The 141,373-nt window shown below is 52.1% G+C and overlaps 6 protein-coding genes and 1 long non-coding RNA gene across 16 annotated transcripts; 5 read left to right on the forward strand and 2 right to left on the reverse strand.

The window, feature by feature from the left end:
* Positions 1-5,868: 5,868 nt before the first annotated feature.
* On the reverse strand, positions 5,869-19,517 carry LOC135291666 (uncharacterized). Of its 2 annotated transcripts, XR_010354423.1 has the most exons (5): positions 19,461-19,517; positions 17,751-17,880; positions 9,259-9,370; positions 7,453-7,687; positions 5,869-6,335 (listed from the first exon to the last, which is right to left on the reverse strand). It is a non-coding gene; the product is annotated as an uncharacterized LOC135291666 (long non-coding RNA). The 2 variants fall into 2 exon arrangements; XR_010354422.1 differs by lacking the exon at positions 9,259-9,370.
* Positions 19,518-24,288: 4,771 nt separating this feature from the next.
* On the forward strand, positions 24,289-26,680 carry LOC135291647 (uncharacterized). Its single transcript, XM_064405892.1, has 2 exons — positions 24,289-24,441; positions 24,675-26,680. Exons 1-2 carry the CDS (start codon positions 24,427-24,429, stop codon positions 25,860-25,862), a joined length of 1,203 nt encoding a protein of 400 aa, XP_064261962.1. The 5' UTR covers positions 24,289-24,426; the 3' UTR covers positions 25,863-26,680.
* On the reverse strand, positions 26,481-40,225 carry LOC135291648 (uncharacterized). Of its 8 annotated transcripts, XR_010354411.1 has the most exons (5): positions 40,100-40,225; positions 36,961-39,810; positions 29,538-29,664; positions 28,899-29,099; positions 28,241-28,380 (listed from the first exon to the last, which is right to left on the reverse strand). XR_010354411.1 is itself a non-coding variant. In XM_064405897.1 (4 exons), exons 1-4 carry the CDS (start codon positions 30,913-30,915, stop codon positions 28,126-28,128), a joined length of 507 nt encoding a protein of 168 aa, XP_064261967.1. In that variant the 5' UTR covers positions 30,916-31,713; the 3' UTR covers positions 26,481-28,125. The 8 variants fall into 8 exon arrangements, 4 of the variants coding, with proteins under 4 accessions (XP_064261967.1, XP_064261964.1, XP_064261966.1 ...); XM_064405897.1 differs by lacking the exons at positions 28,899-29,099; positions 36,961-39,810; positions 40,100-40,225 and adding exons at positions 30,420-30,529; positions 30,901-31,713 and having other exon boundaries at positions 26,481-28,380; XR_010354410.1 differs by having other exon boundaries at positions 28,241-29,099.
* A 509-nt stretch (positions 40,226-40,734) lies between these two features.
* Positions 40,735-43,568, forward strand: LOC135291664 (uncharacterized). Its single transcript, XM_064405926.1, has 3 exons — positions 40,735-40,861; positions 41,221-42,219; positions 42,633-43,568. The coding sequence occupies exons 1-3, from the start codon at positions 40,847-40,849 to the stop codon at positions 42,888-42,890; spliced, it is 1,272 nt and encodes a 423-aa protein (XP_064261996.1). The 5' UTR covers positions 40,735-40,846; the 3' UTR covers positions 42,891-43,568.
* A 161-nt stretch (positions 43,569-43,729) lies between these two features.
* On the forward strand, positions 43,730-53,326 carry LOC135291668 (uncharacterized). 2 transcript variants are annotated; one of them, XR_010354427.1, is made up of 4 exons: positions 43,730-44,872; positions 45,169-46,176; positions 46,412-49,220; positions 49,404-53,325. XR_010354427.1 is itself a non-coding variant. In XM_064405928.1 (3 exons), exons 1-3 carry the CDS (start codon positions 43,844-43,846, stop codon positions 47,276-47,278), a joined length of 2,904 nt encoding a protein of 967 aa, XP_064261998.1. In that variant the 5' UTR covers positions 43,730-43,843; the 3' UTR covers positions 47,279-53,326. The 2 variants fall into 2 exon arrangements, 1 of the variants encoding a protein (XP_064261998.1); XM_064405928.1 differs by having other exon boundaries at positions 46,412-53,326.
* Positions 53,327-60,710: 7,384 nt separating this feature from the next.
* On the forward strand, positions 60,711-62,149 carry LOC135291653 (uncharacterized). The gene is made up of 3 exons (XM_064405902.1): positions 60,711-61,268; positions 61,621-62,077; positions 62,127-62,149. The coding sequence occupies exons 1-3, from the start codon at positions 60,711-60,713 to the stop codon at positions 62,147-62,149; spliced, it is 1,038 nt and encodes a 345-aa protein (XP_064261972.1).
* Positions 62,149-63,579, forward strand: LOC135291646 (uncharacterized). Its single transcript, XM_064405891.1, has 2 exons — positions 62,149-62,625; positions 63,049-63,579. The coding sequence occupies exons 1-2, from the start codon at positions 62,182-62,184 to the stop codon at positions 63,325-63,327; spliced, it is 723 nt and encodes a 240-aa protein (XP_064261961.1). The 5' UTR covers positions 62,149-62,181; the 3' UTR covers positions 63,328-63,579.
* Positions 63,580-141,373: the final 77,794 nt, after the last annotated feature.

Consider the following 141,373-nt stretch of genomic DNA (forward strand, 5'->3'; position numbering starts at 1 on the left):
AAAAGAATGAAATAGAAAAGGGAATTGTGATGGAAACTTGACCTTTTTGTTCACCGATACGAAAAAGAACGTGATGTAAATAAGTAATCCGTAAGGCAGTCTGCTTACGAAAACGAAAACCACAAAAGACAAACATTGCTAGGTTCGCTGCACTAATCAAACTACAAGTTGTTCCAAGTACTAGGTTCAAAGGTTCAAGCAGAGGGCATCGAGGAAGACTACCGAAGGCCTTCATCAACGACCACCAGGAGGTAGAAGAAGACCCCCTAGCAACTGGGCGAACATGCACAGAGGGACACGGGAAGCGCTACGTGGCCAAGAAGGAGGAGGGTATAAAAGGAAGAACAGAGCAACCTCAGGGGCGGCAGTTGGTGGAGCGGGGACTCCCCTGCCGCCCAGCGCTGCACTTGCTTTCTCTTTTCTGTATTAATAAATTGGCTATGTAATTGACTCGAATGGCCCTTTGTGCTCATTTATAACAAGGAGAATGTGATATCAAATCCCCCTGAGGCTCAAGATGCCCTTGAGAAGATTGCTGAAGCTCTTCAACAGAGACAAGCACATTGTTTTATAATGATGCAACCATTTTTCCTTGCAGTCTTGGGAGAAAAAAATACAATTGTATGGTCTCATATTCCAATGGGATTCCTCAGAAAAGGACCGTTGATGATAAGAGAATGGATTTTTTTACCCTACAGATCTCCCAAAACAATTTTTACCACATTCAAAATGACAGCCCAAATTATAATCAGAGCCAGAGCCAGATTGTTAGTAATGGCAGGCAAAGATTTTGAAACAATCTACCTGTCTTTGAAATAAGAATATTGGACATTGCAAAGATTACTGGATTTGCAAACTGCATTATTAAATTATTCAAATGCTTGTTCAATTCATTTCCCATGACACAAGCTGCTGCAAACAAAACTAAGCTTCAGAGAAAAGTCCATGATAAGTGAAGTACTATTGGATGCAATAACATTATTCACTGACGGTTCAGGAAGAACACATAAATCAGTAATTACTTGGCAGAACGCAACCACAAAAGAGTGGGAATCAGACATTCAAACAATACAGGACTCACCTCAAATGGTAGAATTAGCAGTAGTAGTCAGCGCATTTAAATTGTTTCGAGAACCTCTCAATCTAATTACACATTAAAAATGCTAAGTTTTCCCAGTTGACTGAGATCTTCAACCTCTGGCTGCTTACCGGTACTATCCCAGATGTACTGTGGGACTGCCGGACAGTTTTGATACCCAAGTCTTCCAAGTTGGAGAGACTTGGTGATATCAATAACTAGAGACCCATCACCATTGGTTCCGTGGTGATTAGGTTGTTCTCCAGGATTGCTACTGCGAGACTGTCTAGGGCATGTCCCATTAACCCCTGACAATGGGGCTTTATTTGCGTGTTGGTTTGTGCCGAGAACCTCAAGTTATTGCAACTTGTGGTTAAGTGTGCAAAACGGAAGCATAAACTCCTGGGGGTGTTCGTGGACATTGCAAAGGCCTTTGACACTGTATGTCATCAGCATGTAATTGAGGGTCTGGTCCAGAGAGGGGTTGATCTGCATGTGGTGCAGCTGGTAAGGGAAATGTATAAAGACATCAAAATGTACATTTCCATTGGAAGGGAGAGGACAGGTCCCATTTGCATTTGCTCTGGTGTCAAGCAAGGCAATCCCATGTCACCTGTACTATTCAATTTGGTGACGGATGCTCTTCTATGGAAACTCAAAAGTGAAGGTGAAGGTTTCCAACATGGGAATTTGAAAATAATGGCCATGGCATTTGCAGACAATTTAGTGCTGCTGAGTGATTCCTGGGATGGTATGAATCATAATATCAGAGTTTTGGAGACCTTCTGTGAACTTACTGGTCTCCGGACTCAGGGGGAGAAGTGTCTTTTACATCAAGCCTAAAAGGGACTCATCAATGACTGTCCCACTTGGGAGATAAATGGTTCCCCCCTGAAAATGATCCACCCAGGGAGCTCTTGGCACATGGGTTAACCCCTGGACTGGCTTTGCAGATTCAGGTTTATCAGAGAAACTCATGGACTGGTTCAATCAGATTGGGAGTTCACCTCTTAAACCTCTTCAGAAGGTCGATACACTCAGGACTTATACCATCCAGAGACTGGTATATCTGGCTAACCATACCAAAGTGAGCGTGGGCCATCTCGAGTCCCTTGACCTGCTGATTTGAAAGGCAGTTAAGGAATGCCTTCATCTCCCTCCGAGCACATGTGATGCCATCTTGTATTTGAGTTTTAAAGACAGTGGTCTAGGTATTATCAAGTTGGCAGCACTTATTCCAAGTATACAGGTGAGAAGACTCCATAGATTGGCAGAGTCTTCTGATGAGTCTCTAGTGGGTTTTTAAAGAGAGGAACAGCTGGAATTGCTATTTGAAAAGTTGTGGTTGAGAGCAGGCAGAAGAAAAGAGTCCATCCCACCAATTTGGGAACCTATACCAAAGATTGAAGGCGCTGGTGATGAAAGCCAGTCAGAACAGGAGGCACTCGTTCCTAAAGTCTGCTACCCAAGACCTTGTAATTGGCAGAAAATGAAGTTTCAGAAATGGGTAGATTTGGTTGCCCAGGGCCATGGTGTTGAGAACTTTGAGAATGACGATATCAGTAATGCCTGGATTAGGCAGTATAAGGGCATACCTCACCAAAAACTTATAACGGTCCTACAACTGTGAGCCAATGTCTACCTGACAAGAGAATTCCTGTCTAGTGCTAGGCATGAGGATTTTGTTCGATCATGCCGACATTGTGGTGCTGGGTTTGAAACTGTAGCTCACATTGTTGGGAATTGTCCAATCACTCAAGATGCCAGGATCAAAAGACATCTGTGAGATCCTTAGCTGTGAAGCTAAGAAGGAGGATTGGACGGTTTTTCAAGAGCCACACCTGAGACATTATGTTAACAAAGTGTTTAAATCAGATTTAATTTTTGTGAAGGATTCTTAAGGTGTTAGTGGTTTATGTCACAGTGAGATAGGAGCACAGTAGCTCCTCATTGAGGGAAGCTGCTGCCGAGAAGGCCAAGAAATATCAGCGCTTTCATTTGCAAATACAACAACTGACTCATGCGGTAAATATTGAATATAGAGGCTTCCCCATGGGGGTCGTAGAAAGTGGTATTGCAAGAACTCTGAGCTGCTTTTGGCCCTCGGTCCCTCTAAAATTAGGCTAGAGAAGACCGCCTGGGCCTTGGCATCCAAAGTACTTGTCACCTTGGTAAATATAGTACATATATTGACTAGCAAAGCTCAATCGATTGTACCTGTTTAGTACTATTGTAGAAATAAACTAGGCCCCTTCCCTTGGCCAATTTAACTGGACAGTGGAATTGGTTTCACGTGGGAGGGGTTCATCCTTCATAACCGTGTCCTTCTAGCCTGTATTTTGGTCTTTCAATTCTAATCTGGACTTCCAGTGGCTGGCCACCTTACTTAACCCAGAAAAGAGACATTTATTATTTATATATGTTTATTGAATAGCCAAATGCCTCATCATCTAATTAGTGACGTGCATGAATGGATGAACGAGATGCCCACTGTCCCTACCTACTATCCAGTGAAACCACAACCAAGGGAACGGCTTTTCCAGCAGTTTTTAAAGCAGTTCCTGGAACAGGGCAGCATGATAGTCATCACGTCTTTGCCTGGAAGGTTGTGCAAGATCTCCAATCAAAAGTGCCACAGTTTGGTATTAATTCCTCAGAGGCAATGCAATAAATACATATAATTAATGCGGATATGCTTGCACCTTATGACATCATGCATCTTGCTACAATTTTAGTCCAATCAGTACAATACCGTGTATTTCAAGAAACTTGGAGGCAAGTGGCTTGAGCGCACAGCTTCAACAAATATGCAGCTGTGTCGTGGTTTGACCAGGAAGTGAGTTTCTGGGAAAGTTATGGTCAAACCAATCAGTGGCCAGATTTGAAAATTGGCACTTGGTATGGCCACTGGGGACTTGGATACGCCTCTGAGAACACACAGGGGTTAAAACTAGAGGATTCCCAGAGGCACTTTCTCTTTTGAGTCCAGTCGGTGAGTCAATCTCACCTCTCCTCTGCCCAGCTGCGTCTGGGTGGGGCAGGGGAGGCCATGCGACCTGTGGGAAGGGAGGCCGAAGCCCTGCAAGGTGCAGGGGTGGAGGAGACCTGGGATGTTTGGGCAGAACCCCCCCGCCAGAAGAGAATGATAGACTGTGCTGGCTTGAAATTTGATATCTTGTCCCGGCACCATGGCCTGGAGAAGAAGGGGGGGGCAAGGTGCCCAGCCGCCAGCAGACCGCGGCTGAGGTTTTAACCCCCTTGGTGCTGAGATAATGGAAGCTGTAAAAAACACTGATCCTCCCCAGCTGAGAATTGAGAGGGGACAGAGGATGGGCAAATGAGAAGAAAGCTTGAGTAGGTGAAGAAATGCTATCAGATGAGAAGTGCCCTAGATGGAGGAGATGATTTGGAGTGACCTTTTGGCTGGACTTTTACATGGCCCCGGGACAGAACCAATTTCTTCCTGTAATGTAGAGACTGCACCTTGGGAGAGGCAGTTGGCCAGAAGCCAAGAGTGACAAAGCTATTGTAAGAAGAAGTAGAGGGAACAGAGACTGATGAGGAGGGTGTAGTGGAGCTCCCTGCCTTCAGCAGAGAAGAATCTCTGTTCATGAAGCCCCTCGACCCCAGGGGGTGAAATATAGGGGGGACAGGTGTCCCAAATAGTGAGAGGCTGCCACTTCTTGGAAGTGGGCAAGGAATTCTTAAAAGAACCTAAGAAGCAGTTTAGACCCATGGACAGTGGTAAAAACACTGGACATAGAAAGAAGATGGTCACTACAGCAGATTCTCTCTGGGCGGCTGCCACATGTGACATGGAAGCACAAGAAGTTCCAACTATGTTTCCTGGGGAGGCCCATAGTGCAAGAGAGAGACTCCACTCTCCTGGTGAACTAGGGGGAGGTTGTGTGAAGCATAGTATTAAACTGAGAATTGAGTGTTAGAGAGGATTGCGTGTTAGAGGGGTGGGGGGAGGAGGAGTGTTTTGGAGGTGTTCCATTGTGGATTGCTGTGTGTGGGCTTTTTTTCTTTTTTTCCCTTTTGCCTCCATGTTGTAAATTAATAAAGTGTTGTCTTTTCCCTCCATTCCCAAGTTGGACCCTGCTTTGTTCTGTTTCTGAGTCATATCTCACAGTAACCATTTTAAAAATATACCTTTCATGGAGGCACTGGCACTGTGCCAAGGTCAAACCATGACGGTACAATAAGAACACCAGTTGTATCCGTACCTGACAAAAATCCATCTTGTCCTTGTTGCTTGACCCAGTTTACGAGGATGCTGGGCCTGATTGACCATCTGAAGAGGGCACACGGGCAGAAAAAGGTGGTATTTAAGTGCTCAAAGTGTGGTAAGCAAAATCTTAATTACCACAGTATAGCGTGTAAAGGTACAAGTGTGTGTGGTTCCTACTGGCAAGTGGGTCTGTGAGGTATGCCAACGAGGGTTTGCCACCAAGATTGGCCTGGGCCGACACAAAAGGATACGACATCCTCTTGTGAGATATCTTGAACAGATTGATGCCTCCCATCCCAAGGTGTCATCATTGAGGGGGGCCCACAAGAGGGTATGGACTGAAGAGGAGGAGGCTCTCCTGGTACAATTAGCGGACATATTAACCAACTTATTGCGGAGCAGATTCCATGTAAACTCCTAAGCAGATCAGTGATAAGAGGCACCTTCTGGGGAGAGGTCCCTCTGTGAAAGATCAGATTGGGCTGGAATGCGTGAGGGAGATGGTACATCACTCCGGGTCTGCTAAACTGCCAAAGGAGGGACGGTTGAGGCTCCATTACCGTGATGCCATCAAAACTGGTTTATTGCCTGGCATATTTGCCAGGTATCATGAAGTCTTCAAGAAGGCATTGAAGGGTCAAAATCTGCCAAAGCTGGTGAATGAGGGTTTTGATGAGTTTCGAAATAGCCTGGGTGTGCCAGGCCAAAATATGAGATCTAGCAGGGGTTGAAAAAGGCAGATGGTTCGTGGTCGGAGTGCATCCAAAACAGCAACTAATTGGATGCGTAAAAGGGCGGTAAAAAGAGGGAAATTTCTCAGTTTTCAGGTGTTGTACGAGTTGCATAGAAGGCATCTGGCACCTATTATTCTGGACAGTACGGAAACTGTGTGGTTCCAGTTACCATCTGGGGTTGTCCACGATCACTTTAAGATACAATGGGATACAACTGGAGAGTTTGGTAGCTTGGCGAATTTCCCTCCGCATGCGGAGACAGATAACATCGTATTTGAAGGCCTGATTACTGAAAAGGAGATTGAGAAATACGTGAGTGAGATGGCTAAGTCCTCTGGTCCTGGGCCAGATGGGATTACTTTGGGTCATCTTAATAAAAGACCCGAAGTTTTCCCAGTTGACTGAGATCTTCAGCCTCTGGCTGCTTACTGGCACTATCCCAGACGCGCTGCAGGACTGCCGAACAGTTTTGATACCCAAGTCTTCCGAGGTGGTGAGACTTGGTTATATCAATAACTGGAGACTATCACCATTGGTTCCATGGTGATTAGGTTGTTCTCCAGGATCGCTACTGTGAGACTGTCTAGGGCATGTCCCATCAACTCTCGTCAATGGGGTTTTATTTGTGCTCCGGGTTGTGCTGAAAACCTCAAGTTACTACAACTTGTGGTGAAGTATGCGAAAAGGGAGCATAAACATCTGAGGATGGTGTTCGTGGACATTGCAAAGGCCTTTGACACTGACAGTCATCAGCATGTAATTGAGGGTCTGATCCAGAGAGGGATTTACTTCCATGTTGTGAAGTTGGTAAGGGAAATGTACAAAGATATCAAAACGTACATTTCCGTTGGGAGGGAAAAGACAGATCCCATTTACATTTGCTCAGGTGTCAAGCAAGGTGATCCCATGTCACCTGTACGGTTCAACTTGGCGATGGACCCTCTTCTATGCAAACTCGAAAGTGAAGGTGAAGGTTTCCATCATGGGAATTTAAAAATAATGGCCATGACTTTTGCTGACGATCTAGAGCTGCTGAGTGACTCCTGTGATGGCATGAATCGTAACATCAAAATTCTGGAGACCTTTTGTGAACTTACTGGTCTTCGGACTCAGGGGGAGAAATGTCATGGCTTTTATATCAAGCCTACTCAGGACTCGTATACTATCAATGATTGTCCCCCTCGGGAAATAAATAGTTCCCCCCTGAAGATGATTGACCCAGGGAGCTCAGAGAAATTTCTCGGCACATGGGTTGACCCCTGAACTGGCTTTGCAGATTCACGTTTGTCAGAGAAGCTCATAGATTGGTTACATCGGATTGGGAACTCACTCCTCAAACCTCTTCAGAAAGTCAAGATACTTAGGACTTATACCATCCAGAGACTAGTATACTTGGCTGACCATACCGAGGTGAGCGTGGGCCTTCTGGAATCCCTTGACCTGTTGATTCGTAAGGCGGTCAAGGAATGGCTTCATCTTCCACTGAGTACATGTGATGCCATCTTGTATTCGAGTTTTAAGGATGGTGGTCTGGGTATCATCAAATTGGTGGTGCTTATTCCAAGCATACAGGCGAGAAGACTCCATAGGTTGGCGCAGTCTTCTGATGCGGCTCTGCTGGGCTTTTTAAGGGATGAACATCTGGAATTGGTATATGAGAAACTGTGGGTAAGAGCTGGTGGAAGAAAAGAGTCCATCCCATCGATTTGGGAACCTATACCAAGGATAGAAGGCGGTGGTGATGAAGGCCAGTCAGAATGGGAGGTACCTATTCCAAAGATCCGCTACCCAAAACTGTGCAGTTGGTGGAAAATAGAATTTCAAAAGTGGATACATCTGGTTGCCCAGGGACATAGTATCGAGAATTTTGAGAATGATGACATCAGTAACGCCTGAATTAGGCACTACAGCGGCATACGTCACCAAAAACTTATAACGGCCCTACAGTTAAGAGCAAATGTCTACCTCACAAGGGAATTCCTGGCTAGGGGTAGACAGGAGAATTTTGTTCAATTATGCCGGCATTGTGCTGCTAGATTTGAAACTCTAGCTCACATTGTCGGGAACTGTCTAATTAGACAGGATGCCAGGATTAAGAGACATAATGCCATCTATGAAACTCCTAGCTGCAAAACTAAGAAAGCGGATTGGACAGTCTTCCAGGAACCATGCTTGTGGGATGAGGTTAACAAACTGTTAAAGCCAGATCTAATCTTTGTGAAGGATTCCAAGGCATTGTGGTTGACATTATGGTCAGATATGAGCACAGTAACTCCTCACTGAGGGAGGCTGCTGCAGGGAAGGCCAAAAAATATCAGTGCCTTCACCCACAGATACAACAACTGACTAATGCAGTGGACATTGAATATGTAGGCTCCGCCATGGGGGCCTGTGGAAAGTGGTACTGCGAGAACTCTGAGCTGCTTTCAGCCCTCGGTCTCTCTAAAACAAGGCTAGAGAAGACTACCCGGGCCCTAGCATCCAGAGTCCTTGTGTCTGTAGATATTGTACATATATTCACGAGCAAAGCCAGATCGATTGTACCTGTGTAACTTTACTATAGGAATAAATTAGGCCCCTTTCCCTGGCTGGTTTTTGCTGGACAGTGGAATCGGTTTTGGGTAGGAGGGGTTCATCCTTCATAACCGTGTCTTTCAAAGCCCATATTTTGGGCTTTAAATTCTAATCTGGACCTTCAGGTGGACAGGCCACCTTACTTAACCCGGAAAAGAGATCTGTATTATTTATATATGTTTATTAAACAGCCAAATGCCTCGTCATCTAATTAGTGACGTGCGTATGAACAGATGAATGAGAGTCCCACTGTCCCTACCTACTATCCAGCGAAACCACAGCCAAAGGAACAGGCTTGGTTCAACACGAGCCTCGTCATGCTGTGGGTGTTGATGCCTTATTGGGCACTGGGCCTTTTGCCAACCCAGATTTACAGGCAAGGTGGGATCCTTCAATTCTGACACAAGCTCAGCAAATAGGTGTGAGTGCTTTAATTGAAACAATGGAAATGGCAGCTCCAAAACAGAGATATGTTACTATACAACAAGGATTGAGAGAACCATGTTTGCAATTTGTGGAAAAGCTTGCTGCAGCTATTGAGAAACAGGTAGATGATGAACCTTTGCCACACAGATTGTGTATACAATTGGCTAAAGAAAATGCAAACCCAGGCTGTAGAAAGATTATTGACACCTTACCTGGGGAGCCCACATTGTCTGAAATGGTAACTGCTTGCTCAAAAGTTGATTCAGTAGAGCATAACATGGCAGCTCTTGCTGCAGTTCTAAGACCTCCATCAAAATGCTATAGCTGTGGACAGCAAGGGCACGTAAGGGCACAGCGTAATACCCAGAAAATAACATCTAAGTCAAATGCAAGCAGCAATACTATGTGCAATTGTTGTGCCAAATTTGGGCACCATGCTAAACAATGCAGGAGTAAATATCATGCAAATGGTCAGCTAGTGCAGGGAAATGGGAGGAAGAGCGCAAAGAAGCACGTGGGAACCCAAATACCCAGACAACCACAGCAGCAACTACAGGCCTTCCTGGTACTGCAAAGCTACCCATTTGTGAACAATACTCAGGGGTCCACAGGGACTGATATACCCACTGCTGACACAGTAACCATTTTGACAAAAGAAATATGCAAAGTTCCCCTCAATGCCTACGGTCTAATAGGATGAGGATTGAATGCATTTTTGATAGGGAGATCAAGTACCACACTTAGAGGTATTCATGTGCATTTAGGATTTATTGATGCTGATTATATAGAATAGATTCATGCTATGGTATCAATCGATGACCCCCCTGTCACTATTCAGAAAGGAATTTGCATTGCTCAACTTGTACCTTTTGGGGGTTCTGTTCCAAATACAGTGGACCAAAGTCGTGGCACAGGAAGTTTTGGATCAACAGGGGTACCTCAAGTGTTCTGGACTGAGAAAGTAACAGAAAACCATCTGGAAAAGACATGCATCCTCACAGCCAGTGGATATCATCCAAGAACCATATCAGTAACAGGTTTGATTGACACTGGAGCAGATGTTACAATACTGTCGCGACTTTGTTGGCCTCAATCGTGGCCTCTCACTCATGCATATTTTGGACTTATGGGGTTGGGTGGTGCTACAACAGGTGGCTTGTCAGCCATTGTAATTAATGTGAAACATCCTGATGGCCAACTGTGAGTGTCTGTCCGAAACTTCCCTCATTTTTTGCCTCTCGACCATCATGAAAGCCAAGACCACCGGGGAAAGGAAAAGATCCTGTTCTGAAAATCCAGGTCTGACTGGTCCACCAAGCCAAATTATTGTCTATGGGTGTGTTTGCTCAACTCATGGAACACTGCACCCAAGAAGGGGCAGTGTGCTCTCCTTCGCCTGCATCACCTAGCAACGCTAGTCCTGGAATTTCTCCACCCTTCTGACTTGGCTGGACTTTCTCTCTGGAATGACCTTCTTGGTGGTCACCACTAAAAGACCCTCCATTCACTGTACATCAACCACCGTGACAGATGGACTGAGATGGGAGAAGGTTCTCCCCTCAAGGACTGAGACATGCGACCCCTACATGGAAAAGCCCCCTCTTCTTCCCAAAAGGATTGAGACTGAAATCCCTACTGTAGGGTGAGGGAAGGCGTGCATGGGGACCAAAGCAAGTTTTGCAAGCGACCACTGGACCGAGAATACAATGGTTCTTGCCTACTGCTGATGGACTTTTTGTACGACGCCTGCTGCTGACGGACTACTGATAGACTTTTTGTACCCTTTCTCAATAGACTATTTTGAAATGTGTCCCCTTGCCCCATTCAAAAGGACTATAAAAGAGGTTAGAGCTGACTGATACCCTGGAGATCTCCCCTGACGTGAAGACGACAGGCTCTTCGTCGACCGGACTTTGAGGGACTTTGTCATCTACACGTCTGGTAGCTATACACCTCCTTGCCTTTCCTCTCTTCTTTTCTTTTCCTTATTCTTTCCCTTTTCTTCATTCCCCTTCTCTCTAACGCGTCTTTGCTGTGTGGCTATTCAATAAAAGTATATCTGTTTTGATTTTACTGCAAAATCCCCTTGTCGTGTCAGGTTTTGAACATTGAGATTAGAGAAAAAGAACCTTCACGAATCACGTCCTTAGGACGGATCGTGTCACCAACAAGTTAACATCAGACCCCACGTTGCTGATGCTCCTCAAAGATTGTGGGGACGAGATTGCTTACCTCAATGAGGTGTCAAAATTACTACGGATTTTTAATAGGGGCCACTGTGATGCAGGGCGGTGAACATCCAGTTGTAGCCTTGACACGGTTGACAGATAAACCTGTCTGGGTTGACCAGTGGCCCCTTACTACCAAAAAGCTTACATCCCTGCAAGAATTAGTCACAGAACAATTGCAAGCAGGACATACTGAAGAATAATTCAGCCCCTGGAATACCCCTGGTTTTGTAATAAAAAAGAAATCAGGAAAATGGAGAGTTTTACATGATTTACAGCAGACAAAGGCTGTAATGGCAACAATGGGAGCTTTACAACCAGGCCTTCCTACACCTACAATGATTCCACAGGAATGGCAAATAGCTGTCATTGATTTGAAAGATTGTTTCTTTACTATTCCACTGGCTGTGCAAGACAAAGAAATTTTTTTTGCTTTTACTGTGCCTTCCACAAATCATGCTGAACCCAACAAAAGATATCAATGGAGGGTACTCCCCCAAGGCCTGAAAAACTCTACAACTATTTGTCAATGGTACGTGGGCACAGGCCTTGTCAAAAGTGCAGGAGCAATTATAATAACTGCTATTGTTATCATTAGATGCATGATATCTTGTTGGCATCTGAACAACAAACAGTTATCAGCTCTTAAACAATGTGCTGTTACAAATTTGAAAGCCTTTGGTCTGATCATTGCCTCAGAGAAAGTACAGGAATACATGCCTTGGAAATATCTAGGGATGTTGGTGACTCAAGTTATGCCTCAACCTGTGAAATTAGACATTGGTGTTAAAACTGTTACTGATGTACAGAAATTGGTTGGTTCAATAGGTTGGACTCAATCATATTTAGGCATAACCAATCATCAGATGCAACTATTGTTTGATTTGCTATCAGGGATCACTTCCTCTACTGATGAGATGTTATGAGTAGAAAAGTTGTCCCTTTTTTTAAGTTGTAGAGTTAACAAGTTAAACCAATTGCTGTTGTTAATAACTTCATGTTGTAATCACCTGTTGTTAATAATTTTTCTTCAGTTACCTGTTAATGGTTAGAAATCAGCCCAATTGTCCCCCTGCGGCTTCCCAGAGGATTGGCACCTGAAGGCTGCAGGTAGTGGTGGGGAGGCGACGTCAGAGCTAGTATGCAAATGAGGAAGCCCCTCACCAAATCTTGAAAAAAACCCTAAAAACAATGAGCCATCACGGAATTAAGAGATCTAAGTGATGTCCAAAGGTGAGGAACTTAATCTTGTGTCTATTAAGATCCTTTTTGCCTCTCACCATAACTTAAAAGGAGGTTGACTAGAAAGAGGATATTGAATGTCAGACTGAAAAGGTGGAATGTTCTAATCTCTCATGAGGACGGAAGACCCAGATCTTCCAGCATACCAGCAGACACAGCTGCATCATCATCCTCCTCCTCTGTGCCATTCCTGGCAGCAGGGGTGGCATGGGCACGACCCGTCATTTCTTCCCACTCAAGCCGATCTTTTTAATAAAGGCATTAAAAAGGAGAAAGATCTCCTGCCATATTCATTTCAGTTGGGGTCTCTTCAGGAGAGCCATGCCTGAAGAGGACACCAGGACTGGGATGGCCACCCACTCTGGACCTGCAGGACAGGTGGCTATCAGGACCAGAGATCGGCTTGGGACCAGTGATGCAGAGGAGCACTGGACTGGTGAGAGTATCCAGTGGTGAGAGGAGGGGGCGAGCGAGTGGTGTGTGAGTGAGACAAGGGCGAGCAGCTTGGCTCCTCGAAGTGAGTGAGGACCCCTCAGTACCGTGGTTCCGCACCCCCGCGAGGGGGCCGGCCGGGAACAGGGGGAAGCGAGTGGAATTGGTGATTGAGGCGCCTCCAAAGGGGTAAAGAGGGCCCCCCTCCAGGCGTACAGAGGAAATAGTGTGTGAGTGGCACGCAAAAGCCCTGATACAAATCCTAACGAGGGAAGTTAGGCAATTTAGAAAATCAGGCAGTTTTGTTTTTAAGTCCTGATGACGGAGGTCAGGCATGAGACTCGGCAGAGGAAGCCGATCTCGAGTTTTAAAAATCCTGATAATGTAAGTCCTGACGGGGGACGTCAGGCAAACTAAAAATTGGGCCATGGTTTTGTTTTAAGTCCTGATGAAGAAAGTCAGGCAAAATCACAAGTCCCAAGAAGGATTCGGGCAAGTCCAAAAGTCCTGCAGGCAAACAAAGTCCTGACGAAGGAGGGAGGTCCGGCAAACTCAGCCTCAGAGGCTGGGGTCTCAAGGTTGTTTTTTTTGTTGCGTCTCAGTGAAGGGAGGCCAAGGTCTGAACAAAGCCCTGACAAAAAGGGGTCAGTCAAATTGGAGTTTCGGCAGAGGAGGCCAGGACTTCTCAAACAGGTTTTCTTTGGTTTTTTTTGAGTTGACTGTCAGTATATTTCCTTTAGGTAGAGGCACCATTGTGATTATTTTTTGAGGCCCGAAAAAATGGGACGATGTAATAGTAAGAAGAGAGGCCAGAGACTGAGGAATATAACCCCCCAGAGTCCCTTAGGTGAACTATTAGAGAGATGGGGCTCTAGAGAGGCCACAGGGGGATTAGATAAGGTGAAGATGATTCACTACTGTTTAGAAGTCTGGCCAGAGTTAGATGTGCAAGGAGGATGGCCGTGGTGTGAGACAAAAGACAAGAGAAAGTGCCAACAACTGAGTCACTATCTGACAGCTCGAGAGAATACTGATCCCGGGCAATTATTATATGTATCTTGTTGGTTGAAGAGTGCTATTGAGGATGAAGGAGTGTGAATTTGTAAGGTGCAGAGGAAGAAAGAGGAGAATGAAGGAGGGGATGCTGGAGTTAAAGAGATTAGTAAAAGGTGGGACCCCCTGGACTACTTGCCTCCTGATGTCCCTCCAACTTATCATTCTCTCCTTCAGGCACATCAAATGGCAGATCCGGCTCTTCCCCCGGCTGCCATTCCATTACCGCCTCCTCTAATTCCTTCTTCTACCTCTTTGGCTTCCTCTCTGGTAGACCTGGTAACATCCCTGGTGGCCATTCCCTTACCACCCCCTTCGACTCCTTCAGTTGTTTCTGCACCACCACTAGTGCCTACTCCACCTGTTGCACTCTCCACCCCTTCTCCAGCTCCACTTAACATACACTCAGGCTCTTCTCCCCCTCCTACTGCTGTCCCTTCACCTCCTCCTAACTGGGACACAAATGCCTCCTTATCTGGTAACCTCTTATCACCGGATACAGCTGTTGACCTACAGCAAGTCCAGATTAATGCTAATACCCCTCAAATTAATAATTTTGTGTCTGAGGATGGGCCATACTGCAGTATCCGATCCAGGACCTCCAAGGTAGAGAGACTTTTTCCCCTCAGAGAAGTTCCTATGGGAGGAGTTGGCTTTGTGAAGAACGCTCCTCTAACCACTTCTGACGTCAGGATTCAAGAAGGAGTTAGGGAATTTAGTTGAGGACCCTGTGGGCATTGCCAACCAAGTGGATCAATTCTTAGATCCAAATATCTACACTTGGGGGGAGATTAATTCCATTTAAATATATTATTTTCCCCAGAAGACGTCCGGATGATTAGAGTTGCTAGCATAAGAATTTGGGAAAAAGATAACTGTCCGGGACCCCGAGTGCCATCAGGTGAACAGAAATTGCCACTAGCTGATCCCAACTGGAACCCTAATCAGGAGGAAGGGAGGAAGGCCATGATAGAATACAGGTCTTTCATAATTCAGGGGATCAGAGGATCAGTTCCCAAAGGAACTAATACAAAATTGGCATTTGAGGGTGCACAAGAGAAGGATGAAACTCCTGCTACTTGGCTTAATCACCTAAAGAGGAACTTCCAGTTGTACTCCAAAATAGACCCAGACACCACAGAAGGTCAAGTGCTACTAAAGGTCCAATTTGTTACTAAATCTTGGCCTGATATACGGAGAAAACTGGAAAAGATTGAAGATTAGCAAGAGCAGGACATTAATGAGTTATTGAGAGAAGCATTGAAGGTGTATTTAAGGAGGGAAGAAGAAAGAGCAAAGGCCAAGGCTAGGATCCTGGTCGCTATAGCTAGAGAAAGTGTGGAGGAAAGAAACTCTATCCCACAATCCAAGGTAACAAAAGAGTGGGCAGGTCCACTACCAGGAGCAGGCAAGGATAGGCCAGTACCACCAAGTACAGGAGGAATGGAGAGACCTCAAGTCCCTTTGAGACAAACGCGCTGCTATAATTGCAGAGAGACTGGGCACGTTAGGTGGAAGCCTTCTCAACTAAAAGGGAAACAGCCCAGGTCGTAGCAAGAGTAATCTTGGAGAACATTGTCCCCAGATATGGAATAGTGAACACCATAGACTCAGACCAAGGTCCACATTTTGTGGCCCAAAATATAATTGAAGCTTTAGGAATAAAATGGACATTACATACTCCGTGGCATCCCCAGAGTTCTGGGAGGGTGGAGCAGATGAGCAAAACTCTCAAAAATGTATTGACTAAATGGATTGAAGAAACAAAAATGAATTGGCTAAAGTGTTTGCCCCTAGCGCTTTTGCACCTCAGAACAAGGCCCTGGTATGATATAGGGATTTCACCCTATGAAATGATGTTTGGACTGCCATTCTTGTTAACGCCCTGTAGCACAGGAGACTATTTGGAAGGAGAAGAAGCTACCAGAAAATATTTAGAAGTCATTGGAAGAACCCTGGAAGAACTTAGAAAAAGAGGATATGCCCCCCAAACCTCCCCTCTTGACACAAAACTACATAACATTAAACCAGGAGACTGGGTTTTGATAAAATCCTGGAATAGTGGACCATTAATGCCTAAATTTGAAGACCCCTTTCAGGTACTCCTCATTGCTAATTGGGCTGTGTGGACCAGAGAAAAGGGTTGGACCCACATCACGAGAACTAAAGGACCAGTCATATTTCTATGCCCCGGCACGTCTGGGCTTGTCCCCACGCGCCCAGCTGCAACATCCAGCTAGCCAAAAGTGTCTCTGGGGTGAAACAACTGTGACAGTTGCTGCTATTTGGGTCAGCAGCAGGGGTGAGACAAGCCAAGGCATGTCCCATCCACAATACTGGCCCTGGAAATAGAGGCAATGGCTGCTCTCAAGGCCTGGGTGGTGGCGGCCAGCAACAAGGTGCTGGTGGCTGTGGATGGGTGGAATGTAGGAAAATAGTGATGAAGGTAATCTCACCCCTAAGGAGTTACAGCTGTGCTAATTATCAAGCATTAGGAACAGGCCTGCCCTTAATAGGCCACAGCTAGATCCAATTAGGATAGGAATTGTAAAAGAGTAGGTTGGCTGCTCAAGAAGTTAGATGGAGTTTGTTGGCTGTACTGAGAAGAAGGAGTCAGTGCTGTGAGGAGCTGCCCAGGAGGGATCACCAAGAAGGTACGAAACCTTTGCAATAAGATGGCAACAGATGGCCACTATGGCCAGGAGAGAGGCCGTGGTGTTCACCATCTGGGGGATGGCAGCCACCAAGAGGAAACAGCAGGTGGAGGAGGCCCTGGGGCTCCTGGGGGACTTGGTGGCTGCGTGTCACAAAGCCACTGTGTTCTCCTGGGAGCTGCACTGCCAGCTCAGGGCCATTGAGGCCACCCTGGAGCAGACAAGGGACATGTCCTTCGATGTCCCCAAGACCTTGGTGGCTGCGGTAGATGAGGCTAAGCAGCTGTGGGAGGAGAGCACACACAAGTTCATTTGTAACCTGCTGGGAAGACTTAAGGAGATCCATTATCTCCTCTTCAGTCCCTCTGGTGGCCCTGGTGGCACCAGTGGCCCTGGTGACCAGAGACACTGAGTGGGACCAGACACTGCTGGGACCAGGAGCAGCACCAGGTATGGGGCCAGGGACATCCCCAGGAATGCTCCCATGGTCTGAGGGGGACACAAAGAGGATTTGGGGTTAGGCTGTTTTAAACGGGAGTTTAGGGGAAAAGAATCAGAATTTTGGGGGAAAATACAGGGAGTTTGGGGGTGGAGAAATGAGAATTTGAGGGAAAAATGATAATCTGGTTTGTTGTATGGGTGAATAAGGTGAGAAATTCATGCATCTTTTATTTCCTCTGGAAAGCAGGTACATGGATTCAGAGCTATCACACCCTAACTGGATGTTTTTGGGGTTACTTTAATATGACACCTCCTGTAAGGAAATGACACCGGGGCAAATTTTCTCCCAACCCTTTAACCATCTCTTTGGATCTGCCCCCCCAGTTTTTGAAGGGATCAGATCCACCCTAAAGACTAATGATATCATACAGTGGCTGTTGTTGCTGATAGGCTTGTTCTATTTAGCATGTAGAGATAAGGGAAGATTAACCTGGATAACCACCCTGACACCTACCCCAGAGACAAGGGATGCTGCCCCAGAACCTGAGCCTGCCCCACAGCCCACCTCAGATATAAACTACCCAGATTGGATGGGGGTTCTGCTGAAGGAGATATACTCCTTTAGCATCTGTCCCATCTTGTGTATTTCCCCACCTGGTGAGAAGCTCTCCCCTTGACTTGAAGAGGGAGAATCTAACAGTGCAGCAATGGAACCAGCAATGGAACCAACATGTCCTGGTTCCAGCTGAACTGCAAGGGCACTCACAGCCAGCACCAGTCACCCCTGTAGAAACAAGGAGATCTAAGATGAAATCAAAGCACCCAGGTAAAGAAGGGCCCTCACAACCCTCAGGAGACCCAGAGGTCACAATCATCATTGAGTCCCCGACGAACGAAAGTTTCCAAAATCTGCACAAAGACATTGTACGATGGGGATGTGAGGCTTATACAACCTGGCTACTTTGGCTCCGGGACCTTATGGGTACAGGCGTGCAACTGGATGGTAATGAGGCAAGGAATTGGGGACCCTTGACCCAGGACTCAGGTGTGAGTCAGATTTTTGTAAGGGAGCCAGGGTCCCTTTCCCTCTGGGAGTGGCTTCTAATGAGTGTCAGAGAGAGGTTTGTCCAGAGACAGAGAATGCAGGAGCACCACCATAGAATGCGCTGGAAGACCCCTGAGGAAGGGATCCAACAGCTGTGAGAAGTGGCAGTATTGGAGGTACTCTTTGGGAGGGATGGACAGCATGATAATGACCCTGACAAGGTCAGGTGCACAGGGCAAATGTTGTGGAGTCTGGCAAATCCAGGGCCATCTCAATACACCACCTTCACTGCAACGATCAATGCTGACACCAACTGAGAGACCGTGGGCTCTGTCACCAGCAAGCTCAGAAATTATGAGAGTGTGATCAATAGCCCAATGCAGGCTTATGTCTCTGCTGTGATTAAGGACTTCAAAGAGCAGATGAGGGAGCAGATGAGGAGGAACAATTCCTATATTGCACCAGTGCAAGCCACAGGCCCCAAAATCAGAGCCCAACATCCCCCAGCTAGACAGAGAGGGTGCACCCCAAGAGCTGACCTGTGGTTCTCCCTGCATGACCACGGGGAAGACATGGGAAGGTGGGATGGGAAACACACTTCTGTCCTGGCAGCACGGCTGCATCAACTCAAGGAGGGAAACACTAACAAAGGGAGTTCCACTAAAGTGAAGGCAGCCTCAGCCTCCCATGACTGAGCTGCCAGGTATGATCTGTCAGATCCCCCTGAAGGTACCTCTACCATGTATGCCCAGGAAAGAAATAATAACCAGGGCTGGAGGGGTCCTGCCTCAAACCAGGAAGAGGCACGGGAAAACTGGAATTCTAGACAGTGTGGATCCGATGGCCTGGCACATCAGAGCCACAAAAATAGCAAGTGTTAGTTGATAGTGGTGCACAGTGTATGTAGCATTAGCATTAATCATGTTATAATAAGCAGCCCAGCTCAGCTCCATGAAGCAGCCTCTGGGCTGACTGACAGAAGCTCACAGCCAATGCAAGCTCTCCTAAGATGCAGACATTGTATTGGTTCAGAGTCTGGGGGCACAGAGATAGACCAAGGAGCTGTCTCGACCTGGGAGTTTGGAATGGGCTATAAAAGGCTGCTGGAGGCAATAAACGAGGCTGTTTGCTGATGACCAAAGGGAGTTTGTCATGTGTTGTGTCTCAGAGGGACAAACACCACAGGATATTAATGTAACAGTAGTGGGGCTTGCTCGAGGCTGCAATGAGTTCATCAATTTCATCTTCCTCGGGGCTACTTGAGCCAGAACTCTCTGATTCGGCGGACCCTGTTGTACCATATAATCTATTTTGCCTACCCCCGGTCCTAGGAAGCACCACGCAGGATTTGCTGCGTCTTTTAACCCCGTCCGCCTCCGTCTGTGACGTCATCCCCCGAAGCCGCTCCCCGGCGTTCGGGGTTGCCATGGAAACTGACAGGGCTGAGAGCCGAGAGACTCCTCCCGCCATGGGAGGATCCCTCTCCGCCCTCCCGGTACAAGGCTCTGCCACGGCTGCTCCTCTCGGGGCGGTGCCGGGGGCTGCACCCGCCATCCATCCCCTCCCCTCTCCCGGTACAAGGCTCTGCCCCGGCTCCTCCTCTCGGGGCGGTGCCGGGGGCTGCACCCGCCATCCATCCCCTCCCCTCTCCCGGTACAAGGCTCTGCCCCGGCTCCTCCTCTCGGGGCGCTGCCGGGGGCTGCACCCGCCATCCATCCCCGCCCCTCTCCCGGTACAAGGCTCTGCCCCGGCTGCTCCTCCTGGGGCGGGGGCGGTGGCCGCAGTGGGGGCGGTGGCGGCGGCATCCCCGCCTGCCAAGGCTCGCCTTTCTCCTCCTTCACTGCCCGGGACCCCGTCTGAGCTGCGCCTCCCCCGCCCCGATCGTGGCGGCGGGGGGGGCGCGCCTTGGCCTGGCCCGACCCCACCCTCAGAGCGGGAGCAACTCGATCTAAGTCTTCTTCCCTTCCTTTCTTTTACTTTTCTTGTCCAATATTGGCTCTTTTTTCCTTTTCTCCCCGTTTCCCTTTCAGACTAAGGCATGCTCTCCCTTTTGCTTTGCTGCCGGGCTCCACTGCCCTGCTGACACCGTGAAGAGCCTCGCATACTCCAGCTCACCTGAGCACCCTGAGGGTTTATCCCGGGGTATACGGGAAATCAAACTTGATATTAATCTCTTATCCGAACTCGGGCTTTGTCTGATTGTCCTCTAGTTCATACCGATCTAGTTCAGATCTTTTCTGAGAGTCTAGTAAGTTTGCATTTGAAAAACGAGGCTCCCCCCAACCCCGTAAGGGCTCCCCCGTTTCTCAGTACTAATCCCACGGGAATGCCTCTCGGGATATTATCACTACAACACTCGCAGCAGAATATACACACCGAATTTTAACAGTGACGAGGAGCAATTCAAAGCAGCAGGGAGGGAGAGAGAGCGGCATTCAAGCCCCAGAGCGATGCCCGGCCCCAGAGCGCGGGCCTCACGCCGAGCCCAGCGCTGCGATCCGAGCCCGCTGCCCACAGCGCCCGCCCGGCCTCAGCCCGGGCACAGCGAGCACCGCCCGCCCTGCAGAGCACAAACACCCCTTCCACCGCACCCACCTCGCGGACACAGCAGCCCTGCAGCCGCTCACGCCTCGCTCGCGGCTCCCGAGCTCCTCGGCCTCGCTCACCCTCTGCGCCGCACCTGGGCCCCGCCGCCGCCGCGGCCTGGGGGCAGCGGCTGCGCCTTCCTCTGCCTCCGCTCCAGCCGGGCCCCGCTGCCCCGGCTCCCTCCGTGCCCGCCGCTCCCTGCTGCCTTCACAAGGCTGACCTGCAACAGAGGCCAGGCACACACACACAGTAAAGCGGGCATTTCTTAAAAGGCCTCCATGGGTGCACCTTGGGCAGAACAAGAGCCCAGCCAGGGCTGCGCCCAAGATGAACCCGAAATGGCCACAAAATGGACGATGGGTCACGAGGTCTGTCACTTTTATAAGTTCTGGGCCATTTGCATGTTGGAGTTCATTGTCCAATTATAGCTTTAGCTGATCAAGTCCCATCCTTCTTGTTTTTCTCTCTTCAGTCCAGGTTGTTTATGCTCTTGGGCCTGAGGTTTGGATTATTTGTCCTTGGGTTCCCAGCTAGAGCAGGAATTGTTTTGTCTCCCTGCTCTGGGAACAGAGCTCACCATCCCTTAATATGAAGCCCAGACCCAGAGAGTAAAGCAGCCCAGAATCTGAAAAACAGAAAAGCCAAAACCTGAGGCATCAAATGCATGGGATGCCCCCCCCACTCACCAAGCCTCCCCCTCGGCACCCCCCGGGCCCCCTCCATTGATTGAAGCCCCCCAAAAAGCCCCCAGTCCCTCCTCCCTCAGCCCCCCTGAGCCCCTGGCCTTTGTTCTCACCTGGGAAACCCCAAATGTTTGGGAATTCTCAACTATGAAGCCCCAAATCCTTGGAAACCTCACCTGGGGCCCCCAAAACCTGACCTGGGCTCTCCAAAGCCTCACCTGGGCCTCCCAAAACCTCACCTGGAACCTCCAAACATCACCTCAGACCACCAAACATCACCTGGAAACCCCCAATATCTTCTCAGGATCCCCCAAAACCTAACCTGAGTTCCCAAACCTCACCTGGAGCCCCCCAACACCCTTCCAGGATCTCCCCAAAGCCCCCAAGGATGTTCACAGACTTCATCTGGGATTCCCAAAACCCCAAAAACACTGGTGAGAGTGGGACAGAAGTGGTGGCACTGGGTTGGTGGCACTGGAAAGATGAGACAGAGGTGGCGGCACTGGGACAGCCCTGGGGACAGAGGGGTGGTGGCACCAGGATGGAACTGGGGACAATGGGAGGGGACTGGTGGCACTGGGATGGGGACATGAGGAAGGGACTGGAGACACTAGGCTGGTGGCACTGGGGTGGAACTGGTGACACTGGGACACAACTGGAATGAGGACACTGGGATGGAACTGGGGACTCTGGGCTAGTGGCATTAGGATGGAACTGGGGACACTGGGATGGAACTGGTGGCACGGGGCTGGTGACATTGGTATGGGGATAATGAGGTGCTGGCACTGGGCTGGCACTGGGAGCACTGGGATGGAACTGGGAGCACTGGACTGGTGGCACTGGGACAGGACTGGGGACACTGGGCTGGAACTGGGTTGGTGACATTGGACTGGTGGCACTGGAATGGTGACAGTGGGACAGAACTGGTGGCACTGGGCTGGTGACACTGGGATGGAACTGGGGACACAGGGATGGTGGCACTGGAATGATGACACTGAGTTGGTGGCACTGGGGACACCCAGCCCTGGGGACACTGGGGTGGTGACAATGGGACAGAACTGGTGGCACTGAGATGGAACTGGTGGCACTGGGATGGAACTGGGGACAGTGGGAGGGGACTGGTGGCACTGGGACAGGGATACTGGGACAGGGATAGTGGAACAGGACTGGGGACACTGGGAGGGGATATGGGGATGGAGACATCAGGAAGGGACTGGCGACACTGGGCCGGTGGCACTGGGGTGGAACTGGTGGCACTGGGACACATCTGGTGACCCTGGAATGGAGACACTGGGATGGAACTGGGAACACTGGGATGGTGGCATTGGGATGGGAATGGGGACACATGGATGGAACTGGTGACACTGGGGACAGAGGGGACAGAGGGACATGGGGGGTGACAGGGGGATGGAGGGGACATGGGGGGTGGCAGGAGGGGACAGGGGGTCGCAAAGGGGACAGGAGGGCATTGCAGGAAGAGGGGGGTGGAGGGGACCGAGGGTGGCAGAGTCCCACATCCCTCATTCAGCCTCTAACTCTCACCCAAGTCACATATCACACTATTCTCCATTATCTATCTCACATTCTTGTAGACTCCAGTGTATCTTGAAATCCTTCTTGAAGCTTTCTCCATGGGTAAGGGTCAAAGGCAGTGCTTCTCAGGGGGTCAGGGCCCCTCAGAGCAGGCAGAGAAATATTCCCTGTGCTCTGGGTTCCCACAGAGTTTCTGATAGACACTGGAGTGGTGCATTTGGGGTTAAATACTGCAGAAGGGAAACTGAGTCACAATACTGTACATGTTGTTGGGGCGACCGGGGTAAGCAAAACACGGCCTTTCTTTGCACCTTTAAAATTTAAATTTTATTTATTAAATTTTATTTATTAAATTTTATTTTATTATTTTTATTACTAATTTAATTTTTATTTTATTTATTTTATTTATTAAAATTTAAATTAAATGTTTCTTTCAACCTTTACAAAAGTGGGAAAGCACTGGGGAACTCATCAATTCCTCTATATGCCCAACTCCCCTAAACCATTGCTGGGGAGGGATTTGCTAGAAAAATTGGAAGCAGAAATTACATTCAAAAAAGGGAATGGGCATACGAGCTGTAATTCCTGAATCCAAATTTGTCCAAGTTCTGCACTTTTTATACAGGAAAAATGTAGTGAAATCCCTGCTGAAGCTGAAAATCCAGTCAATCCAATAGTGTGGGCCAGTGATATCCCCAGGGACTTCACCTAAATCCCCTGGGACTGAGCCTAAATCCCCAGGGACTTCACCTAAATCCTCTGGGACTGAGTTTAAACCCTCTGGGACTGATTTTAACTCCCCTAGGATGGAGCCTAAATCCCCTGAGACTGACCCTAAACCCCCTGGGATTGACCCTAAACCCCAGGGATTGACCCTAAACCCCCTGGGACTGACCCTAAACCCCTGGCATTGACCCTAAACCCCAGGAATTGACCCTGAACCCCAGGGACTGACCCCGAACCCCCTGGGACAGACCCTGCACCCCCGGACTGACCCTGCATCCCCGGACTGACCCCAAACCCCCCGGACTGACCCTGCACCCCGGGACTGACTCCAAACCCCCCGGACTGACCCCAAACCCCCCGGACTGACCCTGCACCCCGGGACTGACTCCAAACCCCCCGGACTGACCCCAAACCCCCGGACTGACCCCAAACCCCCCGGACTGACCCTGCACCCCGGGACTGACTCCAAACCCCCCGGACTGACCCCAAACCCCCGGACTGACCCTGCACCCCCCGGGACTGACCCCGCACCCCCGGGCGGAGCCCGCACAGCCCAAACTCGGGAGCTTCCCATGGCCTGGGCCGGTCCTGGGGCGGTGACGTCACCGTGCCTGGCCCCGCCCCTTTCCGGCGCTCGTCCCGCGGCGGCTCCGCCATTTCCGCGCGCGCCGCTGCTGGGGCCGGTTCTGGGTCGGGACCGGCGCTTGTCCTGAGGCTCCTCCGCCACCGGAGCGGCCCCAAGGTGTCCCCAGTGAGCATGGAGAACCAAGAGGTGCGACGGGGGGGCGGGGGTGGGGGACTGGACGCGTGGGGTGGTGAAAAGAGGTAGTGGGGGATGGGGGGACACGGAGGGTGGCAGAGGGGGCGGGGGGGTGGCAAAGGGACAGAGGGGACAGCAGAGCCCTCCAGGGAGGGGACAAAGGGGACCCGGGGAGGGCACAGGGGCCACCGCAGGAGGCTACAATTGCCAGCAGGTCCCTGACACCTCCCCTGTCCCCTTTCCAGGTGTCCCCTCCCCAGCTGCTGGAGGCTCTGGTGGCCGTGGTGGCCACCCTGGGCAAGGTGGCGGCCGCTGTGACTGGGCCACACAGGGGCGTGTGGCAGCGAGTGTCCCCAATGTTCTTGCCCGTGGACCTGAGGAGATTCACCTGGAACGTCCATAGGACCCTGGACCACGGCAGTGTCACTTCCCAGGGCCACCGTGGTGTCCCCTCCCTGGGCCAGGCCCTGGCCACCCTCGGGGCCACCCCTGGGACCACCTGGGCCGATGTGAGAGCTGCGGCCAGCGCCTGGCAGGAGTTGGTGGCCACGCTCAGGGAGAGCTGGGACCGGCTGGCCTTGGAGGCCGCTGAGCTCTGTGTTGCCTGCACGGACGTGGCCCCAGCCCGGGCCAGGGACCTGTGGTACAAGACCGCCCGCCGGGGGACAGCTTGGCACAAGCTGGCGACCATGGCCCGGCGGCCACCGGTGGCCCTGGACAGGGAGGAGGAGGTGACCTGGGCAGGGGCCACACGCGATGCCTGGGAGGCAGTGGCCACCGACAAGGAGGAGCTGGCCACCAGTGAAGAGGACGAGCTGGCCACCAGCGAGGAGGAGCCGGCCAGCAGTGAGGAGGAGCTGGCCAGTGACGAGGAGCAGGCAGCTACCAGCGATGAGGAGCTGGCCACCAGCGACGAGGAGGTGGCCACTGATGAGGAGGAGCTGGTGAATAGTGAGGAGCAGGTGGCCACCAGTGAGGAGGAGGCAGCCATGGGAGAGGCCATGGGAGAGGCCATGGGAGAGGCTGTGGTGGCCGCCAGCCGGGCAAGGGTGGCCGCCAGGAGTGGCCATTGGGCAGAGGTGGCCCTGGGGCCACTGGAGCTCTTGGTGGACGCGTGTGACAGAGCCAGCATGTTCATCAGGAATATGGATTACTGCTTCTGGGAGATCGGGATCATCCTGAACGGGACAAATGAGGCGTCCCCCAATGTCCCCATGGCCTTGGTGGCCAAGGTGGCCGAGGCCGAGGGGCTGTGGGATGCCAGCGCTCACCTGGCTGAGGATCGCCTGCTGGGAATACTTGAGCTCATTGACAACATCCTCTTGAGTCCCTCTGGTGGCCCAGGTGACCCTGGTGGCCCCGGTGGCCGCGCAGTGGCCAAGCAGTGCCAAAAAGCCATGAAGCACATCCCGAGGCTGCTGTGGGGACAGTGATGTCACTGCTGTGACATCATCGGGGCAGTGATGTCACTGTGGAGACCTGTGGATACTCAGGTGCCACCAGCTCCTTGTGTCACCAAGAGCCCCTCAAGTGCCACCAGTTCCTCATGTCATCAGGAGCCCCTCAACTGCCACCAGCTCCCCAAGTGCCACCAGCTCCTCGTTTCACCAAGAGCCCCTCAAGTGCCACCAGCTCCCCAAGTGCCACCAGCTCCTCGTTTCACCAAGAGCCCCTCAGGTGCCACCAGCCCCTCGTGTCACTGGACTCTCATGCAGGAGAACCTGCTGGATCCCTTGGGGCTCAGTCCTGTCCCCCACCGCCCCGTTATCAGCTGGGACCCACCCTGTGAGCGGCCAGGATCAGAATTGAAATTTTTATAAAAGTTTGTTAAGGGATAAAATCCTGGTGCTAATTGCCAATAGCTCCCTGTTAATTAAACCATGTTCTTTATATTCTGTTACATCACAGAGATTCATGCATATTCATGAGAGTTGGTGCATATTCATAATATATTATTGATCTAAAAAATAATATATATATATATATGAGTAATAAAATTGAAATATATATTGTATAAAATATTTTACAATAATATATTTTCTACCAACATATTTAGAGATAGAATTATATTTATTATTCAAAACAATATTTCATATTAATATTTTATATACATAAACATACATACATTTTCCTATGTTCTATATAAATTCTATTCAAACATTCCTGGGAGTTCAGATGTACTTTGTTTGGTTTTAACCCTTGACTTGCCTCCACACCATCTTGTGCATTAAACCAATTTATTTTATTTCTCCTTGCGGTTCCATCATGTTGTGTTTTCACTCTCTGGTGACGAGAGAAGAATTCATAAATTCTACTTTTTTTTTGCTGTTTTGGCACTGGGATGGGACTGGGGACACTGGGACACAGCTGGGAACACTGGGGCAGGATGGGGGACACTTGGATGGGACTGGGCTAGTGACATTGGTCTGGTGGCACTGGGACAGGGACACGGACAGAACTGGACATGGACACATGGGAGCACTGGAATGGGGACACTGGGACAGGATGGGGGACACTGGGATGCTGGCATTGGGATGGGACTGGGGACACTGGAGTGCAACTGGGGACACTGGGACACAAATGGGAACACTGGGACAGGGACACTGGGACAGGAGTGGGGGCACTGGGCTGGCACTGGGGTGCTGATGTCAGCATTAATTAATTAACCAGAACACTACTTGAACATTACCAGAGCAAATGTCCAAGGAATGGCACCTGCCGGAAAGAGGTGGGACGAGGTGACATCACCCCCCAGGTGCCATGGCCCACTGGTGGCCCGCTGGTGGCCAGGTGACACCAAGATGTCCCCTCGCCCCACCGGGCCAGTGGCAGGACACGGCCACCGCGAGCAGGGCCATCAGCAGGTGACCGTCCTTGGCCACCACCAGGGGCACTGCAGGGACATGGGGACAGCACACAGGTGGCACCAGGGACACGGCAGTGCCACCAGTTCCAGTGGCACCTGTTCTGTCCCAGGCTGGTGGCACTTGAAGGGCTCTTGGTGACACGAGGAGCTGGTGGCACTCCAGTGGCCACAAGCCTTTCCAGTAACATTACTGCCCTGATGACATCACAGCGGTGACGTCACTGTCCCAACATCAGCCTTGGGATGTCCTTGATGGCTTTTTGGCACTGCTCGGCCACCGTGCGGCTGCCAGGGCCACCACAGGGACTCAAGAGACATTTTTCAATGACCCCAAGTGTCCCCAGCAGGTGATCCTTGGCGAGGCGGGCCAAGGCATCCCACAGCCACTCAAACTCGGCCACCTTGTCCACCAAGGCCTGGAGGACATCAGGGGACACCACACTTGTTCCCTTCAGGATGGCCTCAATGTCCCTGAGCCACCACTCCATGTTCCAGTTGAACAAGGTGGCTTTGTCACACGAGGCCACAAAGCGCTCCAGTGGCCCCAGGGCCACCTCGGCCCAATGTCCCCTCCTGGTGGCCACCATTGCCCGCCTGGTGGCCACCACAGCCTCTCCCATGGCCTCGTTGGTGGCTGCCACCACATGGGCATCATGCGTGGCCATTTCCCGGGCCACCTCCTCCTTGTCCAGGGCCATCAGGTGCTGCTCCATGACCAACTTCCTGCAGGCATCACGGAGCTCGGTGACCTCCCTGGCCAGCTGGTCCCAGCAGTCCACGAGCTTGGCCACCAACTCCCGCCAGGCGCTGGCCACAGCTCTGATATCAACTCAGGTTGTCCCTGGGTTGGGCCAGAGGGCAGCCAGGGCCCGGCCCAGGGAGGGGACACTATAGTGGCCCAGGGAGGTGACATCACTGTGGTTCAGGATCTTACAGATGCTCTGGGTGAAGTTCTTCAGGGCCTCATGCAGGGAGTCTGGGGGCTCATGCAGGAACTTGCCCCTGTATGACCCGGTCACAGTGTCCGCCACCTCACCCAGGTTGCCCACCACATCCACTGTCTTTTTCAGCTGTGTATGGTAGACCTGGAAAAGGGACAGGGGAGGTGTCAGGGATCTCAAGGCACTTACAGCCTCCTGTGGTGGCCCCTGTGCCCTCCGGGGGTCCCCTTTGTCCCCTTCCCTGGAGGGCTGTGCTGTCCCCTGTTGTGGTGTGTTTCTTATACGTTAGCCTGATTAAGTTGTAAATTGGTTCGTTCTGTGTACCCATATAGTTGTAATGGTTCTGCCCTGGTTCTCCCTCTCCTTGATCGCCGTCAATACAGTTTTTTCCCCTCCCCGTTGCCATTGACAACCTATGTATCAGCTGCTTAGTCCCTCCCTGGTACCCTGTCCGTCACTTGGTGGCCCATCCTTTCCGTCTAGAATTTTCCAGCTAGGGCATCAAGTGATTGGTTCAGGGGCCGGGGTCCCTCCCCAGACCTTTCCCTATTGTTTTTCCCATTATGCCTGTCTCTCTCTCTTCACTCCCACCCCTCACGTTCATAGGCTGAAGACTAAACTCCGTGTCTGCACCCTCCCCTCTTTATAAGCTCATGTCTGACCCCAGTTCAGGGTGTTCGGCTGTTAGTTCCCCTGGAATAAATGTGGACTGTACTACAGCTGGAGTCCGTCTCTTCTCTCCTGTTGGGTAGCAGCCTTTTCACTGCGGATCCTCGTCCCTCAAGGCGAAAGCCTAGGCGCTCTCCTGAGCAAACCCAGGGTCGGAAGAGTGCCTCCAGTGCTGCTGGTGGTGCTGGCCACAGCTAGCAGGGACGTCCCGAAGGGATGATCATCTCCCCACTTCGAGGCCAGCCGCCGCTGCAGTCCCCTCTGTCCCTTTGTCACCCCCTCGTCCCCTCTGCTAACCCCTGCCACCCTCCTCGCTGTCCCCTCTGCCACCTCCTGCCAGCACACTCATAGCCCCTGCCACCTACTGGTGTCTCTTCTGCCACCACCTGCCAGCCCCCTTGTCCCCTCCCCCTGTCATCCCCAGCCCCCACTCCCCCCTCCCCCCCATTTCCCCTCCCCCTCTCTGTCACCTCCCCCTTTCCTGCCACTCCCTCCTGTCCCCTTTGCATCCCCCTGCCCTCTTCCACCACCCCATGTGTCTTCCCCATCCCCCATTTCCCTCTCCCCACACTGTGCCCCCTTCCCCCACCAGTGTCCCCTCTGTCCCACTCTCCCCCGCCACCGCGTTCCACCTTTTGGAGCTCCATGCTCACTGGGGACACCTTGGGGACGCTCCGGGGATGTTTTGGGGGTCGAAGGAGTCTTGGGATGTCCTCGATGGCTCTTCGGCACCTCTCGGCCACCTCACAGGCACTGGGACTGGTGAGACCACCATCGAACAAGAAGTCAATGATGTTGTCAACTGTCCCCAGCAGGTGATCCTCGGCCAGGCGGGTGTTGGCCTCCCACAGCCGCTTGGCCTCGGCCACCTTGGCCACCAAGTAGTCCTCGGGGACATTGGGGGACACCTCATTTGTCCCCTTCAGGGAGGCCTTGATGTCCCCAACCCTCCGCTGCAGCTCCTGGGAGAAAGTGGTGGCTTCGTCACACACGGCCACCAACCCAGGGCCTCCTCCACCCGCTGTCTCACCATGGTGGCCCTGGTTACCTTGCTGGCAGCCACCCTGGCATCTCTCCTCACCCGGGCTTCATGCCCGGCCACCACCTCGACCCCCTCCTCCCTGCCCAGGGCCTGACCCAGCTCCACCACGTTTTTCTGAACTGTCCCATGACAGAAAACCTTGTCCTGTAGTTCCATGGCCTGGGCAGTGGCATTGGCCACCATGTCGACCGCCTCAGCGACCACCTCTCTGCAGATGTTGCAGAGCCTGGCAGCCTTCCTGGCCAGCTCAGCCCACCTGTCCACAAGAACAGCCATCGACTCACTGGCTGCCAATGTCACATGGTCCAAGGTGGTCCATGGGGTGCTCTTGTAGGCGGCCAGGGCCGAGCTCAGGGAGGTGACAGGGTCATCATCATTGGAGGTGACATTGTGGCACCACCTGGCGCCCTCAATGCGCTTGATGGTGGCCCAGAGCTCATTGGTGAAGTCCTTCAGGTCCCAGTCCAGGCACCTTGGGAACACGAGCAGAATCATCTCCACATCCTGCCTGGGCAGGGTGGCCAGCAGCTCATCCAGGATGGCCACCACGGTGACCTGTGGCTGCAGCAGGGCTGGGGACATCTGGGGAGGGGTCAGGGGAAGTGTCAGGGACCTGGCGGCACTTACGACCTCCTGGGATGTCCCCTGTGCCCTTCTGGGGTGTCCTTGTCCCCTTTGTCTCCTCCCTGGAGGGTTCTGCTGTCCCCTCTGTCCCTTTGCCACCCCCTCGTCCCCTCTGCCACCCCCTGCCCTCCCCACTGTCACCCCCACCCCACTGTCACCTTCCCCTTTCTTACTGTGCCCTCCTGTCCCCTTTGTGACCCCCTGTCCCCTCCTGCTGCCCTGTGTCCCTTCCGTCCCCCACTGCCCCCTTTCACCACTCCCTGTGTCCCCTCTGTCACCCCCGTGTCTCCACTGTCCCCTCCCCCCCCACCACTCTGGGATTGTCGCACCTCGAGGGGCTCCATGGCCGCTGGGGACACTCCAGGGACATCTTGGGGACACTTTTGGGACACTCCGGTGACACTCTGGGAACAATTCAGGTGACAAACACGCCCGGGTGAAAGCTGGGGCCACGCAGGAACATGGCGCGGCCGGATAGAGGAAAAAGGAAGTGCTGACGTTACAGCCCCCCCCGCCTGTGGGGTCAGGGGTGTGTCCTCAATGTCCCCCGATGTCCTCAACGGGACCCCGATGTCCCCTCAGGGTTCCCAACAAGGCCCAAGTGTCCCCTGATGTCCTGTTGGGGACACTGGGGACACAGCAGGGTCCTGTTGGGGACACTGTGGGGACATCGGGGACATTGCGGGGGACCCAAAACTAGACAGAGGATGTCAGGGTAGCCCCGGTGTCCCCAAGAGAAGGATGGGGGATGTCCCCAATGTCCCCAACAGGACCCCAGTGTGTCCCTGGTGTCCCCAGCTGGACACTGGGGGACACTTGTGCCTTGTGGGGGACATCGGGGCAACACCAGGGCCATGTGGGAGCACTCAGCGGACATCGGGGTCCTGTTGGGGACATTGGGGGGATATTGGGGACCTTGCCCTAGCCCCACAGGTGGGGAGGGCAGGGGGGATAGTGACATCACCTCTTCCTGCTTCCTGCATCTGGCCGCACCACATTCCTGCCTGTCCCCAACTGTCACCCGGGTGTGTTTGTCACCTGGAATATCCCCAGAGTGTCCCCAGTGGGTCCCCGGAGTGTGCCTATTGGCCATGGAGCCCCGCGAGGTGTGACAATCCTGGCATAAGGGGACATGGGGGTGACAGAGGGGACAGGAGGGCATGGCAGGAAGGGGGGAGCTGACAGAGGGGTGGAGGGAACTGAGGGTGGCTGGGGGAGGGGGGACAATAGGAGGTGGCAGGGGGTGACAGAGGAGACAAGGGGTTGACAAAGGGACAGAGGGGACAGCAGAGGCCTCCAGGGAGAGGCAAAGGGGCCCCCAGAAGGGCACAGGAGACACTGCAGCAGACCACAAATGCCACCAGGTCCCTGACACCCTGACACCTCCCCTGTCCCCTCCCCAGCCCTTCCTGTCCCTGCTGGAGCAGAAGGTCACCATGGTGGCCACCCTGGGTTAGGTGGTGGCCACCGTGACCAGGCCACACAGAGGCGTGCAGTGGTGTGTGTCCCCACTGCTCCTGCCTTTGCCCTGAGGAGATTGACTTGAAGACTCCTTGAGACCCTGGACCATGGCAATGTCACCTCCCTGGGGCACCATGGTGTCACCTCCCTAGGCCAGGCCCTGGCCACCCTCAGGGCCACCCCGGGGCCACCTGGGCCGATGTGAGAGCCATGGCCAAAGCCTGGCAGGAGTTGGTGGCCACGCTCACGGACAGCTGGGAACGGCTGCTTCAGGAGGCCGTCAGGCTCCATGACACCTGCGAGGACACGGCCACCGCCGTGGCCATCGCCCAGGCCAGGGATCAGCAGGATGAGGCCACCCACAGGGAGACAGCTGGGACAATCTTGTGGCCACAGCCCAGCAGCTGCCATGGCCCTGGAAGAGGTGGCCTCAGCAGAAGAAATTAGAAGAAATTAACTTCTTCCTGCCTCGCTCATCTCTGAAGATGCAAAGCTGACGCCATCAGGACTCAGAGAAAGAATTTGACACTGTCCAGACAGAATCCTTTGTTTGAATGGAATTTATCCATCATGTATGAGATGTATGAATATGCAACAGGCTATTGCTTTTAAGGGTTAATCATCTGTTAACGTGAGTCTTTTGCAGGCTTATTTTGCCCAGAAAAAGGTACTCCCACTGTCTGTACATCTTTCTTTTCATTGTATCATATTGTCCTAAATCTCAGTTCTTCAAATGTTTATTACTTTAAATATATTACTATTTTTCTAACCATTTTATTGCTATTAAACTTTTAAAATTAAAAAAAAAAAGTGATTGGGGTTTTTCACAAGTACAACCCCCAGCTGAGGCAAGCAAATGGACTATAGCCAGCAGAAACAATAAAGACTTGAAGCTGGTCCTGAGGAGAGCACGGAAAGAAGCGCAACTCTGAACACAACCCCCCACAAGAAACATCCACATTGTTATCTGTCTATCCTTAAAGTTTGTTAATATTTTTTTACAGTGTAAGTTCAAGCTTTGTTCAGCTAAGAATTAACAATCAAAGTAATATTTAACACATTTTAAAAGGTAGTTATAGGAAATACAGTACTCAACGTACCGTATGACACCTAACTAAAGTGCACCACCCCCCTACCAAAACCAGCCAGCCTGAACAGAACTGTAATGGGCAAATCAAGAGCCCTAAACCTTCATGGAAATGAAGGATCCAAAAAGAAACCAATCCAAAGGGACAAAAAGCAGGATCAAAAGGGGCTTCAGACCCACTGAATTTGTGCCGCTCCAAAGGACATCACTGCTAAGGGACATCGCTTTTGAAGAACACCCAGCAGCAGCGTTGCAGCATCCTCAACAGGAACGCTCCTGCCCGGCCCGCGGGCCCCCTTGCTTTAGGCCTTTCTTTTCCTTATAATAAATACTGAAACCACCTTAGTACTGGGAGCCTGCTCTCATTTTTAACAGCTTGGAGGCTCTGCCAGGATACAACCTTGCCCAACCAGGCCGCCTGGGACCTTGCGTTGGCATCTGGGAAAAAGGCCTGAGGCACATGTGAGGCACAGTGGAGCAGGTAAGTATCACCCATCCACGGGCAGCGGTGGGCCCCGAGGGGACAGGGGGGGCAAATGTGTGTGTGGGGGGGTGTTTGAGATGGGGCTAGCAGCCCAAGCGGCTCAGAGCTGTGAAATGAGTGTGGACTTTCTACTACCATGATTCAGAGATCTCCATGAGGCGACGGGCTGGGAACGGAGGGAAGCAAAAGAGGGAAGTGAGGCAAAAGAGGCGGCCCCCAACCCCCCTTGTTCCAGCACCCGGGGCAGTAAGAACAAAGGAGCGGGGGTGGACTCATGCAAGTCGAATGAAAGGTCCAGTACAACCCCCAGCTGAGGCAAGCAAATGCACTAGAGCCAACAAAAACGATAAATACTTGAAACTGGTCCTGAGGAAAACAAGGAAAGAACCGCAACCCTGAACACAACACCCCATGGGAAACATCTACATTGTTATCAGTGTATCTTTAAAGTTTGTTAATGTTGGTTATAATTATAGTAGAAGTTCAAGTTTTGTTCAGCTCAGAATTGACAATCAAAATAGTATCTCAATTTCCAGTACTGTTCCATAGAGCACTCTCCTTGCAACCCTCATTGGGAAAGGAGTTGGTAGGATAAGGGTCACGGCAGAATGTCTCCAGAAGAATGGAAAACCAGAGGTGGGAGGTGAGACTGGATCGGGAACTCCCTCCAGGAAACACTCTCAGGGCACCGAGAAAACCCCTGTGGATCGAGAGGTGGGGAGGCCAGCCTGTACCAGACTGCCACTGGTAGCAATGCTACTGCTCACTCAGTTCAAAGGAAGTGGAGGAAACACTTGTGAGAAGTGTTCCTGTCCCTTGTATAGAGGAGATACAGGAGGTGTATTAATCAGAGTGCACACAAACATGAATCCCAAAGGTATCAATCACTCCCAGTCAACAGCCTGTAAAGAAGATATTAAAATATATTGGCTGGTGTGAAAAATGCCAATCACTTGGGTTTTTAAATTTTAAATGTTTACAAGTAATAAAATGGTTATAAAAATAGTAATATAATTAGAGTAATAAATATTTGGACAAATTGGGTTTTAGGATAATGCGAGACAATAAGAACAAAGAGTTATGGACAGTCCAGTACCTCTTTCTGGGCAAAATAAGCCCAAAAAACACACACACACACACACATGCACGCATTACTAGTGGATTAACTCTTAAAAGCAATAGCCTCTTGGATATTCATACACCTCCTACATGATGCATAAATGCCATTCAAACAAAGGATTCTGTCTGGGCAGTGTCAACTTCTTCCTCTGAATCCTAATGGCATCTTCAGGGCTGTGCAAGGTGGGAAGAAGTTAGTTTCTTCTGATAATGGAGCAATAAATTCTTTTTTTTCTGAAAGATTTAGGTATCCTGTGGCTGCTATCTCGCTGTTAGTACCTCATTCCTTTCTCTAAAATGTATCCTACATACATAGATTCTATTTTAAGATCATGTTACAACCTAAAAAATGTTTAACACACTCCTTAAGAAAATTAATACAGCATAACCTTCTAAATATAACACATATAATATTCATTTTAATATTTGTGAAAAGCCAGTCATAAAATACACATTTTTCACAGCTGGCAAAAAATATTGCAAACCCAGGCCAGAAAATGTCAGATGTGTATGTTTTGAACTTGAAAGAAAGAAAGATGCGTAGGCTTTGAACAAGAAAGTGAAACCAACTTAGAGCATGCATTCAAAGAGAAAGAGGTACAATTGAAAAGACAAAGGGATAGAGCGGGACAAATACATGGAAAGAATCTTTTTATTAATATGTTGGAAAGGATTACAAAAGAATTGAATCTAACTGATGGTTGGGTGTGCAGAGGGACACGCTTAAATGAGATTTGGCCATGGGACGGTATCAGTTTAGGTCCCTGAGATATTTAAAAGGGATTCCATCAAGAAAAAATATGGTGGCACCCAAAAGAGTGGGAGGAGAGTGGAAGCTGAAATCAACAATCATAGGGGAAGAGTGCTTATCAAGAAAAGGGAAAATGTGTCCTAATGAAGCAGGAGAAATGCCATGTAAAATATATCTGGCAGCAAATGACACACACACCAGGTGGATCCCAGAAACCGCCCATTCATACTGGTTAACAGAAAAAAACTGAAAGTTGATGCGTATACAGTGAAAAAGAAAAAAATGTTTGAATGTATAAGAAATTATATCGACCCATTATGGATGGGATAAAAACCTTATCCACATATTGGAAACATATAGCAAGTCGAGAGTCTAATTCTTGGGATGCACCTAAAAATCTATTTTGGATCTGTGGTAACACAGCCAATGTGAAGTTACCAGGAGGGTGGAGAGGGAGTTGCACAATTGGAGCAATAAAACCATCCTTTTTCTTACTGCCTAAGGATGCAAAATCAAACTTGGGAGTCCCGGTGAATGGTGATCTGGCCAGAAAAAAAGGAGTTTATTGGGTGGAACCCCAAGTTAGAACAATGAAATCTGGACCCCAGAAAAGATTATTGATACTTATGGGCCGGCTACCTGGGCTCAAGATGGATCCTGGGGGTACAGAACCTCAGAATACATGCTCAATGGAATCATCCATCTACAAGTAGTACTTGAAGTCATATGCAATCCAGCAGCTCTGACCATCAATCTCTTAAACCAGCAGCAACAACAAACACGATCAGTAATTTACCAGATGTGATTGGCAGTGGACTACCTCCTCTCAGAGGAAGGAGGGATCTGTGGGAAATTTAATACTTCAGAATGCTGCCTGGAGATTGATGACCACAGTAATGTAATTAAAAACAGTATTGTAAATATTAGAAAACTAACCTATGTTGGAGCACAAAAATGGACCCCCTTCATTGGAGAATCCAATTGGTGGGACAACTTGTTCATCTGGAACGGTACATGGTGGAAGAAATTGGTCTTCTTTGTGGAGTGTGCACTAGCAAGTGTAATCTTACTACCATGTGCAATTCCATGTCTAGTCCAGAGAGTGACCAGCATTGTCCACAGCAGCATCATGCTGCAAGGGCACGTAGAAGGGAACAATGGTGGAAAAGCAATGTTAATGAAAGAACAGAATTATCAGAATGCCAGAGATATGCTTGAACAGTATGAGAAACTGAGAAAAATAGAAGTTGAACTTTAAAAAGTTGATGAAGGCTGGAAAAGGGGTTACAAGGGTAGTTATAAGAAATACAGTACTCAACGTACCATAGCACACCTAAGTAAAGTGCAGCATACCCCAAGCGAAATGAGCAAGCCAGGACAGAACTGTAATGGGCAAATCAAGTGCCTTAATCCTTCATACAAATGAAGGATCCAAAAAGAAACCAATGCAAAGGGACAAAAATGCAGGATAAAAAGGAGTTTCTGACCCAGTGATTTTGCGCCGCTCCATCTGGGACATCGGGGGCATCACTGCTGAAGAAGACCCAGTGCTGGCGCTGCAACATCCTCGACAGGAGCGCTCCTGCTTGGCCCATGGGCCCCGACGTTTAGGCGTTTCATTTGCTTATAATAAATGCTGAAATCACTTTAGTACCAGGAGCCTGTTCTCGTATTTAACAACACAAAAATCTGGATTTCTGGAGCACACGAAGCTCACGATTACCGGGACACACGAAATTCAGGATACCTGGGGCACATGAAGTGCTGGATTCCAGGGGCACCTGAACGGATCAGTTCCTGGTCAGGATTCCTAGTGCACACGAGCAGACGGTGATCGGCCCCTGAGGGCTGAGCTCCAGCGGTGACAGTGAATTCTCCTGGCAGTAAGCGATATCCTGGCAGTCCTCCTCCGATGCCAAAGAGCAAGAGAGAGAGAGGCTGCCCCCAACCCCTGCCCTCCATTCTCCTGGGATGTCTGTCCCCCCCGGAGAGGAACTCCCAAAAATGAGAGGAGCTCCCCCTCCGCACCTTCTCAAGCACTCAGCCAGCAGTGCTCTTAAAAACTCAATGGGAAAAAAATCCACAAGTGACAAGGAAAGAACAGGAAAACCCCAACCCCCAGCAAATTGGTGCTGGCTGTGGTTTTTGGGGGTTCCAGCGACACCCAGGGTAGGGTCAGTGCTCAGCAGCGGGGGCCCCCTGGCCCCCCCATACCACATCCTGGTGTGAAAGACAAAGTTCACTCTTTGAAAATTGTAAAAGATTAATAAGTGATAGAAAAGGATTTTGGCAGACAGCCAAACAAGTTTCTTTAACTTAACCCATTGTTCTCCAGATCCGGATCCACTGCAGGGCTACAAACACATTCCTGTGTTGAGACATTCTTCAAATATTCCTGGGAGGTTTGGATGTTGCAGGAACTCTTGTTTGGTTTTAACTTCTGACTTGTCTGCAGGACATTCTGTAGATTGGGTCAATATATTTGATTTCTTCTCCTTATTCCATCCTGTTGTTTCACACCCCCTGATCAATTCATAAATTCTTCTCAGGTTTGTGTCACTGTTATCACCTGGAGAGGCTGATCCGCAGGTATGAGAAACAACGGAATATTCTACACCTGACTCAGTTACACAAAAGCATTTTAATATTGCATAGTCTCTATTTTAACATTTATTATTTATCTATTTACTATAGTTATAGTGAATATATAAGCGTAATTATAAGAAATAGATATAAGAATAAATATATAGTTACATAAATATAAGTATATAAATAGACATATCTATTTTTAATATTTTAAGGCATACAATATAATATCAGTTTGTTACTCCAGCTTTAAATCAGTTACACGGTGCACAGATAAACTGGTTGATTTTATTGTACCAGCAAGCAGCTACAAGGAATTCTCAATAATCCATAATCAAGTACCAGAGCAAAATACTTGTGGAAGTATTTTTTTGCAAAAGCCAATGCAGAATTGCAGAAGCCAATGCAGAATTGCAGAAGCCAATTATTAAATTGTCATTTATGACTCGGCTGTGCTGCAGGCACAGGGGGAAGCTGGAAGCTGCTGAGGGGACTAATTTACTTCTGTCCCCTGTCCCTGAGTGTCCCCAGACTGTCCCAGCATGCCCACGAGTGTCCTCAAACTGTCCCTGAGTGTCCCTGTGTGTCCTCCCCGCATGTCCCTGAGTGTCCCCAGTGACGTCACCGAGGAAATGTCCCATGAGGATTTGGGACATATCAATGAAAATTCCCAGAAAATTCCCCAGATTTGTCTCAAATCCCACATGGGAATGGGAGAGGGCACAGGTGACAGCAGCGATGTCCCCAATGATGTCACTGCCATGATGACGTTGCAGTGGTGATGTCACTGTCCCTGCAGCAGCCTTGGGATGTCCTCCCTGGCTCTTTGGCACCACTCGTCCACCACGCAGCTGGCAGGGCCACTGGGGCCACCGCAGCCACCACAGGGACACAAGAGGAGGTCGTGAATGTCCCCAAGTGTCCCCCGCAGCTGACACGTGAACAGGCAGGTGCTGACATCCCAAAGCTGCTCAAACTTGGCCACTTTGGCCACCAAGTGCTCAGGGTCATCGGGGAAAACCTCGTGTGCCCACTTCAGGATGGTCTCGATGTCATCGAGCTGGCACTTGATGTAACTGATAAACTCAGTGTCTCTGTCACACGTGTCCACCAAGCTCTCCAGCGGCCCCAGGGCCACCTCTGTCCAATGTCCCCTCCTGATGGTCACCCTTGCCTGGCTGGTGGCCACCATGGCCACTCCCACGGCCTCGTTGGTGGCCGCCACCACCTGAGCATTGCACGTGACCCCGACTGAGGCCTCCTCCTCCCTGTCCAGGGCCACCATCAGCTGCTGGGCTGTGGCCACCACGCTGTCCCCAGCTGTCCCCCTGTGGGTGGGCTCATCCTGCTGGTCCCTGGCCTGAGCGATGGCCACAGCGGTGGCCGTGTCCTCGCAGGTGTCATCGAGCCTGACGGCCTCCTGAAGCAGCCATTCCCAGCTCTCCGTGACCACTGCCATCAGCTCTCACCAGGCCTTGGCTGCGGCTCTCACGTCGGCCCAGGTGGTGCCAGAGGTAGCCCTGAGGGTGGCCAGGGCCTGGCCCAGGGAGGTGCACAAGGGTGGCCCAGAGAGGTGACATTGCTGTGGTTCAGGGTCTCAGGGAGGCTCCAGGTGAAGCTCACCAGGGCGAGGGCAGGAACTTTGGGGACACTCACTGCCACACCCTCTGGTGTGATCCGGTCACAGTGGATGCCACCTCACCCAGGGTGGCCACCGCAGTGATCTGCTGCTCCAGCAGGGACAGCAATAGCTGGGGAGGGGACAGGGGAGATGTCAGGGACCTGGTAACACTTGTGGCCTCCTGCGGTGGCCCCTGTGCCCCTCCGGGGTCCCCTTTGCCCCTCCCTGGAGGGCTCTGCTGTCTCCTCTGTCCCTTTGTCACCCCTTCATCTCCTCTGCCACCCCCTGTCACCTCCCATTGTCCCTCCTCCCCCAGCCACCCTCGGTTCTCTCCACCCCTCTGTCAGCTCCCCCCTTCCTGCCACGCCCTCCTGTCCCCTCTGTCACCCCCATGTCCCCTTATGCCAGGATTGTCACACCTCGCGGGGCTCCATGGCTGTTGTGGAGACCTTGGGGACACTGACGATACTCTGGGGACACTCCAGGTGACAAACACGCCCAGGTGACAGTTGGGGACACGCAGGAAGGTGGCACGGCCAGATGCAGGAAGCAGGAAGAGGTGACGTCACTGTCCCCCCTGCCCCCCTAGCTGTGGGGCCAGAGCGGGGTCCCCAGTGTCCCTGCAATGTCCCCAACGGGACCCCAATGTCCCCTGAGTGTTCCTACATGGCCCTGGTGTTGCCCCAATGTCCCCCACAAAGCACAAGTGTCCCCCAATGTCCAGCTGGGGACACCAGGGACACACCGGGGTCCTCTTGGGGACCTTGGGGACATCCCTGTGTCCTTCTCTTGGGGACACTGGGGCCAGCCTGACATCCCCTGTCCTGTTTTGGGTCACCACGATGTCCCTGATGTCCCCACAGTGTCCCCAACAGGACACAGGTGTGTCCCCAGTGTCCACAACAGGACATCAGGGGACACTTGGACCTTGTTGGGGACCCTGAGGGGACATTGGGGTCCCATTGCGCACATCAGGGAGACATTGGGGACCCTGCCCTGGCCCCACAGGAAGGGGAGCAGTGACGTCACCTCTTCCTGCTTCCTCCATCCGGCCGTGCCATTTTCCTGCTTGTCCCCAACTGTCACCGGGGCGTGTTTGTCACCCAGAGTGTCCCCACAGTGTTCCCAAGGCATCCCGGAGTGTCCCTGGAGTGTCCCCAGCGACCATGGAGCCTCTCGAGGTGTGACAGTCCTGGAGTGGTGGTGGGGGAGGGACAGAGGGGGTGACAGAGGGGACACGGGGGATAGTGATAGGGGGCAGTGGGGGATGGAGGGGACACGGGGTGGGGCAGGAGGGGACAGGGGGTCACAAAGGGACAGGAGGGCATAGTAGGAATTGGGGAGGGTGGCAGAGGGGTGGACGGGGGGACAACAGGAGGTGGGGGGGGTGGCCCAGGGGATGAGGGTGTCACAAAGGGACAGGGCGGAAAAGCAGAGTCCTCCAGGGAGGGGACAAAGGGGACCCCACGGGGGCAGGGGGGCACACCAGGAGGCCACAAATGCCACCAGGTCCCTGACACCTCCTCTGTCCCCTGCCCAGCTGTCCCCGGCCCTGCTGCAGCCACAGGTCACGGTGGTGGCCATCGTGGGAGAGCTGCTGGCCACCGCGCCCAGTCGGGATGAGGAGATGCTGCTGTCCATGTCGGCAAGGTGCCTGTACTGGGACCTGGTGGACTTCACCAGGGAGCTCCGGGAAAACCTGTCCAGCACTGGTGGCATCTGGTGGCGCAGCCTTCTCTTCTACTCTGGTAACTGTTCTTACACCTCCCTGAGCCGGGCCCTGGCTGTCTACAAGAGCACCCCACGCCCCCCCTGGGACAGTGTGACATCGGTGGTCGGCAGTTGGAAGTGGTCGGTGTCTGGGCTTCTGGACAGGTGGGCCCAGCTGGCCAGGAAAGCCACCCAACTCCGCAACACCTGCAGGGAGGTGGCCACCAAGGCAGACGACATGGCAACCATTATCCAGGCCCGGCGCCTGCAGGACAAGGCTGCCCATTATGGGTCAGCTCAGAAAAACGTGGTGGAGCTGGGTCTGGCCCTGGGCAGGCAGGAGGGGGCCAAGGTGGTGGCCAGGCATGAAGCCTGGGTGAGGAGAGAGCCCAGGGTAGCTGCCAGCTGGGCAATAACGGCCACCATGTTGAGACAGTGGCTGGAGGCGGCCCTGGGGCTGCTGGAGCGCTTGGTGGCCGCGTGTCACGAAGCCACCGCCTTCCCCCGGGAGCTGCAGTGGCGGCTCAGGGACATTGAGGCCTCTGTGAAGGGGACAAATGAGGCATCCCCTGCTGTCCCTGAGGACTTGGTGGCCAAGGTGGCCGAGGCCGAGCGGCTGTGGGAGGCCAGCCACCACCTGGCCAAGGATCACCTGCTGGGGACACTTCAAGACATCATCGACTTCTATTTTGATGGTGATCCCACCAGCCCCACTGGGGTGGCCGAGCGGTGCCAAAGAGCCATTGAGGACATCCCAAGGCTCCTTCGACCCCTGGAGCGTCCCCAAGGTGTCCCCAAGGTGTCCCCAGTGAGCATGGAACTCCAAGAGGTGCAATATGGGGGACAGGGGGACAGAGGGGACATTGGAGGGGAGGGAGCACGGGGATGGGGAGGGAGAATGGGCGATAGAGAGGACGTGGGGCTGGCAGGAGGGGACAGGGAAGTCACAAAGGGGACAGGAGGGAGTGGCAGCAATGGGGGAGGTGACAGACAGGTGGGGGGGAAAGGGGGGCGCCGTGGCAGTGGGGGATGAGGGGACAGTGGGAGAAAGGGACACATGTGGTGGCAGAGGAGACAGCAGGGTGTAGCAGGGGTTATGAGTGTGGTGGCAGTGGGTGGCAGCGGGGACAAGACGCTGACAAAGGGCTGGAGGAGAAAAAAGGGACCCCTCGGTGGCAGGGGGCCACCCCAGGAGGCCACAAACGCCACCAGGTCCCTGACACCTCCCCTGCCCCTCTGCAGCTGTCCCCGGCCCTGCTGCAGCCACAGGTCACTGTGGTGGCCACCGTGGGCATGCTGCTGGCCACCCTGCCCAGGCGGGACGAGATGAAGGTCATGTCCGCATTGCACCTGTACTGGGACCTGGTGGACCTCACCAAGGAGCTCTGGGTCACCCTGTACCGCATTGATGACACATGGTGGCACCACTATGTCACCTCCCATGATGATGATCCTGTCACCTCATTGGTGATCCTGTCACCAGGCCCTGGCTGCCAATGAGAGCAACCCATGGACCCCCCGAAACCATGTGACAATGGCAGCCAGCAAGTGGCAGTGGTCAGTGATTGTTCTTCTGGAGGGCTGGGCCCGACTGGCCAGGAAAGCCACGAAGCTCCACAACACCCGCAGGAGGGTGGCCACTGAGGCAGAAAGCATGGTGGCCACTGCCACTGACTGGGCATGGCTCCCGCAGACCGTCGCTCCCGCAGACCGTCGCTCACGAGAGGAGAGATGCCAGGGTGGCTGCCAGCCGGGCAACCACGGCCACCATGGAGAGACAGCGGCTGGAGGTGGCCCTGGGGCTGCTGGAGCGCTTGGTGGCTGCATGTCACGAAGCCACCACATTCCCCCGGGAGCTGCAGCGCAGGGTTGGGGATGTCGTGGCCACCCTGAAGGGGACAAATGAGGCATCCCCCAATGTCCCTGAGGACTTGGTGGCCAAGGTGGCTGTGGCCGAGCGGCTGTAGGATGCCAACGCCCGCCTGGCCAAGGATCACCTGCTGGGGACACTTCAAGACACCATCAAGTTCTTGTTCACTGGTGGTCCCACCAGCCCCAGGGGTGTGGTCGAGCGGTGTCAAAGAGCCATCGAGGACATCCCAAGGCACCTTCAACACTTGGAGCGTCCCCAAAGTGTCCCCAAGGTGTTCCCAGTGAGCATGGAGCTCCAAGAGTTGCGACAGGGTGGGGTGGGGTGGGGCGGAGGGACAGCAGAAGGGACACTGGGGGGGAGGGTGCAATGGGGCATGGGGGGGACATGGGGCGTGGCAGGAGGGGACAGCAGTGGGGCAAGGGGGTGGCAGAGGGGACAGCAGAGGGGGCAGGGGGCTGGAGGAGCTACGAGGGGAGGGGCAGGGGATGGCAGAGGCAACAAGAGGCTGGCACAAGGATGGAGGGGACAAAGGGGATCTCTCAGGGGCAGAGGGCCACCCCAGAAGGCCGTAAATGCCACCATGTCCCTCTTACCTCCCCTGTCCCCTCCCCAGCTGTTCCTGGCCCTGCTGCAGCCACCGGTCTCAGTGGTGGCCATCCTGGGCGAGCTGCTGGCCACCCTGCCCAGGCAGAATGAGTTGATTCTGCTCAAGTCCTTAGGGCAGCTGTACTTGGACCTGGACAAATTCACCATGGACCTCAGGGAGACTGTAGGGTGCATTTGTCATATCTGGTGGCGTGGCGATGTCACCTGCGATGATGATTTCTCTCCAACCTCCCTGAGCGGGGCCCTGGTTGTCTACAAGAGCACCCCATGGACCATATGGTTCCATGTGGCAATGGTGGCCAGCAACTGGCAGGGGATGGTGGCTGACCTTGTGAAGAGCTGGGCGCAGCTGGCCGGGAGGGCCACCCAACTCCGCAACACCTGCAGGAGGGTGGTCAATGAGGCAGCCACCAAGGTGGCCATCCCCACGGCCCGGGCCAGGGAGCTGCAGGACAAGGCTGCCCATGATGGGACAGCTCAGGAAAACATGGTAGAGCTGGGTCAGGCACAAGGTGGGGAGGAGGGGGCCGAGGGTGCACATGAAACCCGGGTGAAGAGAGACGCCAGGGTGGCTGCCAGCTGGGCAGCCAAGTACACCATGGTGAGACAGCGGGTGGACGTGGCCCTGGGGCTGCTGGAGGGCTTGGTGGCCGCGTGTGACGAAGCCACCGCCTTCCCCCGGGAGCTGCAGTGCCGGCTCGAGGACATCCAGGCCGCCATGAAGGGGACAAATGAGGCATCCCCCGATGTCCCCGAGGACTTGGTGGCCAAGGTGGCCATAGTCGAGGGGCTGAGGGAGGCCAACGCCCGCCTGGCCAAGGATCACCTGGTGGGGACAGTTGATGACATCATCGACTTCTATTTTGATGGTGATCCCACCAGCCCCACTGGGGTGGCCGAGCGGTGCCGAAGAGCCACCGAGGACATCCCAAGGCTCCTTCGACCCCCGGAGCGTCCTCAGAGAATCCCCAAGGTGTCCCCAGTGAGCATGGAGCCCCAAGAGGTGCGTCATGGTGTGTGGGGGGGGGGAAGAGGGGGACACAGGCGGATCGGGACACGCAGGGTGGCAGAAGGGACAGTGGGTGGTGGCAGGGTCTATGAATATAATGGCAGGGGGTGGCAGAGGGGACAGCAGAGGGGCAGGGGCTGGGAGAGGCTATGAGGGTAGGGGCTGGCAGAGGGAACAAGAGGCTGACAAAGGGATGGAGGGGACAAAGGGGATCCCTCAGGTGCAGGGGTCCACCCCAGAAGGCCGTAAGTGCCACCAAGTCTCTGACACTTCCCCTGTCCCCTCCCCAGCTGTCCCCGGCCCTGCTGCAGCCACAGGTCACTGTGGTGGCCATCCTGGGTGAGCTGCTGGCCACCCTGCCCAGGCGGGACAAGGTGATTTTGCTCGAGTCCTCAGGGTGCCTGTACTGGGACCTGGTAGCCTTCACCGAGAAGCTCCGAGTCACCCTGTATTGCATTGATGACACCTGGTGGCCTGGCAATGTCACCTCCGATGAAGATGACCCTCCCACCTCCCTGAGCCAGGCCCTGGATGCCTACGAGAGCACCAAATGGACCACCTGGGACCGTGTTACATCGGTGGCCAGCAAGTGGCAGGGGTTGGTGGCTGTAGTTGAGGAGAGCTGGGCCCGGCTGGCCAGGGCAGCCACCAAGCTCCACAACACCTGCAGGGAGGTGGTCACTGAGGCGGTAGAGATGGCAGCCACGGCCACCACCCAGGCCACGGAGCTGCAGGACAAAGCTGCCTGTGATGGGACAGCTCAGGAAAACATGGTGGGGCTGGGTCAGGCACTTGGTGGGGAGGAGGTGGCCGAGGTGGTGGCCGGGCATGAAGCCTGGGTGAGGAGAGAGCCCAGGGTGGCCGCCAGCGAGGCAACAAGGGCCACCATGGTGAGACAGTGGGTGGAGGAGGCCCTGGGGCTGCTGGAGCGCTTGGTGGCCGCGTGTGACGAAACCACCGCCTTCCCCCGGGAGCTGCAGCGCCTGCTCAGGGACATCAAGGCTTCTGTGAAGGAGACATATTTTGAAACCCCTGCTGTCCCTGAGGACTTGGTGGCCAAGGTGGCCGTGGCCGAGCGGCTGTGGGAGGCCAATGCCCGCCTGGTCAAGGATCACCTGCTAGGGGCAGTTCCAGACACCATCAAGTTCTATTTCACTGGTGGTCCTGGCAGCCCCAGTGCCTATGGGGTGGCCGAGCGGTGCCAAAGAGCCATCGAGGACATCCCAAGGCTCCTTCAATCCCCGGATTGTCTCCAGAGTGTCCGCAAGGCATCCTCACTGAGCATGGAGCTCCAAGAGGTGCGACCGGGTAGGGGGAGAGGGGGACAGAGGGGACACTGGTGGGGGAGGAGGCATGGCGGGGGAAGGGGCAACGGGGAGTGAGGGGACAGGGGGGCTCGTCAGGGGTGGCAGTGGGGACAAGAGACTGACAGTGTGACGGAGGGGAAAAAATGACCCTTCAAGGGCACAAGGGCCACTGCAGGAGGCCATAAGTGCCACCAGGTCCCTGACACCGTCCCTGTCTCCTCCCCAGGTGTCCCCTCCTCAGTTGCAGGCGCTGGTGGCTGTGGTGGCCACCCTGGGCAAGGTGGTGGCCACTGTGACCGGGCCACACTGGGGCAAGTTCCTGCACCCATCTCCAGACTCCCTGCATGAGGACCTGAAGAACTTCACCCAGAACCTCTGTAAGATTCTGTACCATGGTGATGTCACCTCCCTGGGCCACCGTGGTGTCACCTCCCTGGGCCGGGCCCTGGCCGCCCTCAGGGCAACCCCTGACACAACCTGGGCTGATGTCAGAGCCGAGGCCAGCGCCTGGTGGGAGTCAGTGGCCAAGCTTGTGGACAACTGTGACCAGCTGGCCAGGGAGGCCACCAAGCTCCGTGACGCCTGTGGGAAGGTGATCATGGACCAGCACCTGATGGTGGCCCTGGACACGAAGGAGGTGGCCTGGGAAATGGCCACGCATGATGCCCAGGTGGCAGCAGTCACCAACAAGGCCATGGGAAAGGCTGTGGTGGCCACCAGGAGGGGACATTGGACCGAGGTGGCCCTGGGACCACTGGAGCGCTTGGTGGCTGCGTGTGACAAAGCCACCTTGTTCAACTGGAACATGGAGTGCCGGCTCAGGGACATCGAGGCCGCCCTGAAGGGGACAAATGAGGTGTCCCCTGATGTCCTCCAGGACTTGGGGGCCAAGGTGACCAAGTTTGAGTGGTTGTGGGTGGCCAGCGCCCGCCTGGCCAAGGATCACCTGCTGGGGACACTTGGGGTCATTTACAACATCCTCTTGAGTCCCTGTGGTGACCATGGTGACCCCATTGGCCCCAGCAGCCACGCAGTGGCCAAGCAGTGCCAAAAAGCCATTGAGGACATCCCAAGGCTGCTGTGGGGACAGTGATACCACCACTGTGACCTCACTGGGGCAATGATGTCACTGGAGAGTCTTGTGGACACTCGAGTGCCACCAGCTCCTCATGTCACCAAGAGACCTTTGAATGCCCACCAGCCTGGGACAGAACGGGTGCCACCGGGCTGGTGGTACTGCCATCTCCCTGGTGCCACCTGTGCGCTGTCCCCAAGTCCCTGCATCCCCACAGAGGGGACACAGGGGTGGTGGGAGGGGACAGGGGGTCTCTAAGGGATAGAGGGGACAGCAGAGCCCTCAAGGGAGGGGACAAGGGGAACCCCGGGAGGTCACAAGTGCCACCAGGTCCCTGACACCTCCCCTCTCCTCTCCCCAGCTGTCCCCTCCACAGCTGGAGTTGGTGATGGACATGGTGGCTGTCGTGGGCAAGGTGGTGGCCACTGTGACCGAGCCATACAGGGGCAAGTGCCTGCACAAGGCCCCAAACTCCCTGCATGAGGACTTGAGGAGATTCACCGGGAGCCTCTGTAGGACGCTGAACATGCCTGTGCCACCGTGGTGTCCACTCCCTGGGCCGAGCCCTGGCCACCCTTGGGGCCACCCTGGGACCACCTGGGCTGATGTCAGAGCCGTGGCCAGTGTCTGGCGGGAGTCGGTGGCCAGGATCATGCACAGATGGGCCCGGCTGGCCAGGGAGGCCACTGAGCTCCGTGCCACCTGCAGGGAGGTGGCCACTGCAGAAGCCACAGTTGCAGCCACCGCCCAGGACAGGAACTGGCAGGACACGGCCACCTGCTTGGGGACAGCTCAGGAAAACACGGTGGCCACTGAACAGGAGCTGCCACTGGCCCTTGACAGGGAGGAGGGGCCTCGGCAATGGCTGCGCTCGAGGCCCGGGTGGTGGCGGCCACCAACAAAGGGCTGGTGTCCACCGTGGCCATGGGAGAGGCTGTGGTGGCCAAGAGCCAGGCGATGGCAGCCACCAGGAGGTGAAGGTGGCCCTGGGGCTGCTGGAGTGCTTGGTGGCCGCGTGTGACAAAGCCACCGCCTTTCCCCAGGAGCTGCAGCGCCTGCTCAGGGACATCGTAAACACCACGGAGGGGACAGAGGAGGAGTCCCCCAATGTCCCCAAGGCCTTTCCAGCCAAGGTGGCCATGGCCAAGTGGCTTTGGGTGGCCAATGCACACCTGGCCAAGGATCACCTGCTGGGGACACATGATGACATCAACCACATCTTCAGTTCTGATGCCAACAGCTCCAGTATCCGTGTGGAGACCAAAAAGTGCCAAAAAGCCATTGAGGATATTGTGAATTTGCTGCAGGGATGGTGATGTCACTGCCGTGACATCATGGGGGCAGTGACATCATGGGAGACGTTGCTGCTCTCACCTGTCCCCTCCCCGTGCAATATTTGAGACAAATTTGGGGAATTTTCTGGGAATTTTCATTGATACTGTTGCAAATCTTGATGGGAACTTGTGGGGTGACGTCACCGGGGACAGTGTAGGAACACTCTGAGGACACTCAGGAACACTCAGGGACAGGGGTGACTGAGTCCCCTCAGCAGCTTCCCACTTTCCACTGTGCCTGCAGCAGAGCTGGGACATAAACGACAATTTTAAAATTGCCTTCTGCAGTTCTGCGTTGGCTTTTGCACTTTTCTATTGCCTTTTGCTTACTGTTATTATTCAACAGCAATTTGATATGGTGTTTGATACTGATATTGATTGTCAGTGATTCCTTGTAGCTGCTGGTTGGTGCAATAAAATCTATCAGTTCATGTGTGCACCGTACAGCCTCTAAATAAATTAATTAATTGAATATTTTATTAACTAATATTCTCTATATAAATCAGAGCGGGCTGATCTGAACTCTGTGTCAGACACATTACCTGACCCCACTGAGAGACGAGTGGTCAATAAAGCCACCCCAACATTCCTCGAGGGGAGAACAGCCAGGGAGCTGCTTCACTGAGGTATATCCCCTTGGAAACCCTGGGTGGGATGCAAATACACCCGAGCAGTTGGCAAAATCAAAATTATATCAAATCCTCATGGTATGTGGGTTAAAACATGGGGTCTCTAAAGCTGTAAATTGGTGAAAGCTTTACCAAATGAGGCCAAATTATGATGAATCTCCTACCGATTTTTTTAAACAGGTTGAGAGAAACTGCAAACAAATATATGGATCTAGATCCTGAACCAGCTGATGGTAAAGCACAGCTGGTTTTGTTCTGTGTGGGTCTGGCTTCAAATAGTACAAGAAGAAAAGATAAAGGGAGTTCAAGAGAGAGATAAACTCCTGGAAGTTGCCTGGAAGATGTTTTGAGACAGGGGCCCAACTGAAAGAGTTAATCCCAACCTAGGAGGAAAGCAGCTCAGGAAAAGTCACCCAAGAAAGCTTCCCCTGTGGAGAAGGACCAGAGTGCATCCTGTAAGAAATGGGGGCATTGGAAAAAGGACTGTCCAGTGATGAAAGAAAAATCATCAGTCGCTATTGTAGCAGCAATCCTCAGTGGGGAATAACGAGCATTGACTCCATGATTGCAGCAGGCTGATCAATCGCTTTGTTATACCATACTTTACTACTAAGAAAAACCCATCACCCTTGCCAGACAGTCACAACACACACGTGGATCCAATTGGTCGATCAAGCCAAACAACCATTGCCAGTAGCCAATTGTTCCGGTTTGAACACAAAACCAGGAAGAAACTCCCAGTCAGAAATACAATTTATTCGGAAAAGGGAAAAAACCCCCAAATATATGTAATAGTACAAAATGAAACCACTGACAGAGTGTGAATACAACCTGACACCCTGCTTGTTAGGATGGTGGTAGCAGTCCAGATGAAATGGTCTTGCTGAAGTGGTGATCCCGAAGAAAAAATCTGGTAGCTCTTGTCCTCTGGAAACCAGTGGGTAAGGGCTGCCTGTTCTGTCCCAAAGCCCAGATTATATCCAGGTGGGGATGCTGAGCTCCTCCCCCTGGGCTGAGCATCTCACAATGGGCTGATATCATTCTATGAGTTATGATTTGTTGGAACCCAGGACACTCCTCTGGCTGCCCTGGAGGACTCAAGACCCTGTCAGGGGACTCAGAGACCTTGGCTCGGAGTCAAAAACACCTGTGCCTTTGATTTTAGCCCATCGAAAAAGCTTCCAACTTTGTATGAAGATGTACAAGCCACAAGAGTTTGAATAGAATGATATGAAATTGTCACAGGTTGAAAATGCAGAATTTTGGGGTTTAGAATGGGAGTTCAAGAGGCAAGATGGAGGAATCCGGGCTTGTTCTGCCTTTCTTCTTCTGGTCCTCCATCTTCTGCTGTGATGGTCGCACTTTGGGATTGGTTTAGAGGCAGACTGTCTAACATAGGTGATAGGTATTGGAAAATTATTGTAAATAAAGTACATGTAGTTTTTAGTTTAAAAAGATAACACCGTCCTGAGGGTGGTCAGTGTGCCACAAACCAAGGTCTGCTAGACCTCAGCAGGTCAGAGAAAGAATGTCACAGATAAGGAAAAATAAACAACCTTGAAACCAGAGCTGAGGAATCCCGACTCCTTCTTTGATCACGGGGCTGGGAAAAAAGAGACTTTCCAACACCTTGGGGTCATCTTGACCACAGAGACTCTGACACTGGCTTCCCTGGGTTGACGTGGGCTTGTCTGCCCAGGCCACTGAACATCAGATGTCGAATCCCAGCCCGAGAAGAGACACACCATTGGAGAAAGATTCCTGAACAGACAACTTGACCTCTGCTGAGACAAGTCACTTCAAACTCGACCAGGAAAGGAGGAATCCTGGAAGGCGCCTGGGAGTTCCTCACGTGAGATCTGCTGGCCGGTGACCAGGAAAACCTCCAGATTGGTTTTGCAGATGATGCAGCTTTTGGTAAGAGGGGTCAAAATTAAGAACATGAGGGGAGCTTATTCCCAGGAGCAACTTAGCATCTTGTCTGCCCTACAGAGCATGATGGCCACATATCCTGTGGAAATTCCTGAGAAGGAACTCAAGGATCTTTTGCTATGGGTTCTCTGTCATTACCCACATTCAGAATCCCATTTGTTGTTTGGGCCAGCAGACACCTTTATCATTGTCCTGCTTCAGGGCAAATTTGGATGAAAACCCCCAAAGGGGTTCCTCTAGAAAAGCAGATTCAATGGCCCCTCCCCCCAACCAGTTCAGGAGAAAATACCTCCTTGGAGAAAAGTGGAAAAAAACCTGTTTATTAAACAATAGAACCCAAACAATATTAAACAATAAAACCTCTTGCTGATCCAAACTCAGAGAAGTCCCTTCCCTGGACTGCAGCTTGGCTCACTCAGTCTCTGATCAGTCCCTGCAGTGCTGGAAATGCCGCAACCCAGGCCCGGCCTTGTGGGCCACAGGTGTGAGCTGGCGCTGCTCTTCTGGTGTTCAGTCCAGAGCAGGTTTAAACAGGTTTAAAGAAAAGGGAAAAAACCCCACAGTGCAGGGAACTTCTTTACCTCAGCTAGCTAAAATTAACTAAAAGCAAAGGAGGGCTCCGTCCCGCTGTCTGTCCATCCACAGACAGCACAGTGCAGGGGGAGGAATGTGGAGGAGTGACTGCAGTTTCTGAAAGCAAACTGTGCACATCTTCTCTTCCCCATTCACTCTTAGAACAAGACTTAAAGGTGCAAAAGTTATTGTTCAGTATAAACACAACAAGACAACTGGGGATAAAAGCATCGTAGAGTCAACCCAGGTCAGGTGGGATCCCTTGGACTATGTAGCCCCACCAGCTCTGCCTCCTAACTATCAAGCTACCCCCCACTTCCAGCCTCCTGCTTCTCAAAACCTATCTTTATCCTCTCCACCGATCCCTGCTTCTCCTCTATCTCCTTAGGCAATCTCCAGGACATTTTTACCTCCTCCAACGACCCCACTCCCCCATATATATCCACCCCTTGATGCTTTTTCCCAGCTGCCTCCTACCCACACTGACTTGCAGCATGCTCAGCCTGTAAGTCAGAATACAACACCTTTCCCTGAGAAAATCCTCTGGATATATCTCCCAACCTAACAACTGAACCCTCCTCCCAAAATGATAACAAAGAATCAGTGAGCCAGTCAAATGACCTTTCAGATACTGGCCCTTACTGTAATACCAGATCAAGAAGTGGTGTAAGGGCAGAGGTAAATCAGGACAGGCTGTTTCCCCTGAGGGAAGCTCTACTAGGTGGCAGAGGTAGGAGGGTTAACTCCAGCCCAAAAATATAAACACTTATTGGTCATAGCTGGCCATCTCACCCACTGAGTTGAAGCCTTCCCCACGAGAAGAGAGATAGCCCAAACCGTGGCAAAAGTTCCCTTGGAATAAATTACTCCAAGATACGGACCCGTAAATATTATTGATTTGGAATATAGCCCCCACTTTACATCCAGAGTTCTGCAACAAATCACCAGGGCCCTGGGAATAAAGTGGGAGTTACACATCCCTTGGCACTCTCAGAGTTCTGGGAGGGTCGATGGGTGAATCAAACCTTAAAGAATATCTTAACCAAATTGGTCTTAGAAGCCAAATGGTACGGGGTCAAATGTTTACCACTAGCTCTACTAGGAATAAGAACAAGACCCAGAACAGATTTAGGGGTCTCTCCTTACAAAATGTTGTTTAGGCTGCCTTTCTTGCTTACCCCGTACAGTACTGGGGAACATCTAGGGGGGGATGACAATGCAGAAATGTATAGAAACATTAACAACAACCCTAGAAGAACTAAGGAAAAGGGGCTACCTCCCCCAAAATTCCCCACTGGACTGTAAAATACATTGAATTAACCGGGGAGACTGGGTATTGATTAAAACATGGAAAAACACTCCACTAACTGCTAACTTTGAAGGATCCTTCCAGGTGCTGCTTACAACAAACACCTCAATAAGAACAAAGGAGCAAGGGTGGACTCATGCAAGTCGAGTGAGGGGTCCAGTGTGTGAAAAATGCGTATTTTACGATTGGCTTTTCACCTATATTAAAATGAGTGTTATATATGTTATGTTAGAAAGTGATGCTGTATTAATTTTTTAAAGTAGTGTGTTAAATATAGTTTTAGGTTATAACAGAATGTTAAGCTAGAAACAATGTATGTAGGATATTTTTTTAAAGAAAGGAATTAGGTATTCGCACTGACATAGCATCCACAGGACACCTAAATCTTTCAGAGAAAGAGAATTTATGGCTCCATTATCAGAAGAAACTAACTTCTTCCCACCTTGCTCAGCCCTGGAGACACCGTCAGGATTCAGAGGATGAAGCTGACACTGAGCAGACAGAATCCTTTGTTTGAATGGCATTTATGCATCATGATGTATGAATATGCAATAGGTTATTGCTTGTAAGGGTTAATCCTCTGGTAACGTGTCCTTTTTCAGGCTTATTTTGCCCAGAAAGAGATACCCAGACTGTCCATAACTCTTTGTGTTCATTGTCTCAATCCCAATTGTTCAAACTTTTTTTACTTTAATTATATTATTATTTTAATAACCATTTGATTACTATTAAACTTTTGAAATTCTAAAAACAAGTGATTGGCATTTCTCAAAAGTACAACCCCCAGCTGAGGCAAGCAAAGGGACTAGAGCCAACAGAAAGGATATAGACTTGAAATTGGTCCTGAGGAAAACACCAAAAGAAGCGCAACTCTGAACACAAGCTCCAACGGGAAACATCTACAGTGTCATCCGTATATCCTTCAAGTTTGTTCATGTATGTTTTAGTTATAAAGTTCAAGTTTTGTTCAGCTAAGTGTTGAGAGCCAAAATAATATCTCAGTTCCTGGTACTGTTCAACAGAGCACTCTCCTTGCGACTCTAATCGGGACCAAATTGAGGTAAGTGATTTGGTAGGATAAGGGTGATGGCAGAATGTCTCCAGAAGAAGGGAAAACCAGAGGTGGGAGGCAAGACTGGATCAGGAACTCCCTCCAGGAACAACTCTCAGAGCACCGAGAAAACCCCTGTGGATTGAGAGGTGAGGAGGCCAGCCCATACCAGACTGCCACTGGTAGCAATGCTACTGCTCACTCACTTCAAAGGAAGTGGAGGAAACACGTGTGAGAAGTGTTCATGTCCTTTGTATAGAGGAGATACAGTAAGTGTATTAATCAGAGTGCACACAAACATGAATCCCAAATGTATCGGTCAGTCCCAGTTAACAGCCTGTAAACAGCATAATAAAATATATTGTGTGGTGTGAAAAATGCCAGTCACTTGGTTTTTAAAATTTTAACATTTTAATAGTAATCAAATGGTTATAAGAATAGTAATATAATTAGAATAATAAATATTTGGACAATTAGGGTTTAGGACAATAGGGGACAACAAGAACAAAGAGTTAAGGACGGTTGGGGTACCTCTTTCTGGGCAAAATAAGCCCAAAAAAAGGACACATGTTACCAGAGGATTAACCCTTGAAAGCAATAGCCTGTTGCATATTCATGCACCTCATACATGATGCATAAATGCCATTCAAACATGGATTCTGTCTGCTCAGTGTCAGCTTCTTCCTCTGAATCCTAATGGCATCTTCAGGGCTGAGCAAGGTGGAAAGAAGTTAGTTTCTTCTGATAATGGAACAATAAATTCTTTTTTTCTGAAAGATTTAAGTGTCCTGTGGCTGCTATCTTGGTGCAAGTACCTCATTCCTTTCTTTAAAAAAACAACCCACATACATAGTTTCTAGTTTAACATTATGTTATAATTAAAAACTGTATTTAACACACTACTTGAAAAATTAATACACCATAACTTTCTAAACATAACACATCTAATATTAATTTTAATATTTGTGAAAAGCCAACCAACAAATATGCATTTTTTCACAGCTGACTAAAAATATTGCAAACCCAATCCAGAAGATGTCAGGAGAGTGCCATGTGAAAGAAAGATGGGTATGTTTTGAACAAGAAAGTGAAAACAACTTAGAGCATGCATTCAAAGTGAAAGAAGTGCAATTGAAAAGACAAAGGGGTAGAGAGGGACAAACACATAGAAAAAATCTTTTCATTGATAAGGTTGAAAAGATTACAAAATTATTTAATTTGAATGACTGTTTGGTGTGTGGGGGGACACACTTAATTGAAATTTGGCCATAGGACAGTAACAGTTTAAGTCCTCGAGATATTTTGAAATGGATGACATCAAGAAAAAACGTGGTAGTACCCAAAAGAATGGAAGGAGAGTGGAAGCTAAAATCAACAATCATAGGGGAAGTGTTTTGATAAAGAAAGGAGAAAATGTACATGATAGAAGTAGGAGAAACATCATGTAAAAGACATCTAGCAGCAAATGATACACAAACTTCACCAGGTAGATCCCAGAAACCCCCCATTTATATTGTTCAATAGAAAAAACTGAAAATCCATGTCTATACAGTGAAAAAGAAAAAATATTTGAATGCTTAGGGCATTATATCAACCCATTCTGGGCAATAGAAATCTTATCCAAATATTGGAAATATATAACAAATCGAGATTCTAATTTCTGGGATGCACTGAAAAATCTATTTTGGATCTGTGGTAACACAGCATATGTGAAGTTACCTGTAGGGTGGAGCAGGAGCTGCACAACTGGAGCAAGAAAACCATCCTTTTTCTTACTGCCTGAGGATGCAAAATCAAACTTGGGAGTCCCAGTATATGATGATCTGGCCAGAAAGAAAAGGAGCTTAATTGGAAGAACCCAAAATTGGAGCAATGAAATTTGGCCCCCAGATAGGATTATAGATTCTTATGGTCCAGCTACCTGGGTCCAAGATGGATCCTGGGGGTACAGAACCCCGAAATACATGCTCAATGGAATCATCCATCTGCAAGCAGTACGTGAAATCATGTCCAATCCAGCAGCTCTGACCAGCAGCAACAACAAACATGATCAGTAATTTACCAGATGTGATTGGCAGTGGACTACCTCCTCTCAGAGGAAGGAGGGATCTGTGGGAAATTTAATACTTCAGAATGCTGCTGAGAGATTGATGACCACAGTCACGTAATTAAAAACACTACTCAAATTATTAGAAAACTAACCTGTGTTGGAGCACAAAAATGGACCCCCCTTTTTGGAGACTCTGATTGGAGGGACTTGTTCATCTGGAAGGGTAAATGGTGGAAGGAATTAGTCTTGTTTGTGGAGTGTGCACTGGCAAGTGTAATATTACTACCATGTGTAATTCCATGTGTAGTCCGCATAGTGACCAGCTTTGTTGAAGAAGACGCAGCAGCGGAGCTGCAACATCCTCGATGGGAACCCTCCCGCTCGGCCCATTAGCCCCGATACTCTAGGCCTTTCATTTTCTTATAATAAATGCTGAAATCACTTTTAGTACTGGGAGCCTGCTCTCGTTTTTAAGAACACAAAATTCAGAATTCCTTGGGCATAGGAAACTCAGGATTCCCGCGGCACACGAACAGATCAATTCCCGGGGCACACGAAATTCTGGAATCCTGGGGCACAGAAAGTTCAGGACTCCTGGGGCACATGAAATTCAGGAATCCTGGAGCACACAAAGTGCTGGATTCCAGGGGCACCTGAACAGGTCAGTTCCTGGGGTACACAAAATTCAGGATTCCTGGGGAACACAAACAGATCAGTTCCTGGTCAGGATTCCCGGGGCACACACGCAGACAATGATTGGTCCCTCAGGGCTGAGCTCCAGCGGTGGCAGTGAATTCTCCTGGCAGTAAGTGGCAGTCTGGCCGTCCTCCTCCAATGCCAAAGAGCGAGAGAGAGAGGCTGCTCCCAAACCCTGACCCCCATTCTCCCAGTATCTCTGTCCCCCCTGGAGAGGAAGTCCCGAAAACCAGAGGAGTTCCCCCTCCTTGCCTTCTCAAGCACTCAGCCAGCAGTGCCCTTAGCAGCTCAAAGGGGAAAACAATCCACAAGTAACAAGGAAAGAACAGGAAAACCCCAACCCCCAACAAGGCGGTGGTGGCTGCGGTTTTTGGGGGTTCCAGCAATACCCGGGGCGGGGTCAGTGCTCAGCAGCGGGGGTCCCCGGCTCCTGCAAACCACATCCGGGTGTGAAAACCAAAGTTCACTCTTTGAAAATTGTAAAAGATTAATAAGTGATAGAAAAGGATTTTGGCAGACAGCCAAACAAGTTTCCTTAACTTAACCCGTTGTTCTCCACATCCGCATGCACGGCAGGGCTACAAACACATTCCTGAGTTGAGACATTCTTCAGACATTCCTGGGAGGTTTGGATGTTGCAGGAACTCTTGTTTGGTTTTAACCTCTGACTTGTCTGCAGGACATTCTGTAGATACCGGTCAATATATTTGATTTCTTCTCCTGGTTCCATCCTGTTGTTTCACACCCCCTGATCAATTCATAAATTCTTCTCAGGTTTGTGTCACTGTTATCACCTGGAGAGGCTGGTCCGCAGGTGTGAGAAACAAGGGAATTGTTTTACACCTGAGTCAGTGACACAAAAGAATTTAATATTGCATAGTCTCTATTTTAACACTTATTACTTATCTATTTAATATTTGTCTATTTTTAATATTTTAAGGCCTATGATATAATATCAATTTGTTACTCCAGCTTTAAATTGGCTGCACGGTGCACAGATAAACTGATGGATTATTTTGTACCAAGAAGCAGCTACAAGGAATTACCAATAATCAATAATCAAGTACCAGAGCAAAATACTTTTGAAAGTATTTCTTTGCAAAAGCCAATGCAGAACTGCAGAAGCCAATGCAGAATTGCAGAAGCCAATTATTAAATTGTCATTTATGACAGCAGAGATGGCCCCGATGATGTCACCACCCTGATGACATCGCAGCAGTGACATCACTGTCCCCACAGCAGCCTCAGGATGTCCTCGATGAATTTTGGCACTGCTCGGCCACCTGGTGGCCACCACCACAGCCACCAAGGCCTTGGGGACATCAAGGGATGCCTCCTTTGTCCCCTTCAGGATGGCCTCAATGGCCTCGAGCTAGTGCCGCAGCTCCCACAGGAAATACTCTTGGGCTCTTTCACACGCAACCACCAACCACCGAGTGCTCCAGGGGCCCCAGTGCCACCTCCGAGCGCTGTCCCCTCCTGGTGGCCACCTCCTCCTCGTTGGTGGCCGCTGCTACCCGGACCTCCGACATGTCCCCCATGGAGGCCACCTCCTCGCTGTCCAGAGCCACCAGTGGCTGCTGGGCCGTGGCCACAGGGTTGTCCCTGGCTGTCTCCCTGTGGGTGGCCTCACCCTGCAGGTCCCCAGCCTGGTGGTGGCCTCAGTGGTGGCCTTGTCCTCGAAACCTTGCAGAGCTCGGAGGCCCCCCAGGTCAGCAGGCCCCAGCTCTGGGCCAGCACGGCCACCAACTCCCTCCAGGCCCAGCCTGAGGCTCTCACATTGGCCCAGGTTGTCCCTGGGGTGGCCCTGGTCAGGGCTGGGCTGAGGGAGGGGACATTGCCGCGGCCAGGGAGGTGACACCACAGTGGTTTAGGGCATCCCGGAGGCACCAGGTGAAGTTCTTCAGGGCAACAGATGGGGACTTTGGGGACATGGGCTGCTGCTCGACCCTCTATGGCCTGGTCACTGTGGCCACCACCTTGCCCAGGGTAGCCACCACGGACACCAGAGCCTCCAGCAGCTGTGGAGGGGACAGCTGGGGAGGGGACAGGGGAGGTGTCAGGGACCTGCTGGCACTTGTGGCCTCCTGCGGTGGCCCCTGTGCCCTCCGAGGGTCCCTTTTGCCTCTCCCTGGAGGGCTGTGCTGTCTCCTCTGTCCCTTTGTCACCCCCTTGTCCCCTCTGCCACCCCCTGCCATCCCCCTGCCGTCACCTCTGCCACCTTTGGTTCCCTTGACCACTCTGTCACCTCCTCCATTCCTGCCATGCCCTCCTGTCCCCTCTGTCACCCCCGTGTCCTCGCATGCCAGGATTGTCACACCTCTTCAGGCTCCATGGCCACTGGGGACACTCTGGGGACTCTCTGGGGATACTCCAGGTGACAAACACACCCAGGTGACATTTGGAGACACACAGGAATGTGGCACGGCCAGATGCAGGAAGCAGGAAGAGGTGAGGTCATTGTCCCTGCTGCCTCCCTGACTGTGGGGCCAAGACAGGGTCCCCAATGTCCCCCCAATGCCCCCAACAGAACCCCGATGTCCCCTGAGTGTCCCCTCATGGCCCTGGTGTTGCCCCCATGTCCCCCACAAGACCCAAGTGTCCCCCAATCTCCAGCTGGGGACACCAGGGCCAACCAGAGTCCTGTTGGGGACCTTGAGGACACCCCGTTTCCTTTCCTTGGGCACATTGCGGCCACCCTGACATCCTCTGTCTCGTTTTGGGTCATCACAATGTCCCCGATGTCCCCACAGTGTCCCCAACAGGACACTGCTATGTCCCCAGTGTCCCCATCAGGACATCAGGGGACACTTGGGCCTTGTTGGGGACCCTGAGGGGACATTGGGTCCCCCCTGGGTACATGGGGGGGGACACTGGGGATCCTGCCCGGGTCCCACAGGCAGGGGGGGCAGTGGCGTCACCTCTTCCTGCTTCCTCCATCCAGCCGTGCCACGTTCCTGCGTGTCCAAGGCTGTGACCTGGGTGTTTTTGTCACCCAGACACGCCCCAGAATATCCCCGGGGTGTCCCCAGAGTGTCCCCGGGGTGTCCCCAGCGACCATGGAGCCCCTCGAGGTGAGACAATCCCAGAGTGGTGGGGGGGAGGGGACAGAGGGGACAGTGGGGTGACAGAGCAGATGGGGGCAGGCAGTGGCAGGAGGGGATGGTGGGGTATGGAGGGGACACGTGGGTGTCGGCAGAGGGCAGGGGGTTGAAAAGAGGACAGGAGGGAATAGCAGGATGGGAGGAGGTGACGGGGGGGGAACAACGGGCGGTGGCAGAGGGGATGAGGGGGTGATAAAGGGACAGAGGGGACAGCAGAATTCTTCAGGGAGGGGGCAAAGGGGATTCCGGGAGGGGACAGAGGCCACCACAAGAGGCCACTAGTGCCACCAGATCCATGACACCTCCCCTGTCCCCTCCCCAGCTATCCCCGGCCCTGCTGCAGCCACAGGTCACTGTGGTGGCCATCCTGGGCAAGCTACTGGCCACCATGCCCAGTCTGGACGAGATGATGCTGCTGAACCAGTCTGCAGGGCGCCTGTACTGGGACCTGGTGGACTTCACCGAGGACCTCCAGGACACCCTGTACCGCACCGGTGACACCTGGTGGCGCCACAATGTCACCTCCAATAATGATGACCCTCCCACCTCCCTGAGCCGGGCCCTGGCCGCCTACAAGAGCACCCCAGGGACCCCCCGGAACTGTGTGACAACGGAGGCCAGCGAGTGGCAAGGGTCAGTAGCCGCGCTCGTGGACAGATGGGCCCGGCTGACCAGGGCAGCCACCAAGCTCTGCAACACCTGCAGGACAGTAGCCACCAAGGCAGCTGACAAGGAGGCCAATGACACCACCTGGGCAAGGTGCCTGCAGGACATGGCTGCCCATTATGTGACAGCTCAGGAAAACATGGTGGAGCTGGGTCAGGCCCTAGGCAGGGAGGAGGGGGCCGAGGTGGCGGCCGAGCATGAAGCCCGGGTGAGGGAAGATGCCAGGGTGGATGCCAGGGAGGTAACCACAGCCACCATGGTGAGACAGCGGGTGGAGGCGGCCCTGGGGCCGCTGGAGCGCTTGGTGACCGTGTGTGAGAAAGCCACTGCGTTCCCCCGGGAGCTGCAGCGCCTCCTCAGGGACTTCGAGGCCGCCCTGAAGGGGACAAATGAGGCATCCCCTGATGTCCCCGAGGCCTTGGTGGCCATGGTGGCCAAGGCCGAGCAGCTGTGGGAGGCCAACGCCCGCCTGGCCCAGGAACACCTGCTGGAGACACTTCAAGACATCAATTTCTATTTCACTGGTGATCTCACCAGCCCCAGTGACTGTGAGGTGGCCAAGCGGTGCCGAAGAGCCACCGAGGACATCCCAAGGCTCCTTCAACCACCAGAGTGTCCCCAGAGCATCCCCAATGTGTCCCCAGTGAGCGTGGAGCTCCAAGAGGTGCAATGGTGTGGGGGGAGAGGGGGTCAGAGAGGACACTGGAGGGGAGGGGGCACGGGGCGGGGAGGGGGCAAGGGGGGATGGACGGGTCACGAGGGGTGGTGGGAGGGGAAGAGCGATCACAAAAGGGACAGGAGGGAGTGGCAGGAAGGTGACAGATGGGTGGAGGGGAAATTGGGGGCAGGGGGAAGTGGTGGATGGGGGGACATGGGGAGTTGGGGATACAGGCACTGGCGGGGGGTGGCAGGGGCTACGAGTGTCCTGGCAAGGCTAACAGAGGGGACAGCAGAAGGGCAGAGGATGGGAGTGGCTATGAAGGGAGGGGCTGACACCTCCCCTGTCCCCTCCCCAGCTGTCCCCAGCCCTGCTGCAGCCACCGGTTGCCGTGGTGGCCACCCTGGATGACCTGCTGGCCACCCTGCCCAGGCGGGACATGATGCTGCTGAGGTCTGCAGAGAGCCTGCACTGGAGCCTGGCGGACTTCACCAGGGGGCTCTGGGCCACCCTGTACCGCATTGACGGCACCTGGTGGCAGCAAAATGTCAGCTCCGATGATGATGATCCTCCCATCTCCCTGAGCCAGGCCCTGGATGCCTACAAGAGCACCCCAGGGACCCCCAGGAACCGCGTGACAACGGTGGTCAGCAAGTGGCAGGGGTCAGTGGCGACGCTTCTGGACAGCTGGGTCCAGCTGGCTGGGGCAGCCACCGAACTCTCCAACACCTGCAGGGAGGTGGCCACTGAGGCGGCCGACAGGGTGGCCACCGCCACAGCCCGGGCCATGGAGCTGCAGCACAAGGCTGCCTGTGGTGGGACAGCTCAGGAAAACATGGTGGAGCTTGGTCTGGCCCTGGGCAGGCAGGAGGGGGCCCAGGTGGTGACCGGGCATGAAGCCCGGGTGAGGAGAGATGCCATGGTGGCTGCCAGCGAGGTAACCAGGGCCACCAAGGAGACACGGCAGGTAGAAGAGGCCCTGGAGCTGCTGGAGCGCTTGGTGGCCGAGTGTGACGAAGCCACTGCCTTCCCCCGGGAGCTGCTGCGCAGGCTCAGGGACATCGAGGCTGCCCTGGAGGGGACAAATGAGGTGTCCCCCAATGTCCCCGAGGACTTGGTAGCCAAAGTGGCTGAGGCTGAGCAGCTGTGGGAGGCCAACGCCCACCTGGTTAAGGCTCACCTGCTGGGGACAGTTGATGACATCATCGAGTTCTATTTCACTGGTGGTCCCGCCAGCCCCAGTCCCTGTGGGGTGGCTGAGCGGTGCCTGAGAGCCACCGAGGACATCCCAAGACTGGTTCAACTCCCAACACGTCCCCAAGCTGTCCCCAAGGTGTCCCCAGTGAGCATGGAGCCCCAAGAGGTGCAATGGGCTGGGGAGGGAGAGAGGAGGATGGCAGTAGGGGAGAGGGGTTCGCAAAGGGGACAGGAGGAAGTGGCAGGAAGTGGAGAGGTGACAGAGGGGTGGAGGGGAAAGTGGGGGGAGAGGGCAATGGGGTATGGGAGGGACACGAGGGTATAGCACATGGGGTCTGGCAGGTGGTGGCGGAGGGGACAGCAGGGGGTGGCAGGGGCTAGGAGTGCGGTGGTAGGGGGTGACAGAGGGGGACAGTAGTGCCACCAGGGGGTGGGAGGGGCTCCAAGGGGAGGGGCAGGGAGTGGCAGAGGCAACAAGAGGCTGACAAAGGGATGGAGGGGACAAAGGGGACCCCTCAGGGGCAGGGGGCCACCACACAAGGCCACAAGTGCCATGAGGTCCCTGACATCTCCCCTGTCCCCTCCACAGCTGTCCCCAGCCCTGCTGCAGCCACAGGTCACCGTGGTGGCCATCCTGGGCAAGCTGCTGGCTACCCTGCCCAGGTGGAAGAAGATGATGCTCGGGTCCTCAGTGAGACTGTACTCGGACCTGGTGGCCTTCACCAGGGGGCTCTGGGCCACCCTGAACTGCATTGATGGCACCTGGTGGTGCCACAATATCACCTTCGATGATGATTACCCTGTCACCTCCCTGAGCCAGGCCCTGGCCCCCAGAAAAGCACCACATGCACCACCTGGTTCCATGTGACAATGGTGGTCAGCAAGTGGCAGGGGTTGGTGAATGCGCTTGTCAACAGCTGGGCTGGGCTGGCCAGGGAGGCCACCAAGCTCTGCAATGCCTGCAGGGAGGCGGCCTCTGAGGCAGCCTACATGGTGGCCCAGGACATGGCCTGGGCCAGGGAGCTGCAGGACAAGGCTGCTCGTGATGGGACAGCTCAGGAAAACATGGTGGAGCTGGGTCAGGCCCTGGGCAGGGAGGAGGAGGCCAAGGCCGCGCATGAAGCCCGGGTGAGAAGAGAGGCCAGGGTGGCTGCCAGCTGGGCATCCAGGTACACCATGGTGAGACAGCGGGTGGAGGAGGCCCTGGGGCTGCTGGAGCGCTTGGCGACCGCGTGTGACAAAGCCACTGCGTTCCCCCGAGAGCTGCAGCGCCTCCTCAGGGACACTGAGGCTGCCCTGGAGGGGACAAATGAGGCATCCCCCAATGTCCCCGAGGACTTGGTGGCCAAGGTGGCCATGGCTGAGCGGCTGTGGGAGGCCAACGCCCGCCTGGCCAAGGATCACCTGGTGGGGACACTTCCAGACATCAAGTTCTATTTCACTGGTGCTCCTGCCAGCCCCAGTGCCTGTGAGGTGGATGAGCGGTGCCAAAGAGCCATCGAGGACATCCCAAGGCTCCTTCAACCCCCGGAGCGTCCCCAGAGTGTCCCCAAGGTGTCCGCAGTGAGCATGGAGCTCCAAGAGGTGCGATCGGGTAGGGGGAGAGGGGACAGAGGGGACATTGGTGGGGGAGGGGGCACAGTGGGGGAGGGAGCAATGGGGGATGGATGGGACATGGGGCTGGCAGGAGGGGACAGGGGGTTATGAAGGGGACGGGAGGGAGTGGCAAGAAGGGGGGTGGTGGGGAAAGTGGGGGTTAGGGGGCAGTGGAGGATGGGAATGACTGGGTGGGGAGGGGACAAAGGGGCTGGCAGGGGGTGGCAGAAGGGACAGCAGAGGGTGGCAGGGGCTAGGAGTGTGGTGGCAGGGGGTGGCAGAGGGGACGAGAGGGTGACAAAAGGACAGAGGGGAGACAGCAGAGACGTCCAGGAAGAGGAAAAAGGGGACTTTGGGGGGGCACAGGGGCCACCCCTGGAGGCCACAAGTGCCACCAGGTCCCTGACACCTCCCCTGTCCTCTCCCTAGCTGTCCCTTTCACAGCTGCTGGAGACTCTGGTGTCCGTGGTGGCCACCCTGGGTGAGGTGGCAGCCACCGTGACCTGGCCATCCTGGGGCATGCGGCATTCTGAGCCCCCAAAGTCCCTGCACATGGCCCTGGGGAGATTCACCTCGAGGCTCCGTGAGACCCTGGGCCATGGCGGTGTCACCTCCCGGGGCAACTCTGGTGTCCCCTGCCTGCGACTAGCCTTGGCCACCCTTGGGGCCACCCCTGGGACTAGTCAGGCCAATGTGAGAGCCGTAGCCAGTGACTGGCAGGAGTCAGTGGCCAAGCTCGTGGACAGCTGCGACCAGCTGGCCAGGGAAGCCACCAAGCTCCGTGACACCTGCAGGAAGGTGGTCACGGACCAGCAGCTGATGGTGGCCCTGAACAAGAAGGAGGTGGCCTGGGAAATGGCCACGCACAATGCCCATGTGGCGGCAGCCACCAATGAGGCCATGGGAGAGGCTGTGGCAGCCACCAGGTGGGCAATGCCAGCCACCAAGAGGGGACATTGGGCAGCAGTGGCCAAGGGCCCGCTGCAGCGCTTGGTGGCAACATGTCACAGAGCCACCTTGTTCAACTGGATTTTGGAGTGGCGGCTCAGGGACATCGAGGCCACCCTAAAAGGGACAAATGAGGTGTCCCCTGATGTTCTCCAGACCTCGGTCACCAAGGTGGCCGAGTTTGAGTGGCTGTGGGTGGCCAGCACCCGCCTGGCCAAGGATCACCTGCTGGGGACACTTGGGGTCATCGACAACATCCTCTTGAGTCCCTGTGGTGGCCACAGTATCTTTGATGTCCCCAGCAGACACATGGTGGCCAAGCGGTGCCAAAAAGCCATCAAGGACATCCCGAGGCTGCTGCGGAGATAGTGACATCATCAGGGCAGTGACATCCCTGGGAAGACTTGTGGCCACTCAAGTGCCACCAGCTCCTCGTGTCATCAAAAGCCCCTCAAGTGCCACCAGTCTGGGACAGAACTGGTGCCACTGGATGGGTGGCACTGCCATGTCCCTGGTGCCACCTGTGCGGTGTCCCTGTGTCCCCGCAGTGTCCCTGAGGGTGGCCGAGGACGGTCACCTGCTGCTGGCCCTGCCCGTGGTGACTGCCAAGTGGTTTGGCGGGGGGAGAGGACCTCACAGTGTCACCTGGCCACCAGCGGGCCCCCAGTGGGCCATGGCCCTGTGGGGGCGGGGCCTGGAAGGTGACATCACCATGTCCCACCCCTTTCTGGCGGGTGCCATTCCTTGGACATTCCCTCTGGCTCTGGGGGAGATCAAAGCGGCGCTGAGAGACCAAAGGGACAATGGGAAGGGTTCCCCTGATTGATGGATGGAAAAAGAGACTTGCCTTTGCAAATAATTGGGGCTTGGTGGGTTCATTAATTAATTAATGCTGACATCAGCAACCCAGTGCCAGCCCAGTGTCCCCAGTCCTGTCCCAGTGCCACCAGCCCAGTGCTCCCAGTTCCAGCCCAGTGCCAGCGCCCCATTGTCCCCATACCAATGTCACCATCCCAGTGTCCCCGTCCTCTCCCAGTGTCCCCATCCTGTCCCAGCGTCCCTGTCCCAGTTCTATCCCAGTGTCCCCTGTTCAGTCTTACTGTCACCATCCCAGTGTCCCCAGTCCCATCCCAGTGCCACCAGTTCAATCCCAGTGTGCCCATCCCAGTGTTCCTATTTGTGTCCCAGTGTCCCCCGTTCCATCCCAGTGTCCCCACTTCTGTCCCACTGCCACCATCCCAGTGCCACCAGCCCAATGTCACCAATCCAGCCCCATCCCAGTGTCCCCCATCCTGTCCCAGTGTCCCTGTCCCAGTGTTCCCAGTTGTGTCCCAGTGTCCCCAGTCCCATCGCAGTTCCAAAACAGTGAAAAAAAGGAAGAATTTACAAATTCTTCTCTCGTCACCAGAGAGTGAACACACGACACAATGGAACCGCAAGGAGAAATAAAATAAATTGGTTTAATGCACAAGATGGCATGGAGGCAAGTCAAGGGTTAAAACCAAACAAAAGAACGTCTGAACTCATAGGAATGTCTGAATATGTACAAATGATTATCCCAGAATCACAGAATCACCAGGTTGGAAGAGACCTCCAAGACCATCGAGTCCAACCCATGCCCTGACACCTCAACTAAACCCTGGCACCGAGTGCCACTTCCAGTCTTTTCTTAAACATACCCAGGGATGGTGACTCCACCACCTCCCCAGGCAGACCATTCCAGAACTTTATCACTCTTTCTGTGAAAAACTTCTTCCTAATATCCAAGCTATATTTCCCTTGGCACAGCTTGAGACTGTGTCCTCTGGTTCTGTCACTGCTGCCTGGAGAAAGAGAACAACCCCACCTCACTACAACCACCCTTCAGGAAGTTGTAGAGAGTGATGAGGTCACCTCTGAGTCTCCTTTTCTCCAGGCTAAACAACCCCAGCTCCATCAGTTGTTCCTCACAGGGCTTGTGTTCCAAGCCCCTCACCAGCCTCGTTGCCCTCCTCTGGACATGCCCAAGTGTGTCAACATCCTTCCTAAACTGAGGGGCCCAGAACTGGACACAGCACTCAAGGTGTGGCCTCACCAGTGCCGAGTACAGGGGAAGGATGACTTCCCTGGTCCTGCTGGACACACTATTCCTGATACAGGCCAGGAGCCATTGGTCTTTTTGGCCACCAGGGCACACTGGTGGCTCATGTTCAGCTGGCTGTTGACCAGCACCCCCAGGTCCTTTTCTGCCTGGGCACTGTCCAGCCACACCACCCCCAGCCTATAGCACTGCAGGGGGTTATTGTGGCCAAAATGTAGAACTCGGCACTTGGATTTATTAAACTTCATCCTGTTCAACTCTGCCCATCCATTCAACCATTCCAAGTCTGTCTACAGAGCCCGTCTACCTTCCAACAGATGGACACAAGCTCCCAGCTTAGTGTTGTCTGCAAATTTACTAATGAAAGACTCAATGCCCTCATCCATGTCATCTATAAAAATATTAAATAGACCTGGTCCCAGCACAGACCCCTGAGGGACACCACTGGTGACTGATGCCAGCTGGATGCAGCACTGCTCACCAGCACTCTCTGGGCCGGCCATCCAGCCAGTTCTGAACCCAGCAAAGAATGTTCCTGTCCAAGCCGTGGGCTGTAGTTTTCCAGGAATGTGCTGTGGGAGACAGTGTCAAAGGCCTTGCCGGAGTCCAGGTACACAACAGCCACAGCCTTTCCCACATCCACCAGGAGGGCCACCTGGTCATAAAAGGAGATCATGTTGGTCAGGCATAACCTACCCCTCCTTAACCCATGCTGGCTGGGTCTGATACCCTGGCCATTCTGTAGATGCTGCATGATGACACTCAGTATAAATTGCTCCATTATCTTGCCAGGTACTGAGGTCAGACTGACTGGTTCTCCCCAACCCTGCACTGCAGGAGAGGGAGGAACTGCCGGAGCCACCGACAAAGGAGGCAGCTGGTTCCATAACTGCGGCTGGCAGCCTCGTACTGGAGAGCACATCCAGGGCCCCTGCACCACATCCAGCCCAGCTGAACCACATCCAGCAGCCCTGCACCACATCCAGCCCCCATGCACCACATCCAGCCCTGCTGCTCCACATCCAACCACCCTGCACCACATCCAGCCCCCCTGCACCACATCCAGCCACCCTGCACCACATCCAACCACCCTGCAACACATCCAGCCCCCCTGCACCACATCCAGCCACCCTGCACCACATCCAACCACCCTGCAACACATCCAGCCCCCCTTCACCACATCCAACCACCCTGCACCACATCCAGCCCCCCTTCACCACATCCAACCGCCCTGCATCACATCCAACCACCCTCCACCACATCCAGCCCTCCTGCACCACATCCAGGGCCCCTGCACGTCATCCATCCCCCTTCACCTCATCCAATACCCTGCATCGCTGTCAGAATCCAGGACATCTCTCTGGATGCCCTGGATGGCTCAAAGCCCTTGCAGGGGCTCAGAGACCCTAGCAGAAAGTCAAAGACACCTGGAAATTCAATCTTAATTCATGGAGCAAATTATCAACTTTATGTGGACAATTCCAAGTCACAAAAGTTTGAGTAGAATACTAGTAACAATCACAGAGTGAAGAAAAATTTTTAGAACACTGTACGGGGGGATTTTGAACCTTGTACAAGGAGCTTTAGAATTCTGTACGTAAGATTCTGGAGTTCCAAGACGGAGGGATTTAAGCATACCCTATCCTTCTTCTTTTTTCTCCCTAGCATCCATGTTCAAGATGATGTTAGCATTCACAAATTAGTTTAGAGCAGAAAGTCACTATCTAACATAAGTGATAAGTATTAGAACATTATTGTAAACACAGTAACGTAGTTTTTAATAAAAAAAATAACACCAGCCCAAGAAGCAGTGTGTGCACTTAGGACCGACCTACAAAACAGACCTTAGCAGACCAAACAAAAATGTTTGAAATAAAGAAATAATAAACAACCTTGAGAATGTGAACCGAAGACTTCTCGACTCTTTCTTCAGCTGCTGGGTTGGGGAAAAGAGACTTTTAACAGAGACACACCTTGGGATCTTCCCGAGCACACCAACCAGACCGGACCAGAGGAGATCCTGAGACACCGCAGCCTGCAGCCGGTTCATCAGCAGTGGTGCCTGCAGTGCTGGCCAGGAATGCCCCGCTGCTGGCTCCACCGCTTCCAGCCAGCCCGGCTCCCATCCGGGATGTGAGCTGTGGTGCTGAAGAAGATCCCCGGCCTGCCCTGCCACTCCCAGCTGTCCTACTCCCTGCTGTTTCCCTCAGGTCACCAGGGAACAGGGACAGGGCCAGCAGCGAGCACCCACAGCCTGTCCCTCAGCAGGGGTGTGCTCTCACAGCTGGGCGCCAGCCTGACCATACTGCAAAATCTAAAGGTCAACATTCCCTGGAACCAGCACCTTCCTTGCTGTGCCTTGGGGCACTGTGTGTGTTCTGCTCTCATTCACAGGGCGGGAGGAGCCGGGTCCCGAGAGGCTGTGCCCTGGTCCATGCCTGGGAGTGTGGTATTTTCAGAGTCCCCCATCATTGGGAGGAATGATGAATCTGACTCCATGTTCTTAGAAGGTTAATTTATTATGTTACTATATTATATTAAAAAATACAATAGTAAAACTGTACTGAAGAATAGAGAATGGATACTTACAGAAGGCTAAAAGATAAAAATGAAAAACTCATTACTGTCTCCAGAGCCCCGACAGAGTTTGGTCATTAAGTCAAAATGATTCACATGAAACCAATGAAACATGCACCTGTTGATAAACAATGTCCAAACCACATTCCAAAGCAGCAAAACACAGGAGAAGCAAATGAGATAATATTGTTTTCCTTTTTCTCTGACATGTCTCAGCTTCCCAGGGGAAGAATCCTGGGCAAGGCAATTTTTCCTGAAAATATGATGATGACACAGGAGGAGTGAGGGAAGGGCGAAATGCCGGGGGGATTGCTGAGACGTTGGCTGCTTGGTGGGGGTGGGTGGTGAAGGAGAAGGCAGAAGTGAATCACCCATCTGGGGATGGGCACAGGCTGTCCCAGGGACCCCAGATCCAGGGGCCCCAAATGACACCAGTGCAAAGCTGGGGGAAGACAACGAGCCGAATGAATCTGGGCTCGGCAGTGGCGGTGTCACCGCCCTGCCCACATGGTCTGGGTCCCTTGGCCTGCCCACCAGGGCCGGGTCTCCCATCCCGCCCACCACGTCTGGGTCCCACTGCCCGCCGCTGCTGCTGGCCTTCTGAAGAAAAAACAAAAATAATAATAAAAAAAGTAATTAAAAGGAGGGGGAAAGAACTACCATCTTCACTGACAGCTCATAGTGCCAGAAGGCCACCAGCCAGCCTCAGCCCAAGTGGTTGAATTAAAGGCTGTGGCTATGGCATTCTAGAGATTTTCTCAGCACTTCTGAGTTTGATAACAGTTTTACACAGAAAAGGTAATCCTGAAAACCATCCAGTTTGAGCTTGGGCTGTGGCCAGGTCCTTACTCTACCTGGGTGTGGATGATTGAAAATCTCTCGGGATCTCCTCTGGTCTGGTCTGGTTGGGAAGATCCCGAGGTGTGTCTCTGTTAAAAGTCTCTTTTCCCCAACCCAGCAGCCGAAGAAGGAGTCAAGAAGTCTTCAGTTGTCGTTCTCAAGGTTGTTTATTATTTCTTTATCTCAAACATTTTCTGTCTGGCCTGCCAAGGTCTGTTCTGCAGGTCGGTCTGAGGCACACTCCCCGCCTCTCGGGCTGGTGCAATCTTTTATACTAAAAACTACATATACTATGTTTACAATTATGTTCCAATATCTATCACCTATGTTAGACAGTGACTTTCTACTCTAAACCAATCTGTGAATGCCAACATCATCCTGAACATGGATGCCAGGGAGAAGAAAGAAGAAGGACAGGGCACGCCCAAATCCCTCCATCTTGGAACCCCTGACCCCCATGTACAGAGTTCCAAACCCCCCTGTACAAGGTTGAAAACCCCCCTGTACAGTGCTCCAAAATTTTTCCCTTCACCCTGTGATTGCTATTACTATGCTACTTAAAGTTTTGTGATTTGGACTTCTCCATATAAAGTTGGTAATTTGCTCCATGGGTTGAGATTGAATTTCCAGGTGTCTTTGGCTTCCGGCCAGGGTCTCCGAGCCCCTGCCAGGGCTTTGAGCCATCCAGGGCATCCAGAGAGATGTCCTGGGTTCAGGTATTGGGGGTTCTCTCCCAAATTTCGCCTGAACCAGGGCAATGATAAAGGTGTCTCTTGATTTCTTGCCAAAACCCTGACTCAAAAAAACAAACAGGATTCTGAATACGGGTAATGACAGAGAACCCATAGTAAAAGATCCTTGAGTTCCTTCTCAGGAATTTCCACAGGATATGTGGCCGTCACGCGCTGCAGGGTGGACAAGATGCTAAGTTGCTCCTGGGAATAAGCTCCCCTCATGTTCTTAATTTTGACCCCTCTTACAAAAAGCTGCGTCATCTGCAAAATCAATCTGGAGGTTTTCCTGGTCACTGGCCAGCAGATCTCAGGTGAGGAACTCCCAGGCGCCTTCCGAGTTTCCTCTTTTCCGGGCCAAGTTTGAAGTAACTTGTCTCAGCAGAGGTCAAGTTGTCTGTTCAGGAATCTTTCTCCAATGGTGTGCCTCTTCTCGGGCTGGGATTCGATGTCTGATGTTCAGTGGCCTGGGCAGGCAAGCCCATGCCCACCCAGGGACGCCAGTGTCAGAGTCTCTGTGGTCAAGATGACCCTGAGCTGTTAGAAAGTCTCTTTTTTCCCAGCCCCGCGATCAAAGAAGGAGTCAGGATTCCTCAGCTCTGGTTTCGAGCTTGTTTATTTTTCCTCATCTGTGACATTCTTTCTCTGACCTGCTGAGGTCTAGCAGACCTTGGTTTGTGGCACACTGACCACCCTCAGGGTGGTGTTATCTTTTTATACTAAAAACGACGTGTACTTTATTTACAATAATTTTCCAATACCTAATCACCTATGTTAGACAGTCTGCCTCTAGACTAATCCAAAAGTGCCACCATCACAGCAGAAGGTGGAGGACCAGAAGAAGAAGGAGAAAGACAGAACACTCCCAGATTCGTCCATCTTGCCTCTTGAACCCCCATTCTAAAAACCCCAAAATTCTGCATTTTCTACCTGTGACAAATTCATATCATTCTATTCAAACTCTTGTGGCTTGTACATCTTCATGCAAAGTTGGTGGCTTTTTCCATGGGGTAAAGTCAAAGGTACAGGTGCTTTTAACTCCGTGCCAAGGTCTCTGAGCCCCCTGCCAGGGTCTCGAGTCCTTCAGGGCAGCCAGAGGAGTGTCCTGGGTTCCGACAAATCATGACTCATAGAATGATATCAGCCCATTGTGAGATGCTCCGCCCAGGGGGAGGAGCTCAGCATCCCCACCTGGATATAATCTGGGCTTTGGGACAGAACAGGCAGCCCTTACCCACTGGTTTCCAGAGGACAAGAGCTACCAGATCTTTTCTATGGGATCACCACTTCAACAAGACCATTTCATCTGGACTGCTACCACCACCCTAACTAGCAGGGTGTCACTGTCACTATTCTGACACTCTCAGTGGTTTCATTTTGTACTATTGCACGTATTTTGGGTTTTTTCCACTTTTTCCTAATAAATTGTATTTCTGACGTGGAGTTTCTCACTGGTTTTGCGTTCAAACCACAACAATTGGCCACTGGTAATGGTTGTTTGGCTTGATTGACCCATTGGATCCACCTGTGTGTTGTGACTGTCTGGCAAGGGCAATGGGTTTTTCTTAGTAGTAAAGTATGGTATAACACAGCGATTGATCAGCCTGCTGCAATCATGGAGTCAATGCTCATTATTCCCCACTGGGGACCGCTGCTGCAATAGGGACTGATGATTTTTCTTTCATCACTGGACAGTCCTTTTTCCAATGCCCCCATTTCTTACAGGATGCACTCTGGTCCTTCTCCACAGGGGAAGCTTTCTTGGGTGACTTTTCCTGAGCTGCTTTCCTCCTAGGTTGGGATTAACTCTTTCAGTTGGGCCCCTGTCTCAAAACACCTTCCAGGCAACCTCCAGGAGTTTATCTCTCTCTTGAACTCCCTTTATCTTTGCTTTTTATATCATTTGAAAGCTGACCCACAAAAAACAAAACCAGCTGTGCTTTACCATCAGCTGGTTCAGGATCTACATCAGTATATTTGTTTGCAGTTTCTCTTCACCTGCTTAAAAAACCAGTGTTTGATTCATCCTAATTTTGCCTGACTTGGTAGAGCTTTTACCAATTTACAGCTTTAGAGAACCCCTGTTTTAACCCACATATCACGAGGCTTTGATGTCATTTTAATTTTGCCAACTGCTCGGGTGTATTTGCATCCCACCCAGGGTTTCCAAGGGGAAATGTCTCAGTGACAGCGCCTTGAAGCAGCTCCCTGGCTGTGCTCCCATCAAGGAAGGCTGGGATGGTTTTATTGACCACTCGTCTCTCACTGGGGTCAGGTGATGTGTCTGACAGAGAGTTCAGATCAGCCAGCTCTGATTTATATAGAGAATATTAATTAATAAATGATTTCATTAAATTATTTACGTATAGGCTGTACGGTGCACACATGAACTGATAGATTACATTGCACCAACCAGCAGATACAAGTAATTACCAACAATCAATATCAGTATCAAATAACACATCAAATTGCTGTTGAATAATAACAATGAGCAAAAGGCAACACAAAAGTGCAAAAGTCAATAAAAAATTGCAAAAGGCAATACAAAAGTGCAAAAGCCAATGCAGAACTGCAGAAGGCAATTTTTAAATTGTCGTTTATGTCCCAGCTCTGCTGCAGGCACAGTGGAAAGCGGGAAGCTGCTGAGGGGACTCAGTCACTCCTGTCCCTGATTGTCCCCAGAGTGTCCTCAGAGTGTCCCTAGACTGTCCCCAGTGATGTCACCCCAGAAGTTCCCATCATGATTTGGGACACTATCAATGAAAATTCCAAAAAAAATTCCCCAAATTTTTCTCAAATAATGCACGGGAACGGGACAGTTGACACCGGCAATGTCCCAGATGATGTCACTGCCTCCATGATGTCACGGCAGTGACATCACCATCCCTGCAGCAAATTCACAATGTCCTCAATGGCTTTTTGGCATTCTTGGTCTGCACACGGATACTGGAGCTGTTGGAATCACAACTGAAGATGTTGTTGATGTCATCACGTGTCCCAAGCAGGTGATCCTTGGCCAGGCAGGCGTTGGCCACCCAAAGCCACTCAGCCATGGCCACCTTGGCTGGCAAGGCCTTGGGGACATTGGGGAACTCCTCCTCTGTCCCCTCTGTGGTGTCTACGATGTCCCTGAGCAGGCGCTGCAGCTCCCGGGGGAAGGCGGTGGCTTCGTCACACTCGGCCACCAAGCACTCCAGCAGCCCCAGGGCCACCTTCACCTCCTGTCCCCTCCTGGTGGCCATCAACGCCTGGCTCTTGGCCACCACGGCCTCTCCCATGGCCATGGTGGCCGCCAGCACCTCGTTGGTGGCCGCCACCACCCAGACCTCAAGCGCAACCACTGTCGAGGCCCCTCCTCCCTGTCAAGGGCCAGTGGCAGCTCCTGTTCTGTGGCCACTGTGTTTTCCTGAGCTGTCCCCAAGCAGGCAGCTGTGTCCTGCCAGTTCCTGGCCTGGACGGTGGCTGCAGCAGTGGCCTCAGCAGTGGCCACCTCCCTGCAGGTGGCACGGAGCTTAGTGGCCTCCCTGGCCAGCCGGGCCCATCTGTGCATGAGCCTGGACACTGACTCCTGCCAGGCGCTGGCCACGGCTCTCACATCAGCCCAGGTGGTCCCAGGGTGCCCCTGAGGGTGGCCAAGGCCCAGCCTAGGGAGGGGACACCACAGTGGAGGTGACACTGCCGTGGTTCAGGGTCCTACAGAGCCTCCCGGTGAATCTCCTCAAGTCCTCATGCAGGGAGTTTGGGGATTTGTGCAGGCACTTGCCCCTCTATGGCCCGGTCACAGTGGCCACCACCTTGCCCATGATGGCCACCATGTCCATCATCACCTCCAGCTGTGGAGGGGACAGCTGGGGAGGGGACAGGGGAGGTTTCAGGGACTTGGTGGCACTTGTGACCTCCCGGGGTCCCCTCTGTCTCTTTGCGACCCCCTGTCCTCTCCTGCCACCACTCTGTCCCCTCTGCCACCTCTTGTGTCCCTTCTGTGGGGACACAGGGACAGCACACAGGTGGCACCAGGGACATAGCAGTACCACCCACCCAGTGGCACCATTTCTGTCCCAGGCTGGTGACACTCAAGGGGGTCTTGGTGACATGAGGAGCTGGTGGCACTTGAGGCCCTCTTGGTGACACGAGGAGCTGATGGCACTCGAGGAACTGGTGGCACTTGGGGAGCTGGTGACACTTGAGGAGCTCTTGGCGACACGAGGAGCGAGTGGCACTTGAGTGTCCACAAGTCTCTCCAGTGACATCACTGTCCCCACAGCATGTCACTCTGATATTTTATGAAAAATCCCTTTGCCAGGACTTTTTCTCCTGGGAAGCTGGCAAGCTTCAGCTTATCCATGTTGTGCTGCTTTGGAATGTGATTTGGAGAATTGTTTATCCAAACTTGTGAATTGTTTTTAATTAATGGCCAATCACAACCAGCTGTGTCGGACTCTGCTCTGTCACGGGTTTTTATTGTTCATTCTTTTCTACCTCTCTGATGTATCCGTTCTATATTTCTTTAGTATAGTTTTAGTATAGCGTTTTTAATATAACATAATATCATATCATAAAACAATAAATCATCCTGAAAAATGGAGTTGGATTCTCATCTCTTCTCTCATCCTGGGACCTACAAACACCACCACAACAGCAGCCTTGGGATGTCTTTGATGGCCTTTTGGCACCGCTTGGCCACCGCGCGGCTGCTGGGGCCACCGGGGCCGCCATGGTCACCACAGGGACTCAAGAGGATGTTGTCAATGACCCCAAGTGCCCCCAGCAGGTGATCCTTGGCCAGGCGGGTGCTGGCCACCCACAGCCACTCAAACTCGGCCACCTTGGCCCCCAAGGCCTGGAGGACATCAGGGGACACCTCATTTGTCCCCTTCAGGATGGCCTCGATGTCCTTGAGCCGGCACTCCATGTTCCAGTTGAACAAGGTGGCTTTGTCACACGCAACCACCAAGCGCTGCAGCAGCCCCAGGGCCACCACTGCCCAATGTCCCCACCTGGTGGCCACCATTGCCCACCTGGTGGCCACCACAGCCTCTCCCATGGCCTCGTTGGTGGCTGCCACCACCTGGGCATCATGTGTGGCCATTTCCCGGGCCACCTCCTTCTTGTCCCGGGACACCATCCGCTGTTGGTCCATGACCACCTTCCCACAGGCGTCACGGAGCTTGGTGGCCTCCCTGGCCAGCTGGTCACAGCTGTCCACGAGCTTGGCCACTGACTCCCGCCAGGCACTGGCCACAGCTCTCACACTGGCCCCAGTTGTCCCTGGGGTGGCCCCGAGGGTGGCCAGGGCCCGGCCCAGGCAGGGGATACTATGGTGGCCCAGGGAGGTGACACTATGGTGGCCCAGGGAGGTGACACCACAGTGGCCCAGGGAGGTGACATCGCTGTGGTCCAGGATCTTACAGAGGCTCTGGGTGAAGTTCTTCAGGTCCTCATGCAGGGAGTCTAGGGACTGGTGCAGGAACTTGCCCTTGTGTGGCCCGGTCACAGCGGCCACCACCTTGTCCAGGGTGGCCACCACAGCCACCAGCGCCTGCAGCTGTGGAGGGGACACCTGGGGAGGGGACAGGTGGCACTTGTGACCTCCTACAGTGGCACCGTGCCCCCAAGGGGTCTCCTTTGTTCCTCCGTCCCTTTGTCAGCCTCTTGTACTTGCTACCACCCTCCCACCTGCCCCCGTGTCCCCCCCACACCCCATTGCCCCGTCCCCACCCCCATGCCCCTTCCTCCCTCAGTGTCCCCTCTGTTCCCATCTTCCCCACCCCGTCGCACCTCTTGCAGCTTCATGCTCACTGGGGACACTTTGGGGATGCTCTGGGGACGATCCGGGAGTTGAAGGAGCCTTGGCATGTCCTCGATGGCTCTTTGGCACCGCTCGGCCACCCCACAGGCACTGGGGCTGGCGGGAGCACCATAGAAATAGATCTTGACGATGTCGTCAACTACTCCCAGCAGGTGATCCTTGGCCAGGTGGGCGTTCGCTTCCCACAGCCGCTTGGCCTCGGCCACCTTGGCCACCAAGTCCTCGGGGACATCTTGGGATGCCTCATTTGTCCCCTTCAGGGTGGCCTCGATGTCTTCGAGCCGCCACTGCAGCTCCCGGGGGAGGGCGGTGGCTCCGTCACATGCGGCCACCAAGCGCTCCAGTGGCCCCTTGGCCACCTCCGCTAACTGTCTCTCCATGGTGGCCCTTGTTGCCTTGCTGGCAGCCACCCTGGGCTCTCTCCTCACCCGGGCTTCATGCCCGGCCACCCCCTTGGCCCCCTCCTCCCTGCCCAGGGCCTGACCCAGCTCCACCATGTTTTCCTGAGCTGTCCCATCACATGCAGCCTTGTCCTGCCGGTAGCTTGCCAAGTAGGTGATGGTGATCGCTATGTCGGCCGCCTCAGTGACCACCTCCCACCAGAGGCTGCGGAGCTTGGTGGCCTTCCCAGATAGCTTGACCCACCTCTCCATGAGCACGTCCACCAAGCCCTGCCACATGATGGCCTCCATTTTCACATGGTCCCAGGCGGTCCATGGGGTGCTCTTGTGGGCAGCCAGGGCCTGGCTCAGGGAGGTGACAGGATCATCACCATCGGAGGTGACAATGTCGGGCCACCAGGTGCCATCAATGCACTTTATGGTGGCCCGGAGCTCCCTGGTGAAGTCCTCCAGGTCCCAGTTCAGGCTCTCTGCAGACTTGGGCAGCATCATCGTCGCATCCCACCTGGGCACAGTGGCTAGCAGCTCATCCAGGGCGGCCACCACAGTGACCTGTGGCTGCAGCAGGGCTGGGGACAGCTGGGGAGGGGACAGGGGAGATGTCAGGGACCTGGTGGCACTTGTGGCCTCCTGCGGAGTCCCCTGTGCCCTCCTGGAGTCCCCTTTGTCCCCTCCCTGGAGGGCTCTGCTGCCTCCTCTTTATCTTTGTTACCCTCTCATCCCCTCTGCCACCCACTGCCACCTCCTGTTGTCCCCCGTCTCCACCCCTCTGTCACCCTCTTCCTTCCTACTATTCCCTCCTGTCCCTTTGTGATCTCCTGTCCCCTCCTGCCACCCCCGTGTTCCCTCCGTCCCTCACTGCCCCCTTTCACCAGCCCCTGTGTCCCGTCTGCCACCCCCGTGTCCCCTCTGTCCCCTCCCCCCCACCACTCTGGAATTGTCTCACCTCGAGGGGCTCCATGGCCCCTGGGGATGCTCCAGGGACACTCTGGGGACACTTCAGGTGACAAACACGCCCATGTCACAGCTGGGGACAAGCAGGAATTTGGCGTGGCCAGATAGAGGAAGCAGGAAGAGGTGACGTCACTGTCCCCCGACGCGTGGGACCAGGGCAGGTGCCCCCAAAAGTCCCCCCAATGTCCCCAACGGGACCCCAATGTCCTCTCAGAGTCCCCAACGAGGTCCACGTTTCCCCTGATGTCCTGTTGGGGACACTGTCAACAAAACAGGGTCCTGTTAGAGACCCTGTGGGGACATCAGGGACATTGTGGTGACCCAAAACGGGACAGAGGACGTCAGGGTGGCCCCGGTGTCCCCAACAGAAGGACACGGGGGTATCTCCAAGGTCTCCAAGAGGACCCCGCTATGTCCCTGGTGTCCCCAGCTGGACATTGGGGGACACTTGGGCCTTGTGAGGGACATCAGGGCAACACCAGGGCCATGTGGGGACACTCAGGGGACATCGGGGTCTCGTTGGGGACATTGGGGACCTTGCCCTGGCCCCACAGCCAGGGGGGCAGAGGGGACAGTGACATCACCTCTTCCTACTTCCTCCCTCTGGCTGTGCCACATTCCCGTGTGTCCCCAGCTATCACCTGGACGTGTTTGTCACCTGGAGTATCCCCAGAGCGTCCCCAAGGTGTCCCCGGAGTATCTCCAGAGTGTCCCCAGAGGGTCCCCGGAGTGTCCTCAGTGGCCGTGGAGCCTGAAGAGGTGTGACAATCCCAGCATAGGGGGACTCAGATGTGACAGAAGGGGCAGGAGGGCATGGCAGGAAGCAGGGAGGTGACAGAGGGGTGGAGGGAACCGAGGGTGGCAGAGATGACAGCGGGGGTGGGTGGCAGGGGGAAGCAGAGGGGACAGGGGGTGACAAAGGGACAGAGGAGATGGCAGAGCCCTCCAGGGAGGGGACAAAGGGGACCCCGGGAGGGCACAGGGGCCACCGCAGGAGGCCGCAAATGTCACCAGGTCCCTGACACCTCCCCTGTCCCCTACCCAGCTGCTGGAGGCTCTGGTGTCCGTGGTGGCCACTCTGGGTGAGGTGGTGGCCACAGTGACCAGGCCACAGAGGGACAAGCAGCAGCGCGTGTCCCCAAAGTCCCTGCCCGTGGCCGTGAGGAGCTTTGCCTGGCACCTCCGGGATGCTCTGAACCACCGTGGTGTCACCTCCCTAAGCCACCTTGATGTCCCCTCCCTTGGCCTGGCTGTTTCTGCCCCTGCTCGAGTGGCAGGTCACCATGATGGCCACCCGGGGCGAGGTGGCATCCACTGTGACCAGGCCACTCTGGTACATGTGGCAGCGAGTGTCCCAATGTTCCTGCCCGCAGCCTGGGGAGATTCACCTGGAGCCTCTGTGAGACCCTGAACCATGGCAGTGTCCCCTCCCTGGGCCAGGCCCTGGTGTCACCTCCCTGGGCCAGGCCCTGGCCACCCTCAGGGCCACCCCGGGGGCCACCTGGGCCGATGTGAGAGCTGTGGCCAAGGCCTGGCAGGAGTTGGTGGCCACGCTCGAGAAGAGCTGGGAATGGCTGCTTCAGGAGGCCACTGGGCTCCGTGACAACTGCAAGGACACGGCCACCACCGTGGCCAACACCCAGGCCAGGGACCTGCAGGATGAGGCTACCCACAGGGGGACAGCTGGGGACAACCTGGTGGCCACAGCCCAGCAGCTGATGGTGGCCCTGGACAGGGATGAGGAGGCCTCGGCAGGGGCCATGTGCGATGCCCAGGGGGCAGCGCCCACCAGCGAGTCCGTGGGAGAGGCCGTGGTGGCCACCAGCCAGGCAAGGGTGGCCATCAGGAGGGGACATTGGACAGAGGTGGTCCTGGGGCTGCTGGAGCGCTTGGAGGACGCGTGTGACAGAGACACTGAGTTTATCAGTTACATGAGGTGCCGGCTTGAGGACTTTGAGACCACCCTGAAGTGGGCACACGAGGCGTTCCCCGATGACCCTGAGCACTTGGTGGCCAAAGTGGCCAAGGCCAAGCAGCTGTGGGAGGCCAGCGCCTGCCTGTTCATCTGTCACCTGCTGGGGACACTTGGGGACATCCACAACCTCCTCCTGAGTCCCTATGGTGGCCCAGGTGGCCCCGGTGGCCCCGGCAGCAGCGCAGTGGCCGAGCGGTGTCAAAGAGCCATCGAGGACATCCCAAGGCTGCTTCAAGGCAGTGACATCACCACTGTGACATCATCGCCTCAGTGACATCACTGGGGACACCGCTGCAGTCACCTGTGCCCTCTCCATGCAGTATTTGTGACAAATCTGGGGAATTTTCTGGGAATTTTCATTGAAATTGCCCCAAGTCCTGGCTGGAATTTCTGCGGTGACGTCACTCAGGGACACTGTGGAGACACTCAGGGAAGGGGACACGGGTGAATGAGTCCCCTCAAGAGCTTCCAGCTTTCCACTGTGCCTGCAGCAGAGCCAGGTCATAAATGGCAATTTAATAATTGACTTTTGCACTTTTGTCCTGGCTTTTGCAGTTCAGTAATGCCTTTATCCTTTTTTATTGCCTTTTGCACTTTCGTATTGCGTTTTGCACATTGTTATTTGTTACCTGCAGTTTGATACGGTATTTGATACTGATAATGATTATTGATGATTCCTTGAGCTGCTGGCTGGTGCAATATAATCTATCAGTTTATGTGTGCACCGTACAGCCTATAAATAAATAAATACCCTCTGTATAAATCAGACTGACCCACCACTCTGGGGGGAAGAGACCATAAGTGACGGTCAGATGGTTCCTCTGCCAGCTCAGGATATGGTACAGAGGGATCAGGGTGATGGGGGTTCACTGAAAGGTGCAATTCAGGTTTTTGCCATGCACAAAGTGGTCCCGAATATGGGACAAAATGACAGACATAAGGTCATGGCCTGGTGGGTTGTTGAAGATTTGCAAGATAAGGTGGTGAAGTACGGGCTGGGTTCTGCTCAACTTATGCAGGTTCTCAGAGTGATAAACCCTGACCTGCTTGCTCTCTATGATAGTAAGAATTTGGCCTCTGTGTTGTTCCAGCCAGTGCCATTTCACGTTTTCATAACCAGCTGGGGATGGATGGCTGAAAGGGTGGCAGCATTTGCCTCATCTTAGATCCTCATCCATCCTAGTGGGTGTGGATGCGCTCGTGGGCCTTTTCTAAGCCTGATCTTCAGGCCACCTGGGACCCTCTCATTATCGAGCAGGCCCAAAAGGTAGGCTTCATGGCATTGTTGAAAACCATAGAAACAGCCACTCCCAGGCCACAATATGTGAAAATAACCCAGGGAGCGAAGGAATTGTTCTTGCCCTTTGTTGAAAGGTTTGCGTCAGCGTTAGAGAAGCAGTTTGGGGATGATAATTTGAGGCAAATTCTATGTAAGACTTTAGGGAGATATAACACAAATGATGATTGCAGAAAGATCTTAAATGCGCTGCCAGGTGACCCATCATTGACACACATGATCGAAGCATGTACAAGATAGTTACTGTGGACCACAAAATGTCTGTTCTGGAAGCTGCTTTGCAGACAGACCAGGCACTCTCTGGAGATGGCCACTGTAGGAAAGGGAAGAAAATGAGCAAGCAGAAAAAGGGGACAGTGGTGAAAAAGGGAACAAACTAATTTCTTGTGCTCAAGGTGTGGGAAGCCAGGTCATTTTGCAAAGAAATGCAGGTCCACCCACCATGCCAATGGCAAATGTTTGGCAGGTTCGGGAAGCGGGGGACGGAGTGCACAGGGGAACTGCACATTGACACAAATGATTCCTTAGGACATGGCAATGGCACAGGGTGTCTCAGCCAACTCAGGGCAGGCACCCAGGTTCTGCCAGGGTGGATGTGCACACCACAGCAGCAGTCAGCTTCTTGTAGTGTGCATAAGGTTCCTCTGAATGCATTTGGGCCTTTGGGCCACGGACTTGAGTGCATTGCTGGTAGGATGATCTAGTACCATCCTTCTAGGGATCTTTGTGCACCCAGGTGTCATTGACTCTGATTTCACGGGCCAGATTTGTGCCATGGTTTCCACGCCCACCCCTCCATCACAATTCCAGCCGGGGCTCACATTGCTCAACTTGTGCCTTTCCAGTCATGTGCTCCCAGGGCTGACCAGCGGCTGTGTGGAGATGGTGGCTTCGGATCCACAGGACTGCCACAAGTCCTCTGGTCCACAGACATACCTACTCTGCAGCCTCAGGTGGCGTGCTCCATGATTCTACCGGGTGCCAGCCTGCCTCAGGTTCAGCTGCAAGGTTTGATCAATGTGACTGTCATCTCCTCCTCTGCGTGGCCTCCTAAGTGGCCTTTGGACTCTGGGTGCGGCTGTCAAAGGGTTGGGGGGTACAACACAGACCTTTATAAGCCAAAGGGCCGTGTTGATCAAAAACTCAGATGGGCAGACAGCCAAGGTGCAGCCCTATGTCACTGCAGCTCCAATCACCCTCTGGGGACGGGATGTGCTGGCAGCCTGGGGGGTTTGGATTTGGATGGATTTTTGATGGGGGTCACTGTGCTGAAGGGCACAAAATATCCTATGCTGCCTTTACTGTGGCTAGTGACTAAACCCGTCTGGGAGAACCAGTGGCCCCTACCACATGGTAAATTAGTCGCCCTTCGTGATTTGGTTCAGGACCAGTTTCGGGAGGGACACATTGAACACTCTACCAGTCCCTGGAACGCTCCTGTTTTTGTGATCGAGTAAAAGTTGGGAAGTGAAGGCTGTTGCAGGACCTCCGTAAGGTTAATGCAGTCATGGAAAGCACGGGAGCATTGCAGCCTGGTATGCCCTCACCCACCATGCTCCCCACAGGATGGGAGATCTTGATCATTGATTTGAAGGATTGTTTTTTACGATTCCTTTGCATCCTGATGACAACCCTATTGGTTTGTACCAATATTACTGAACGGGACGTGCCTTGGCTTGTCTGGCCCCTGCTGCCAAACCAAATAGTGGCGACTGTGGTGTTTCTCCCCAGAGACACTTTTGGCTAGCTGTGAGTCACAGCTGGGCACGTTGAGGCAAGCCCAGGCATGCCCGAGCTCCGGTATTGCGGGGTAGAACTTCCTCCCATGGAGGGTCTGCTCCTCAGGTCCTCCGACGGAGAAGCTTTGAGGCAAATGGTGAAGGAAGGAGTCGGTCCTGATGGAGGGTTTTATTCCGGAGTTTTTATTCTGGGCTGCATAGCCCCTGAATGTATCAACAGCTCCGCCAGGACCCCTGAGCGCATGGTGTGCTTGCCCTTTCAACTGTGGGGAGAGGGGGAGGAGGGGGGAACCAAGGACCACCAATCAGATATGGGCCGGGCAGGTCTCAGGTGAAAAGGACATCTGGATGGGCCAATGGCCCCCAGGGATGGAGAGCAGCTTTTGAATCTGCCCAATCACTCGATGCTCCTCTGGAATTTCTCGGTTGATAGACAGTGCCCAGCATGAGTCAGTGTAGGGGAAAGGAGAGGTGATTGACACCTGAGGAAGGAAACTTCAGAGAGAAACCCAGGGTAACTGAAGCAACCCATGACAACACACCACAACATCTCCCCCTTGTGTTGTTTAAAATGAAGAGGACTGGGTTTGGGGGGCAGAATGCTCACCAAACCACGGTTGGTAAATTGGTTCCTCCTCTTCTGGAGGGTCAGTATTTTCTACTGAGGCTTCCAGGTCATCCATTGGAGTACTAGGGGCTTCCAAATGGAAGACTTCAGGAGAGGAAGATGAGCTTGAAATTATCTTGTGAACCATGTGCTTGATTAGCCTGAAAACAATGCTAACAACTACAATAAAACAATAACTAGAATCAACAGTACTAACAACACAGTTTTCAGAATAGATCCCAACCAACCCCAGAGTCCCCAGCCCCTGAACAGTCTACTCAGCCAGTCGTCTGTTTCTCTCTTGATGTTGTTCACCATGATTTTCATTTTGTCAATCGTGGCTTGGGTGTTCTCTGCTTTCAATGTCAAGTTGAGGCAGCAGAGACTTTCAAACTCTTCACAGCTGTGATCCTGTCCAAAGGTTTTGGCTGAAGTGGTCTATACATTTGCTTTGGGCTGAGGGACCATCCAGAAGACGAGGAGCAGACTCCGTCTCATGGTGTCTCGAGACTGCACATGAACAGTGGGATCTAAACTGGTACAAGGAAACTTAAGACAAAAATATCTTTAAAACTGTTCCAGATAGGAGGTGTCAATGGAATTTCTTCCAGTGAACACGCGCAGCGTCTCCTCCAGGCAGCATTAGCAACCTGGGGCGCTTCTGTAGACTTCCCTGAGACCTTGGGGATGTAGGGCCTTACCCATTTGGATGGAACCACTTTAAACCAGAGGGGGTGGACATGCAGGCATATCCACGTCCCCATATAACTAATTTGTAAGGTCCCACTGTCTTCCAAGTCTCAGGGTCCTTTATTAGGACTGGAGGCTTTTCTTTCACTGACATCTGATTGCTCCCCCCAAAGTGGCATACAATGGGTGGACTAAGGCTGTCAAAAGAGCAGCTCAGCAAATTGATTGTCAGCAGTGCTCTGGATAACCGCATGTGGGAGGTTCCACTTTCAGGACCGGATGTTGCTAGTCCAGGACTCTTTTGATATCACAGTGAGTCCTTTCCACTACAGCTTAACCTGTAGGGGAGTAGGGGATGCCGTTTTTGTGCTCTACTCCTCATTGCTGCAGGAAGCCCCCAAATTCCTTGGATTTGTAAGTGAGACCATTATCAGTTTTCAACTCCTTGGGGATGCCCATGAATGAGAAAGCCTGTAACAGGTGCTTTACGGCATCAGAGGATGATTCTCCCATGTGGGCAGAGGCATAGACTGCTCCAGGAAAGGTGTCTACACTGACAGGAACATATTTCTGCCGTCCGAATGATTATATGTGTGTTAGATCTGTTTGCCACAGTTCACAACTGTTCAACCCCCTCCGGTTTGCTCCCATGCTTATCATAGGGAGTGTGTGTTGCTGGCAGTTGGGGCATGTGGCCACAATCGCTTTGGCCTGTTCTCGAGTGATGTGAAACTGACAAACTAGACCAGGTGCATTTTGGTGGAAAAGCTGGTGGCTGATTTTTGCCTGTTCAAAAACATTTGGGAGAGGGGCCATCTCTGCAGGCGCAGCAAGAGCATCTGCCCTTCTGTTGCCTTCAGCGATAAACCTGGTTAAATCAGTGTGTGACCTGATGTGCATCACATAAAATGGTTGCTCTCAGTGAGAGACCAACTTTACAAGTTTTGAGAGCAGTTCGAAAAGTGTGAAGTTAAAAACTTCTCTCAGTATTGCTTGATCTGCCCTGGATACTACTCCTGCCACGTAGGTAGAGTCTGTAATCAGATTGAATGGTTCTGAGAACTTTTCGAAGGCCCTAACAACTGCAGCCAATTCAGCAACTTAAGGTGAACCTTCCACCTCAGCAATGTCATTTTCCACTGCTGGGTTTGAGGATCCTTCCAAGTCATAATGGACTTGTGGGATCTCCCAGATGTGTCTGTAAAGACGGTCAGAACCTTTTTTAAAGGTCTCCTACTTAGAACGCTTTCCAATTTCAGAATAAATTGAATTTCTTGTTCAAAAAGTTTGTGGGCAGGCCGACGGATAGAAATTTGTCCTGAGTAGGAATCCAGAGCAAACTGCAATGCCTTGTTTTCCTGGAGCAAATATTCCAACATTGCCTTGGTAATTTGGCCTGATTTTAACCCGACTGGAATGTGAATGCACTCAAAGTCACATCCTGCCAGCTCCCTGATCCAGGTCCTAGCTTTCTGGATCAGTTCTGCTACCAACTCTTGGGGCTTTGTCATTCTCTTGGACCTTTGGTGACTGAGGAAAACCCACTCTATGATCAACAGAGGGTCCCTCTGGTCCTGGCCCTTTTTAGGTGTTTCTTTTGCCTTAAGTGTTTGTTTCTGCTCCCACTGGAAAATGATTCCATGGACGTGTGGCAGCTTACCTGAAATGATAAATTTGAATGGCAGATCAGGCCGACATTGGTTGGCCTGTCTTGTGGACATGGCTGTCTGAACTTTTTCTAGAGCTTTCTGTGTCTCTGTGGTAACAGCCCTAGGGGAACTTGGTTTCCCCCCCACCTTTCAATAAATCAAAAAGAAGGGCAAGGTCTTCGTTGGTCAGACCCAGCCAGGGCTTTGCCCAATTTAAAGACCCACACAACTTGTGGACATCCACAAGGATCTCAATCCTCATTTTGATTTCTAGTTTTTGAGGAACAATGGTGCTTTTTCCCAATTTCTAAGCCCAAATACCTCCAAGGTGGCATCTTCTGAATTTTCTTTTCCTGGAGCTCAAATCCTGCAATAATCAATGCATCGATTGTTAGGTCAAGCGCATGGGTGAGTAAATCATCATTGGGGGTACACACAAGGATATAATGTATATAATTATATAAAATGGCCTTTTCTGCAGCTGCACGCACTGGGGACAGTAGAGACATACCATTGGCAGATCAGTGGCGAGGCCTTTAATCCTTGAGGAAGAACTTTCCAATGGTACCTTTTCTAAGGGACTTCTCTATTGATAGTAGGGACTGAGAATGTGAAACGCGGTGCATCGTAGAGGTGTAGGGGAATTTGGAAAAAACAATCTTTTATATCAATGACAGCTAGTTTCCAATATTGTGGGAGCATTGCTGGGGATGGCATACCGGGTTATAGAGACCCTGTATCTTCAATGACATTGTTAATTTGTCAGAGGTCGTGGAGGAGCCGCCATCTCTTTTTGTCAGCCTTCTGCATGACAAACACTGGAGTGTTCCATGGAGACGTGGTCTCCACTATGTGACCTTTTTCCCTTGCTCTTCCACTAACTCCTCGAGCGCCTTCAGTTTTTGTTTACTGAGCGGCCACTGTTCTACCCAGACTGGTGTATCTGTCTTCCAATTCAGCTTTCAGGTAGGGGGCTTTTCAGTGACCGCTGCCCCAAAATCCTGTGGAGAGTCTGGAATGTCAATTGTGACACCTCATTGTGTCACCAAGTCTCTGCCTAACAGGGGCTCTGGATAATCTAACACAAATGGACGTAGATTTGTCAATTGTCCATTTGGCCCTCGATTTGGACGACATTCTTAGATTGTCTCACTAATTGCATGCCCCCTATACCTCGAATGTGACCAGCCACATTTTGCAAAGGCCAATGTGCTGGCCAATCCTGTGCTGGCATCACTGTGCAGTCTGCACCTGTGTCTACAAGAATGCCCATTCGTTTTAACTCCCCTCTCCCTCTGACATTACACCAGATTTTGGGTTTGTCCTTTCCAAGCTTGGACCCAGGCCCTTGTTTTTCGGTGCCTTCAGGCAGACTCAGCACTGGGATAGCTTGTGATATGATTTGTCCTTTGGGAAGAAACAGGGATGGGTGGAAACAGTGCAGCCAGAGAACAAATTGCTCAGGATCTGATGTTATCATTCCTGGGGCAATTATGATCTCTTGTGTGTTATGAATAGAAAGCTATCTAATTTTTTTGGTTGCAGAGTTAAAAAACAAGTCAGACCAGTTGTTGTAAGTTAGTTTCACTGCCAAATAAAAGTTCTTCAATTACCTGTTAATGGCTGGTGATTAACCATTGTCCCCCTGATGCTGGCCGCTTGCCAGGGAGGGACACCAGGACAGACCCTTCAAGTACCAGGAAAATAGCAGTGGCATCAGAGCCCGTATGCAGATGAGAAATGCATTGCGCCCCGAATTTTTACAGTTTTTACAGGAAAACCCCTAAAATTGTGAGCCAACAAGTGACCTAAGTGACGTCTAAGGATGGGAGCGTAGTCCCGTACCTGCTTGGACCCTATTTGCTTCTCACCCTAACCTGAAAAGATGTTGATTAAAGAGACGTCCCGAGGTGTTAGACGAAAAAGCCAGGAATCTGCTACTCTCCCGTGAGGACGGAATCCCCAGCTCTGTCTGCAGACCAGTGGACAAAGCTGCATCATCCTCCTTCTCCGTGCCACACCTGGGAGCAGCAGCGGCGTGGGCGCGACGCGTCAATTTCTCCCCACCTGAGCTGATTCTTCTTAATAAAGGCATTAAAAAGCAGAAAGATCTCCTGCCCATTTATTTCATTGTGTGTGTCTGGTGTCCCCAGTGAGGATGTACTTACAGCTCGGTGCCAAGTACCCTGCTTTTGTGGGTCAACGGAGACAAAATGCCAGTCAGTGTCTTTCAGGTGGAGTGGTTCTGTCAGCTGCAACCTGAAAGGTTCATTAACAGAAGTTGTGGTTAACATAGGTTTGCCTAAGTCATAGCAAAGGTTATTTGGTTTCACATTTGGTGGTGGACCAGCAGACGTGGTCCTTGAAGCATCTGCTTCACTTTCAGAAATCTCAATGTTACCGCGTGCTTGGTCTTTATCTCTTCCCCCATTCCCTTGGCCTGCTCTTTTTGTGTCTGTGCGCCTGGCAGGCTGGCGCTCCCCATTCAGTTTTTTTGTTATTGTTGACCTCCTGGGAGCACTTGTAGTACTCCTCCCTGCTATTTTTAAATTCATCAAACTCTTTTTTCAGGGGACACTGGTTAACCCAGTGCGCAAGGTTCTTACAAAGCAGGCATGGCCTTGTGGGGTCGACCATTGCTGGTCTTTGCTGCTGCCCAGTGTGTCGCTGTGCTGAAGGAAAGGGCGCTGGGCTGGCAACGGCGACTCCCTGTGGTGATCTTGGCAGCAGCTTTGGTCTGGTGTCCTGAGCCACACTCATCAGAGGCACTTTTCTGTTACAAACTAGAAGCGTATCTTTTAGTGTAAGGGGGGTTTTAAAGGGGAGGAGTAGGGAAAGCCCCCCCTGCCCCTCTTTCTGTGCCATCATCGCACTGCCGCTGCTGACGCGTGGGTTCTAAAAGCAGCAAAGCCACGCTGTCTGTGGCTATACTGAACGTGCTCTCACCCCTGACCGTGTGGGGCTGCGCAGCCTTCCCGTGCTCTGAATTAAGAGCAAAAAAGAACAAGTCTCTCCTTAGAGACTGTTTTTGAACTCCCCCGTCCTGCTTTCAGAGTGGAGATACTCAGCAAATTGGTGCAATCAGTGCCATGGTCTGGCAGGTCTCTTCACTTGAATAGGACTTTTCAGGGCAAGAAAAAGCTCCCCTATTCTCCCCCTGGGAAGATCTGCTCACCAAAAAGGAGCAGCTTCTTTCCCAGAGGCACAGGACATCCGTGAGGCTTTTGTGGAATAAATTGCAAAGTCTCTACTGCAGAGCTCTGTCCTCACAGCTCTGCCAGCAGACGTCAAGCTGCCTTTAAAGTCTCTCTGGTCTTTTAATGTTCTGAAGAATCTGTTTGAGCTGCAGGAATGAATCAGCCGCAAATTTTGGGTGCCAAAATATTGGTTTGTACCAATATTACTGAATGGGATGTGCCTTGGCTTGTCTGGCCCCTGCTGCCAAACCAAATAGCGGCAGCTGTGGTGTTTCTCCCCAGAGACTCTATGGCTAGCTGTGAGTCGCAGCTGAGCATGTGGGGACAAGTCCAGGCATGTCCGAGCTCCGATGGTTGCAAGCTGCAGCTTATTCTCTTACAGGGTCACTCCTCAGCCCTCCCTGTGACTGGAGGAGCTGTTAAGGTGAATGGTGAAGGAAGGAGTGGGTCCTGATGGAGAGCTTTTAATTCAGAGTTTTTATTCTGGTCTGCATGGCCCCTGAATGCACCAACAGCTCCAACAGAACTCCGAACGCGTGGTGTGCTTGCCCTTTTACCTGGGGAGAGGGAGAGGGGAGAAACCCAAAGAACACCAATCAGGTACAAGGGGAGGGGGTGTCAGGTGAAAAGGACACCTGGATGGGCCAGGTGTGTGGAAAGCATCCTTTGAATCTGCCAATCACTTGATGCTCCCCTGGAATTTCAGGACTGACAGACAGTATTCGGCAGAGGTCAGGGAGGGGGAGAGGAGAGGTAATTGACACCATCAGGGAGAAACCGGGGAAACTGAGGCACACCATGATAACACACTGCAACAAAGGGTCATGGCAGAATGTCTCCAGAAGAACGGAAAACCAGAGGTGGGAGGCAAGACTGGATCAGGAAATCCCTCCAGGAAAAACTCTCAGGGCACCAAGAAAACCCCTGTGGATTGAGAGGTGAGGAGGCCAGCCCGTACCAGACTGCCACTGGTAGCAATGCTACTGCTCACTCAGTCCAGAGGAAGAGGAGGAAACACTTGTGAGAAGTGTTCCTGTCCCTTGTATAGAGGAGATACAGTAAGTGAATTAATCAGAGTGCACACAAACATGAATCCCAAATGTATCAGTCACTGCCAGTTAACAGCCTGTAAAGAGGATAATAAAATATATTGGCTGGTGTGAAAAATGCCATTCACTTGGTTTTAAAAATTTAATGGTAATAAAATGGTTAGAAAAATAGCAATACAATTAAAGTAATAAATATTTGAACAATTGAGATTTAGGACAATATGAGGCAAGAAGAATAAAGCATTACGGATGGTCCAGGTACCTCTTTCTGGGCAAAATAAGCCCAAAAAAGGACACATGTTACCAGAGGATTAACCCTTAAAAGCAATAGCCTGTTGCACATTCATACATCTCATACATGATGCATAAATGCCATTCAAAAAAAGGATTCTGTCCAGTCAATGTCAACTTCTTCCTCTTCATCCTAAGTTGTCTTCATGGCTGAGCAAGGCGGGAAGAAGTTCATTTCTTCTGGTAATGAAGCCATAAATTCTTTTTTTCTGAAAGATTTAGGTGTCCTGTGGATGCTATCTCGGTGTGAGTACCTCATTCCTTTCTTTAAAAAAATATCCCACATACACAGTTTCCATTTTAATATTATGTTATAACCTAGAGCTATATTTAACACAGTACTTAAAAATATTAAAACAGCATAACTTTCTAAAATAACACATATAATATTCATTTTAATATTTGCGAAAAGCCAATCATAAAATACGCATTTTTCACAGCTGGCTAAAAATATTGCAAACCCAAGCCAGAAGATGTCAGGAGAGTGTCCTATGAAAGAAAGATAGGTATGTTTTGAACAAAAAAGTGAAAATAATTTAGAGCACACATTCAAAGAGAAAGAAGCGCAATTGAAAAGACAAAGGGATGGAGAGGGACAAATACATGGTGGAAAAAATGATGAAAGAATTTAATTTGACTGATTGCTGGGTGTGCGGGAGGACACACTTAAGTGAAATTTGGCCAATGCTCCTGCTCAGCCCGTGGGGCCCCTTGCTTTAGGCTTTTTTTTTTCCTTATAACAAATGCTGAAATCACTTTTAGTACCGGGAACCTGCTTTCATATTTAACAACACTAAATTCAGGATTCCCAGGGCACATGAAATTCAGGATCCCTGGGGCTGAGCTCCAGCGGTGGCAGTGTATTCTCTCTGCAGTAAGCGACAGCCTGGCTGTCCTCCTGTCCTCCACTAATGACAAAGAGCGAGAAAGAGAGAGAGGATGCCTCCAACCCCATCGTTTTTACCTGCCCCCCATTCTCCTGGTATATCTGTCCCACACTCCCAGAGGAACTCCCAAAAACCAGAGGAGTTTCCCCTCCCCGCCTTCTCAAGCACTCAGCCAGCAGTGCCTCTTAGCAAGTCAATGGGAAAAAAATCCACAAGTGACAAGGAAAGAACAGGAAAAACCCAACTCCCAACAAAGCGGTGCTGGGTGCAGTTTTTGGGGGTTCTAGCGACACCCGGGGCAGGGTCAGTGCTCAGCAGTGGGCCCCCCGCCCCGCCAAACCACATCCGGGTGTGAAAAAAAAAGTTCACTCTTTGGAAATTGTAGAAGTTTAATAAGGGATATAAAGGATTTTGGCAGTGGGCCAAACAACTCGCCTGTAACTTAACCCATTGTTCTCCAGATCTGCATCCACCGCAGGGCTACAAACACATTCCTGAGTTTAGACATTCTTCAAATATTCCTGGGAGGTTTGGATGTTTCAGGAACTCTTGTTTGGTTTTAACCTCCGACTTGTCTGCGGGACATTCTGTAGATACCGGTCAATATATTTGATTTCTTCTCCTGGTTCCATCCTGTTTTTTCATACCCCCTGATCAATTGATAAATTCTTCTCAGGTTTGTGTCACTGTTATCACCTGGAGAGGCCAGTCCACAGGTGTGAGAAACAAGGGAATTGTTTTACACTTGAGTCAGTTACACAAAAGCATTTTACCATTGCACAGTCTCTATTTTAACATTTATTACTTATCTATTTAATATTTGTCTATTTTTAATATTTTAAGGCGTATGATATAATATCTATTTCTTACCCCAGCATTAAATCGGTTACATGGTCCACACATAAACTGATAGATTACATTGTACCAGCGAGCAGCTACAAGGAATTGTTGATAATCAGTATCAATATCAAATACCAGAGCAAAATACTTGTGATCAATAACATTGTGCAGAAGCCAATGCAGAATTGCAGAAACCAGCTATTAAATTGTCATTTATGACCCAGCTCTGCTGCAGCCACTGTGGAAGGCTGGAAGATGCTGAGGGGGACTGATTCACCCCTGTCCCCTGTCCCTGAGTGTCTCCACAGTGTCCCTCAGTGTCCTCAGAGTGTTCCTGAGTGTTCCTGAGTGTCTCTGACTGTCCCCAGAGTGTCCCCAGGTGACCCTGATTGTCCCTGAGTGTCCTCCCTGTGTGTCCCTGAGTGTCCTCCCCTGAGTGTCTCCAGTGACATCACCCCAGCAATTCCCATCAGGATTTGGGACAATTTCAATGAAAATTCCCCAGATTTGTCTCAAATACCGTGTGGGGAGGGGAGAGGGGACAAGTGACAGCAGTGATGTCCCTGAAGATGTCACCACCCCGATGAGGTCACAGCGGTGACATCACTGTCCCCGCAGCAGCCTCGGGATGTCCTCCATGGCTTTGTGGCACTGCTCAGCCACTGCACGGCTGCCAGGGCCACTGTGGCCACTGGGGCAACCAGGGCCAGCATAGGGATTCAAGAGGATGTTGTCAATGACCTCAAGTATCCCCAGCAGGTGATCCTTGGCCAGGCGGGCACTGGCATTCCACAGCTGCTCAAACTTGGCCACTTGGGCCACCAAGGCCTCGGGGACGTTGGGGAACACTTCCTCTGTACCCTCCAGATAAAGCTCAATGGCCCCGAGCTGCCCCTGCAGCTCCTGGAGGAACAACCCGGCTCTGTCACACGCTTCCATCAAGCGCTCCAGCTGCCCCAGGCGCTCCTCTGCCCAATTTCCCCTCCTGGTGGCTGCCCTTGCCCAGATGGTGGCTGCCGCAGCCTCATCCATGGCCTCACTGGTGGCCGCGGCCTCCCGGGCATCGTGCCCAGGCCCCTCATCCATGCCCAGGGGCACCGGCAGCAGCCGGACTATGGCCTCCAGCTTGTCCAAATCTGTGTCCCAATCTGCCTGGCGGGTGGCCTCGTACTGCGGGTCCCTGGCCCGGGCGATGGCCATGTTGAAGACCGTGTGCACAGGCTTCATGGAGCTCAGAGGTCTCCATGGCCAGCCAGTCCCAGCTGTCCTGGAGTGTGGCCACCAACTCCTGCCAGGCCTCGGCTGCAGCTCTCACATCGGCCCAGGTAGTCCCAGGGGTGGCCCCGAGGGCAGCCAGGGCCTGGCCCAGGGAGGTGACACAAGGGTGGCCCAGAGAGGTGACATTGCCAAGGTCCAGGTTCTCATGGAGTCTCCAGGTGAATCTCCTCAGGGCCGTGTGCAGGAACTTTGGGGACACACGCTGCTGCACGTCCCTGTGTTGCCCAGTCACTGTGGCCACCACCTTGCCCAGGGTGGCCACCATGGCCACCAGTGCCTCCAGCAGCTGGGGAGGGGACAGGGGAGGTGTCGGGGACCTGCTGGCATTTGTGGCCTCCTGCGGTTGCCTCTGTGCCCTCCTGGGGTCCCTTTGTCCCCTCCCTGGAGGGCTCTGCTGCCCCTTCTGTCCCTTTGTCACCCCCTCATCCCCTCATCCCCTCTGCCACCCCCGTCACCTCCGCCAGACCTGTCACCCTCAGTCCCCTCTGGCCCTCTGTCACCTCCCCCCTTCCTGCCACGCCCTCCTGTCCCCTCTGTCACCCCTCTGTCCCCCCGTCACCTCCCCCCCAGCACTGTGCTGGGATTGTCGCACCTCTTGGGTCTCCATGGTCACTAGAGACACTCCAGGGACACCTTGGGAACACTCTGAGGAAGCTCTGGGGATAGTCTGGGTGACAAACACGCCCGGGTGACAGTTGGGGACACGCAGGAACGTGGCCCCGCCAGATGGAGGAAGCAGGAAGAGGTGACGTCACTGTCCCCCCTGCTCCCCCTACCTGGGGCCAGGGTGGGGTCCACAATATCCTCCCAATGTCCCCAGTGGGATCCCGATGTCCCCTGAGTGTCCTCACATGGCCCTGGTGTTGCCTCGATGTCCCCAACAAGGCCCAAGTGTCCCCTGATCTCCAGCTGGGGACACCAGGGACACACTGGGATTCTGTTGTGGAGGTCCCCCAAGGTGTCTTTTCCCTTGGGGACACCAGGGCCACCCTGACATCCCCTGTCCCATTTTGGGTCACCACTATGTCCCCACAGTGTCCCAAACAGGACCTCGGTGTGTTCCCGGTGTCCCCAACACAGGGGGACATGGGGGGACACTTGGGCCTTGTTGGGGACATGGGGGGGACATCGGGGCCATGTGGAGACCGTGAGGGAACATTGGGACTCCGTTGGGGATGTCGGGGGGACACTGGGGACCCTGCCCTGGTCCCACGGGTAGGGGGTGATGGTGATGCACCCTCTTCCTGCTTCCCACATCCGGCTGCACCATGTCCCTGCGTGTCACCCGAGTGTGACCCGAGTGTCACCTGAGTGTCACCCGGGTGTGTTCACCTCCCGGAGTGTCCCCAGAGTGTCCCCAGTGACCATGGAGCCCGGCGAGGTGCAGCAATCCCGGTGTGGGGTGGTGGGAGGGGATGGGGTGACACGGGGGTGACAGAGGGAATGGGGGAGGACAGGCGGGGTGGTGGGACACAGGGGGTGGTGAAAGGGGGCAGTGGGGGATGGAGGAGACATGGAGGGTGGCAGGAGGGGACTGAGGGTCACAGAGGGGACAGCAGGGGGTGGCAGGTGGTTGCAGAGGGAGCGAGGGGGGGACAAAGGGACAGGGGGGACATCAGAGTGCTCCAGGGAGGGGACAAAGGGGAATCCAGGAGGGCACAGGGGCCACCCCAGGAGGCCACAAATGCCACCAGGTCCCTGCCACTGCCCCTTCCCCTCCCCAGCTGTCCCCATTCCCACTGAGGTTTCTGGTGTCCGTGGCGGCCACCATGACTGGGCCACACAGGGACATGTGGCACTGTGTGCCCCCAAAGTCCCCGAACGTGGCTCTGAGGAGATTCACCTGGAGCCTTCAGGACACCCTGGGCTATCCTGGTGTCACCTCCCTGGGTCAGGCCCTGGCCACCCTCAGGGCCACCCCGGGGACCACCTGGGCCGATGTGAGAGCTGCAGCCAAGGCCTGGTGAGAGCTGATGGCAGTGCTCACGGAGAGCTGGGAACGGCTGCTTCAGGAGGTCGTCAGGCTCGATGACACCTGCGAGGACACGGCCACCGCCGTGGCCATCACCCAGGCCAGGGATCAGCAGGATGAGGCCACCCACAGGGACACAGCTGGGGGCACCCTGGTGGCCACAGCCCAGCAGCTGATGGTGGCCCTGGACAGGGATGAGGAGGCCTCGGCGGGGGCCATGCACGATGCCCAGGTGGCAGCGCCCACCAGGGAGGCCATGGGAGAGGCCGTGGTGGCCACTAGGCAGGCAAGGGCGACCATCAGGAGCAGGACATTGGACAGAGGTGGCCCTGGGGCCGCTGGAATGCTTGGTGGATGCGTGTGACAGAGACACCGAGTTTATCAGTTACATCAAGTGCTGACTCAAGGACATTGAGACCACCCTGAAGTGGGCACAAGAGGTGTTCCCCGATGACCCTGAGCCAAGGCTGAGTGGCTGTGGGGGGGCCAGCACCTGCCAGTTCACGCATCACTTGCTGGGGACACTTGGGGACACCCACAACCTCCTCTTGAGTCCCTATGGTGGCCAAGGTGGCCCCAGTGGCCCCGGCAGCCGAGCAGTGCCAAAAAGCCATCGAGGACATCCTGAGGCTGCTGCGGGGACAGTGATGTCACTGCTGTGACCTCTTTGGGGTGGTGACATCTTCAGGGACATCACTGCTGTCACCTGTCCCTTCTCCCCTCCCCACAGGGGATTTGAGGCAAATCTGGGGAATTTTCATTGAAATTGTCCCAAATCCTGATGGGAATTCCTGGGGTGATGTCACTGGGGACACTCAGGGACACATAGGGAGGACACTCAGGAATTATCAGGGAGGACACTCAGGGACACTTGGGGACACTCCGGGGCGTGCTGGCACAGTCTGGGAACACTCAGGGACACGTAGGGACACTGAGGAAAAATCAGGGAGGACACTCAAGGAAGACACTCAGGGACACTCTGGGGACACTTAGGGACACTCAGGGACACTCAGGGACAGGGGTGAATCAGTCCCCTCAGCAGCTTCCAGCTTTCCACAGTGGCTGCAGCAGAGCTGGGTCATGAATGACAATTTAATAATTGGCTTCTGCAATCCTGCATTGGCTTCTGCAAAAAAAAAATTTCACGAGAATTTTGCACTGGTACTTGATTATTGATTATTGATAATCCCTTGCAGCTGCTCGTTGGTACAATATAATCCATCTGCTCACGTGTGCCCCGTGCAGCCGATTTAATGGCAGTGTAATGGTCCCTGTGACCCCCCCCTCAATTTAGCAGAGTCCCCCCATGCACCGGGACCCCCCCATTCACTGCTTCCCCCCCTTCACCGACCCCCCCAAAGCGCTGGGACCCCCCCAGTCCATTGACCCCCCCCCAGTGCGCCAGGACCCCTCACTCACCGCCCCTCCCTCACCCAGGGGACCCCCCTCCCCCCCCCCACTGCCCTCCCACTCACCAGGAACCCCCAATCCATGTGTGGGGGACCGCCCCTCACACTCACCACGCCCCCCCTCGGCACCCCCCGGGCCCCCCATTGATTGAACACCCCCAGCCCCTGCCCTGACCCCCGGCCCGCACTGATCCCCCCGATGGGGCCGGGCTGGCTCCACCCCCGGGGCCGCCGCTGTTCGGAGCCTTTCAATGAACACCGATCGATGTTGTAGCCACGCCCATGGAGGGGCGGGGCCGCGTGATTCGGCCAATGGGAAGCGGCGGAGTGGGGAGGGGCCGGGGATTGGGGAGAGTTGGGAATGGGAGCGTGGGAAAGGGGCGGGAGCATCAGCCAATGGGGAGTGGAGGGGGCGTGGCCTGAGGGGCAGGAAGGGGCGGGCAATGAATGGGGCGTGAGAAAGGGGTGGGGCTATCAATGGGAACGTGGGAAGGGGAGTAAAAGGGACCCCTTGGGGACATCGGGGGGGTTTGGGGGCCCCTGGGTTCCCAAATGATCACAAATCCTGCAGGATCCCAAGGAATGATCCCAAATGATCTCAAATCCCAAATCCTCAAATACCAAAAAATCCCAGATCCCAAATGCTGCTGGATACACAAAACCAATCCCAAACAATCCCAAACCCCAGATCCCAAATCCTGCTGGATCCCAAGGAATAATCCCAAATTATCTCAAACTTTGGATCCCAAGCAATCCCAAAATTACACCAAATCCCGGATCCCAAGCAGTGTTAAATTCCAGATCCCAAATCTTGCTGGATCCTAAGGCGTAGTCCCAAATGATCTCAAATCCTGGATCCCAAGCAATCCCAAATCACAGATCTCAAATCCTACTGGACAATCAAAACCAGCTCTAAATCCTCTCAAATCCCAAACTCTGAATCCCAAAAAATCCCAGATCCCAAATGCTGCAAGATACCCCAAATCTGATCCTGAAAGATCTCCAGCCCTGGGTCCCCAAACAATCCCAAATCCCAGACCCCAAATCCTGCTGGATCTCCAGAAACAATCCCAAAAAACCAATTCCAAATCAGGGTCCTGGCAGGGGAAATCAGAGCTCTGGGTGGGGTAAATGGGCCCTGAGGGGGTCAGTGGGGTCCTGGAAGGATAAATGGGGTCCTGGAAGGGTAAATGGGATCCTGAGGGGTTAAATGAGGGCCCTGAGTGGTAAGTGGGGTCCTGAAAGGATGAATGGGGGTAAATCAGGGTCCTGGCAGGGGAAATCAGGGCCCTGAAGGGTCAGTGGGGTCCTAGCAGGGAAATGGAGCCCTGGGGGGTGGATCCAGGCCCCAAAGGGTTAAAGCCAGCCCCGAAAGGTTCCCTGAGGTCCTGGCAGGGCCAGTTCTGCCCCTCGGGGGAGGATCAGGGCGTGGGGCCCTCCCTCCTCCCAGCCTCGACGCCCTCTGCCCTCAGAGCTCCGGCCGCAGCCTCCGGAGGGGGACAGGGATGGAGTCCAAGGTGGGTACCCCAAAACCCTGGGATCACCCCCAGCGGGCACCTGAGGGGATTTGGGGGGCTGCAGCTGGGGAAAAGGAAAATGGAAAGTTCCGGAGTCTGGGGAGTTCAGAGGGGCCGGGGAGGGGGCAAAGAGGGGTGAGACTCCTCAAATTCCTGGGGGGATTCAGGTGGAACCCCTCAAAATCTCACCTGGATACCTGGGAACCACAAAACCTCCCTGGAGCCTCACCTGGGACACCAGGGAAACCCCAAATCCTTGGGAATTCTCACCTGGGACCCTCCAAATCTCACCTGGGAGTCCCTTGGGACCCTCACCTGGACCCCTGGGACCCTCCAAATCCTCACCTGTGCAGCTGGGACTCCTCTGTTAACCTGGGACCCACAAAATCTCACCTGAGACCCCCAAAACCCCATGTGGACCCCTCCCCCAAACCCTTCCAGGGCCCCCAAAAGCCCCCGGAGGAACCCCCAAACTTCACCTGGGGCCCCCCATGCCCCAGAAACCTCGCCTGAGACACCCCAAACCCCCTTGGGTCATCCCTGAATACCCCTCAGGACCCACAAAAATCTCCCCCAGAACCCCCAAACCCCACCTGGGTCCCCCCAGCTCCCCCATCTCCAGAAGCCCCCCCAACCCCTCCCCCCCCCCCAACCCCCCTCTCCTGTCCCCAGGTGTCCCCTCCTGCCCTCCCTCCCGAGGTGGACACGGCGATGGACGCACGGCACAGCGCCCTGGTGGCCCTGGTGGCCCTGGCCGAGGCCTTGGGGATACCGGACAGTGTCCCTGTGGCTCTGGCCGAGGCCGAGGCCGCACTGAGGCAGGCCCAGGGGGCCCTGAAGGGGCTGGAGGCAGCCCGGGAGGCTGCGGTGGCCCCAGCGGTGGCCCTGGGGACCCTGGGGGACGAGGATGAGCAGCGGCTGCGGCATCTCGTGGCCAAGGCTGAGGCGGCAGCGGCGGCGCTGGGACGCGAGGAGGGACGGGCACGGCAGTGGCAGCACTGGCTACGGGCTTGGCACGGGGTCACCATGGGGCTGATCATGCTGTGCGGGGCCGTGTGTGAGTAAAACACCAGTATGGACCAGTAGAAACCAGTATAAACCAGTGTAAACCATTACAGACCAGCAGTGATCAGTATAGACCAGCATGGAGCAGTATGGAGCAGTTTAGAGCAGTGGGAGGCAGTATGGACGACTATAGACCAGTAGAGACCATTATGAACCAGTATAGGCCAGTATAAACCAGTTCAAACCAGTATACATCTTTATAGAACAGTGGGAGGCAGTTCAGACCAGTTCAGACCAGTGTGAGTTTCTACAGACCAGGAGGGACTTTCTCCTGCCCTTACCAGTATAGACCAGTATGGACTAGTACAGAGCTGTGGGGACCAGTTCAGACCAGTATGAACCAGTATAAACCAGTTCAGACTAATATGGACAATATGAATATCTACAGACCAAGATAGATTTTCCTTACCAGTATAGGCCAGTTCAGACCAGTATAGACCAGTATGGACCAGTGTAGAGCATCATGGGGCAGCAGGGGATGCAGCAACCAGTACAGACCAGTTCAGACCAGTATGGAGCCCTACCGACCAGTAGAGACCTTCCCCTGCCCCCAGGATGGGGACACTGGGATGGAACTGGTTACACTGGGACAGGGACAGTGGGACAGGACTGGGGAAACTGGGACAGGGCTGGTGATACTGGGATGGTGACATTGGTATGGGGACAATGGGGCGGTGGCATGGGGATGGTGACATTGGTATGGGGACAATGGGGTGGTGGCACTGAGATGGTGACATTGGTATGGGGACAATGGGGTGGTGGCACTGGGCTGGCAGTGGGAGCACTGGGATGGAACTCAGGACACTGGGGTGGTGACACTGGAATGATGACACGGGTGTGGTGGCACTGGGATGGAACTGGGGACACTAGGTTGGTGACACTGGAATGTTGACATGGGGCTGGTGGCACTGTGGCAGCCCTGGGGACAATTGGGTGGTGGCACTGGGATGGAACTCGTGACACTGGGACACAGCTGGGAACACTGGGACAGGGACACTGAGATGGGATGGGGGACACTGGGTCAGGACTGGGGAAACTGGGGTGGGACTGGTGACACTGGGATGGGGACACTGGGGCAGAACGGGGGACACTGGGGTGAAACTGGGGACACTAGGATTGAACTGGTGACACTGGGCTGGTGCCATGGGTGGCACTGGTGTCACTGGGATGACTTCCTTGGTTGGGGTACTGGGATGGAACTGGGAACACTGGGAGGGGACGCTGGGATGGAGACATCAGGAAGGGACTGGGGACATGGGACACAACTGGGAACACTGACGCAGGGACACTAGGACAGGATGGGAGACGCTGGGATGGGACTGGTGACACTGGGAGGGAACTGGGAACACAGGGATTGTGACATTTGGATGGATCTGGTGACAGTGGGATGATGACATTGGTATGGGGACAAGGGGGCAGTGGCACTGGACTGGAACTGGGCGCACTGGGCTGGGTCTGGGAGCACTGGGATGGTGACACTGGGTTGGTCACATCGGGACAGCCCTGGGGACACTGGGGTGGTGACACTGTGATGGAACTGGTGGCTCTGGGATGGAACTGGTGACACTGGGGTAGTGACACTGGAGCAACCCTGTTGGCACTGGGGTGGTGACACCAGCACGGGGACACTGGGCCAGAACTGGGCACAGTGGGAGGTGACCAGTGACACTGGGATGGGGCAACTGGGACAGGACTGGGGACACTGGGCTGGTGGAACAATGATGGTACTGATGACACTGGGACACAACAGGGAACACTGGGACAGGGACACTGGGACAGGAGGGGGGAACAGGGGGACAGGACTGGGGAAACTGGGAGGGAACTGGTGACACTGGGAACACTGGAATGGGGACATTTGGATGGATCTGGTGACACTGGGATGCTGACAATGGTATAGGGACAATGGGGCAGTGGCAGTGGGCTGACACTGGAAGCACTGGGATTGAATGGAAGCACTGGGATGGAGCTGGGGACACTGAGATGGTGGCACTGGGACAGGACTGAGGACACTGTTTCTGCAGCTGGGTTGGTGACACTGGGCTGGTGGCATTCAGGTGGTGACAGTGGGACAGAACTGGTGGCACTGGGATGGAGCTGGTGACACTGGGGTGCTAGCACGGGGGTGGAACTAGTGCCACTGCTCTGCCCCTGGTGCCACCAGTCTGGTGGCACTAGACAGGTAGCACTGCCGTGTCCCTGGTGCCACATGTCCAGTGTCCCCATGTCCCTGCAGTGTCTCTGGACTCGGCCCGCACTGCCCTGGGGGTGACTGACGATGGTCACCTGCTGCTGGCCCTGACTGTGGTGGCCGTGTCCTGCGAGGTGGCCCTGCGGGGTTTGGGGACATCGCGGCGTCACCTGGCCAATGCTGCAGGCCACCAGCGGGACATGGCCCTGCGCCTGCATGACCGTGCCCAGCAGGTGGCGGCCAACAGGGCCAGCGCCGAGGCCGCCACAGCCACCAACAGGGCCACCGCGGATGCACTGGGGCGGCTGGAGGAGGTGAAGGAGGCACTGAAGGACTTGGTGAAGGCTGTCAACCAGGATAGGGAGGTGACGCCGTGGGGAACACGGGGACAGGGCTTCCCCAGCGCTGCCAAGAAGCTCGGGGAAATCGTAGAGGCCTCGGGGAAATGGAGGGAGGTGGACAAGGAGCTGATGCAGAGGCTGGAGGCGGCCCATAGAGCGCTGGTGGGGCAGGGGTAGGGACGGACTGGGGACATGGGGGTGGCATTGTCACCGCTGGGGCACGGGGACACCCTGAGGGACATTGGGGACCTTAGGGACATCCCCGTGTCCTTCCCTTGGGGACCCCCAGGCCACCCTGACATCCCCTGTCCTGTTTTGGGGCACCACAATGTCCCTGATGTCCCCACAGTGACCAAAACAGGATCCCAGTGTCCCCAGCAGGACATCAGGAGACATTTGCGCCCTGCTGGGGACATGGGGGGGACATCAAGGCCTGTTGGGGACACTCAGGGGACATCAGGGTCCCGTTGGGGACACCGGGAGGATATTTGGGCTCTGTTGGGGGCCCTGAGGGAATTTTGGGGACATTGGGCTCCTGTTGGGGACATCAGGGAAGACATTGAGGCCCTGTTGGGGACACTGAGGGGATACTGGGGGTCTGTTGGGGGACACTGGGGCCATGTGGAGACCCTGAGGGGACATCGGTAGATGGGGGGGCGGGGCTGGGGTGGTGATGTCACCTCTTCCTGTTTACTGCTGGCTGTGCCACTTTCCTGCGTTCCTGCGTGTCACCCGAGTGTCTCCCAGGCGTGTCCCTGTCCTGTCCCCTGAGGCCATGGAACCCTGCGAGGTATGACAATCCAGGTGCAGGGGGGCAGGAGGGGACAGGGGATGGCAAAGAGGACAGCAGCGTGGCAGGAACGGGGAGGTGACAGAGGGGTGGTGGGGACCGAGAGTGGCATGGGGGAACAGTGGAGGTTTGCAGGGGGTGGCAGAGGTGACGAGGGGGTGACAAAGGGACAGAGGGGACAGCAGAGCCCTCCAGGGAGCACACAAATGGGAACCCCAGGAGGGAAGAGGGACCATCCCAGAAGGCTACAAGTGCCACGAGGTCCCTGCCACCTCCCCTGTCCCCTCCACAGCTGCTGGAGTTGCTGGTGGACGTGGTGGCCAGGCTTGGTGAGCTGGCAGCCACTGTGGCTGGGCCGTACGGGGACGTGCTGCTGGCCGTGTCCCCATGGTCCTTGCACAAGGCCCTGGAGACCTTCATCAGCCACCTCCGGGACACCCTGGACCACCCCCGAGTCACCTCCCTGGGTCAGGCCCTGGCTGCCCTCAGGGACAACCTGGGGGCCACCTGGGCTCATGTGAGAGATGCGGCCAGCATCTGGCGGGACTCGGTGGCCACATTGGAGGACAGCTGGGCCCGGCTGGCCAGGGAGGCCACCGAGCTCCGGGACACCTGCAGGGACACAGCCAGCAGGGAGACCACCACTGCGGCCACTGCCAACACCTGGGCCGGGGACCTGTGGGTCAAGGAAAAACGCTGGGAGAAATCTCGGCACAGCCTGGTGGCCACGGCCCGGCAGCCGCCGCTGGTCCAGGCCAAGGAGAAGATGGCCTCGGCCATCACTGAGTACGATGCCCGTATGGAGTTGGCTGCCAATGAGGAGCAGGCAGCCACCAAGGCCATGGAAGAGGCCGTGGTGGCCTCCAACAAGGCGAGGGCGGCCACCAAGAGGGGACAGCGGGCAGAGGTGGCCCTGGGCCCACTGGAGCGCTTGGTGGCTGCGTGTGACAAAGCCACCGCGTTCCCCCAGGAGCTGCTGCGCCGGCTCAGGGCCATCCAGGCCTCCCTGGAGGGGATGTCCCAAACAGCTGATGTCCCCAACAGCTTGGTGACTGCGGTGGCCGAGGCCGAGCAGGTGTGGAATGCCAGCACCTGCCTGGCCACACGTCACCTGCTGGGAACACTCAGGGACATCCGCCTGCTCCTCTCGAGTGTCCCTGGTGGCCCTGGTGGCCCCACTGGCCATGCAGTGGCCATGCAGTGCCAAAAAGCCGTTGAGGACATCCCAAAGATGCTGCGGGGACAGTAAAGTCACCGCTGTGATGTCATCAGGGGTGGTGAAATCATCAGGGACATCACTGGTGTCACCAGTGCACTCTCTCCTCCCCGCCAGAGATTTGAGACAAGTTAGGGGAATTTCCTGGGAATTTTCTTTCAAATTGCCCAAAATCCTGATGGAAATTGCTGGGGTCATGTCACTGGGGACACTCTTGGGACACTCTGGGGCCACTCAGGGACACTCATTGGCGGTTTGGTGGTGGTGAATGAGGCAACTTTCCATCATGGGTGCAGCAGATCATTTCTTGAGCCTCCTCAAAAACCTTCAGGTCCCTTTCCCTTTGTGGGCAGTTTCATCTCAAATGCCCAATTTCCCTGCATTGGTGACAGATTGGCCTGGGGTTATTCAATTGCCCTTTTCCCTTTTAGGGTCTCACCCCCAGGGAGCTCTGGTCCCATTATCCTCCCCCTGCTCCCAGTTGCCTTGCCCTAACAGGGTTTCACCTCCCTCTGGGGGTGGGTCCGTGCACGCTGGTTCCCCTCAGCAATAGCAGCTGCCATTATTTTCACTTTCCCCGTGGCTTTCTCCTCGTCCCTCCGTACCTTGACCTTCTGGGCTTCTTCATTAATCATGTCATTCAATCCCTTATCCTGCATTCCCCCAGTCTTTCAAGCTTTTCCTTATATCCAGCCAAGCACGAGTGACAAAGGTTATCTTCAATAAAGCTTGTCCAGCTGTTGTATCAGAGTCTATACCCGAGTGATGTCTCGTATTTCTTTTTAACCTCTCCAGCCACTCACTTGGAGTCTCCTCCTTCTTTTGTTGTTCAGCAAATGCCCTGTGGGCGTTCTGAGTTTGGGGGGAACAGCCTCTCTAATTCCCCCTGACAATTAATGCTCTATAATCTTCCATGTTTTGCCTTCCCCCGGGGTTATGGTGGTCCCAATTAGGGCATTGCAAGGGCATTTTCTGCTCCTCGGGGCGTCCGTGGTGTACATGTTCCCTCTCCCAAATCCACATCCCTGCTGCTCAGATAATTTGTCTTTCCACAGCTTTAAACCAAAGGTTTATTATAGATTGTACTTTGTCCAAGGTATAAACATTGGGTCCCAAAATTGGTCTACTTGTTCTGCTAATGCAATCGGATCTTCTCGTAGAATTTTTAATTCCTTTTTAAATGCTCTCACTTTGCAGGAATTAAGTGGGGCAGTGACAAACCTGAACCCCTGTGTGCCCCAGCCAATGTCACTTCCCAGAGGGGGTTTAGTGCCACTGCTTGGTTCTCATTTTTCCACTCCTCTGGCTGGACCGGTCTGCCCCAGATATTCTGGCTGGGTCCATCAGGGGCTGCAGGGGGTGCATCGGGTGCTGGCAGATATGGAGGGGACACATACTCTAAGGGGTCCCAGTTTTTCATTTCTCTTTATTTAAACAAGTTCTCCTTTTCCACGGAAGCCTCACCCTTCCAACTGGCAGCAGAATCAGTTTTTTCCTGACTGTCTGGTTCTTAGGCATTCACATGAATATTCAAAGTTTGGCACATCCAACCCTCTAAGGAACTCTATTTTGGCCAGATCACATCAATGATAAATGATCAGACCTTATCTCCTGATTAGTCTGTTTTCTTACATAATAATGTATATTTTAATTTTATTTTTATTCTTTGTGTCAGGGTTATGTTCCCACTGTGCCAGTTTTATCCCTAGGGCCTATCTGGAGGTATATCCATTGATGTTTCCCTGCTCCCCTTTCCCCTGGGGGTTTTCTCTTTGCTTGCTTTGTGTCCCATTTTCTTGGCTTATCCCAGCACTGTCCCCACAACTTTTTTTTCCTTCTTTCTTAAATTTCAAGCAAATCTTACTCTACTCCATTCACACGTATTTTCCCAGTCCATCTCAAGTACTCTTCAGGCTCTGGTAACTAAATGCTGCTTTCCCACACACTATTTTCAACATAAATTTTAAAAAAATCATGCCTGAATGCTGGCTCTTTCACAGTCCTGGCCCCAGGCACTCTTTTGTGTGGCTGTGCAATGCCACCTCTCGTGACAGATTTCACTCTCACACCACACCCAAGGTTCACATCACAGTCCACAACTGAAACACAAAATTACACTCATATGTGTTACGATGGGGGTCATTTGTCAGAGACACACAAACGACAGGAACTCTAAAAGGTTCTTGTGACAAACAGCCTCATTTATTGTTCGGACCCTCTTTATACAAGGGGTTTGAATCTCCTGGCTTAAGACAGCTGACTGGATGGGTTCTCTCTCCACCCAGCTCTCTGGCCAGTGGTCTATCTGTGTCTAAGCTTGAACAGGGCTGCCTGAGGTCTTTGCTTGGGTTTGAATCCAACCTATCCTTGCCTTATCCAGGGTCTTGTTTTCTTCTAGGCTGGCTGAGTTTAGGGGGCAGCTTCAGATCAGCTGCAATGTGACAATTCACCCTTTTGGTTAGATTAAAAAATGTAAATGATGAGCCTAGTTGAAGAAGGCTTTTTCACCCAACACAACAAGCCCAGTCTCCCACAGCTAGTGATGTACCTCATGCATCACTGGAGTTGTGATGTTCACATCCAGAAGCTGTCAGGCAAAACCACCTACATTAGAATCCTTTAGGTTAGCATGCCACAGGCTTAATGTTCAGAAGTTACAAAGTTCCAACTTAACATTACAAACAATAAACAATTCAACGCAAAATTATTTCAATTAAAACCACACATATTTCTACCACTGATGTTTTCTAAACAGTTGAGTCTCGGAGTGAGGAGATGGGCAGATTGTCTTTCCATTGACAAGCTTCTGCTTCCAAGGAGCTGTTGGCTTGCCAGGTTATGTTGTGATTTTATTGGAAAACATCAGAGAAACATGAGAACATGAGAGTTTGAAATAAGCATCAAAAGTTTTATAATGTCCATACGGGCTTTCAGAGCTTGTTGCTCATACTTTTCTCCTTGTTGAAGTAAAACAAATGTTCATATCTTAACGACTGGTTGTTCCTCTACGGAGGTTAATCCGCCTATTTCTTTGGTGGCGTTTTCCTTCTATTTTTTCAGGTTTTTTCTTTCTCTGACTCCTGCGCCGTTCAGTTTTTTAGCCTGTCTTTCTTTTCCTGGCTCCTACACTGTCTGGGTTCCTTGCCTTACCAGCTTTTTCCGGCTCTTGCACAGTTCAGTCTCTCCTGCTCTGTACACAGAAAATGGCTGAGCCGCATCACTTCGTGGGTCGTTACATATCACAGTGGAGGCCGTTCCTCAGCGACATACAAACAACACAACTCTCAAAGATCCCTGTGAATAACAGCCTCGAGTTTATTCTCACAGCTCCTTCCATAGGAGCTTCAAATTTCCCTCGCTTACAGATGTGATTGGTTGAGGTGTCAGTACGGTCCAGCTCCCTGGCCAATGACAGGTCTGTATTTAGGGCTGAATGACGTTGGCTGAGGGTCCCTGTGTAGAATTGAATCCAAGCTATGCTTGCTCCCCCAGGGACTTGTTTACTTCTAGGCTGGTTGAATTTGGGGGGCAGCTTCAGACTGGCTGCGCTGTGACACCCCTGCCCTATGTCCCAGTATAGACCAGTATGGACCAGTTGGACCCATATAAACCAGTACAGACTACTATAGACCAGTATGAATATCTACAGACAGGTAGAGATTTCTACCTTCCCTGACCAGTCCAGACCAGTTCAGACTGGTATAAACCAGTATAGACCAGTACAAGACTCTGTAGAGCAGTAAGGATCAGTATGAACCAGTACAGAGCAGTGCGGAGCAGTTCAGACCAGTTCAGACCAATATGAGTTTCTACAGACCAGGAGGGACTTTCCCCTGCCCTGACCAGTATGAACCAGTATAGACCAGTATGAAGCAGTACAGAGCAGTGGGGACCAGTTCAGATTGGTATGGACCAGTAGAATCAAGTTCACAGCAGTATGAACCAGTATGAATATCTAGAGACCAACAGAGACTTTCCCCTGCCCTGACCACTATGAACCAGTTCAGACCTGCATCAACCAGTATGGACCAGTAAAGAGCAGCAGGGGCAGCAGGGGATGCAGGAAACCAGTTTGGACCAGTACAGACCAGTACAAACCAGTAGAGACCAGTATGGAGCTCCACAGACCAGGAGAGACCTTCCCCTGCCCCCTGGGATGGGGACACAGGGATGGAACTGTCACACTGGAGGGAACACTGGGATGGAACTGGGGACACTGGGCTAGTGACAGTGGTATGGGGACAATGGGGTGGTGGCACAGGGCTGGCACTGGGAGCACTGGGATGACACTGGGATGACACTGGGATGGAACTGGCAATACTGGACTGGTGACACTGGGATGGAACTGGTGGCACTGCTGTGTCCCTGGTGCCACTGCTGTGGTGACCCCCATGTCCCCACAGTGTCTCCATGTGACCCCAGTGTGTCCCCTAGTGTCCCCAACAGGACATTGGGGGGACACTTGAGACTTGTTGGGGACACTGGGGGGACATTTGGGGTCTGTTGGGGGCCCTGAGGGGACACCGGGCTCCTGTTGTGGCCCTATGGAGACAGTCAGAGGATATTGGGGTCCTGTTGGGGACATGGGTGGGACATTGGGGACTCCCGGTGGCCCCGCAGGAGGGGGGTGGGGCCAGGGGTGACGTCACCTCTCCCTGTCACCCTCTCTGCTCCCCACCTCCCCGTGTGTCTTCCAAGTGTCTCCTGGCTGTGTCACCTCCCTCTGCCAGCACTCTGGAGTGTTCCCACACTGTCCCCAAGACGTCCCTGCACTGTCCCCAGCGACCATGGAGCCCCAAGAGGTGCGACAATCCCGGTGTGGGGAGGGGGGAGGAGACGGGCGACACGGGAGGTGGCAGGTGGGGACAGGGGGTACAGAAAGGACCGGGGTGGTGGAGGGGACACAGTGGGGTTGCAGGAGGGGGCAGGGGCATGGCAAAGGTGACAGACACATGGCAGGAAGGGAGAGGTGACAGAGGGCTGGAGAGGAGCGAGAGTGGCAGGGGGGAGCAGTGGGGGTAGCAGGAGGTGGCAGAGAGAATGTGGGGGTGACAAAGGGACAGAGGGGACAGCAGAGCCCTCTAGGAAGGCACAGGGAACGGGGACCCTGGGAGTGCAAAGGGGCTACCGCAGGGGGTCACAAGTGCCACAAGGTCCCCATCACCTCCCCTGTCCCCTCCACAGCTGCTGGAGGCGCTGGTGGACGTGGTGGCCAGGCTTGGTGAGCTGGCAGCCACCATGGCTGGGCCGTATGGGGACGTGCTGCTGGGCGTGTCCCCAAGGTCCCTGCACGCGGCCCTGAGGACCTTCATCCACCACCTCCGGGACACCCTGGACCACCCCCAAGTCACCTCCCTGGGTCAGGCCCTGGCTGCCCTCAGGGACAACCTGGGGGCCACCTGGGCCCATGTGACAACTGCGGCCAGCACCTGGCGGGACTCGGTGGCCACGTTGGAGGACAGCTGGGCCCAGCTTTCCAGGGAGGCCACCGAGCTCTGGGACACCTGCAGGGACATGGCCAGCAGGGAGGCCACCACTGCGGCCACCACCAACACCCAGGCCAGGGACCTGAAAGACAAGGCTGCCCGCTGGGGGACATCTCTGCACAACATGGAGGATTAGTCCAGGCAGCTGCCACTGCCGCTGGATAAGGAGAAGATGGCCTCAGCTAGGGCCACACACGATGCCCGTATGGAGGCGGCTGCCAATGAGGAGCAGGTGGCCACCAAGGCCATGGAAGAGGCTGTGGTGGCCTCCAGCAAGGCAGGGGCGGCTACTAAAAGGGGCCAGGAGGCAGAGGCGGCCCTGGGCCCACTGGAGCGCTTGGTGGCTGCGTGTGACAAAGCCACCACGTTCCCCCAGGAGCTGCTGCGCCGGCTCAGGGCCATCCAGGCCTCCCTGGAGGGGATGTCCCCAACAGCTTGGTGGCTGCGGTGGCCGAGGCCGAGCAGGTGTGGAACGCCAGCACCTGCCTGGTCAGTGATCACCTGCTGGGAACACACGGGGACATCCACGCACTCCTCTCGAGTTGCCCTGTGAGCCATGGTGGTCCCTGTGACCATGCAGTGGCCATGCAGTGCCAAAAAGCCGTTGAGGACATCCCAAAGATGCTGCGGGGACAGTGATGTCATCAGGGGTGGTGAATTCATCAGGGACATCACTGGTGTCACCAGTGCACTCTCTCCTCCCCGCCAGAGATTTGAGACAAGTTAGGGGAATTTCCTGGGAATTTTCATTCAAATTGCTCAAAATCCTGATGGAAATTGCTGGGGTCATATCAATGCCGACACTCTTGGGACACTCTGGGGCCACTCAGGGACACTCATTGGCGGTTTGGTGGTGGTGAATGAGGCAACTTTCCATCATGGGTGCAGCAGATCATTTCTTGAGCCTCCTCAAAAACCTTCAGGTCCCTTTCCCTTTGTGGGCAGTTTCATCTCAAATGCCCAATTTCCCTGCATTGGTGACAGATTGGCCTGGGGTTATTCAATTGCCCTTTCCCCTTTTAGGGTCTCACCCCCAGGGAGCTCTGGTCCCATTATCCTCCCCCTGCTCCCAGTTGCCTTGCCCTGACAGGGTTTCACCTCCCTCAGGGGCTGGGTCCTTCCACGCTGGTTCCCCTCAGCAATAGCAGCTGCCATTATTTTCACTTTCCCCGTGGCTTTCTCCTCGTCCCTCCATACCTTGACCTTCTGGGCTTCTTCTTTAATCATGTCATTCAATCCCTTATCCTGCATTCCCCCAGTCTTTCAAGCTTTGTCTTATATCCAGCCAAGCACGAGTGACAAAGGTTATCTTCAATAAAGCTTGTCCAGCTGTTGTATCAGAGTCTATACCCGAGTGTTGTCTCGTATTTCTTTTTAACCTCTCCAGCCACTCACTTGGAGTCTCCTCCTTCTTTTGTTGTTCAGCAAATGCCCTGTGGGCATTCTGAGTTTGGGGGGAACAGCCTCCCTAATTCCCCCTGACAATTAATGCTCTATAATCTTCCATGTTTTGCCTTCCCCCGGGGTTATGGTGGTCCCAATTAGGGCATTGCAAGGGCATTTTCTGCTCCTCGGGGCGTCCGTGGTGTACATGTTCCCTCTCCCAAATCCACATCCCTGCTGCTCAGACCATTTGTCTTTCCACAGCTTTAAACAGAAGGTTTATTATAGATTGTACTTTGTCCAAGGTATAAACATTGGGTCCCAAAATTGGTCTACTTGTTCTGCTAATGCAATCGGATCTTCTCGTAGAAATTTTAATTCCTTTTTAAATGCTCTCACTTTGCAGGAATTAAGTGGGGCAGTGACAAACCTGAATCCCTGTGTGCCCCAGCTAATGTCACTTCCCAGAGGGGGTTTAGTGCCACTGCTTGGTTCACATTTTTCCATTCCTCTGGCTGGACCGGTCTGCCCCAGATATTCTGGCTGGGTCCATCAGGGGTGCATCAGGTGCTGGCAGATATGGAGGGGACACATACTCTAAGGGGTCCCTGTTTTTCATTTCTTTTCATTTAAACAAGTTCTCCTTTTCCACGGAAGCCTCACCCTTCCAACTGGCAGTAGAATCATATTTTTCCTGACTGACTAGTTCTTAGGCATTCACATGAATATTCAAAGTTTGGGACATCCACCCCTCAAAGGAACTCTATTTTGGCCAGTATAAATAATCAGATCTTATCTCCTGTTTAGTCTATTTCTTCATATCATAATTAATCATTTTGATTTTATTTTTATTCTTTGTGTCAGGGTTATGTTCCCACTGTGCCAATTTTATCCCTAGGGGTTATCTGGAGGTATATCCATTGATGTTTCCCTCATCCCCTTTCCCCTGGAGGATTTCTCTGTGCTTGCTTTGTGTCCCATTTTCTTGGCTTATCCCAGCGCTGTCCCCACAACTTTATTTTCCTTCTTTCTTTACTTCCAAGCAAATCCTACTCTTCTCTTTTCACATGTATTTTCCCAGTCCCTCTCAGGTACTGTTCAGGCTCGTGGAACTAAATGCAATTTTCCCACACACTATTTCCTACTGAAATTTTTAAAAATGTCATGCCTGATTGCTGGCTCTTTCTCACTCCCAGCCCCCGGCACTCTTTTGTGTGGCTGTGTAATGCCACCTCTCATGACAGATTTCACACTCACACCACACCCAAGGTTCACATCCCGATCCACAACTTAAGCACTAAATTACACTCATATGTGTTACGATGGCGGTCATTCGTCAGAGACACAAAACCTACACGGCCTGGGTTTCTTGCCTTACTGGCTTTTTCCGGCTCTTACACAGTTCAGTCTCTCCTGCTCTGTACACACGTATTACGGTGGAGGCCATTCCTTGGCGACGTGCAAACAACACAACTCTCAAAGATCGCTATGAATAACAGCCTTGAGTTTATTCTCACAGCTCCTTCCATAGGAGCTTCAAATTTCCCTCGCTTACAGATGTGATTGGTTGAGGTGTCAGTACGGTCCAGCTCCCTGGCCAATGATAGGTCTGCATTTAGGGCTGAATGACGTTGGCTGAGGGTCCCTGTGTAGAATTGAATCCAAGCTATGCTTGTTCCCCCAGGGACTTGTTTACTTCTAGGCTGGTTGAATTTGGGGGGCAGCTTCAGACTGGCTGCGCTGTGACACCCCTGCCCTATATCCCAGTATAGAGCAGTATGGACCAGTTGGACCCGTATAAACCAGTACAGACTACTATAGACCAGTATGAATATCTACAGACAGGTAGAGATTTCTCTCTTCCCTGATGAGTCTAGACCAGTTCGGACTGGTAGGACTGGTATAAACCAGTATAGACCAGTATAGACCAGTACGAGACTGTAGAGCAGTAAGGATCAGTATGAACCAGAACAGAGCAGTGGGGAGCAGTTCAGACCAGTTCAGACCAATATGAGTTTCTACAAACCAGGAGGCACTTTCCCCTGCCCTGACCAGTATAGACCAGTATGAACCAGTATAGACCAGTATGAAGCAGTACAGAGCAGTGGGGACCAGTTCAGATTGGTATGGACCAGTAGAATCAAGTTCACAGCAGTATGAACCAGTATGAATATCTAGAGACCAACCGAGACTTTCCCCTGCCCTGACCACTATGAACCAGTTCAGACCTGCATCAACCAGTATGGACCAGTAAAGAGCAGCAGGGGCAGCAGGGGATGCAGGAAACCAGTTTGGACCAGTACAGACCAGTACAGACCAGTATGGAGCTCCACAGGCCAGAAGAGACCTTCCCCTGCCCCCTGGGATGGGGGCACTGGGATTCAACTGTCACACTGGAGGGAACACTGGGATGGAACTGGGGACACTGGGCTGGTGACATTGGTATGGGGACAATGGGGTGGTGGCACAGGGCTGGCACTGGGAGCACTGGGATGACACTGGGATGACACTGGGATGGAACTGGCAATACTGGACTGGTGACACTGGGATGGAACTGGTGGCACTGCTGTGTCCCTGGTGCCACTGCTGTGGTGACCCCCATGTCCCCACAGTGTCTCCATGTGACCCCAGTGTGTCCCCTAGTGTCCCCAACAGGACATTGGGGGGACACTTGAGACTTGTTGGGGACACTGGGGGGACATTTGGGGTCTGTTGGGGGCCCTGAGGGGACACCGGGCTCCTGTTGTGGCCCTATGGAGACAGTCAGAGGATATTGGGGTCCTGTTGGGGACATGGGTGGGACATTGGGGACTCGCGGTGGCCCCGCAGGAGGGGGGTGGGGCCAGGGGTGACGTCACCTCTCCCTGTCACCCCCTCTGCTCCCCACCTCCCCGTGTGTCTTCCAAGTGTCTCCTGGCTGTGTCACCTCCCTCTGCCAGCACTCTGGAGTGTTCCCACACTGTCCCCAAGACGTCCCTGCATTGTCCCCAGCGACCATGGAGCCCCAAGAGGTGCGACAATCCCGGTGTGGGGAGGGGGGAGGAGACGGGCGACACGGGAGGTGGCAGGTGGGGACAGGGGGTACAGAAAGGACCGGGGTGGTGGAGGGGACACAGTGGGGTTGCAGGAGGGGGCAGGGGCATGGCAAAGGTGACAGACACATGGCAGGAAGGGAGAGGTGACAGAGGGCTGGAGAGGAGCGAGAGTGGCAGGGGGGAGCAGTGGGGGTAGCAGGAGGTGGCAGAGAGAATGTGGGGGTGACAAAGGGACAGAGGGGACAGCAGAGCCCTCTAGGAAGGCACAGGGAACGGGGACCCTGGGAGTGCAAAGGGGCTACCGCAGGAGGCCACAAGTGCCACAAGGTCCCCATCACCTCCCCTGTCCCCTCCACAGCTGCTGGAGGCGCTGGTGGACGTGGTGGCCAGGCTTGGTGAGCTGGCAGCCACCATGGCTGGGCCGTATGGGGACGTGCTGCTGGGCGTGTCCCCAAGGTCCCTGCACGCGGCCCTGAGGACCTTCATCCACCACCTCCGGGACACCCTGGACCACCCCCAAGTCACCTCCCTGGGTCAGGCCCTGGCTGCCCTCAGGGACAACCTGGGGGCCACCTGGGCCCATGTGACAACTGCGGCCAGCACCTGGCGGGACTCGGTGGCCACGTTGGAGGACAGCTGGGCCCAGCTTTCCAGGGAGGCCACCGAGCTCTGGGACACCTGCAGGGACATGGCCAGCAGGGAGGCCACCACTGCGGCCACCGCCAACACCCAGGCCAGGGACCTGAAAGACAAGGCTGCCCGCTGGGGGACATCTCTGCACAACATGGAGGATTAGTCCAGGCAGCTGCCACTGCCGCTGGATAAGGAGAAGATGGCCTCAGCTAGGGCCACACACGATGCCCGTATGGAGGCGGCTGCCAATGAGGAGCAGGCAGCCACCAAGGCCATGGAAGAGGCCGTGGTGGCCTCCAACAAGGCGAGGGCGGCCACCAAGAGGGGACAGCGGGCAGAGGTGGCCCTGGGCCCACTGGAGCGCTTGGTGGCTGCGTGTGACAAAGCCACCGCGTTCCCCCAGGAGCTGCTGCGCCGGCTCAGGGCCATCCAGGCCTCCCTGGAGGGGATGTCCCAAACAGCTGATGTCCCCAACAGCTTGGTGACTGCGGTGGCCGAGGCCGAGCAGGTGTGGAATGCCAGCACCTGCCTGGTCAGTGATCACCTGCTGGGAACACACGGGGACATCCACGCACTCCTCTCGAGTTGCCCTGTGAGCCATGGTGGTCCCAGTGGCCATGCAGTGGCCATGCTGTGCCAAAAAGCCGTTGAGGACATCCCAAAGATGCTGCGGGGACAGTGATGTCATCAGGGGTGGTGAATTCATCAGGGACATCACTGGTGTCACCAGTGCACTCTCTCCTCCCCGCCAGAGATTTGAGACAAGTTAGGGGAATTTCCTGGGAATTTTCATTCAAATTGCTCAAAATCCTGATGGAAATTGCTGGGGTCATATCAATGCCGACACTCTTGGGACACTCTGGGGCCACTCAGGGACACTCATTGGCGGTTTGGTGGTGGTGAATGAGGCAACTTTCCATCATGGGTACAGCAGATCAATTCTTGAGCCTCCTCAAAAACCTTCAGGTCCCTTTCCCTTTGTGGGCAGTTTAATCTCAAATGCCCAATTTCCCTGCATTGGTGACAGATTGGGCCTCGGTTGTTCAATTGCCCTTTCCCCTTTTACAGCCTCTTCCCCAGGGAGCTCTGGTCCCATTATCCTCCCCCTGCTCCCAGTTGCCTTGCCCTGACAGGGTTTCACCTCCCTCAGGGGCTGGGTCCTTCCACGCTGGTTCCCCTCAGCAATAGCAGCTGCCATTATTTTCACTTTCCCCGTGGCTTTCTCCTCGTCCCTCCGTACCTTGACCTTCTGGGCTTCTTCTTTAATCATGTCATTCAATCCCTTATCCTGCATTCCCCCAGTCTTTCAAGCTTTGTCTTATATCCAGCCAAGCACGAGTGACAAAGGTTATCTTCAATAAAGCTTGTCCAGCTGTTGTATCAGAGTCTATACCTGAGTGATGTCTCGTATTTCTTTTTAACCTCTCCAGCCACTCATTTGGAGTCTCCTACTTCTTTTGTTGCTCAGCAAATGCCTTGTGGGCATTCTGAGTTTGGGGGGAACAGCCTCCCTAATTCCCCCTGACAATTAATGCTCTATAATCTTCCATGTTTTGCCTTCCCCCGGGGTTATGGTGGTCCCAATTAGGGCATTGCAAGGGCATTTTCTGCTCCTTGGGGCGTCCGTGATGTACATGTTCCCTCTCCCAAATCCACATCCCTGCTGCTCAGATCATTTGTCTTTCCACAGCTTTAAACCAAAGGTTTATTATAGATTGTACTTTGTCCAAGGTATAAACATTGGGTCCCAAAAAATTGGTCTACTTGTTCTGCTAATGCAATCGGATCTTCTCGTAGAATTTTTAATTCCTTTTTAAATGCTCTCACTTTGCAGGAATTAAGTGGGGCAGTGACAAACCTGAATCCCTGTGTGCCCCAGCTAATGTCACTTCCCAGAGGGGGTTTAGTGCCACTGCTTGGTTCTCATTTTTCCACTCCTCTGGCTGGACCGGTCTGCCCCAGATATTCTGGCTGGGTCCATCAGGGGCTGCAGGGGGTGCATCGGGTGCTGGCGCATGTGGAGGAGACACATACTCTAAGGGGTCCCAGTTTTTCATTTCTCTTTATTTAAACATGTTCTCCTTTTCCACGGAAGTCTCACCCTTCCAACTGGCAGCAGAATCAGATTTTTCCAGAGTGACTGGTTCTTAGGCATTCAAATGAATATTCAAAGTTTGGCACATCCAACCCTCTAAGGAACTCTATTTTGGCCAGATCATATCAATGATAAATGATCAGACCTTATCTCCTTATTAGTCTACTTTCTTATATAATAACATATCCTTTTAATTTTATTTTTATTCTTTGTGTCAGGGTTATGTTCCCACTGTGCCAGTTTTATCCCTAGGGCCTATCTGGAGGTATATCCATTGATGTTTCCCTGCTCCCCTTTCCCCTGAGGGTTTTCTCTTTGCTTGCTTTGTGTCCCATTTTCTTGGCTTATCCCAGCACTGTCCCCACAACTTTTTTTTTCCTTCTTTCTTAAATTTCATGCAAATCTTACTCTACTCCATTCACAGGTGTTTTCCCAGTCCGTCTCAAGTACTCTTCAGGCTCTGGTAACTAAATGCTGCTTTCCCACACACTATTTTCTACATAAATTTTAAAAAAATCATGCCTGAATGCTGGCTCTTTCACAGTCCTGGCCCCAGGCACTCTTTTGTGTGGCTGTGCAATGCCACCTCTCATGACAGATTTCACTCTCACACCACACCCAAGGTTCACATCACAGTCCACAACTGAAACACAAAATTACACTCATATGTGTTACGATGGGGGTCATTTGTCAGAGACACACAAACGACAGGAACTCTAAAAGGTTCTTGTGACAAACAGCCTCATTTATTGTTCGGACCCTCTTTATACAAGGGGTTTGAATCTGCTGGCTTAAGACAGCTGATTGGATGGGTTCTCTCTCCACCCAGCTCTCTGGCCAGTGGTCTATCTGTGTCTAAGCTTGAACAGGGCTGCCTGAGGTCTTTGCTTGGGTTTGAATCCAACCTATCCTTGCCTTATCCAGGGTCTTGTTTTCTTCTAGGCTGGCTGAGTTTAGGGGGCAGCTTCAGATCAGCTGCAATGTGACAATTCACCCTCTTGGTTAGATTAAAATATGTTAATGATGAGCCTAGTTGTAGAAGGCTTTTTCACCCAACACAACAAGCCCAGTCTCCCACAGCTAGTGATGTACCTCATGCATCACTGGAGTTGTGATGTTCACATCCAGAAGCTGTCAGGCAAAACCACCAACATTGCAATCCTTTAGGTTAGCATGTCACAGGCATAATGTTCAGAAGTTACAAAGTTCCAACTTAACATTACAAACAACAAACAATTCAATGCAAAACTATTTCAATTAAAACCACACATATTTCTACCACTGATGTTTTCTAAACAGTTGAGTCTCGGAGTGAGGAGATGGGCAGATTGTCTTTCCATTGACAAGCTTCTGCTTCCAAGGAGCTGTTGGCTTGCCAGGTTATGTTGTGATTTTATTGGAAAACATCAGGGAAACATGAGAACATGAGAGTTTGAAATTAGTATCAAAAGTTTTGTAACGTCCATAGGGGCTTTCAGAACTTGTTGCTCATACTTTTCTCCTTCATATCTTAACGACTGGTTGTTCCTCTACGGAGGTTAATCCGCCTATTTCTTTGGTGGCGTTTTCCTTCTATTTTTCAGGATTTTTTCTTTCTCTGACTCCTGCGCCGTTCAGTTTTTTAGCCTTTCTGTCTTTTCCTGGCTCCTACACTGTCTGGGTTCCTTGCCTTACCAGCTTTTTCCGGCTCTTGCACAGTTCAGTCTCTCCTGCTCTGTACACAGAAAATGGCTGAGCCGCATCACTTCGTGGGTCGTTACATATCACAGTGGAGGCCGTTCCTCAGCGACATACAAACAACACAACTCTCAAAGATCCCTGTGAATAACAGCCTCGAGTTTATTCTCACAGTTCCTTCCATAGGAGCTTCAAATTTCCCTCGCTTACAGATGTGATTGGTTGAGGTGTCAGTACGGTCCAGCTCCCTGGCCAATGATAGGTCTGCATTTAGGGCTGAATGACATTGGCTGAGGGTCCCTGTGTAGAATTGAATCCAAGCTATGCTTGTTCCCCCAGGGACTTGTTTACTTCTAGGTTGGTTGAATTTGGGGGGCCGCTTCAGACTGGCTGCGCTGTGACACCCCTGCCCTATGTCCCAGTATAGAGCAGTATGGACCAGTATGGACCAGTATAAACTAGTATAAACCAGTATAGACCAGTACAAGACTCTGTAGAGCAGTAAGGATCAGTATGAACCAGTATAGAGCAGTAGGGACCAGTTCAGACCAGTTCAGTCCAATATGAGTTTCTACAGACCAGGAGGGACTTTCCCCTGCCCTGACCAGTATAGACCAGTATGAAGCAGTACAGAGCAGTGGGGACCAGTTCAGATTGGTATGGACCAGTAGAATCAAGTTCACAGCAGTATGAACCAGTATGAATATCTAGAGACCAACAGAGACTTTCCCCTGCCCTGACCAGTATGAACCAGTTCAGACCTGCATAAACCAGTATGGACCTGTAAAGGGCAGCAGGGGTAGCAGGGGATGCAGGAAACTTTTGTCTTGGCAAGAACCCCTTATGTGAGGACACGAGGCTTGACTCCATTTTCATCAGAAGGCTGATTTATTATGTTATATATTATATTAAAATACTACATTAAAACTATACTAAAAGAACAGAGAGAGAAAAGATCAGAAGGCTACAAAGGGAAGAATAGAATAGGAACAGAATGCATAACAAAATCCTGCGACTGCTCACAGCCTTGGCACAGGTAGCCGTGATTGATCACTAATTGAAAACAGTCCACATGGACCAATGAAAGATGCACCTGTGGCATTCCACAGCAGCAGACAGTTATTGTTTACATTTCTTTCCTGAGGCTCTCAGCTCCTCTGGACAGGAAAAATCCTAGGAAAGGATTTTTCACAGAATATCATGGCTACAGACCAGTATGAGTTTCTACAGACCAGGAGGGACTTTTCCCTGCCCTGACCTGCTGGTGGCCATGGTGGCCACCCTGGGCAAGCTGGCGGCCACCATGACCGGGCCACACAGGGGCGTGCAGCTGTGCGTGTCCCCAAAGTCCCCGCACGCGACCATGAGGATTCACCTGGCACCTCCGTAAGACCCTGAACCACCGTGGTGTCACCTCCCTGGGCCAGGCCCTGGCTGACTTCAAGGCCAACTCAGAGGCCACCTGGGCTGATGTGACAGCCATGGCCAGCGCCTGGCAGGACTCAGTGGACACGCTCACGCAGAGCTGGGCCCGTCTGGTCGAGGAGGCCACCGAGCTCCGCGATGACGGGGAGGACGCGGCCACCAGGACGGGGCTGCCAGCGGAGGAGGCCCTGTGGCTGCTGGGGGACTTGGTGGCTGCATGTGACGCAGCCATGGCATTCCAAGGTATTGTAACCAGGAAATGGGCTGGCTTCCTGAAAAAAACACAGTTCACTTTCCTGTTAAAATTCAAAAGTTTAATAAAGGACAGTAGGAGTCAGAGACAATAAAGCAAAGATTACAGCTGAGTGCATCTTGGCAATCACCCAAGAGCACACTGTAACTTCCAGGGATACCCCTTAAATACCTTTTCCATTACATCAGCCTGTTGCATATTCATAGATCCTTATACATCTCCATAAACTAGTTTACATATTCTAAGAACTATTTTGCATGGTTCCTCCTTGATCTGCCTTTTTAGAGCATGTGTGTTTCTTGGCTGTGGTTTTGATTCACTCTCTTGATCACTTCCAGTCTGGGCCTGGTCTATACTTTCTTCAGACGGCAGATGCTGACAGTTGGCATATCAATAGCAGGGTCCTCATGACATGTTCACTGGATGTTATCCCCACCAAACAGACAGCTCATTCCTAACTGTATCAGCTATCACTACTACTACGTCTCAGTTTTTGTTAATAGCAGAAATAAAACCAAAGTTATTTAAACACTGTACATATAGAATCCATTTTAATATTTGTGAAAAGCCAGTACTATAATATGCATCTCTAACAAACCCCCCTCTTATTCTTTATAAATCATTTGGCTTGAGCAATGTTTCTTATGCTTTGGACTATGTTGGTAATTAGCCGAATAAAACAAGGAGTCAAACAAGGAAGAAATATACAAAGAGCTGTAGCACAGTAAAGGAAGAAGCCTAATTTCTTCCACCATTCTATCCCCAATATATTATCCTAACAGCTAGTTTTTTTTAACATTGGTTCTCAATTTTGGATCAGTACATGGGCTGTTTTCCCTTGTGGTCACCTCTTTTCAACAACCTGATATATTAAATTTTCCACAAACACCCCGTTCTTTAGCCAATAGTTAGTTTAAAGCCAGCCTATTCATGGTCACCTCTTTTCAACAACCTGATATATTAAATTTTCCACAAACACCCCCTTCTTTACCCAATATTAGTTTAAAGTCAGCCTATTCTGGCTTTCATCGCCACGACCTTCTGTCCTTGGTATGGGCTCCCAAATTGGCGGGATGGACTCTTTTTTCCCACCAGCTCTTATCCACAACTTTTCAAATAACAATTCCAGATGTTCCCCTCTTAGAAAACCCAACAGAGCCACATCAGAAGACTGCGCTAATCTGTGAAGTCTTCTCGCTTGAATAAGCCAGCCTATTCTGATACATTATGTTTTTTGTTTGGCTTTGTTGGCTTGATATTAATTCCAATGCCCAACTGGTTATGTTTGTTATCATGGCTACAATTATTTGGAGTTTTATAATACGATTCAGCATATTAATTTGGGTTGATACAGAGTTATACAGATTGCTGTGCTGGTTTTACCTTTTTGCTTGCTAATTGTTCTTTTATCAAATCTTGGACTCCACTCCTAAGGGCAAATGTGAAACAAATCCATCTCTCCCCTTTTGGACATTCACTTCCCAACTTATTACCACTTTTTCCTAAGTTTCTCACAATGCAGTGTTTTCCCCCATTTTGCCTACAGGTACTTAATTTGGATGGGTCATAGCAGTGACTGTTGACACGGGTGTGTGTAATAAAAGAGGAACTTTGATTTCTTTCTGTGTAATGCTTTTGATAGCATTTGTGACACGATTTTGCTGGTATCCCTAAAGGGAAAACACAGAAGATGAGTGACAGAAAAAGGAATAACAGAGGTCTGGTATGGCTTATACCCCCACCTCCTATGCCTATGGGGTTGCTGCCCACAGCAGGTGTAGAAGATCTTCTTGGTGGCGAGTACAGCGGCCAATCCAGTCTTGCCCTCTTCTCCTTGTCACTGCCTTTTTGCTAATTTCCAGACAAATCGTTTTTGACACTTAATTACAGTGTCCCACTGTTCCTCAGATATCTCCCATTCAACAGGCACTAATAATTCCCATCCACAAAACAAAGTTATTATTTCAGTTGCTTTGAGTTCTGTCTGGACAGGGGATAGATTTGGTACTTGACACTTCCTGCAATGAGAGCACTGATTGTGTAAACTACAATACAAATTTTTCCCCCAATTTAAACTTTTACATTTAACCCAGCATTTTAACCCAGCATGTCTGATATTAGGATGAAGCAAACAGGGTATATGTTATGACGCTGATGGAAGTTCTAATTCCTCTTCCTCCTTGTATAAGTCACAGGCTAAGGCCAGAACACGAGAATTCTCTGAACAAAATAGTCCTGATGCTCCTGTTTGGAGTGGAAGTGTTCCTCCCCAAGTGGGGTATCTGATGTGTCTCAGGACTTGTCCAGACAGCACTCGAAATCACTGATATAACCTTGGCCTTGTTTCTCAATTAGCTGTGACTATTTGTACATTCCTTGGATCATTTGGGTCCTCCCAGTTCATTACCACTCAGTCCCAACTTAGGAGTCAATTTGGTATCACATGGTTTAAATGTGCTAGTTCACTCCTCAGGTTCCTTCACAGGTTCTTTGATTCTGCTGGCCTGGATCCACTCGCTATTCCCTTGGCTTGGACTGCTGCCTCAGTTGTCAGTAGTACCTGAAAAGGACTTCTTAATAGCACAGGAACAGTGACTGGAGGAAAGGCAACTCTCCATCAGGATTTGCCATTAGCATTCTTCAAAACTTTTTGGGTTTACAAACAAGTTTTTTCATTTTTTTTGGCCACAGCTGCTTGTTCTTGTTGTACCCAGGTGGGTGTTCAGCTGCGCTAGGCTGTTCAGCTCTTGGGATCATGTAAAGGACAGTTCTCCTAGAGAAAAAGGGACTTGCTGTGCTTAGGTTGCTTCCCTTTCTTTCTAAGGCAGGAAGCCTTAACAGCTATAAAGGGAAAATGCAGAGGCAAATTCCTCTTCTTGTGAGCCACAATTAATTAAACAAAACAAGTAACCCCAAAAAACTCCCCCCCTGCAAAAAAAAAAAAAACCCAAACCAAGACAAACCCCAAAACAAAAAAAACCCTCCAAAAGACCAAAACCAAACCAAACCAAATCAACAACAAAAAACAAAACAAAACAAAAGAAAACAAAACAAAACAAAACAAACAAAACAAAATAAAACAAAACAACAACCAAAAAAAAAAAAAAAAACAAAAAAACAAAAGAAAAAATCCAGGCCAGTCTTAACATCTACTGCCTTTTACCCTCTGAGATAATTATTTAGCTGTTTAGCCTTCAGAGACCCATTCCTCTAACAACTTCTCAGAGCAAAAATCCCCCATTCTAACAATGAAAAAATAAGAAAGAAAAAGGAAAAAAAAAAAAAGAATCTTGCTTTAAGAGAACAAAAATAAACGACTTGGTGAGGTTTTGAGAATTAGCGAGAAATCAAGGCTATCTCTGCCTGGTCTTATTGCTTATTCCCACGCCGGCCCCCCTTCTCTCTCTCTTCACTCATAGCAGCACTTTCATGCTGTTTCTTCCTCCTCTCCTGCTGCCACGATACCACAGCGACCCTGGCAAGGGCGAGCTCGCAGCTCATTCTGGGAGCAGGGGGGCTCGCAGACAGCCCCCTCTGTGGGGACCTTGCGGGTGTGCCTCACTTCCCTTTCACCCCTTCTTTCTCTCTCTCTCTCGACCACCTACTGGGGTTGGGGCTGCTGCCCTGGACTGGGGACCCCATCAGGCTGGGAGCCAAACCCCCTGGCAGCTCCGCCACTGAGCCAGCCGCGCTCCTCAGCAGCAAACTGTGCAAACCGTGCCCAGCGCCGCTGCCGGGCTGGCCAGCGTGTCCGGCAACCCCGCGCCCTCCGAGACCCCGGCAGCACCAAGGCAGCTCCCGGACCCCAGGGGTGCCCCACGCACACCCGCGCCCCGCGCCGCCTCCACCGCGTGGGCGAACACTGGAAGTTGCCACGCCAGGCCACCCACATGGATCAGCAACTACTGCAGCCCCGAGACTCTGCTGCTTGCACAAGAGTGGTCAAACACCCCACAACCTCAACATCCCCCACCCTGGCGTCCCCAGGTATTCTTTGTCTTTAATAAAATTTGGATGAACCATCAACATATATCTTTTTCCCATCTAGGAGGGCTTGTTCTGCTACATCCTCCTCAACTTCAGTTTGGTATTGCACAATTTCTGAACAATCATATGTTGAGGTACCTTTTTGTTTGCCAAAAATATTGAGCTGGATTCAAACTTTTTTTACTTCTAGTGTTATCATTATTTTACATTTTGACATCTTAGAGTCTGTTAGCCATTTTTTCCCTAGCTTTTCTTTTTCTTTTTTTTTCTTTTTGATTTTAACATATTTTTGACCGCATGAGGTGTACACACAACTACTTTATTTCTAAGAGTTTGTCCACAGCCCTTTCCTCTTCTGGTATAACCTCTATTCCCAGCTGGATTTCTGAGTCTCTTCCCAAGAAGTTGATGCCTGCCCCAGGAACTAAGAAGACATCTCCTACCCCCATTCTGGTTTGCCCTTCAATTACTACATTTTTAATGATGGAGATTTTAAACCCTTCCCTCAGATTTCTCTCTGCATCAGTATGAACTATAAATTCTAATACTTCCTCTTGGGGGCCTACTTTTAATGTTATCAAATGCTCCAGACACTATCCATCCCTCAGAAAACAGTGTCACATTCATATTTTCTGAAAAATCCCTTTACCCATGATTTTTCTCCTAAGAAGATGAGAAGCCTCAGAGAAAAAAAAAGAAAACAGTATTATCTCACTTGCTTCTCCTCTGTTTTGCAGCTTTGGAATGTGGTTGAAGACAAGGTTGTTTATCTAACAGGTGATTGTTTCATTAGTTTCTACTGTAAATTATTTTGACTTATTAGCCAGAGTCAAGCTGTGTCTGGGCTCTGAAAAGAGTCACAAGTTTTTCATTATTATCTTGTTAACCTTCTGTAAGTATCCTTTCTGCATTTTTAATAATATAATATAATATAATATAATATAATATAATATAATATAATATAATATAATATCTTAAAATAGTAAATAAACCTTCTGAAAACACAAAGTCAAATTCATCATTCCTTCCTTCCTTTGTCAGGCACCCTCCAAATACAACAAAACAGAGCCCATGTTCCTCCCTCCCTCACCAGGCACACCCCCTGAACCATCCCCAGGCCTCCTCCTCAGTGAGGGTGACCTCCCCTGCTGCAGCAGGAACAGGCATCCCCAGTCCTCTCCCGGGACCCTGACCACGCTGGGGCTCTGTCTCCTTCTTGAACCTCCCCCACAGATACAGAGGGAGCTGAAACCACTGAGGGAACAGAGACCAGGCTGAAAGTTGGCTGTAAAGCTAGATCCAAAAGGGGACGGAGGGAGGAGCAGAATTCAACAGCGTAGCTGGAATCAGCAAAGAAACAGGGGTAGGTACATGAGCAGTCAGCTGGGGAGAAGCCATAGCAGGGAGAGGAGTGATCATGCCCAGTGGGTGAGGAGGGCTGAAGCTCTTGGCTCAGACAGAGAAGCTGGTATGGGTAGGGAGACTGGAGCTTCTGGCATGAGCAGAGAAGCTGGAGACAGGGAGAGACAGTATTCCCAGAGAGTGCCTGCTCTCTTCTCTGGTTCCTTATCTCATTTCCCCAGGAACCCACCTCACTCGTCCCTGCTACAATCCATTCCCCTGACAACTTGAACATTCCTCACAGCATGAAAAAACCTTCCTTTCCAATACTCTCCCACACAATCCACCTGCTTCCAGAAAATAAAGTTAAGCAATCTGTATTACATATACTTTCATTCGTCCATACTCATCCACTTTTATTTATTTAATACCTCTCACTCACTCCCACTCACAACAGGACAACACAAAAATAAGGTACCTTTGTTCTCCAGTCACTTGTTAATATCCACCCACAGGTTTTATAAAATCTCAGAATGGTTTTGGACAACCCTGGATTTTCTGGGGTATCCCTCAGTTCCGCACTGTTGTTCAACCCTGGATGCTCTTGGGAATCTTCATCCCTCAATCCAGCAGTGTTGTTCAACCCTGGATGCTCTTGGGCATCTTTATTCCTCAATCCAGCAAAATTTTAGGAGCCTGCTCCACTTTTTATCCCACTTTCCCAGTGGATTTCACCAGGAAAACCTTTGGCTTCCTCTCTCCAAGGGGTCCCACCCCTTCTCTGAGACCCAGTCCCAGTTATCCCGGGGGATTCTCTCACTCCTTTTCTCTTTTGCTTTGTCTCTTTACCGGCTGTTTTTCTCATGGAAGAATGGAACTGCAGCGTGGGAGACTCATCACCCACTCTGCAGGTGTGTGATAACCAGCCTGTGTCTCATTCATACACACACTCATCCCCCCATACCTTCTCCCCCACTCCCCCAAAGAGTACTCACAATCCTCTTTTTCTTCTTTGAGTCTTCATGCATAACAATTTTCAGCTTCCACAGTTTCAGGGAAGAGCCTTTCCCCTTTTCTTTGCTTTTTGTGTCTCCTTTTGTCCACAAGGTTTCAACCTCCAAACACTGATCTCATCAGAAGAAGCAAGAGGGTATGCATGTGTTTCCACAGATACTGGAGTACCATGGGTACCTGCGGGAGTAACTATGACTCTCTTATGTTGGACAAAAATTGGCAGTTTGGGAGAGGGCCAGCTGCCAATTAATTCATCCCTCACTTGGACTTGTCATTTCATTTTATTCCGGACTGACGTGATGGTACAATCACTGGCTTTGCGGTACATATCGATTGGCACTCAGACTGACCCTTTAGATCTTGTGGTCAAAGATGCCAAAGTTCCATCTAAACCCTCAGTGCCCAGGGAAGAGGGAATCAATCTGGTTTGTCTAGAGTTTTTTAACTCTGTAATTGAAGTTGAGCATGGATTTTATCCGGGAAAGGCATGGGAGGGCTTGGCAAAACTCCCTGAGCCATACGAGATCGTTCCTTTGGAACCGGCTCAAGAGGGGGCTGAGTGCCCAGCTCTGTGGCTGCAGAGGAGCCTAAAACACCAGAAGCTCCTCCCAGGTCTAGTGACGGAGGTGCATCAACAAGAACACCTGTTGTATCTGTACCTGACAAAAATCCATCTTGTCCCCGTTGCTTAACCCGGTTCACCAGGATGTCGGGCATGATTGACCATCTAACGAGGGCACATGGGCAAAAAAAGGTCATCTTCAAGTGCTCGAAATGTGGTAAACAAAATCTTAATTACCACAGTATAGCCTGTCACGTGCCACGTTGTAAAGGTGCGGTATGTGTGGTTCCTACGGGCGAATGGGTTTGTGAGGTATGCCAACGTGGGTTCACCACCAAGATTGGCCTGGGCCAACACAAGAGATTACAACATCCTCTTGTGTGAAATTTGGAACGGATTGAGGCCTCCCACCCCAAAGTGTCAGCATTGAGGGGGGCCCACAAAAAGGTATGGACTGAGGGGGAGGAGGGTCTCCTTGTACAATTGGCAGAAATGTACGCCGGTAAGCGTAATATCAACCAACTTATTGTGGAGCATATTCCATCTAAAACGGCCAAGCAGATCAGTGATAAGAGACGCCTTCTGGGGAAAGGTCCCTTGGTTAAACACCAGAAAGAACCGGAAGGTGGGAGTAGAGTTGTACATCAAACTCGGTCTGCTAAAGGGCCAAAAGAGGGACAGTTGAAGCTCCACTATCAAGATGCTATCAGGATGGGCCTATCGGCTGGCAGATTCGCCAGGTATAAGGAGGCCTTTGATAAAGTATTAAAGGGGCAAAATCCGCAGGAGGTGGTGAATGAAGTTTTTGCTGAGTTTCAAAGTAGCCTGGATGTGCAGGGCCCTAAAAGATCAAACAGGGGACGGAGATCTCAGAAGGGCCATGGTCGAGATGCATCCAAAATAACAACTAATTGGATGCGTAAGAGGGCGATTAGAAGGGGAAAATTCCTCCGTTTCCAGATGTTGTATGAGTTACATAGAAGGCCTCTTGCGCGTATTATTCTGGACAGCTCGGACACCTTGCAATGCCAATTACCATTGAGTGTTGTCCACGAACACTTTAAGATACGATGGGATACATCTGGAGAGTTTGGTGGCCTGGTAGACTTCCCTCCGCATGCGGAGGCAGATAACACCGTGTTTAAGGGCCTTATCACTGAAAAAGAGATTGAAAAGAACGTGACTGAGATGTCTAAGTCCTCCGCTCTTGGGCCAGATGGGATTAGCTTGGGTCATCTTATTAAAAAAGACCCAGGGTTTTCCCAGTTAACTGAGATCTTTAACCTCTGGCTCCTCGCTGGCACAATCCCAGACGCGCTGCGGGACTGCCGCACAGTTTTGATACCCAAGTCGTCCGAATCGGAGAGGCTTGGTGATATCAATAACTGGAGGCCTATCACCATTGGATCTGTGGTGATTAGGCTGTTTTCCAGGATCACTAATGCGAGACTGTGCAAGGCATGTCCTATTAATCCCCGTCAAAGGGGTTTCATCTGCGCGTCAGGGTGTGCTGAAAACCTCAAGTTATTACAACTTGTGGTAAAGTACGCGAAAAGGGAGGACAAACATCTGGGGGTGGTGTTTGTGGACATCGCCAAGGCATTTGACACCGTTACCCACCAGCATGTAATTGAAGGTCTTGTGCAGAGAGGGGTTGATCCGCATATCGTTAAGGTGGTAAGGGAAATGTATGAAAATATTAAAACGTGCATCTCCCTTGGAAGAGAAAAAACGGATCCTATTTACATTCGCTCCGGTGTTAAGCAAGGTGATCCAATGTCACCTCTGCTGTTCAATCTCGCGATAGATCCCCTTCTATGTAAACTCGAAAGCGAAGGCGAAGGTTTCCATCATGGCGAATTAAAAATTACAGCCATGGCCTTTGCTGATGATCTGGTACTGCTGAGTGATTCCTGGGAAGGTATGGATTGTAACATCAAAATTTTGGAGTCCTTTTGTGATCTTACTGGCCTCCGGACTCAGGGAAATAAATGTCATGGCTTTTATATCAAGCCCACTCGGGACTCATACACGATCAATGATTGTCCCCCATGGGAAATCAAGGGTTCCCCCCTGAGGATGATCGACCCAGGATCCTCAGAGAAATGTCTTGGTACATGGATCGACCCCTGGACGGGCTTTGCAGACTCAGGTCTGACGGAGAAACTTACAGATTGGTTACATCGGATCGGAAGTTCACCCCTCAAACCCCTTCAGAAAGTCGAGATACTCAGAACCTATACCATCCAGAGGCTGGTATACTTGGCTGATCATACCGAGGTTAACATGGGCCTTTTGGAGATCCTTGACCTGCTGATTCGTAAAGCGGTTAAGGAATGGCTACATCTTCCACCGAGCACATGCGATGCGATCTTGTACTCGAGTTTTAAAGATGGAGGTCTGGGTCTCATCAGGTTAGCGGTGCTCATTCCAAGTATTCAAGCGAGAAGACTGCATAGATTGGCACAGTCTTCTGATGTGGCTCTTTTAGATTTCCTCAAAGGCGAACATCTGGAATTGTTGTTTGAAAGACTATGGATAAGAGCTGGCGGGAGAAAAGAGTCCATCCCGCAAATCTGGGAGCCCATACCAGGGTTAGAAGGTGGTGGTGATGAAAGCCGATCAGAATGGGAGGTTCCCGCTCCTAAGATCCGCTATCCTAAACCATGTAATTGGCAGAAGATTGAGTTTCAAAAATGGATACAACTGGTTGCCCAGGGCCATGGTATTGAAAATTTTGAGAACGATAACATCAGTAATGCCTGGATTAGGCATTACAGAGGCATACCTCATCAGAAACTCATTACTGCCCTACAAGTAAGAGCTAACGTCTACCCAACAAGAGAGTTCCTGGCGAGGGGTAGGCGGGAGAATATTGTTCAATCATGTCGGCATTGTGGAGCCAGGTTCGAAACTGTTGCCCACATTGTCGGGACTTGTCCAATCACGCAGAATGCCAGGATTAAAAGACACAATAACATCTGTGAAATTCTTAGCAAGGAAGCTAAGAAGGCAGATTGGACAGTCTTTCAGGAACCACACCTGCGGGATGAAGTGAATGAATTGTTTAAACCTGACTTGATATTCGTAAGAGACTCTAAAGTGATTGTTGTGGACGTGACAGTTCACTATGAGCACAGTAATACTTCATTGAGGGAGGCCGCCGCAGAAAAGGCGAAGAAATATCAGCGTCTTCATCAGCAAATTCAACATTTAACAAATGCGGTGGACATTAAATATGTAGGCTTCCCCATGGGGGCCCGTGGAAAGTGGTACTCTAAGAATGCTGAGCTGCTTTCGGCCCTTGGTCTCTCCAAAACGAGGCTGGAGAGGACCGCTAGGGCCCTGGCATCCCAGGTTCTGTTTGCCTCAGTAGATATAGTACATATTTTTGCGAGCAAAGCCAGATCGACTGTACCCCTGTAGAATTAATAAAGACTTGGGCCCCTCCCCCTGGCTGGATCGCTGGACAGTGGAATCGGTTTTGGGTGGGAGGGGTTCATCCTTCATAACCGTGTCGTAAGGCCCATATTTGGGCTTTAAATTCTAAATTGGTCCTTTAGGTGGACGGGCCACCTTACTTAACCCGGAAAAGAGACATATATAATTTATATGTGAGGTCATAGTTGCTAACCGGGCTTTGCTGCGGAAGTCACGCCTCCTCGTGGCCCCGCCGGATACCCTTGTGGTAACTAAGTCGACTTCTGCCCCAGTGTGAGAGAGGGAGTCTATCAGCCCTCCCTGTCATTGGACTCGCCACCCAACGGCAGTTTCACGATCTGCTGAAACAAAAGAATTTGGTACAGTTCTGTGCTGTTGCCTAGAGCCTCGTCCACGGGCTTGTGTTGGACAAAGCTGGCAGTTTGGGAGAGGGCCAGCTGCTAACTATTTCATCCCTCACTTGGACTTGTCATTTTGCTTGCTCCGGACTGACACAATGGTGCAATCACTGGCTTTGCGTTATATATCGACTGGTACTCAAACTGACCCTTTAGATCTTGGGGTCAAGGATGTCAAGGTTCCACCTACACCCTCTGTGCCCAGGGAAGAGGGGCTCAATCTGGTTTGTCTAGAGTTTGTTAACTCTGCAATTGAAGGAGATGGTGGATTCCATCTTGGAAAGTCATGGGAGGATCTGGCAATGTTCCCTGAGCCTTATGAGACCTTTCCTGTGGGATTGGCTCAGGAGGAGGTTGAGTGCTCAGTTGGGGGCGTAGAAGAGCCAAAAACACCAGAGGCTCTTCCTGGGTCTAGTGACAGTGGTGCAACAAGAAGAACACCAGTTGTTTCTGTACCAGACAAAACTCCATCCTGTCCTCATTGCTCAACCTGGTTTACTAGGATGTCGGGCCTGACTGACCATCTGAAAAGGGCGCACGGGCAGAAAAAGGTCATCTTTAAGTGCTCAAAGTGCGGTAGACAAAATCTTAACTACCTCAGTATAGTCTGTCACGTTCCATGATGTAAGGGCACGGTGCGTGTGGTTCCCACTGGCGAATGGGTCTGTGAGGTATGCCAGCGTGGTTTTGCCACCAAGATTGGCCTGGGCCAACACAAGACAATACAACATCCTCTTGTGAGAAACTTGGAACGGATTGAGGCCTCCCATCCTAAGGTGTCATCTCTTAGGGGGGCCCACAAAAGGGTATGGACTGAGGAGGAGGAGGCTCTCCTGATACAGTTGGTGGAGATGTATGCTGGTAAACGTAATATTAACCAACTTATTGCGGAGCACATTCCATCTAAAATGGCTAAGCAGATCAGTGATAAGAGGCACCTTCTGGGGAGAGGCCCCTCCGTGAAAGATCAGATTGGTCCGGAAGGTGTGAGTAGGGTGGTACATCAGCCCAGGTCTGCTAAAGTGCTAAAAGAGGGACAGTTGATGCTCCACTACTGTGATGTCATCAAGACCGGTCTATCGGCTGGCAGATTCACCAGGTATAAGGAAGCCTTTAAAACAGCGCTGAAGGGTCAAAATCTACAAGTGGTGGTGAATGATGTTTTTGAGGAGTTTCGAAGTAGCCTGGATCTGCCGGGCCACAATGTGAGATCGAACAGCGGTCGGAAATCGCAAAGGGGTCATGGTCGAGATACATCCAAACCAACAACTAATTGGATGGGTAAAAGAGCTATTAAAAGAGGGAAGTTTCTTCGTTTTCAGATGTTGTTTGAGTTGCATAGAAGGCGTCTGGCGCGCATTATTCTGGACAGTTCGGAAACCTTGCAGTGTCAGTTACCATCGGGTGTTGTCCACGAACACTTTAAGGTATGATGGGATACAACTGGCAAGTTTGGTGGCCTGGCGAATTTCCCTCCGCATGCGGAGGCAAATAACATCATATTCGAGGACCTAATTAAATTCGAGGACTGAAAAAGAGGTGGAGAAAAACGTGAATGAGATGTCCAAATCCTCCACTCCTGGGCCAGATGGGATTACTTTGGGTCATCTTATTAAAAAAGACCCGAAGTTTTCCCAGTTGACTGAGATCTTCAACCTCTGGCTGCTAACTGGTACGATCCCTGACGCGCTGCGGGACTGCCGGACAGTTTTGATACCCAAGTCCTCTGAAATGGAGAAACTTGGTGATATCAATAACTGGAGACCCATCACCATCAGTTCGGTGGTGATTAGGTTGTTCTCCAGGCTCGCCACGGCGAGACTGTCTAGGGCATGTCCCATTAAACCCCGACAAAGGGGTTTCATCTGCGCGTCAGGTTGTGCCGAAAACCTCAAGTTGTTACAACTTGTGGTAAAGTATGCGAAAAGGGAGCATAAACATCTGGGGGTGGTGTTCGTGGACATTGCTAAGGCCTTTGACACAGTTAGTCATCAGCATGTAATTGAGGGTCTCGTTCAGAGAGGGGTCAACTTGCATGTTGTGAAGTTGGTAAGGGAAATGTACCATGATATCAAAACGTACATTTCCCTTGGAAAGGAAAAAACAGACTCCATTTACATTCGCTCTGGTGTCAAGCAAGGTGATCCCATGTCACCCTTGCTGTTCAATCTCGCGTTGGACCCCCTTCTATGTAAACTCGAGCGTGAAGGAGAAGGTTTCCACCATGGTGATTTAAATATTACAGCCATGGCATTTGCTGATGACCTTGTGCTGCTGAGTGATTCCTGGGAGGGTATGAACTGAGACATCAAAATTTTGGAGTCCTTTTGTGATCTTACTGGCCTCCGGACTCAGGGTGAAAAATGTCATGGCTTTTATATCAAGCCGACTCGGGACTCATATATGATCAATGATTGTCCCCCTTGGGAAATTAAGTGTTCCCCCCTGAAAATGATTGACCCAGGTTGCTCAGAGAGATATCTTGGTACATGGGTCGACCCCTGGACTGGCTTTGCAGACTCGGGTTTGTCGGAGAAGCTCATGGATTGGTTACTTCAGACTGGAGGTTCACCACTTAAACCTCTTCAGAAGGTCGAGATACTTAGGACCTACACCATCCAAAGGCTAGTATACTTGGCTGATCATACCGAGGTGAACGTGGGTCTTCTGGAATCCCTTGACCTGCAAATTCGTAAGGCGGTTAAGGAGTGGCTTCATCTTCCACCGAGTACGTGTGATGCGATCCTGTATTCGAGTTTTAAAGATGGAGGTTTGGGTCTCATCAAGTTGGCGGCGCTTATTCCAAGCATTCAAGAGAGAAGACTCCACAGATTAGTGCAGTCTTCTGATGTGGCTCTGTTGGGCTTTCTAAGAGGGGAACATCTGGAATTGTTATATGAAAAATTATGGACAAGAGCTGGTGGTAAGAAAGAGTCCATCCTGTCAATTTGGGAGCCCATACCAACGACAGAAGGTGGTGGTGATGAAAGCCAGCCAGAGTGGGAGGTACCCAGCCCTAAGGTTAGCTATCCGAAACCTTGCAACTGGCAGAAAGTCGAGTTTCAAAAATGGATTCATCTGGTGGCCCAGGACACAGTATTGAGAATTTTGAGAATGATAACATCAGTAATGCCTGGATTAGGCATTACAGGGGCATACCTCAGCATAAACTTATTACGGCCCTACAACTAAGGCCAATGTCTACCTAACAAGAGAATTCCTGGCGCAGGGTAGACAGGAGAACATTGTTCAATCATGCCGGCATTGTGGTGCCAGGTTTGAAACTGTCGCTCACATTGTCGGGACCTGTCCAATCACGCAAGATGCCAGGACTAAGAGACACAATGCGATCTGTGAAGTTCTTAGCAATGCAGCTAAGAAGGCGGATTGGACAGTCTTTCAGGAACCACACCTCCGAGATGATGTTAATGAACTGTTTAAACCAGACCTGATATTTGTAAAGGAATCTAAAGCGATTGTGTTGGACATTACAGTTCGACATGAGCACAGTAATTCCTCATTGAGGGAAGCTGCGGCAGAAAAAGCTAAGAAATACCAGAGACTTCACCCGCAAATACAGCAATTAACTAATGCGGCGGATATTGATTATGTAGGCTTCCCCGTGGGGGCCCGTGGAAAGTGGTATCCTAAGAACGCTGAGCTGCTTTCGGCCCTCGGTCTCTCCAAAACGAGGCTGGAGAAGACTGCTAGGGCCCTGGCATCCCAGGTTCTGTTTGCCTCTGTAGATATTGTTCACATATTTGCGAGCAAAGCCAGGTTGATTGTACCCCAGTAGCTTGAATAAATCTTTAGGCGCCTTCCCCTGGCTAGTTCGCCGGACAGTGGAATCGGTTTGGGTGGGAGGGGCTCATCCTTCATAACCGCGTCATAAAGCCCATATTTGGGCTTTAAATTCTAATTGGGACTTTTAGGTGGATGGGCCACCTTACTTAACCCGGAAAAGAGACATATATAATTTATATGTGTCCGCCCTGATTTGCGACACCAAAACCAGCATGTGGCCAGCTGGCAACCTCCGAATGATGATCAAGGTGACAACCGTCAATCACAAGTGGGGAGTGAACATTCCATCCTTTCTTGGCTTCTGAAAAAGGACTGTTGACAGGCTAAGACTGTCAGTTCTTTGAACAAATTAATGGTAAGTTATTATTTTATTAGACTTAGTATTGAGATTGTATTAGAATAAGTAAACGATTTTAGGATTGACAGTGCATTTCTTGTAAGAGGGAATCACAAGATCCGATCTCTCTGACCATTTTAAATCGGTGTCCGATTGAGGTTCTGATTGATAACTAGCAACTGCTAGAGGAACCTGTGGAGTCGTGTTTGTTCTCCTTCCTGCAAGGGAGCTGCCAGAGGATTACAAACAACAACTCCTCCTTTAAACAGAAAGGGGGACCTGTGGATGTGACAGCCTGGTCAGAGAGTAAGAAAAGCAGATAAGTTTTCTCATGGCCCACTTGCAAGACTTTTAGGGAGTTCTAGAGAAACAATGATACAATGATAGGTTGTTATTATAAAAAAATTTGCAGGTTGTTTATAATAAAATATAAAATAAAAATATATAATAAAATATAATAAAAAATAAAATGACTCTCTGTTTTCCTGGTTTCTCAAAGATTGTTTATAAGAGGTGTTTTTGTTAATTAGGTGAAATGCATCAGAACACTCTATAAAAAGAGAGAATTTTTGTATTAAAGCTGCACTGTGCAAACCAGCCTTCTTGTGAATCTGTGCCGTTTCTTGCTCAATAGTGACACAATTCATTCTATAAACAGCTAAGAGAATGTTTCAGGATCATCAGCCCTTGTTCTTGTTGGCGATTTCAACCTGCCAGACATCTGCTGAGAACTCAGTACAGCTGAAAAAAGGCAGTCTGGGAAATCTTTAGAGTTTGTGGAGGACAACTTTTTGTCCCAGCTGGTGGGTGAGCCCACCAGGGGAGGGACTATGTTAGATCTGTTACTTGCAAATAGAGATGGGCTGGTGGGAGATGTGGTGGTTGGAGGCCGCTTGGGACATAGTGATCATGAAATGATAAAATTCTCAATATTTGGTGAAGTCAAGTGGAACATTAATGAGACTTTTACACTGGACTTTTGGAGGGCAGATTTTGGTCTATTCGGGAGACTTATTCAGAGAGTTCCTTGGGAAGTAGTCCTTAAAAACAAAGGAGTTCAGGAAGGGTGGGCATGCTTCAAAATGGAGATCTTGAGGGCACAGGAACAGACTGTCCCTGTGTGCTGAAAGACAAGTTGACAAGGCAAACATCCAGCTTGGATAGGCAAGGAGATTTTGGAGGAACTCAGGAAGAAAAAAACCAATGTATTATCTTTGGAAGAAGGGCCAGATCTCTCAGGAAGTGTTTAAGGGGACTGCTAAAAAAAAAATTAGGAAGGCTAAAGCTCAGTTTGAACTTAAAATAGCGACTTTTGTAAAGGATAACAAAAATTGTTTATATACATATATTAATGGTAAAAGGAAGAGTAAGACTAACCTTTGTTCTTTATTAGATGCTGAAGGGAACTTTGTAACTGCAGATGAGGAGAAGTCAGAGGTGCCTAATGCCTTCTTTGTCTCAGTTTTTAGTGAGAAGACTTGCCTTCAGGATAACTGTCCTCTTGGGTTGCTCGATGGTATCAGGGAGGAGAATGTTTCTTCCATTATCAAGAGAAGGCAGTCAGAGAACTTTTGAGATACTTGGATATTCATAAATCCATGGAACCAGATGGGATCCATCCCATGGTGATGAGGGAGCTGGCAGATGAGCTTGCAAAGGCGCTCTCCATCATTTACCAGCAGTCCTGGCTCACTGGTGAGATTCCAGATGACTGGAAGCTGGCCAATGTGATGCCCAATGATAAAAAGGGTGGGATGGAGAATCCTGGTAATTATAGGCCAGTCAGTCTGACCTCAGTACCAGGAAAGGTTATGGAACAGTTCATACTGAGTGTCATCACACAGAACTTACAGCATGGCGAGGGTAAAAGACCCAGGGTTTCGGAGGGGTAGGTCATGTCTGACCAACCTGGTCTCCTTCTATGACCAGGTGGCCCTCCTGGTGGATGTGGGAAAGGCTGTGGATGTTGTGTACCTGGACTCCAGCAAAGCCTTTGACACTGTCTCCCCACAGCACATTCCTGGAGAAGCTGGCAGCCCACAGCTTGGACAGGAGCACTCTTTGCTGGGTTCAGAACTGGCTGGATGGCCGGCCCAGAGAGTGCTGGTGAATGGTGCTGCATCCAGCTGGCATCAGTCACCAATGGTGTCCCTCAGGGGTCTGTGCTGGGACCAGTTCTGTTTAATATTTTTATTGATTATATGGAGGAGGGTTTAGAGTCTTTCATTAGTAAATTTGCAGATGACACTAAGCTGGGAACGTATGTCGATCTCTTAGGGGGATGGAGGGCTTTGCAGAGGGACTTGGAATAGTTGGATGGATGGGCAGAATCTAATGGGATGAAGTTCAACAAGTCCAAGTGCCGAGTCCTGCACTTTGGCCACAATAACCCCCTGCAACGTTATAGGCTGGGGACGGTGTGGCTGGACTGTGCTCAGGTGGAAAGGGACCTGGGGGTGCTGGTCAACAGCTGGCTGAACATGAGCCAGCAGTGTGCCCTGGTGGCCAAGAAGGCCAAGGGCATCCTGGCCTGGATCAGTAATTGTTTGGCCAGCAGGACTAGGGAGGTCATCCTTCCCCTGTACTTGGCACTGGTGAGGCCACACCTTGAGTGCTGTGTCCAGTTCTGGGCCCCTCAGTTAGGAGGGACGTTGAGATGCTTGAGCATGTCCAAAGGAGAGCAACGAGGCTGGTGAGGGGCTTGGAACACAAGCCCTGTGAGGAATGACTGAGGGAGCTGGGGTTGTTTAGCCTGGAGAAAAGGAGACTCAGAGGTGACCTTATCACTCTCTTCAACTTCCTTAAGGGTGGCTGTGGTGAGCTGGGGGTTGGTCTCTTTCTCCAAGCAACAACAGAGAGAACGAAGGGACACAGTCTCAAGCTGCGCCAAGGGAGATACAGGCTAGATTTAAGGTGGAAGTTTTTCACAGAGAGAGTGGTCAAATACTGGAAACATCTGCCCGGGGAGGTGGTGAACTCACCATCCCTGGATGTGTTTAAAAAAAGACTGGATGTGGCACTTGGTGCCATGATCTAGTTGAGGTATTAGAACATGGGTTGGACTCGATGATCTTAAAGGTCTCTTCCAACCTAGAAATTCTGTGATTCTGTGATTCTGTAAATCCAGACTTGGTACCATGTACATCCATGATGTGGCAAAAACTTGTAAGATATGGGCCACAAGAATACACTTCTGCTTTAGCCATAATGAAGTGGGATGGCAGTGAGGAGACTGTGCTTGATATGGCAAAGAAGCCCTGAGCATATGCAGATGCTGTACATGGGCCAACACGTGCCAGAATCACAGCAGTGGAAATATGTCTGCAGAAATTAGAAGACAAGATGGAGGTGAATCACAAGAAACCCAGGCAGGAGATTAAAGAGGGCTTTCTCCAAATCTCAGCAGTACAGATCAGAGGTTCTGGTACGCAATGCAGACGTTCCCCAGGTGGAGAGAGAAGGTACATCCCACAAGCTGAGCTGTGGTTCTTCCTGCGTGATTGCAGAGAAAACATGAGGAGATGGGATGGAAAATCTACTGCTGCTCTGGCACAACTGGTGTGTTGTGGTGCAGGGTTCATTTGGTTTGTTCTGTTTCCCCCTAAAGTTATAATGGTTCGGTCTTGGCCGCAGTGGTCAGAGTCTTTGAGAGGTTTTCTCAGCCTTTTAATCTTGTAACCGACTCTGCCTATGTCGCCGGTGTCGTTTCCAGAGCGCAGAGTGCCATTCTTCAGGAGGTTTCCAACATGGACCTGTTCAGCTGGCTCTCAAGACTGACAGATCTAGTCTCCCACCGAGAGCAACCCTTCTATGTTATGCATGTGAGGTCACACACTGACCTACCAGGGTTCATCGCGGAGGGCAACCGGCGTGCCGATGCCCTAGCCGCCCCAGTTGAGATGGCCCCACTCCCAGACTCCTTTCAACAGGCGAAACTCAGCCACCAACGATTCCATCAAAATGCTCCTGGCCTGGTCCGTCAATTCCACCTGACGAGAGACCAGGTGAGAGCAATTGTGGCCACATGCCCACAGTGCCAGGCATTCCAACTGCCAGTAGTGGCTGCCGGCGCCAACCCGCGGGGACTTAAGAGCTGCGAAATCTGGCAGACAGATGTCACTCACATCCCAGAATTCGGCAAGTTCCGATGTGTGCACGTCTCTGTGGACACCTTTTCTGGGGCCGTCTATGCCTCTGCCCACACAGGGGAGAAGACAGCAGATGTTAAAAAGCATCTGTTACATGCCTTCTCTGTGTTGGGCATCCCCAAGGAGATCAAAACAGATAACAGGCCAGGATATACCTCCAGGGAATTCCGGAGCTTCCTGCAGGAGTGGGGGGTAAGCCACAAAACCGGCATCCCTTACTCTCCCACAGGACAAGCGGTGGTAGAGCGGGCCCACCAGAGCATCAAGCGTACTCTAGAACATCAAAAAGGTGCTATGAAGGTGGAGTCCCCTCAGATCCGGCTGGCCAGGGCCTTGTTTACAATTAACTTTCTGAACTGTAGTTTTGACTGCCTGAATCCGCCCATCGCAAGGCACTTTAACACCTATCAGGACATGCACCTGAGGGCGAAACCCCCTGTGCTAGTGAAAGATCCAGAAACCTGGAAGGTGGAGGGTTCCTTTGACCTGGTTACGTGGGGTCGTGGATACGCCTGCGTGTCCACCCCCACAGGGTTGAGGTGGGTCCCTTCCAAATGGGTAAAGCCCTACCTTCCAGGGAAAGCCCGCAACATCGGCTCTGCAGCACAGGTGGAGGAGGCGGCTTGGAGACGAAGAAGGAAAGAAGTCCATAAGTCCGGTCCCCCCCAGGCTGAACCATCCCCAACTGAACCCTCTGTATTAACTTGCTTTCTTCGTTTGTTTCAGTTAGACCCCTCTTCGTTATGATTTCGCTCTTGTTGATGACCCACCCAGCCGACACCTGGATTGTTCCCCAACCGAAGGCGAACGTCTGGCGAAACTTGGCTCAAGCGATGGGACAAGACCACCTGTGCCTGTTAACAGCTTCTGCAGCAGACCCCCTCTCGACTTGTCTCGTGGGAATTCCATTCGGGTTTGATGATTTTCCCCCTCCCTTACTCCCTGACCTAAAGTACCTGTTTCCTGAATTTAATCATGCCGATCCCATTAATACCATCGCCTTGTGGGAAAGACTCATGAGGCTTCTCAATCATACCACTGGCGAGCCCACGGAATTCGAGCTGCTCGGCTCCGCACGCGCCTCCCTCTGCCTTCGCTTCCTCCCTCACCAAGGTGCAGTCCCAGACCGGGTGGTACACTTTAATAATGAGACGTATCAAACAAAGAACTGGTGCAATTTCACCACCACCGTTTATGTCCCTAATACCTTTTATTGGCGACCCGCACTCCTCCCTAAAGGCGCATTCCTAATTTGCGGAAACCGAGCGTGGGCTGGAATTCCCTCTCGCCTGTCCGGAGGGCCCTGTACTTTTGGGCAGTTGACACTGCTTACCCCCAACTACACACAAATTCTTGATTGGAAAAAGAAAAATGTCACACATGATTTGGCCAGAGTCAAAAGAAACGCCCATAAAACTGACCCAGAGTGACGCCGAAATTGTTCATTGGTCTAGACCCAAAAATATTGCGGTTTCGGTATTTTTGCCATGGGTGGCCGCAGCTAAAGCACTAGGGGAATTGGGCAACCTCGAGTGCTGGGTGGCGAAGCAAGCGAATTTGACCTCAACTGCCCTAGCGGACCTCCTAGCTGACGAGGAAACAACAAGGAAAGCAACCCTCCAAAATAGGGCGGCAATCGATTTCCTTTTGTTACTTCACAACCATCACTGTGAGGAGTTCGAGGGGCTGTGCTGCATGAACCTGTCGTCACGAGCCGAGGACACCAGACACACCATCCGCCAGATGTCCGAGGACGTCGACAACATCCGACAACAGATCTCGGACTGGTTGGGGGACTGGCTATCCAAAATGGGAGTGACAGGCTGGGTGGGCTCCATCATTCGTACCGTTTTGGTTATTATCTTCGTTTTGCTCTGTTTAATTTTTGGTTTCTGCATAATCTATAAGTTACTGACCAGAATTTTGTGTGCCTCAAGCCCCCAAAACAACCATGTTGAGGCT

Source organism: Passer domesticus (assembly GCF_036417665.1).
Source record: "Passer domesticus isolate bPasDom1 chromosome 26 unlocalized genomic scaffold, bPasDom1.hap1 SUPER_26_unloc_1, whole genome shotgun sequence".
Taxonomy (NCBI): Eukaryota; Metazoa; Chordata; class Aves; order Passeriformes; family Passeridae; genus Passer; species Passer domesticus.

What these genes read in the sequence shown, in the direction of transcription:
- LOC135291664 (XM_064405926.1), top strand. An exon ending in TGAGCATGGAACTCCAAGAG is followed by an intron (nt 42,220 to 42,632) that starts GTGCAATATGGG and finishes GCCCCTCTGCAG; the next exon opens with CTGTCCCCGGCCCTGCTGCA.
- LOC135291648 (XM_064405894.1), bottom strand. An exon ending in TGAGCATGGAGCTCCAAAAG is followed by an intron (nt 28,381 to 29,537) that starts GTGGAACGCGGT and finishes TCCCTTTTCCAG; the next exon opens with GTCTACCATACACAGCTGAA.
- LOC135291646 (XM_064405891.1), top strand. Translation starts at nt 62,182, where the DNA reads ATGGTGGCTGCCAGCGAGGTAACCAGGGCCACCAAGGAGACACGGCAG. An exon ending in TGAGCATGGAGCCCCAAGAG is followed by an intron (nt 62,626 to 63,048) that starts GTGCAATGGGCT and finishes TCCCCTCCACAG; the next exon opens with CTGTCCCCAGCCCTGCTGCA.
- LOC135291653 (XM_064405902.1), top strand. Translation starts at nt 60,711, where the DNA reads ATGGCTGCCCATTATGTGACAGCTCAGGAAAACATGGTGGAGCTGGGT. An exon ending in TGAGCGTGGAGCTCCAAGAG is followed by an intron (nt 61,269 to 61,620) that starts GTGCAATGGTGT and finishes TCCCCTCCCCAG; the next exon opens with CTGTCCCCAGCCCTGCTGCA. An exon ending in GCAGCACAAGGCTGCCTGTG is followed by an intron (nt 62,078 to 62,126) that starts GTGGGACAGCTC and finishes GGCCCTGGGCAG; the next exon opens with GCAGGAGGGGGCCCAGGTGG.
- LOC135291668 (XM_064405928.1), top strand. Translation starts at nt 43,844, where the DNA reads ATGTCCCTCTTACCTCCCCTGTCCCCTCCCCAGCTGTTCCTGGCCCTG. An exon ending in TGAGCATGGAGCCCCAAGAG is followed by an intron (nt 44,873 to 45,168) that starts GTGCGTCATGGT and finishes TCCCCTCCCCAG; the next exon opens with CTGTCCCCGGCCCTGCTGCA. An exon ending in TGAGCATGGAGCTCCAAGAG is followed by an intron (nt 46,177 to 46,411) that starts GTGCGACCGGGT and finishes TCTCCTCCCCAG; the next exon opens with GTGTCCCCTCCTCAGTTGCA.